We start from the raw sequence: 144179 nt of genomic DNA, 5'->3' as shown, positions 1-144179 counted from the left end.
GCAATTAATGGAGAGCAAGTCAACAGCTGAGTAGTAGAAGAGTGGGAAGAGGTGCACTTCCTAATATTCCTGATATAGTGGCACTTTGTTGTGTCTGCTGGGGAACATCGATAGACTACATAACTTAAGCAGGCCATGTTTGAGTACTTTCTTTAAATAAGTCATCAGTTAAATCCTAAATTCCTATCTCCCTTTGTCTTTTTTGGAGGGGAAAACTTGGTAGATGGACTGGTTGTGCATTTCTTATGATTTTACCTTCTTAATAAGCAGCTCTCTGCAGATATTGAAAGGAATAAGAGCATCCAGTAACATTAAGAGCTCTTTATTTCAGTTTCAAAATAAAATCCAACGTGAGTTGGTCATAGATCCAAATCACCTACTGATTGTTGTGGGTTCTTATGAATTTTCCTTCAAGCTGCTTTTCATTTTCTATCTGCCAGCACCTGGAAGGACAAAACCACTTGTCTTTAAATTCCATATTTCAATTTACTTAATATAAAGCATTTATGAAAGTTATTAACATGAAAACATGTATAAATCAACTTAACATGGTACTGACAGGCTCTAAATCTGGTCTACTTAAGTATTGTTAAATGTAGAATCTTTATTAGAATACAAAGGAGGTGAGGGACTGATTGCTAGAAAATGTATCTCAGTGCCCTCTGCAAACTACTACCCCAATTACATACCAGAGAAATGTTAATTAATATTTGTGTTTTTCACTATTATGTAGCCTGATGGTCCGCACCGTTCTTCCAAAAGTTAGAAAAGAAAAGCAGCACTATGTTTTCCTACATTTTTCCATGTGTAGCTATTGCTACTTGAAAAAGACTCATAATGATTTAAAGTAAACTTGATACTTACGCAAAGAAGAACAAACAAATATGAATTAGGGGAGGCAAGGGATTCGAAAAGAAGCAAAACATGAATAAATGCAAAAATATCCCTCAGCACATAACAGTTATTTAGGCCAATACAGTTAAGGAGAGGATACATGACCGTGAAGTCCCTTGCGTGTTTCTGTTAAAAACAGGAGTGCTGTTACCTACATTCCTCTGAAAGAGCATTTGTTCATTTATTTATTTTATTTGGAGGCTCGCATTTACAGGATGACATCATATTCCTGCCCTTCTTCCTGTTCAGTTAAACCACACCCAACCAATTCACTCCTTTTCAGTTTCTATAGTGTTGTTGGACTTTCAAATATTAAGGGCAAGGCAACTATGCACCACCTCCATTGTAGCTTGTCTGACTGTGTTATGACTCAGTCCTTTTATTCTAGTAATAGTGTGACAGGGACCATGCTTTGAAATGATACGCAAATAAAGGTGTGTTTCATGATGCTAAAATATACTTCCCTCCTTTTTACAATTTTTAGCAGGAATGGGTATATGACAAGAATTCTGTGATGAAACGGGTGACAACAAAGCTTCTATCACTGCCTTTATGTAAGTCAGCATAAACAAAATAGGATAGATCAGATCTTTCCTTATGTGGGGATGTCATCTATTTCTCATTGATATGGTGCATATGCTTCCTCTGTGTACTTCAGAACTGACCTAGGGAGACTGCCCCCAAGGATAGGGCAGCTACGGTCAGTTAGCTGGGTGCCAACTGGAAAGTCTGTCTTCTAAAAAGTAATTGACTATGACGTTAGGCAGCAGCCAGTCCCTTCAAGTTTCTGGATGTCAAATAGGCATGCAGGGGGTAATTTTGCAACAGGGAATTCACTGCAGTATTCAGCTAAGCCAAAATAACTCCAGTGAGATAGTACAGTCACAGCAAGGATACATCTTCTGTATTAAGCTATAAGATGTAAAGAGTTTAGGTGTAGAATTTGCTCCCAGATAGTTCTTCCACAACACCTACTCGTCCCTGATGACTATGTGATAGAAATTAAATGTAAGGGAAAAAGAAGCCTTAATGATAAAATGAGAGAAGCATCCTCTGCACATTTATCATGACGTAGTTCTGACATTGTTCTGCTGTATTTTGGAGATTAGAAAGCAGCTTCCCAAAACTCACATTTAAAGAGCTCCGTAGCACTTTCCATTTCTTTTTGTGAAAATTGCAGGCAAATAAATATGGACCTTGGGGAAAGGTCCTTATAGAGCCTTATCTGTTGAAAAAAAAGTATCTGGTAATAGCTGGGTTACCATGAGTGCAAATGGGGCAATTCTCTTTCAGTAACAAGTAGCTGCCACTAGAGAAAATCTTCAAGCTTTCTGGATAGACTTTTTCTTTTCTCTGTTTCAGAGTCCTCCAATCTTATGTAAGTACACAGAAAAGAAATCATGCTTCTGATTCATATGTGAGAGTGAGCTGTCCTGGTTTGCTGGACTGAAATACCATCAGCTGAGCATCGTGCTTTTATCCTCCAGACCTAACAGCCTTAAAAGCAATTTGAGATGCACTGAAATGACTTTGTAATCTCCGGAAGCATAACTTTAAAAGCATCCTAAGGGCTGGCAAAGATGCAAACATGCAGACTCCAATGTATGCAATAATAGCACATCTCAAGCATGACTTTTTCTGCACAGAACGAGCTTAAGTAGAAAGCAAAATCAACTTTCAAAAATGAAAATGGCATGTGGTGTTTTTATTCTAAATGACTTAATGAACTTGTTTTCAAAATTCCATTCAAATGATATTTACTATTACTTTCCAATTAAAAGTGTCCTCCAGATTTAAAAAAAAAAAAAAAAAAAAAAAAAAAAGAAATCCTTGGCTAGGAAATGAAATTTAAATATTGTTTTGTGACCAACCTCACAACTTCTGAAAAGATTCTCAAGTCTTTCCGTCAGTTATTTAACTAAGTAGAACTAACATCAGTGGACCACAAGTGTGGCTGAGTGTTTCATCACCTTAGAAGTCTCCTTAAAGGACCGTAGGCATATCTCAGTATAATCTCTTCCCAAAAAAACAGCTTAAACAAAAGATCTCACTTTATCTCACTTACTGGGCATTCTTTCTCATGCAAAGTCATTCGTCTGCTAAAGTGTTTCAGGAGCAGGATTTGAATGTCCATGACAGTGCTGCACTAAGTTTTATTTCTTGTAATAATTCAATTACATGCATCTAGCAAAGTATTAATTGATTTATTTTGCTTTCTAAGTATTATTTAACATTGGCCTTGTGTTAACATATGTTATCAGCTGCTGGTAGTTGACACAACAGGTGGGTATGCCATTTTATATCATTCTTCTATATTAATAGCATAGAAAGTCATCATTCATGTTGGAAAGTGCACACACTTAAAAACAATTGCTATATCAACCCTAAAGAGATTCCATGAATAGTCTACATTTAAGACATTAAGCTAACACAAATCAGCACATGAGTTAATGGCTATAAATAACTGGGAATGGAAGGTCATGAATGAGTACTGATCTGAACAAATTGCAGTCCCTCTGCCAAATGCCATGATCTTACAATGATGAGAAACGGCTGACAGTGCATAAAGAAACCCTTCACTTACAATCAAAGTATTGGTTTTGTAAAGATGCCTGAAAAATTAATAAGTAAAATTTGCCAAGCACCCAAATTGCTGTTTCTCATACAGCTCAGCAGAGTTTTTAGCTTTCTTTTTCTTCCTTTTTTCTTGTGTTTACTAAACTGTTACAAAACATATGCACTATTTTTGAAGAAAAATAACACAAGGCGAGCAGAAGGATCCATTCATGATCAGAATGTAATGGCCTTCATTATATTCCAGTTTGCTTGTAAGACTGATCAAGAATTAGCAGATGGTGTTTTCTTTCACCCCTTTGCCTTCCTCTTATTTAATTACTCCAACTTAGTTTATGTACTGGTTTTATAATGCCTAATAAGCATGTATATTTGTAAGATAGTCACTTCTGTGATCTCCAAGTTCAGCAGTGCTTAATCTAGCCACACTCAAGTATCTAAGACCAAGCATTTAAGCTGTATGCCTAAAACTAGTCAGACCTCTTACATTTAATGTTGCTCTTGCATGCATTTCCATCAAATGAACAACCTAGCATCCGCCTAGGAAACTGTAGCACTTGTAGAAAATCTGACAAGCAATGTATTATACTTAAGTGTCCTTCCTAGCAGCTGCATCTAGTAGTGGCACACCGGGACACTGCAGGCTGTTTCGCTAGTCTGTGAGAGGACTCCTGCTTCTGAAAGAGTGGTTTTATAAAGGCCAATATGTGGCCAGACAGGATACGGGTTTGCAGGATGGTGCTCTAAATCTGTACAGAGACAAAAGTGCCTCCATTTGATATGGTAATTAAAACACACACTACTATTCATTAAGTAGCAACAATTCTATTGCTATTCACATAAAAATTCTCTCTTCTTCCTCAGCTTCCAGTTTTTTCCCAAATTCAAACATTCAAAACATGCTAAGCAAAATTTAGGTGGACCCTGAATCTCAGGTGATAATACTTATTTCCCTCCAAAACCAGCTGTGTATTTCAGAACAAAACATTTCTCACAGTCTTTAACCCACTGTCAGTGCTACCAGGAAACCAGGGTCCAGTTTCAGTGAATTTATGGCAAGCCATGACTTCTGAAAGTCTTCCCTGGATTCCTGCTGGAGCACAACTCAGCACACATCCCAGACTTTAGGAGAAAACCACAACAAAAAAATTCACTCGTGGTTGAGGAGATTGAGATTGGGACATACATGATGTGGGATGATAAGGCCCCCTTTCATCTGCCCTTTCCTTCATAAAAACTCAGGCAAGAAAGAGTCCTCAGGCAGGGACAAATAGAGGCTGATTTTCAAGCAAGCAGCAAATGCAGTACTGACATTTAACTAGTTTTTCCCATTACCAAGGGAGAATTCGGAACTAACACACCCACGAGACCTAAAATCTGAAGAAATGACATTATTTGCTATATGATCTACTAGTGGACATCACATAGACATGACTAAACTGCTAGTCTTTTCATTTAATCAAAATCAAGAGATAGTTGTGTCATCTTCTTGCACCTTCCATAGTCCTAAACTAATTAGCTTAAGTGAATTTAATGATCAAGAAACTGTAAGAAGACTTAATTGGCTGAAAGTAATACAAATATTTGTCTCTATGTGGCATAGATTACTTGTATCCATTACATATATACACCAAAAGAAGTCTGCTTGTTATCACTTAAGGTACAGATTCTTGGAATTAACCATGTTCCTTCGGCTGTAAGTTTTTAATCTGTTCCAGGACATCTGAAATTCTGGAATATCTGGAAATTTATTCTTCTGAACTTGCAAATTAGAAAGCAGAGCATGACATTAGTTTATTTTTCTCTTAAAGGAGCTTTAGGCCTCTGATAATTACTCGATGGAAAGGCTAGGCTTTCTTTTTTCCTCATGACTTCCCATTACTCAAGCTGAAGAAAAGAAATACAGAAACAGCACTGTCAAAGTGGCTGATACAACAGCTAATTCCCATTGTTGTGAAATCCCCAGCTGCTCTGCTAAGCTAGATTTCTGGGTCGTTTCCATCTCGACAGGAAGTACAAAGGCCCCAAATAATATCCAAGATCTGATTCAGAGTGGTTAAAGATAAAGTTTTAGGTTTATTGGCTGGTTTATTCATGATGCAGTCACGACAAGCCCTTTGGATAACCACTTTGCACAGTGGGCATGAGCTTCAGCTCTAAGGATGGCGTTCCACTGAGTTAATCTGATGACTTTAATACCTTTACACCTACTATCTTACAGCCATGTAGCCGAGAGTGAATCAGGCTGAAGATTTTAAATATAGGTGATTCCATTATTTTTATGAGGCCCTGCAGGCTCTAATTCTTTGCACCATGTGGGAGCTTTCCATGAATACAGAGTGCCATCTGTGCTTGGGTCTCATTCCTTAAAGAAACATTTAGCTTTCTATTCATCCTTTCTGCATTCCTGGGGCTGAACAGTGTGCGAATGTGTTACCCCTTCCTCCCTTGTGTCACCGGAGTTTATTGATCAGCCTCAGGACTGAAAACACAGCAGAGAGCCCTGCTGTTTTCAGTAGCTGTTGCCTATCTTTTGAAGCACAGATGAATGTTTGAGCCATAATGTATTCTTTCAACATGAGAGCATTAACCTATTGTGAAAAATAAATGCAAGATATTCTCAAACTGGGAGGAGAAAAGGCATTGGAGCATCAGAAAGCTTGCATGTAGAGTCTTTTGCTCCAGCTCTTGCAGCCTGAGCCTCTTGCATCTTTCACTAATTCTCTGCCTGTTCACCACAGGAATACTAATTGCCAGATGAAGCTCTTTGTTCAGCTAATGCTCTAATTGTTGTTTAGAAGAGCAATTTTCTCTTGCAATTGTTTACTCCTAAGGAAACTCGAAACCTTATTACTGTGGTTGAATCCAGAGTGTACAGTTAGAAAGCTACTGACATTTCCAGACCTAAGTCACTGGGTCAAAAAAAAAAACAAGACCCTGTTATTTCTAAACTGTGTTGTTCAAATCCAGATACATAATATTTTGCTCACATCCCAGGTGAGCTGTGAAAGCACTGTACCATTTTGCTGTGTCACAAAAACCACAAGACATCTGGAGTTTCAGTATGAATGAACATCCAGAAGTTCAAATGACTACCACAGTCACTTTTGACTTACCAGCAGTAAACCACCAGAGTCTATAAAAGCTATATTGGAATAAGGAGCATTAAAACAGAGAGCAGGATCTTAACGCAGGTGAGTTTTGAGTGGAATAGGTCTTCGTGTTGCCTGTGCTTTGATGTAAAAACAAGTAAATGTGAGACATCCAGCCTGTACTTAATTGAATCTTAAAACTTGTAAGATCTTTTTTGCATGCTTACATATTCTACAGCACAGTAATGGCAAGAGCAGCCTAGGTTAAGCTTTTTCAGCTCTTCCATTTTTTAAGTTTTGTGACACTCTACTTGAACCGAAAGAACAAATTATCACAGGCATGCACATTAATTTATGCCTGGAGTAAAATAAAAGAAATAAATTCAAAAGTTAAAAGTTGCTAATTCTCATTTCTCATGGAAAGAATTACACAAAATATATCAAAAAGAACAGAAAGTAGAAGAGATATGTACCATTACAAACAGGTCAACAAGATAGGCCCATATTGTATGTAAAGATTAAACCACCCCAGGAGAAAGTCACAGAAGTAATTAAGAATTCAGACACTTTCCCCTTTATCACCCGAATGAATTTTTTGATCATCAGTTATACCTTGCAAAAGACTCCATCATGCATGCTCTGCTGACTGTAGTCCTAGGTAGGACTAGGTAGTCCAAGGTAGGCATGGTAGTAAGCAGTCTAATAAAAAGCAAAGTTTCTTAATATCACTGATGGTATAAAAATGAACAATATAAAAATATGTATAAATATCTTGCTAATATGTTGGGCAGTCCATTTTCATGAAAGTTACAGAGTTACAGAATTAGAAAAAACTTTTTCTTTCTTTTTTTTCTTTACACAAATGTTCCTTCATTTCTGACCTACCAAAACTTCAAGCATTTAGATTGATCTGATTTTCTTCTTGCCTCTTCAAAGCTTGGTGATACCCCATAAGTTTCTTTTATGTGGTCAAGTTTCTTGTGATACAGCATAACTCCTGTGGTCTCATCCCAGATTTGCTGAGGGTGTGAATAACTAACATCAGCTTGTACCACATTTGCCTCAGTAGTTCAGTGTGAATGCTGACTTCTGCAGCCACTCATTCCTGCTCACTGAATGGGAATGCAAGGGAAGTAAGGAGGCGGCTGTGAAGAAGCCCTGTAAGGGCAGCTATCATTATCCTCGTAAGTGCTTGTGTTCCTGACTGAGAATGTTAGCTTGGAGAATTCATTACTTTGAACACTAATTCTGCTCTGTACAAAATATGAATTACTGATTAATGAACAAGAATCTGCTCCAGTTCCATCCTACACCCATATGGCACACAAAAAAATATTTTTAAAACTAAGTTATAAAAAGAGATTTACTAACTCACAGCTCAACTCTTGACTAAAGCAGGGTTTTCATCTCTAATCCCCTAACTTCTTACATCATTCACATTAGTTTTAAAAGTACTGACTAACAAGGATTCAGCTGCTTCTTCTAGTCACTGCCTCATTTTCAAAAAATAGCACTGTAAAAATTTCCCAAATGTTCAGGGCAATTATTTGTTCCTTCACATGGTGCATTCATACTGAATCTAGCAAGAGGAATAACAGATAAAATATTACGTAAAAGTGTTCTACATTAGCCAGAAATTTCCTGTGCTGAAAATATGTTTTAATGATTAAGAGTATATGAGAACAGTACTCTTTCAACACATATCAATGATGATAGGGGCACATTAGATGTTCTTTCTTTTAGTAACACAGCTATATCTACTTGCTTATGGAATGAGATTTTTCCATTTAATGTCTTATTTCTCAGCAAGTATCACCCACAGCAGGCAGAATGAAGCAAGTATGACCATGTAAATCAAAATTTAAATGTGTGAGCTTTGCAAATGTCAGCATATATTTCAGGCTTCCACAGCTTGTCCAACAATAATGGTGATCATTATTTCTTTCAAGGTGAAGGAAATGTGGAAACTTTTGTCATTCCAGTGCATAGTGATTCTTATCTTTGTTTAGTCTTTCGTGGCTTTCCTTAGATGGATTTTATATTCAGCTGTAGTCACCTAGAGCTACTGAATAACTGCTGATTGCAAAACTGAGCAATAGATATTAACAAATAATGGCAAAACCCAAAGCAACCCTAGCTTTGCCAGGTCAGACACAGCCTTGTTGTCTTGCTCATTTTTCGTTACACTCTTGTTCTGAAATGTATAGGAATATTAAAACACTGCAAGAGAACCAAAATTCATGGGGTGATGTAATGTCAGGGCCATAACTAAGAACATTCAGGAGGTTCAGCCAGATACAATCATGCACGTGCATGATCTTTCTGAGGGACAGGTGAAAGCATTGAATGACATCAGCTGCTGAGCCTGTACCAATACAATGTTAAGGGAATCTGTTTGCTGTGAATAGGAGCAAATGCAACTGTTAGGAGACGCCAAGCCAGTTTTACATAAGATGTATCTAAAACAGATTAAATCAACATATAATTGTGAATAAAGGGTATAAACCTTCAATAAGTTCAGTCTTGTCTGTGCCAAACTCCAAATTAAAAAAAATGTAGAAACTCAGTATAAATTCATATCCAAAAGAGTAATGGACATTATAAACTGAATAAAGGGTAAAGATTTAGTAGGTAGCATTCACTTGGTTATATTTTAAGACTTACGTTGTTGTTTGTAGTTGCGTATTTTTGTTTCTGTTTTTTTCCAAGGAATACAGAGTCAATCCATTTAGATATTTCCATCATCTACAAATGGCCCTTGAAGTTTTTACTGTTTTCCCACTCTTCAGAATTATATGATTTCAGAAAATGTATATTTGTATATGCAAATTCCATAAATGTTACTTTTTTGACGATATCTGAAAGACTTTCAGGTGATACATAGATCGTGTATGACTTATTGTGGACAGGGGACATAAGGTACTTATCAAAATTCAGCCCTATTATTGCCTCTCCCTTTATTTTTGTCCACTATAGCGAAAAGCTTTGTATGCCCTTCCAGCAAAGGAGGCAAAGCTGGCTAGCACTCAGTGTGACAGAAGGAAAGCAGTGCAGCAGAAAATTGGATAACAGGATAAAAAACACGAGGACCACAGGAAGCCCATCAAAACTGCCTCCTCTTGTCAAAAACCAGACAAGTGACAAGTACAAATATAAAGTATTATCCACAATTCAGTATTTTGAATGATATCACAATTACAGTCCTCCTTCCTATAGACAGACACTTAACTTTTTAGCCTTGACCTTACAATAGCAAACCAAATGTGGTGTGACAAAATAAATCTGTGGAAGAAATGTTTACAGTCAGACATCTGACTGTGCAGTCCCAAACTAACTTTTTGTTGCTGTTATTTCCCTCTAGAAGAAGTGTTTTAATAGGATTGCTCAGGCACTGATCTAAATAACATGTTGACTTAAGACCATGTACACATTTAGTGATTCCATATCATGCATCAGAAAGAGGCAGGCAATTTAAATTGTCTGCCAACAGTTCAAGGCTGTGGCTAATTCATTACTCACACATCTCTAGTTGGAGCATTAATTTAAACTCATGTGTGTCATATTAATTGTAATCTTGTTTCAAAGTGACAAGATAAATATCTCAAGGTACATAATATATTATGGACATAGGTCAAAACAAATGAGTGTCTAAAACAAATTAACACTAAATGCATGCAATATGTCATGTTTGTAAATTAAGAAAGGATAAATTGTATTAACAGTTAACAGATTGTTCATTATACTTCATCTATGCTTGGGTTTAAATACACTGACATAATTTTCATGTATATATCATCTACAGAATATTTAGGATTGCATACTTGGGATCTAGAAGAGGCAGTTCCCAGATGCTATTAAACATTGTGCAGTGCTACAGGATATACAAACCTAGCACGCTATTGTAGTTTCTTTGATTTATTTTTATTATTAATGGGAAAGTAAAATTCAAACTCCCCACTTTTCTCCTCCCTTCCTGTTAAAATATTAGCTAAACACATCGGAGATTCATAGTTTAATTTAGAAGCAGCCTTGGAGCTTTTCTTGCACGGGAAGCTTTTAGCCACTTCAATCACCTGAGCAAAGGGAGTTTGTCATATTTCTGTTGTCATAAAAGTGTTTTAGAAAGAAAAGAGGTATCCCCATGTTCACCAACCTTCAGAAGTGAGATCTTTTGTAAGAATCACTACATGATATGTATCTCTGATTTATGGATTTATCCCTTTCACTGTGAGCATAAGAAACTTGTTTTGCACCCACAGCTTCAGCTGTTATCCACCTTCGCAGTTTGATACTAACACTTCTGTAATCTGTAAAACACACTTCCATTTTCCCTGGACTATTCTCCAAGATTCATTATTCAGCAAAGTGAATCAAAGCAACCAATCTAGGAGCACAGCTTCCACAGAATTTACCATTAAAAAAAAGAGAGAAACATACTTACTATAACAACAGTAAATAAGCACTCCAAAATATTATTAAAAAAATATGCACCCAAATTTTTAGCTGTGTTGCTTGAATTTTGTCACCAAAACCTATGCATAGATAAGCTTTTGTTCACATTCAAAAGCCAGTAGAATCTCATTGATTCAATGAGTACTGAAATGTACTGAAAACAATAATCATTTCATGTTGAAATTGCTAGGAATGCTAATTTTATCAGACAAACTGATATTTTCCCTCCTCGTGTACAAATTCCAGTGATAAGATGAATAACAACAAAAGGATTGACTTAATTCCAGATGACATTTTAATTAGTTCCATTTTAGTCACTCCAGTGTTAAAGCTATAGCACTGTTTTCAGACGAAGAAAATCTAATGAGAATTATGTACTGAATAGAGGTTTTTTCATCACTATCTCATACGATCAGATATCCATCCATTTCTACAGAAGACTGTTGTAGCCTTGTTCTCTTTAATTACTGCTATTTACAAGTAATAATTTAAATTCCACTGATTTTGCCATATAAATGCTGTTCTTTCTGTAAGGCCATCCACTGAGATGTATTTGTTTTGATAGGAAATTACCATAACTATTATTTAAATCCTCTACGCTGTATTTCATCTCTCTTAAGATATCTTGATGTTTCTGTCTGTGCTTTACTGTCCATCCTGATACTTGCTAGCAGTGTTAACAGGATTCACTTATCAGTCACCACTTCATCTCTTGCTATTTACAAACCTTTTTTTAAATAATGCATCAATTTCCATGGAAGATTAGATTTAGCAAGAAGTATAACTGCTGGATGAAAGAGAAAAAAAGGAACAGAAATACGTGGGATAAATCAGACTTCATTGCTTAGTAATATTAATACATATGCAGGAATGACAGACAACGTGGAACAGTGGAAACGCATGCTAGAAGATCATTTTTGGAATGCATAACGTGTGAGTTTGAGGGTCAGCACACATAGGAAAGAGGCTATGGAATATAGGATACAAGAAGAAATTCTGTTGCATCTAGCATATGCCACCCTGCCTTAGACATGCTTCTTTCTTTAGAGCAACTTTCTAAAACTCCATTCATAGTTAAGCAAGCAGTGTAAATCATAGGTATAGAAAATTTGCTAGGATCAGCAAAACTGGGAAAAAGGCATCTCAAAATAGAGTGATTTTGCTTTTCATTGTATTCCTGTCTACTTCCGTTGTCTGAAATAATATGTTGCAGCATTATTTTTTGTCATATCCAGAGACGATGCCTATTCAATGAACTAAAACTTACAGATAAATTCAGTGGCAGATCATTCTAAAATGTGCTTAAAAAATAAGTGAGAATATAAATGTATTGCTCAGCAGAAGTTCATATGCCAGGTAGACATATAAGTGATGTGCCATCAAGTTCTGACCACTGAGGTATGATTCTTTTATGAACATAGTATGTGCGTAGTTGATTAATGAGGCAGAGCTGCTGAGCAACCTCCAAAGGTCTCTTTCAACTTGAAGTATTTTATGAATATTGAGATAAAAGTAATCTAGAAAGTGTCATTCAAAGTAGTATCTGTAGAAGTGACAGGAAAATTTAATGTTTTCTGTTAGGCAGAACAGACATTTGCTTTGCACACCCATGGAACTAGAACTTGCTAGAATGGGTATGGCCAGTGGGCACTGAGAGAGAGAGAGATAAAAGTGGCTGGTGCCAGTCTTTTGCAAATAATGCTCTTCCATGTTCTTCTGTTAAACATATCTGGAAACAAAACTTGTGCCGATTGATTTATTGCTTCAAATGTGCTGTCTATCAAATGTTCCGTGTTATAAGTGATATTTCACTTCAAGGACATAATCTGCTCCTTCGCCATTGCTGTAATTGTTCCAAATAAAAGCACCATGAAGAGTCAGTGCCTTTAGTGTGGAAGTCCAGAGCAGAGCAAGTTTTTGCACTTCTTTTTTTTTTCCTTTTGAAATCACTTCTGTTTGAAATTGAGTCAAGAATCTCTTCCTGACTTGCTGAAACACATGGAGATTTTATACCGTATTTAAAGATGCAGGGGTCAGAAACACTTTATTACAGTAATAATGACAACATGTGCAACTTTTTTCCCTCAGGAAATCCTTAGATGTTGACATTTTGAAGGCAGCAAAGACACTTTACTTACTTATTGGTTGGTTGCTTTTTGGACTGCACTGAGCAGATTCTAAAACAGATGGACACTGTCTTTTGGAAAAGTGGGAAAAAAATCTAATTAGAAAATGTCATGCTATTTTTTCTCCTTTTCCCCCAGCTGAGTAAGCTATGAAAGGCCACTTCCTCATGACATAATTTAAGGAAAATGTAAATTCTGACACCACCTTAGTCAAAGCTATATAAAAGCAGCTAGGTCCTAGCCCTGCTCACTCTTTGCTTTTTAAACAGCTCTATTGTGTTGGATAGATTTGCTCCCCGGGGAAGAGCAGGGTGACAAGGATTGCAGTTAGAGGAACTCAAATGGGCAGCAGACCATCAGGAGGTGGTGAATCCTGTTCTATTTGAGGGCAGTAGCAACCATGACAGGTGAGGCATTTGCTGTATCTCGTTCTTTCACAATTCTTGTGGAAAACTAACAGGACTAGGGGAAGAGGTAAAGGAAAGATGCTGCTACTCACCTGTTGTTGGTATCTCTCCTTACACTGCTTGCACAGTAGCTGGAGATACCAGGCTCTTTGGAAAAGTCCTGCAACAGCCAACCTGCTTGCCACTCAAAATTGGAGGAATGGGACATTTTTGCTTATATGTAGCTGTTTTTATCTCCACATTACATGCATTACAGCATCTTGGAATTACATCTGTATTGGTGACTAGTCTAGCTTGTACTATAGCCAAAAGAATCTTTCTCTGTCTGCTCCAGTGTTGGAGTTGAATGACACAGATGGCTGATAGAGGAGTGGTGCATTGCAAACTGTCTATAGGAAGCTCATCATGAAGACACTGCACCTGTAAACTAGGTAAAGGTCTGCTCACCAAACAAGACAGTTTTTCTTCAGGCTTTCCAGTAACATTTGCATATCAGCTGAGAATTCCCTAGCCTACTTCCTTCATCGCACCAACCTGCATTTCCCTTTTAATAACCACTCTTCCTATCTTATTCTGTTCCTCTGTGGATTGGCTTCCATCCCTTGCTTGCAAACAACATGAGAAAAAATTGCAAATGGTTGCAGTCAGAACCCTATGAATAACAGAATATGTGTTTGGTTGAGTGAATCTGGATGAATATTAGTTTTAAGACAAGCTGGAGTTAAAATTAAAAAAAAAAAAAAAAAAAGGAAAATTCAATTTGCTCATATGTAAGCTAAATTCTTTGCTTCATATTTTTATTTCTTTAAAAGTTCGATCTATTTTTACATAGAAATTCAATTCTTACAAGAAAAAATGCTTTGGTTGTGGAAATACTTTGCAAGTTTTGCAACAACATGTTTCAACATTGGATGGTTTTGGAGTTCTGTTTTTCTTTGTTGGAGACAATCAAAATAAATTTAAGAAATTCTTTGTTCAACTCAAATTGGTAATTTGGGGCAAAAGAAATCATTCATCTACTTTTAGAAGCAAGTTTATTCATGCTGATTAAGGAAAATGTGGAAAAAAATGTTTTTGGCCTGAGTTTATCCTTTGGCAATATGGAAACTTGCTGTGGAGAGCTTTTGATGTTGTTTTTTGAAGCATATCTGGAGAATGCTTCCTGACAGCCTTTATAACCTGTTGGGCAAGTGAAGTACAAGAACTAGAATAAATGTGAAATCTTGATCTAATTGAAATTACATCAGTTGCAATAGAAGCTGGATTTTAAGTCATTCAAAGTTGTCTAATAATTAAAAAAAAAAAAACAACCACAAAATAAGGGACAGCTTTTTAGCTTTTTATGTCATACAATCAATTTATTAAGTCCATTTGGAATATTTTTGGGCTGATAATGAATAGACCACACATGAGAATGTTGATGTGACTATGTCATTTCCTTGCAACAGCATGGTAATGTTCTGTAGTAACAGAGTCAGCTGAAGATCAAGAAGTTGTACCCTCTCCACAGCACAGACTTTTCACTCCAGTTTAGAAACAAACCAAAGAAATTAACTATCAGGTTAAACATACTATGGAGTAGGAGGGTGCTTTAGAATTCGAGCCTTTTTTCTTCTATAGCTCTGTATACAGCATGTGGTTTTGAGTGTGCTCATATATATGGTTTTGTACAGGAATATGAACTAAGCGCTGCTTCTTTTCCACTGTAGTGTTTATCCTTCAGTTGTTAGTATTGTTTTTCTAGGATAAACCGTATTGTTCATGCTCTTATTCTCATGGAAAAAAAATATATCAGAAGATTACTGTTTGCCTCCTGTAACATTTTTATGATACAGTTACCAAGTACAATTTTTTAAACATCCCCATTAAGCTGGAAACGTTAGTATCTTTAACCTAATTCTTCACACCTTCAGTATGCTCCTTGTGACTTCTTTTTAGATTATATGCGTCATCTAAATCCTGAGTGTGATTTAAGAATCACACTAGTACCCTTCATTCCATTCTTTTTATTCCTTCTCTCTGTATATAACAACTCTCAAGCAATTATCCTACCTCACAAGTAACTATTAGCTATTTGATTTCACAAAGCTCTTTTTCATATTATGCCTGTATCATTCTTAAACAATACACATGCCACCCATCCTTCTTTCAATGGAAAGATTTTCCTTCATGCAACTAACAGAAAATATATACAGTCAAGAAAAGGGAAGAAATGAAGAACAGACCTCTGCACCTAAGCTGATGGACCAGGCCGCTTACCCTTAAAGAAACAATAGAAGCCAGCTGAAAAGCTCCTTCAGAACAGATCCCAGCTGTGGGTTATTAGAAAACGTCTTGAGCTGAACCAAAGAAACCTCCTTAGGGTTCTTTCTTAACCAGAAATACTTAATAAAGTCCTGATGTTGGAGAAATAATTAGAAAGTAATGGTGTTTCAGTGCTGTTTGGTGAGTGACACAAGATATCAAGAGTTTTGTCTCTTACCTGAGTCCTTTTGAAGAGTTAATTTTAAATCTCCACCTTCTTGTAATCCCCTGAGACTAACCAGCAAGAACCTCTTTCCACAATTAGTGGATTTATGGAACCTTTTAAAACACTACCAGAGTAATGCAGATGAAAGAAAATTTATTAACCATCTAAAATTTTAAGCCTTTGAGGAGTAATTATGGAGCCATAGTGTTAAATCACCAAATACTGCTGAATGAATTGAGTGAGCTGTAGATGTCTAAATTCCTGGTTCCTTGAAGACCTACTTTGTCCGGAGGGCTGAAGTTTTGTGTTCAGAATTTCTCTTCAGAAGCAGAGCAGGAACAAAGTTAATAGTGCACTTAAAAAAATTCACACAAGATGAGTGTGAATGCTATAGGGTTGCAAAAAGTGCAAATGCAGAGCTTCATTTGTGTGCTTTCTGAGTTGTTAGTAGCAAAATGCATTCTCTTTGGTCTTTGAAGTAAGATGCATTCAGAAAGTCATCTGGAATTAGACACTGTTAATGCCATCTGCTCTAAGACAGTAATGAAAGAAATAAAAGTAAAGTGAAAAGAAAACTGCTTCCCACATTGGCATTACAGTGCCAATTTTTATTTAAAAGCAAAACCAAACAAAAAGCAACAACATCAACAACCAATGAGCCGCTCCCAAACTTTATCATTCTGTTTTATATTATCAAGAAGCAGGATAGAACAAAAAAGTACCTCTTTCCTTTCAATGTGCTAATAGTTTCCAGTTCCAGTTTCAGAAAGTATCATATTTTGTGATGCTGAGTCATGAGGAAATATATAAACATTTATACATGTTAGACATTTGTAGACAATAAGTACATTCCAACAGATATATGCCAGCTGGGGCAGAAACAGGATCCAGTATCAATGTTCAAAATCTTATGTTTTACATTAAGACTTAATGAAATAGTAAAAATCTATCAGTCTATACTGGAGTAAAATATACAGTTGTTTTCTGAAGGCCCAGCATCAGCTTATGAGAGCCAATCTGGGGCTGTACTTGGACAAAAATGCAAAAATGGGTATGAATGGTAAGGAGTAGGATCGCATTTCTGTGAAGTTTTAATGAAAAACAAAAGATTTAACTAGAAAATAAAAGGCTGTTGGGAAAGGGAAAAGGGTAAATACACATTCTTGTCAGGAAAAACAGAAGGCTTTAATTTTCATTCACAGTGGTGCCTAAACAAACTATGTGCTATTACTGAATCTTTACTTATAAAAGAAATTAAAAGTCAAAGTGTCTTTTAGGAGATGGGATTCTCACCCTGAGGAGTAGCAGAGCATGACAGAGAGCAGCTTGCAGATAGCTCTCAGGGCTACTTTACGTAGTACAGAAATTAAAAAATAATAGTGAGGGCTCAGCTCTTTTAAAAAACCATCGTGCTGTACTTTCATATGCCAACTTTGCATTGTCAGAGGAGGCTTATGGAGTTATGAAGGAACTGTGAGACCCAGAAGATTGTGAACTGAAATTTACTGATGTGAAGTGGCACCTAGAAGAAAGATAGATGAATGAGAGTGCGTAGAAAAACAGCTTCTCACCATTTCCGCTCTGCTAAACCTGCATTTAAATAAAGGGTTACTGTAAGGCCTGCACTGTGATTGGTCAGTCTCAGAGGATAAAGTACTGTGGGGCAGTTGAGAATTTCTGCAGAGCAGTGTTAATTTTTTAAAGACTAAAATGCACCCTTTATGATCCTGTAAATATTTCCTTGCTATTATTAGTAATATAGTTAACATCATAAATACTACATTGTTGTCTTACTGGAGGTATGTGCAATTTCCTGATTTTCTTAGCTTTGAGAAATCAGAGCTGTGGGTTTTGAATAGTGTTAAAAATAACCATTACAAAATCCTCCATTTCATTATGCAGGACCTATTTTGCTAGAACAAACAGAGCATGTCAAATGCTGTAAGTGGAGGAAGGTTTCAGGCTTTGTCTGGGACAAATTTTGCAAGGCAGGAATAGCTGGCTGTAGCATTTAATTTGTGCCCAGTGTAGTTAGTGTCTGATCCAATTTGGACGGGAAGTATCTGTTGCAAATGTTCAGCAGATGGAAGGGCGGTGAGTACTTACAAGAAACAGGTTACTTCTATTACAATAAATTGCTTGGAACTGCAGGTACTCCTCCGTTGCCTTTGACAGATACCACCACGGCACAGGATGTCTGTAAATCAGGTGGATTACTGTCAGCCCAAACACAGCTCCCTCGCTGTGGGCTGTGTCTCCTTTGTGAAACCAGTTGCTTCCCAATCACTCCCCTCCTTGTCTGTGGTCAGAGCTGAGGTCACACGGTGAGGATGGTGCTGGCACTTTTCTCCTGTCCCTTCAGAGCAGGTAGAGTTCTCTCACTTGGGCTGCAGATTTTGCCACTGTCAGGACTGCATGTTCAGGGCCCTCTGCATTTCATCACTACTTTGAAATTCTCTTGTATGAAGTGTTTCAAAGTATTTTTGCTGCTGCTTTTACTATTAAATATAAAAGGTATAAATGGAAAGGAAACAGAATTGGCATCTCTTTCTTTTGTGTGAAATCTTTTGTAATTCTCTTGGCATGAGAGCTGCCAGACACTTTGACTCATGCAGTCAGAGCTAATATACCAGTGTAAAAATAAGAGATACTGAGACAGCAGGAAACGTTCCAGAAAAGCAGTCAGATCTTCACACAGCTTCTTTTCTCCTTTCTTCTACTTGACATGCTGTATTTTGCAGCTCATTAGCTATCATATGTTCACTTTGCTCTCTGGTTCTCATGATAAATACCTCTTGTAAGGAAGAGCAGAGCTCCCAGAGTCTGCCTCCCCATTTTGGATACACAGAAGAAGCTGCTTTTAACCCTATCATTCTCAAGCCCTGATTTCAGGAATATCATTGGGGCCTGCATCTCATATTCAATTTCCTGTTGCTTATTCAAATATATATATGTATACATATAATCAAATTAAGATGGTATGTGTGACTCAGTTTCTTGGATCTAGGCTTTATTCTTACCATTGTTTTATGCGTGCAATGATGAAGAAAATAAAGCCTATAGGGTTGCAATATTGATTTATTCCTGAATTTCAGCATCTGTAAGAATGCTCTGTTGCTTAGCTCTTCTTTTGGCCAATTGTGTGTAGAGGAAATTCTCAGATTGAGAATTCATTCAAGAACATCATATCCAAATTTCTGGTTTCTTCGCAGCTGAAAAGGGATAAGTTTTATATTTTCTGCATTTTAATTGTACAATAATTAAATACTTTCTTAAGAGGTACTTGGGGGGAGCCTTATATTACCTTATTTTGCCTTACCTTATATTGCCTTATGTATTATTATATTACATGGTGGTGCCTGTGAAAGGAGGAGGATTTGTGCCCTAGCACTTATCAAGCTTTTAGAACTTTCTGAAAGCACTGTTGTCTATGTGATTCCATACAAATAAAGCCAAGACAGGATGTAAGAATAGATGGGAGAGCAGCACTAAATGTCCAGTATTGTTATTACAAAGAACTTTTGATGATTCTGTTACCAAAAAATCATGACAGAAATATACTACAGGCTTAGACTATTGCAAGAACGCATTTCGAAGTTCAGATGTGCACAGTGTCCATTCCCTTGTCCTCTGGCTGTCTTACAGTTGCTGTTCTCATTAGTTTTGCTTATTCTTCAGGTATGGGTAGGGAGTTTCTCAGGATTTATATAAATCTGTGGTAATGCCCAGCATTATACTTCCATGGATTTTGTATGTGGAGAGAAGCTGCAGAGTATTTAGACTTTCCATGATTTTTATTCTGGTCTGCGAAAGGACACAGAAAGTCTGTTTTTTGTTTGCGTTCTCTGGGGCACCTTCTTTTCGACGTGTGCATGTTCATCATAATATGTAGTCACAAATATATCTTTATTTAAGATAGCTCTTCAAATACCAAGGGAATTGGGTGGAGATCAGTTCCCACAGACTCAGTAGAAATGGAAAATTAGGAACTGGGAAGAAATCCAATGTTATGATTCTTCACTTCCACTGGTTTCCATCTACAATAAGCCAAAGATGATGGTGCCATTCTGCAGGCCGAAGAGTCTCACACTCCACTGAAATAATTATTAATGCTAGTTCTTACAAAATTTTGTGTTATTAATGCAACATGAAAAATTTAAAAATAGTAATAATTTCAATATCACAATAATACTTGCTTTAGGAAAATGTACAGGAGAAATTGTATTCGTAAAGTCATCTAGAAACATTTTTCCCATTCCTGCTGTTTGGCAGCTCTTTTGCAGACTGAAATGCAAGCATGAGGATTTATATTCCTTCCAAATTTTTGAATATTATGCTTTTTTTACATTACAAATTTAGATATCCATAGAAATATCCTGAAACTTGTCCAGCTCTTCATGATACCACTGAATGTAAGATCTACTGGCCAATGCTGTTTTGCATGAGAACAGTTCTCAGTTATGGAGGGGTATTGTTTCTTTTGTAAACTCGCAGCCTCTGGGCAGCTTACAAGGCAGAGGTGAGTGGGAGTCAGCCTTCAGGCAGGTTCAGAAGCCCAGAGCACTCTGTGCATCTGTGTTTGGCCTTCTCAGAAACTTGTATTTCTCTTTAGAACAGACTATCGAAGTCAGTATATTTTGAAAGCTATATCACCAAAAAGATTTGTCAAACACTTTTGTGACTCCTTCTTTTGTGATAGTAAAGTATAAACATAATCCTTTAATTATAAGTTGAGCCGATGATAGAGTTACCAAATTTGAATCTGAAAGATAACACACGCAAATGTTTAACAACTGCTTTTAGCCAAGAACCTACCATGCATTTTCTGAGAGTAAGGAGCAATCAGAACTATATTTTCAACTCATTCTTTTTAGAAACTGTTCCAACATCATGATGACTTTTGAAATAGAAGGTGTATTTAGGACAGAATGTAAGAAAATACATATATCTTCTGTCTGACCAAAGCATCAAAACCTTTGTTCATCATCTTATAGTAGTCCTTGTGATTCTCCAGATGTCGTAGCTAAGCTTTAAAGTCAAGCAGCAGCTGTGACACTTTTATGATATCCCAAGGCTCGCATCTGGGTGTAAAACTCATTGTGTTAATGGGAATACCAAAGGATGAGTTCTGCCTGATCTTTTACCACTGAATTTGATGCTGTATAAGTTCCCTATGATAAAGCATAAGTAGTATCATATTAGAACATTATTGTTCAGCTTCTAACTTACTTGGAAACATAATTTGTTATTCACAAGTAAGCAGCAATTTATATAAGGAAAATTTGTGTAAGCTTTCTCTTTACGAAATAAGTATAGTCAGATTCTTACATTCGTGCTTACGAAAACCTAGTAGAATATCCCTACAAGATCCCTAGCCGAAAATATGATAGGTAGCTACAGTACAGCCAGAAAAAAAAAGCCACTTAGTGGGTTTTGCATGGTAACCAAGGCCCAAGTGTTCAACAGGAGTCTGTATAACAGTGCAGAAGCATTCTTCTGCTCTTTCCTGCTTCACCACGTCTAAACTGTCGGCCATATATAATGATGGGAACCTCTTGGGAAGAAGGTGGCATCTCTGAAAAGGAGGAATTCCTAGCCTTTTCTGTCTCTGAAATTTACTGGCGCAGGGTTAAAAATTATTGGCATTTCCTAATAGTCTATTCCATCAGACAACACTCTTTTCTCCCTTGAGCTCCAGTTTCTATGATCTCAGAGGAAAAAAAAAAAAATCTGTAGGAAAACAAAGAAACAGAAAGAAAAATCAATTTAATTTGAGAAGACAAATCTGTAGACAGTCAACACAAAATCACTGTACAAAGAGTCTATAAAAGCTTTTATGGTAGTCTTTGAAAAGTGTCCATAACAGCAGGCTCCAAGATGAGGTTTTAAACCTTTTAAAGTTTTTAATCACTAGTCAGAGTTAGAGTTTCACAGTATTTACTTTGTGAAATGTATTTCTATAGTTGCAGAGATTGGTTAGGATATCTTAGAATCATAGAATCATAGAATCATAGAATCACTAAGGTTGGAAAAGACCTAAAAGATCACCCAGTCCAACCGTTCACCTATTCCCAATAGCTCCTACTAAACCATGTCCCTCAACGCAACATCCAGTCTTTCCTTGAACACCCCCAGGGTCGGTGATTCCACCACCTCCCTGGGCAGTCCATTCCAGTGCCTGACCACCCTTTCTGAAAAGTAATACTTCCTCATGTCCAGCCTGAATTTCCCCTGGCGTAGCTTGAAACCATTCCCCCTGGTCCTATCACTAATGACACGAGAGAAGAGGCCGACCCCCAGCTCACTACAACCTCCCTTCAGGAAGTTATAGAGAGCAATAAGGTCTCCCCTGAGCCTCCTCTTCTCCAGGCTGAACATTCCCAGCTCCTTCAGCCTCTCCTCATATGGCCTGTGCTCCAGACCCCTCACCAGCTTCGTTGCCCTTCTTTGAACACGCTCCAGGGCCTCAATATCTTTCTTGCAGTGAGGGGCCCAAAACTGGACACAGTACTCGAGGTGCGGCCTGACGAGTGCTGAATATAGGGGAACAATCACCTCTCTGCTCCTGCTTGCAACACTGTTTCTGATGCAAGCCAGGATGCCATTGGCCTTCTTGGCCACCTGGGCACACTGTCGGCTCATGTTCAGCCGAGCATCAATCAATACCCCCAGGTCCATTTCCTCTACGCAGTCCTCCAGCCACACCGCCCCAAGCCTGTAGCGTCGCCTGGGGTTGTTGTGGCCGAAGTGCAGGACCCGGCATTTGGCCTTGTTGAAACTCATCCCATTGGCTCCAGCCCAGCTCTCCAGCCTGTCCAGATCCCTCTGTAGGGCGTCACTACCCCCAGGCAGATCCACGCTTCCAGCCAATCTTAAACCATCTTAAACCAAGATGTGCAAGTGCTTCTGAATTTAACCATGGCAATAGCAGATTAGCAGCTCTAATGCCTGACAGCAAACTTTGCTGCTCAGTCAGAGATAGGATAATTCAAACTCCAATGGTTAGTCAAATTAGGAGCACTAACATGTTTTAGGGGGTTCTCTTTATATTACTTAAAATTTCTGCCTATATCTCTGCCAATGCATCCTTTTCCAGGAATATGAAATTGAGATCTTCTAAATTTGGCTTTGCATGCTTTTAGCAGCTTTTTACAACTGGATCTGACATCCAAACTGATACCACAGCTCTGTTTTTCTTCACTGGGTTACTGTAGATTGATGACAGATTGAAAAACAGCTTTATATGGAAAGAGTTTCAAAAATCCTCCCAAACTGTTAGCAATTTATTTATTTTTTTTCTCCTTACTGTGGAAATATTCTGTCACTGTTTTCCAAAGTAGCATCTTTCACTGACACCAGTCAGCCAGTATCAGGTCATTTGACTCTGCAGGGAAGCTCTTGCAATTTTTGGGGGGCAAGCTCCAGAAAGGGACCCCTGAATGTGCAAATCTTCGTAGTCACATCTTAATGTAGTCCCTGTTATTTTGAATCCAGATTTAGACACTTCAAGCCACCTTTAAAAACAAGAGTCAGCTCTGAAAGAAATATATAGTAGGACAATATCTCTGCTATACCATGGCATGTTATCAAAAGTGCTTTACAGAATGCCGCCATTTGTGTGCTCTGAATAAACCAGTGCCTACTCCTGCTCTGCCAGCCTGGCTTTGTCTTTCACTCTGGGTGTGTTCCTATGGCATAGATCATATAAAAACACAATCCATGGGGATGCAGTAGCACTTTCTAGATCTTAGTACATGAGAGAGAATGTGAAAGGTTTGTGTGTTAAGGCTTTTATTCTCAATTGCGCCAAAGAACTATTTTGAAGGAAAAGGAAACAAAGATGTGGGCATAAGAGCAGTGAATTGTTAATCATCGATAGTTAAAGTTGTCCTCAGGGAAAGAGATTACAGTGATTCAGGTAACTACAGAGTAAAAAAAGTGAGCTGTATCTCAGACGTAAGATCTCCAAAGACAGATGACTAATAGGGTCATGTATTCTGACACTGACCTTGTGCTCACGTTGAGATTACTCTGCTGGTGTAAAGAAACTCTCAGTCTTTGCAGCTTAACTTCTGCACGTGGCTAGACTTACTTCTAACAGACTGTTGGAAGTTCTTTTCTACCTTACTAGCATTGCACATATCCATGCATGTCATAAGGCTAGTAGTACATTATTTTCATTCATTGTTGTATTCCAAAGTTACTGAGTTCAGTTTAGTTATTTAAATGCCAGATCATTGAAGAGAAGTTTCTCTAGAGCTTGATTCTTTAGTGTCCTTCTCCTTCTCTGGGAGTCAGTATCCAACACTTCCAAATATAGTAGATCTTCATTTTATTGAAATACCCTAATTTTGCATTTACATGAAACTAAGCAGTTGCGTAGGCTGACACAGGAGTCCTCACGAAGCTGTGGCAAATGCAGTGTAGCGATGCTATTTCATACCACCAGCTCCAATTCAAAATTCTCTGAGCACTGGTTGTGTTCATCACACCAATTACAGGGGAAGGTGGTGACAGTAATAAAAACATTGCATCTGAGCTTAAATTTCTCTGGATAAAAGTTACTTCTACTGTTGTCTGTCAGAGGAAAGAAACTAGCTTCAGCTGGTGTCAAGAAAAGCAACTACAATTTAAAATGTAAATAAAATTATAACTGGTGGTGGTTAAGCATCTTAAAAACAAATCAGAATTGTGTAGATAGAAAATACAGAAGTTTATCTTTCTGAATCCTTTTGAAACTGGAAATAATCATGTATAACTATGTCCACTCCTAGTCTTCATTCTATATGGATTTTCACTCTTTCCTTGCTATGCGGGACTGAGTTAAGACACCCAAGAAATGACTTGTTATGTCTTCTTGGTCTGTTTGACTAGTGTGTTACTTCCCCTGCAAATTCACATACTCCTTCTGGGTGGTCCACAGCCTCTTTAGATCTGGGATGCCACATTGTGGAACAGATTTCTTGTATTCAACACCCACAGTTAAGCATGCACAAAAGTTTGTGACCCTTGTGCAAAAAAACAAGAAAAATAGAGTCCTTTCCAAGGACAAGAAAATATCTGGTAGAGAAAGAGCTTGATGTTGCAGATCAGGAAGAAGAATTATTGTGCACATTTCAACAAGGGAAATGTAATGAACAGAATAAGGCAGGAACTAACTTACTCTTGCATGATTGCCCCTTCATAGATCCCTAATGATGCATGACCATGATTATCAGAGGCAGATTGAAGAACGTATAGCTAAGCATTCATCTACACAAAGAGGATCACGGTCTAACTCGTGTTTCCTTAAATGTGTTCATTCACTGCCCACGCCTTGAACTTCTTGTAACCTGCACACTGGCAAAGAGGCGGCTGGAGCTGAGATTAACTTCTGTTTAGGCACAGGGCCCTACTTCATTCCCATGTGACATAAGGCACAAATCACCACATCCCTGGGACAGATCACGCACGGAACTGCTGGCTTGGAGAAAGGGGGGTGAGCAGCCTTGTTCCAGCCGTAGGAAGAACTGATAGCGCATCAGATTTGCGAGTAAACAAGACCCATGTAACTCTCCTTCTTCAGATGAATTGTAGTTAATCACATACATGTTTTGTAATAGTCTGTTGAATGTCAGATTCTTTCATGTTCTTATTCATAAAGCGTATTTTCAACTATTAGAAGTGCAGAATTGTCCAGATAAGTGTAATTTTTATATCTTGTACCATCCAATACGCATGTTCATTTCATCTATTTTTTTACCTCATACCTCTTATTAAAATAATGCACACTTTTGAAAAAAATGTTACTATGTTGTCCATTTTTAGCAAGTCCTCAGCTGTCTAATTCCTCAACAATACAGATTACTTCACTTGGTAGGTGAAGAGGAGAAGGCAAAAACTTTCATGCTGAAATACAGAAATTAAGCAAAGCATCTGAAGGTAGGATTAGATTTTGAAGCTAAATGCTTTTCAGTACTTTCGAGCATAATTATTTGTTACATGAAAGCACAAGACAAGAAAAGGAGAGACCATATGGTTTCAATGCTGTCCATTGTGAAAACAATGCCATTCTTAAAAATAGTTAACTACTGATCTGTTTGAGTTAGATCAGACATCTTCCTGCCACTGAGAGGAAGAAGACAAAAAATGCATGCCACACAAAATTACGTGTTGCAGGAAAAAAATCCTTGGATATAGCATCTTATATAAGTCAGTAAATTATTTCACTGTTCTAGCAGTTAATTCTGTAGGCATTTCTGCATTTTATTAGTGCTTTGGGAGGAGGCAGAAATGAGATAGAAGATCTATAGAAACAGACATTTATTGTCCCAAAAATTGTTTTCCCACAGGATACATAAATTATCTGTACTTAAAAAAGGGGTCTTTAAATATTAGATTTTTAGCAGAACATTTACAAGAAGCTTTTTCTATGTTTAGCTCGTGTGATATCTAACAAAGAGCTCACAGACCTCTGTAGCCTATCTCTGAGTTTGCCATGTTAAAAAAAAAAAACTGTGGTTAATTCACATTCCTTGTCTAATTCAAATACTCCTGAATGGAAACCTTAACTGGAATAAAGGCAGAAAAGCGCTGGCAAGCATCTGAGGCAGCCAGACAAGATTGCACTAGATCTGTATTTTTCAGATGTTTGGAACACATAGCCTCTTCTATATATATGATATCTCTGAATCAGCTGATTAGTTACATCAGTTCCTGAGGAAGAAGGGAAGAAAACCTGCACCTGGTTTTGAGAATTGTGTTTCAAGCAACCTTGCTCATCCTCCAGCACTGTATTTTATGAAGTCCTAAAACATCATACAGTACAGTCTGTAGGGGTGAGGGAGTAATGAAAAACTCAACCAAACAAATTAAAAAACACCCCCAAAGCCAAGAGATGTCAGCATAATATCTGGGCCACGTTTCTGGATCTATTTCTTGCTTGAGAAATTAGACTTACATATAATCTACATTCATGGTATCGACAGTATTAACTGGGAACAGACATCCACTATTACAGCAGTGTGTGCCACTGTGTGCACTGTGAAGAGGTCAAAATTAAATGAGTTGCAAATGCAATACAGCTTTTATACTTGTGTTAGGAATACACTGCAAGGTTGGGAAGTGGGGGGTGAATGTAAAACTGCTATTGTTATTTCCATGTTTAACTCACTGTTTGTTTTATCCAGATGTGAATATTGTTATTTTTCACTTCTTTTGGATAAGTCAGTAATCTCCCAAAGGACAGTAAACCACAGCAAAATCAACTTAGTCCCACAAACTTAATGAGCTCAACATTTGCTTTGGTGTTTCCCTCTACAAGACATTTTTTTTTATAACAGGATGTCCCATGTTAAAAAAGGAAAACGTTAACTGGAAAACCATAAGCTACTCTCTGTTTTGAGAAAGACTTTGAAGTCCTTGCAGAGTAGAAAGAGGATGTAGCTGCAGCTTCTTCCCATATCTGAGTGTGGGAACTATAAATAGTAAATAAACTGAAGCACTTAAAGAAAGAAAGAACAAAAAAAAAAAAAAAAAAAAAAAAGAAAAAGAAAAAAGGTATGCAAGAGCAGAACCTGATCAGGGAATGAAAAGGGTCTTGTCTTACTCAGTCTTCCTCAAAGAGAGGAGCTACTCCAATCACTGAGAAAAGATTAGAGCCAAGACATGTAAAGAAGAAAACAAAACTACTCTCATGATTCCTCTACCAAGTTTCTTTTTCTCTGATTTACTTATTCCATGAACATAAACTCATTATCCTAAAATTGCTTTTTGGAAAACTAATAAAAACTTTTCATCAGGATTCTGAGGTTTTTAGCTCCTAGCATCCCCGTTGGTCTTTTATGCTGAACTAAGGAGGAAAACATCCTCTGATCTAGACAAAGCTACAGCAAGAATGAGGCAACCCAAACAACTCACAGGAGGTTAACATGTAAACCACATTCCCACCACTGGCTGCTTTCTTAAATAGAATGGCTAGGTGAGCTCAATCTCTTCACAGAGAAGTTGAAATGTTGTATGTTTTAGGAAGTGACCATTAACTATAGAAAAAAAATTTCCGTGTCCTCTGGATATGCAGTAAGAAAGTAATGACTCTTGAATTTATGGGACTTGTCTGTATTTTGCTCTACACTTGGCTCAATTCTTAACCCTCATTTTGAAATACTGCCCATTTCTTAATGTTGAATTCTCACAGTTCTGCTTTTTGTTCCTTCAAGCATCTAAATACAAAGTCTCTGATAAAATTCTTGAAGACTTAGATAGGGCTCAGGGTTCTCTTTTGCTTTAACTTTTTCTAATTGTCTAATGTGCATACCTCTTCCATCATGCTGATTGTCTTTGAATTTCTAAGGAGCCCATCACAAAGGAACAGCTGATTCAGAGGGCATCCTCGTCCCTTTTACAGGACATTATTTGAATGAAGAAGAGACTTTGAAAGACTTTGGAGAAACAGACAACTTCTATGGAAAGTGGTTTATATCCATGGCCTTGTACTGAAAATATGGTGCAAATGCTGCAGTTACGAATGTTAATCCTTCCTAACAGCTGATTATATATTGGGAAACAGCCTCCGCAGTAGCAACATCTCTTACAGAACTTACTCTGTGTTGAAGAATTCTGACAAGCAATTTTATTCTGCGCTGCAATGACTCTGCACTGGAAGACTAGAATGCAATTTGAGAACACTCTACTTTTCAGAATAAGCTGGATTTCTTCCTGATTCTGGTGTCTGGATATCGAGCTCATTCAAGCTAGTGTTCACTCCAACAAGCCAACATTTATTGGGGTTTCAATGAGAAACAAAGAAATTTAGTATCTATTCAGGTATTTTGTCTGTGGCATATAAACATGAAAAAAGTGAAATATCAGCGCTTGATACGTCAAGTATTCCAAGATAAAATGAACCTGTTAGAAGCTAAACCTGACTGAATTTTCAACAGTTTTAACATGTCACACATACAGTACAAAATTTGTTGGATTTAGGAACTATTCTCAAAACCCCACCTTAAACTCATGAAATGATCAGCAATACAAAAACACACAAATTAAATTAAAGAGAGCGGAGATGAATCAGGAAATTGAAGTGCAGACAGTAAGAGTCAGTCTCTTTTTTGGAGGAAAGTTGTTCTGAGCTGACTCTTAACTCACAGCCTGTATGGTTCAGTCCACTCAACCAGAATTTATTACTGATATGTATTTTATCACTTTTTTCATGTTTATATGCCACAGACAAAATACCTGAATAGATACTAAATTGAGATTAAGACATAGGATAAATGCTGTAAGATATTGGTCAATTATCAACTTTATTTTCACTCTAATGGAACAGAGGAAAATCTATACTACCATAATAACAGCTATTTGCTAGTGGATTTACTTAATGGAATGATAAAAATTAAGAGAAAAAGTCCTGCTGTCTTAGCACAGCAAGAAATAATTCCCATGGCTTCAAAAATATCTGAGAGGATAAGGCTTCTAAATATGGCAATTTACTCCAGCAAGCATTCCCTAGAAAATCCATGTATCATCAGTTGAAAGCACTGAAGGCGCAATTACCAATTAAGAGTATACATTGTCAGGCACTTATAAGCTAGCCTCAAAAAGAACACTAGAAGCATGACACAAAAATAAAATCTGTGATTTTTTTTTCACCTATTCAAGTCATGTCTACTCACCAGTACACCATTCTCTACTATTTAGATGAAGGAAACAGCTGAAAACAATTGCATATTTAATTTATTTTTAGTAGTTGCAAGTATAATTACAGAAGTATGATTTTATAATTATTGTAGTTGCAATTATATTTAAACACAGAAGGAATCCAGTGCTGCATGTGTTTCTGACGTCTCTTTGTGTTGTTGAAGCAGATTAGATTTGGCATTGTGCTTTGCTTGTGCACAAAACCTGCATGGCAAACAGGAGTAACCCAATGAGATTTTTGGTTGCTCAGGTGCCCTATTCCTTCAGTTCTTCTGTCCACAAAGGACAATGTGATAATTATCCACACTTTTTGAGTAAAATTTATGATTTTGTACTTTAAGGGAACAATTACATACATGACTGTCAACTACAGGCTCATTTTTGCGGAAGGTGTTCATTTCTTGCATTTAACACCCTGCTGAAGTGGAACTTCAGGGTCTAAGAGGTCACAGCAACTTACAGCACCTAGGGAAAATGATGCTAATTCTGAGGTTTATGAAAGCACAAGCACAAACCATCTAAATCACAAAACAACACTGGTGGTTCCCATTACAGACATGCAGCAGGATCAGGTCTGTCATCACTATGTAGAAGAGCACTCCACAGGAGCTGAAGAGAAGCTGAAATTTATATTTAAAAATTGATACCAATGTCCAACTACTTGAACATAAGAGCTTTGTTTTGTTTTGATGTCAGCAAAACCCAAGCCTTCCTAGCACTTTTCTTTCAGTCATGGCCATGAACACAAGTGAAACATGTTAGTGTAGGGAGAAAACACTACAGTGTACCAGGAATCAATCCCATAGCAAGAGATTAGCAGCTATTCCATGAAAACAAACAAGTCTCTAAATTAAAGGCAAGCTTTACTTTGATACTGGTGTATAAAGCAATCTTGGTGCCCTTGAGATGCCCTTCTCTGAGCAAAGGTTCCTATAATGGCATTCTTGTACAAGGGAGGAACAACATAGTTTTACTTTCTGTTTGATAAGGTTGCATGCTTTAAGTTTGACAACATCCATGGAACATTTCTGCCTCTCAGTACATTGAACAAAGCTCCCTTTTCACTAGAAAATGGTGCTGGCACATTATTAGTTCAGGAATATATTTGCAGGTAATCAAATGGCAATTCAGAGGATCTCAGACACTGAGTTATAGGATCCAAATTTGAGATTTCATAAAAGTTAATAAGATAATTAACTGTTAAGCAGCATTTATGCAGCACCACTATTATAGATAGGCAGTCTAAAGAAGTGTTATTATGTCTGCTAGGTCTGTCTCATTACTGTTCTTGCTACTCTCCTCTAGTTTCTTGTCAGACAAAGACCAAGAATGCGGCAGTTCTGAATAACTAACATTACCTAATGGTGTAAGATTTCCTATGTTGGATAGTGAAAGAATGACTGGTGTGGAATATGATAATGAAATAATCATGTCTTGAATAGCCCATTTAAAATATTTCTCACTGTATTGAAGACCCTATTTGAGCCCCTATTTTATGACGGTGGCATCAAAGCTGTTGTCCTTAGGTGATGAAAGACATTATGTATAAAACAGTGACTTCAGTGAGATTTTATTTTAAAAATAATTGGAAAAAAAAATTGTAAGAGATTTAGGAACCTATTTTGATGTATTTGTTTTTTCAAATCCCATCTTCTTTGTGACCTACATGAATTCAATTTTGCTGGACAGGAGAGCTGCTGAGATTTGGATTAGTTCAATCACACTCTGACCGTGCTGCTCATCTATTAGCAATACAGAGAGCCCGAGGCAACTCGGCTTGTCATTTGCTTCCTGTAAAAGCCTGAATCTGAGTGGGGCTGATCCGTGCCTCTGTTCATAGTTGAGGTCAGCCTTTCAGGAGAAGCACTGCCAAATGGAAGGCCATTTTGATTTAAACCTGCTGCTGCTACCTCACAGTAGGCAGCCCCTATAATACCTCACAATAGGCCTTCGCCTGTCGATTTCACCATGCTCATCCCTTCTCTGGGAAACCACAGGTTGTTGAGCCCCTGATGCACATCCATTGTGGCAAAAATGTTTCTTTCCCTGCATTTGAATGTTTCATGTCCTGCTGGACCATATTCCCAGCTTAATATGTTTCAGCACATCTGTGTGGCTGAATAGAAGCAACAGTGGTTAGTCAACCTCGTGAGGAATCAGCGCTGTCCTCTGGCTTGGTGTCATTTAGTGCACTGAGTGATTACTGTGCAATTCACTGCAAATGCAGTCGTTGCATACCATCACATACAGCAGTTTTTGTTATGCCTTTTTTATAGAAAGGTACAAAAACATTGAAAACAGATCATTTGAAACTCCACTGTGATTTGTCATCCCTGAAAGCACTTACCTTTTTAAATGAATGGCCTAGTGGTGGTGGTTAAATGAAGCCTTCATTATGTTATCTATTACCTCTACAGACTGCTTCAAATAAACACAAGTCCCCATCCTTCTCCTGAAATTTGCTGTCAATATTATTGGTTTTGGCAAAATTTACACTTTTCCTGTTATCTGTTAAGCAAAGTTCCAGATGTGTTTGCTGACACTTAAAAACTCGTAAGTAGAAAATGTTTTGCTCCTAATAATGTTTACATGATTAGATACATTTTTAATTAAAAGTAGCAGAAGACATTAGATTGTAGAAATGAAATAACCGCCTCATTGACTGATTTATTGGGAAGATTTAACAAGAGCGCTTTACTTCAATAATGATGATAGCACCAGTTTCCTATTTTATGTATGCATTCAGAGATATTTAACCCACAAGTGTTTCAGAGCTGTTCCGAGCACAATTCCAAGTTTTTATTTATTAGCTACACAGAAATAATCAGAAATGCTAGATTTGAATTACAAATTTTTTACATCTTTTTATCCTTGAATCTAGGTTAGGAAGTTAGGTAAAAATTCACGTTATTAGAGGTTAAACATAAATACAATTGGAAAATGCAAAGATTGAACACATGAAATACCTTCAAAACAATGACATTAAAAAAGAACAGAACACAATAACAGTTTTACATCAGAGATTACCTGTAATCCACACTTAGCTGCAACTTTCATGTAACCCCAATTTTTAAGGATCATCCTATAAAGTTGTATCTCAAGTGATACACTATAAAATTCCAAGAATGCTATTCAGTAAACATCACGAATAAACTACTACTTCCCCACTGATTTTCATATTAGTTCTCTGCATGTATTTTATTCGGGCAAATTATTCCAATTGAAGAACACATTATGCGGAATCAAATTTCTGCCACAATCAAACAACTCAATATTGTATAAACTAAATCATTACTTGAGTTGATGAGTTTTATTTGTACAGTCCTTGTCTTTGTGAAGAAGCTGCTGCCAAACCAACAAACAGTTATTTTAACCTTATGAACAGCAAAGCCTTCAGCAATTTCAAGGACACTGTCTCCACATGCCGTGTAACTTTATTTGGATTAACTCCATTTCCTTTATCCACGTTATCATCTTATTCTGATTTTTGGTATTATAACAACAACAAAAAAGAAAATAGTGACATTTTCACTTTTACTCTGATTTTGACTTGCAGATATTTGAACCTGGTATAAATTCTAAGATGCTTTATCAATTTTATCAGTAGACCTCATGGAGCATTGACAATCTCAATGCCAAATAGTGCAATAATTGGCAGGAATGTTGTACAGCCAGTGAATGGGATCACTTGGACATTACTTACGCTTGTATTACCAGGGCTGTTATCACTTTGCTAGCATTCATTAGTTCAGTGATTCAAAAATAAAACCAACTTTGCAGCCTCCTTTTAATTTAAAAGATATTAAATAACTATCTGTATGAGGAATATATCCTAGCTGCATAGCTATTTGTGCGTAGAAAACCAATTTAAAAGTAATAGAGTAAGCTGGCTGCGGTACCCTGTAATAGTTCCTCATCTTATAATACTACCCAGAAGTTTAGCTTAAGTGGTTTACTAAATGTTCTTCAATGGCTGTTGAGTATTGTGTTTTCCTGAACTATGAGAAATTTTTATTCAACATCTGAAGTAGAATTCAGAGAAGATGGAATAGTTTGTAGCACATGACAGCTCTGTCCTAAACCAAGCTTTTTGGTATTTCTGTGGTTCTAATGCAGACCTCACAAATTAAGACCGGAAGCAGGTTGTAACTTTGAAGTTAAATGTATAATTATTCCAGCTGAATGTACAATGTTTTCCTGACATGAGATGCCTGTGAGGTAGCAATTCATTTACAGGACTACAAGGCAAGAAAGCTTAGCAACAGTCATGTAAATGGCATTTTAATCTTTTCCCATCCTGAACAGAAAACACTTGCAGGGCCTCCTGGAAATCAGTAATATGACCGTACTTGCATGCTTTCCTGTTTTATAAGTAGGAAATCCAATTCTCCTACGTGATCAGGAGTCCCTTGGTGACAATTTCCACAGCTGCTCTAGTTTTGAAGTGATGAGGAACAGCAACTCATGACATTCAATTCTTGGTTCATGAACCACAGGCACATCACTGTGGCCACAGGTTTGCTGCTCAGCTGAACAGTCTCTAGTACTTCCAGAACCCTGCTGCAAAGTTTTGCTGACACCAGAATCCTTCTCCTGCCAAGAAACAGGGGGACAGGGAAACCTCCACATTGGCAACTCTGTCCAGCAGTAATGCCAGATGTGAAGCTGTCATTAACGGCAAGTGAGATTCTAGCCCTGAGGAAATCCATGACCCCAAACAGATATATCCCCTGAGACATGCTTGAAACACAAGTACACTGCAAACCATGTGCATGTAGGGAACAGAAAGTCTATTCTTATAAGGGCTGTATAGACATAGTGCAGACAGTATAGGTTATCAAGGCAGTAAGCTACACCTTAAGATATATTTGAGTTAAATACCAATACAATGAGTTATTATCAGATGTGTTAAGGCACTGTCTTGAAAACATTTACATATGGTGAGTTAGAGTAGCCCTAATTTTCTATTTTAAATAAATATGTCATAATCAACTTTATAGACAACTCTAGGGCAATCTCTCCTTTTGCATTTATAGTTATTTTTGGAGATATTTTTTTCTCTTTCATTTATTATGAAACAGAAGAAAGTAATACTAAAGCAGATGGTCATGGCAGAACACTGATTTCAAATAGGCAAGTGTGAGTCAGCCTGTATTAAATGCAGACAGGATAGATTAGGAAAGAACAGTGATCCCATAATGAGGAATTCAAAACCCACATGAAGGGAGAGCCTGTGGATGATTGTGGATCTTGTGGACAAACTGGGAGGCAGTGAGGTTGCTGCTGGGAGCCCAGCACAGCCCAGAACAGAGGATTTTGCTGGTGCTGGAGAGAGGCAATGGCATTGCCCCAGTCCCACAGAGGAGCCAGACAGAGTAACAAATGGAAGTGGTGTGCTCTGAGAACTACAGACATGGACAATCAGAAAGAAAATAATAAAACAGCACTCAAAAGCAGTTCATCAGCTGGAAGTTGTGAGTGAATGAAGTCTCATTCACAGAGTGAATGAAGTCTCCCTGCCGTTCAGTGTGACTTGAAATTGTTGTTGTACCACTTGAGATCGGTGATCTCCGCAGCTTGATAGTGTCCTCACCTGCAGATAAATGTACTTGCTTGTATGGGAGACCTCAATGTTCCCTTTTGGGAAATTTGTCATCCTAATACAAACTTACCGTAGTATCAATACAGCAGTAGATTTTCAAATCTTTTTTTTAATGGTGAAAATACATGCTGAAATGCATGGAAACAGAACTAAAGGCCTTTTCTGATAACCAGGTGCAGACCATTCCTGGTAGTTATAGAGTTAGATGGATTTCTCTTTGTTAATACCTAGAGGGATACAGGAAGACAAAAGATGGGGTGTAAGCTGCAAAGCAGATGTATTTGTGAAATACAAGGCAATTCAGTAGATGGATAATGCTAGATTGTCCTTTCAGTCAGCCATCTCCTGGACATTCTGATGAGTTCATCTGATAGGTGGCCTTTCTTCTGCTGTTCTTCATGAAGTGCACCCATAAATCATGCTGCCTTGTGAAAGCAAGTATTACAGAACTTGAATTGTTTAATGCAGTAACTGTTTTACTAAGCTTCAAAAATCCATGCTTTTTTTCTTTCAGAAGCAATATATAAATGCAGATAAGGACTCAGCTGATTAACACTCTAGAACCACTCTATAGAACTCCTTTACCTTAAGTATTTCTGTATGCTGTACGTTTTTGTGTGGAAAGCCAGAAAAAATGCAGTATTAATGACTGCAGAGTCACACTTCATCTATCATTGCTTCTAAAAAGATCAAGTAATCAAGTCTGGATCTTCAGACATGCAAGATTTTTTTCCTCCACTTACTCATTTGTTATATATTCAAGTTTCTGCATACCACTGCAACACCTTCGAAGACACATTGCCATATAATTTAGGACACTCTGTGGAAAATATGTTAGAAGGAAGCAATTAAAATGTGAAAATAGACTTCAAAAAAGAGTCTCTGAATTCCAGTTTGTCTGCATGTTCATAGAGAAAGGACCATCAGATACTGCTGTCCCACAACCTGTTAAATACCTGTTTTTACTCAGTGTTTAGAGATGTACTAACATGTAGCTAACATTTAATTAAAGCCTATCTGACTTAACACCATCCTTTTTTTATCTGAAGGAAATGTATGACTATGAGTACATGACCTCCAAATGCAATTCAGTCTGATTCACCAGATAACATCTAATGTTCATCTAAGGCCTATCTAGAGTGCCTCATTTAAATTTGCCTGGCTTCAGTTTCCAGACACTGGTACTTGCTATGCATTTTCCTGCAAGGTTAAAATCCTCCAATATGTATTTCTTTTTTTTATGTGGCAGATACTTGTGCATGGTAGCGAAAAGAACCTTTTCCATGAACTGACTGAATTCCCTGCTTCTTGTTGAAATGCATCTCTTCTTTCACCCAATCTTGTGGCTTTTTTTTTGTGTGTGTGTGTGCTTCCAATATCCTTTCAAAATGTGGATTCTGGAATGAAATGAATAATTTCAGTATCAATAATGTCAACACCAGTTTCACAGGAGAATTTTTTTTCTCTCATTTTCTTGCACATGCATGTATTCAGTGAGAGCTGAAGGGTTCATTTAGTCAGAATATTGATATGGGAGCTTGTCTGCTGGTCCACTTTAACCTTAATTCCTCTTGAAAATCACTGCATGTTCTATAGGTGTATTTCTTTATCCTATGTATGTGGTTTGGATTCATTGTCCCTAGATGCATTTGCATTTAACTGTATTTGAATATTAGATTCTACTGGTCAACCCTGTTTTTTTTGAGACTCACCATTCTTTGTATCATCTGTAAATTTTGATAATAATGATTTGATGTGTACTTTCCAGTTTGTAGATGTTAATATTTAGTCCTGGTAGGAATTGTACAAATCCTTGTATACCCTGCAAAAAGCCTCCTGCTTAGGTCCCAGACGGGAAGTTAATGCTCCCCTATATCAATAAAACTCAAATTTTATGCTTTATTAGACAAATATAAACAAATAGCTGTCAATATGAATGATATTCCACATACCTGACTGAAGTTTATTACATTTATTTGCTTACTTTTACCCACCACATCTTTAAGTTTGTTAGAAATTGAAATCATCTTTCTTGAAGTAATAGGACAGTACGGACATTTTCCGGAGAGTTGAAGAGGGATCCTTTTTTTCACTCTTGGTCTGTGTGCATGATAACACTTCTGCTTGTGGCTATCTGATTTCAGTATTTCACTCTTAAATCTGTTATAAGATCAGTGGGTTACTGTAACTGAAAAAAAAGTTCTGTGTAATTGATGAGAAAAAGCCATCTGCAAAGGTTAGGTAGCAGATCGGAGGAGGAGGGAGAGAAAGGGAAGAACTGAACATCCTTCAGTGGAGACAGCATGACTGACTCGCATGTTTGCTAACACTTCCTGAATTTAATCAGCATCGGTAATTGTCTGTTTGAGTAGACTTGAGAAATAAGCCTTGATTAAATGTAATGAGCAATAAGAAAAGAAATGGGAAGCCCACCGAGGTCTGCAAGCTGTTTTGCTGAAGTCCCCTTTCTTCCCAGCTACAGTGTCTGACTCCGTTTCAGTGAAAGCAGTGCCTGAAGGACACAGTCCAAGCACAGAGCCAAATGAGCGCTGTGCCTGGGAACCTTTTCTGTTGAACTTCATCTCTATGAATTGTTCATTTTTTTCCTCTAGGGATGTTGGCTGAGTGATTTTTGTAAATCCATATAAGCCACGTGTGACACATACAGCCCACATAAGTGCACTCCACTCCCTGCAGCAGTGCATCTTGGGCAGCTATATGATGAAGTTGCACGAGAATGGGAAATAAAAGGTCGATCCTATTGGCCACCAATGTTGAAAGATGGAAATCTCAGTCCTCCTCTTCAAAATCCCTTTCCTACACAACCCTAGTTATTTACATTTATTATTCATCTGGTGCCAGCTCTGGCATTCATCTGAATTGCCATAAGATGCTGCAGCTCACTAATCTGGCACAAAACCAACCTTATAAAAAGGCAAAGCAGACATTTCTCTGCAGTACTGCTGAAAGTGGCCTGCAGAAGGATGTTGTGAGTGCCTGAGAGCAGGAGCAGTGGCAGAGAAAGGGAACAGCTGGGCACGAACGGAAGTAAGTGGTGGGATTTCCCTCAAGAGTCTACCAGATACTAGAGGTCCCCATGCTCTTGGGCTGCAGTCCTGAGCCCCCCAGAGCCAAAAGAAATAGTGCAGCTCCTGCCCATCTCTCCTGCCCATCTGCCACCTCTGTTTTGGACAGCAGAATGCCCCTGCCTAGAAAAACCTTCACCAGAGGTTATTTGAATCAGCTGGTTCTGGTTATGTTGAGGATTTCCCATAGCTATCAAAGGGCTACAAATACCTACTGCCTAATACAGAACAGAGGTATTTGTCAAACTCTGCCTTTTCTGAATCATAATTACCAAGTTTGAATAATGTTATGTTGCAAGGGGGCTCCTAGGATTATTCTTAATTAAATTCTAACATTTTCCAGCTTGCTAACTTTCTAGGTTCTTGCACCATGCATTCATATTCCAAAAATCTTTTTTTTTTTTTTTTTTTTTTAAAAAAAGTTGCCTTTTTTTTTTTTCTGCTGAGAACTGTTAGGTCAGTTTACGTGGATCAGCACCACAGATCTACGAGCAATCCAAAGACAAAGATAGGACTGAGCATCTGTCTCAATAATTATTTCATAGGATTTTCTTGATCTTCACATTTTTGTATCTCTAGAATTAGTGAAGTCAAATTTCTGCAGAACTTTTCCCATTTTTCTTTTGAGCTGAATCATCAGAAGTCATACCTGCCTTCTGCTTTTCACCCTGAAATTCATACAGCTTCAGGCAAGACAAACATTATGAAAACAAATATTTCTCAGGGATCAGCTTTTGAGAATAGACATCATACAAATCTGAGGTCTTTTTTTGGTAACAGATGAACAATAAAAGTTATAGTTGTATGATTGCAGGTTTTTCAGATCAAATTTAAGGTAAATCTTTATCTTCTCTGATGTACAAGGCTTTTCAAAACTGTTATGAAATGCAAGCTTTATTTGAAGTTCTCAGTGTACCTTGTCTCAGGGCATACAGGAAGCACAATGTGATTAACCATTCACACATTCATCTGGAGATTTCAATTCTAACCACAAATAGTAAAAGAGTGAAATATCATTAAAAATAATTAGCTAAGGCTTGTAAACATGCATGTTTGAATAAATGTATAAATTCCTAAAGTGATCAAATAATAAAACTATTTAATGAGGATTTTATTTAAGAAATCAGATAATATTGTTATGTTGTCCACTATAAGCTAAATCAGCCAGTGTAGGTTTTTATTTGGTGTTAGAAACCACATGTACGTATACAATCAATTATGGTAAATGCAAATAGCTGCATACAGAATTAATCAGTATGATTCTGTTTAACCAGAAATTTCCCAAAGTTTTTTCCTGTACTAGAAGTTCCAACCTTTGGACTTTCAATTTTGCAAGAAGATGAAGGGGTATTCTAAGTAGACATAAAATCCATGCTTCATAATTTAGAGGGTTTCATTGTGTGATTTAGTAGACTTTTGATGGAGTGTTGACTTGGTTTAGGCTTTTGTTCCCTTAATTTCTAATATTTCGTATTCTCACAGTGCAAGTGGAGAACAGGAACCTAATTCAGATTGGAAAAAAAAAATCAGAAAAAATCACAGGGATTAGAAAGTATTTGTGAGGGGAAAACAATGTCCTCTCTCTTAGGGTGCTTGTGAATTGATGCCTACTTAAATTCCTTTGGTGCAAATAAATGTTAAAGCCTCTTTTTTTCCCCTTTTATTCTCAATAAATAGTGTCCCTAGATGCTTAGATTGAAACTTTGACTCTTCATCCCATAATAGGTCGTTTCTAGCCCCCTGTGGATAATAATGATGTAATTAGAGTCCTTTTAAGACTACATTGTTTGCTTGATAAACTCACAATTACCTGATTAGACAAATTTTGAAGACCAATATTAAATATACAATAGATCAAAAGCCTGGTCAGTTGTGCAATTATGGAACCAGCAATCATGCTGTTCCTAACCAAAATTTATCTGGAAGCAATGCCTTATGCATGTGCAAAGCATGAGCTTAAAACCAGTCTGTCTCAGTTTTCTTTAATAGTTCTACATTCTAGTTTCACACAAGTGTAAATACATCTTACCAGTTGATGCCACTGTGAAATGCTATTTTTAACCCAAATTGGAGGGATGGAAGTGTAGTCAGAATTATCAGTGGTTTATTGCTGTGTGAAGTCAGAGTAATCTTTCCAGAAGGTAGATCTTAAACTGAGTAAGCAAGAATGTTATTAGTGTGTTGATCTTTTTTCCATGTTATACAATCTTAGGCTATGAATACATCAGTTTCAGTAGCAAGCACATTCTCTGCTAGAGAGAGATCATTAAAGTGTTGATAATGCTGAAACTGGTGAGGATGGCAGATGTAGTGAATGATAATTAAAGAGACACAAATGAGCTGGAAGTTTCATATGCTTGACTGAAAAACATTGGTTGTTCAGTCATACTTTAAGCAGTTCTGCCCTGCCTTTCCCATAGCAAGGAGAATAGATGGTGAAGGGACACTGGAGAACTGAGTAGACCCTGAGTCAGTGCTTTCAATGCATGGACCTCCTCAACCTTTTGGGTTGAAGTAACCTGAGACTTCTGCAAAAGTGAAGAGATTCCAAACCACTTGGAACAAGTAAGGAAAACTGGAAAAAAACATTACAGAACAAAACAAACAAAAAAATTCTTGAAATTTCAATCAACTCTCCTGATAAACTAAACTTATGGGAGAAGTACAGAAAAAAACTGAACCATCTTGTGAGTCCAAAAGCAGCTTACCTTTGTCTATACTTTTCAGTTTCTCTTCAGTCAAAGATTTCAAGGATTTGTTGGATGAATATCACTAATCCACAGCAAAACCTTCAGGACAGTAATAACATGGAAACTGAAGGAAAAAGTAGCCCAAAATTGGAACTAAGGTAAACATGCTAAGTAAAACAGAAAAGCAGCATGTCTGCTATCTGAAGCAGGAAATCTAAGGCAGCATGGGGCTCGCCTGAAGAGACTGGCAGAGCAATGACTATGTGACCTGGAGACTGGCGTGCCAAAAAAAGTCTGCAGGGTCTTGGGGAACACCCTCACAGCACTAAAAGACTGTCTTCCTGTAATGGCAGATGTGGGGATGCCTAGTAGAGATGGCTTTGGAAGCCACATGAAAATGAGGCTGGGCATTGGCAGATAGCCATTGTTTTTCTGCCCATTCAAGTCTCCAACATGACCCTGGTGGAATCACCCAGATTTTACTTTGTAATTTTTTTGTTGTAAATACAGTTCATTGAAAAAGAAATCATCTCTGTCATTTTTTCTGATTTTCAAATAAGAAAAAGGAAGGGCCACAGGAAAAGTAACCATCCAGTACTTCTGAATTGTATATCTGAGACCGGGCTGAAGTTCCTTATCGTGCTACTGTTAACAGCTTGCTTTTGTGACGTCTCACGTCACTGACTTTAAAATGTAATCCAAAAGCTTGTGTATGTGAAGATTTGGAAGGTAATTCATTTTAATTCTAACTTCCTTTTCTGAACCTGAGCTATAACAATAATAACTAGAATAACTGTACAATCCAATTGAGTTTAGAAAAAAAAAATTAATCACAGACATTTTAGTGATCCATATAAGAGAAAATGGCATGTACACACACATTTTTGTAAAGCAAAATAATACCAACTTCAGGGTCAGTGAAAATGTATGAGCCTATGTCCTGAGATTTGCCTTTATCTTGGAAGTGCCCCTAGAACAGTTCTGCAGTAAAACAATTTTTTACCTGAATCTCAAATTGCATTTGATGGTGGTATTTCTCATTTATGATAGGAACAGGCTACTCTCCTACCATCCACGTTTTGAGTTCATGAACTATCATAGGAAGTTTATATATTATGAACATCTGTTTTATCCCCATTCAGCTGCACAGTTACAGCTGGGAAAGACATGAACTGAGCTGTTAAGTCATTCCTGAAATGAAAATAGGTATAGTCTATGACTATAGACTTTGGCTATGAGCCTGAGACTATCATCGTCTCATTATTCTAATGCACTGCATTACATTAGTTTATGTAATTACAGGCACTTTATCTAAGAAGGCATTTGAAAAGAATAGAAGAAAAAAGCACTGTAGATTCATCAATGGGCAGTAAAATAAAATGCAAAAAAAAAAAAAAAAACCTGAGAATTACTTACATATCATGAGTAATTTTGTTTGAGATAATTTAAACAGGATCAGTAGAAGAGGCTCATGCACTTTTATGTAGAAATGATGTTATTGGGCAAGTTTATCCAGCTGAGACACACATGGAAATACTGTTTTCCAGCCCATCCAGCTCTTTTTCTTTTCTGGGAAATCTGGGCTTTTTCCAGATGAAAGTGGCATTAGCCAGGAATGTGATCAAGTAGAATGACATTATTTTTCCACTGAAAAATCTCAGCAAATATTATTCAGCGTAGGAATTGTTAACTTCTCTGTAAAGTTTTCAATTAGAGATAATTGCCAGAGTTTTTCTCCAAGTTGATCAGACCATGGCAGCCTGACCATGAATCTTTCATACCAAATTACACAAACCTTTCTGATTTTCAGGTGAAACCTCTTTGTTCTGCTGAGAAATTCTTCCCACCCACCAATACTTCACTGGTAATAGTTTTGCAAGGCTTTTATTGATTTAAATTTTACCTCTACTTTCCATTTCACTCTGAATAATCCTTTAACTAATCTAGTCAGTAGGCAAAACAGTTTAAATGGTTGCAGGTGATTTAGGTGTTGCTTTTTTTTTTTTTTTTGCAAACTGATTAACCCACCACTAACTGCGTGTGTCATGAGTATTTTTACAGTTTTACAATGATTAATGTGTTCTCAGGTTCAAATCAACATCTTCAAGCAGCCCACAAGAAATCTCATGAGATGCCATGAGAGCAAGCACTGACAGAAACTTACTGTAAACACAGTTTGATATAAAAGATACCATATAAGCCAACAATTCTGGTTGAACCTCAATGCTTGGACAAGAACAAGTGATGGGCCAAAAAAATCTAGTGGAAAATAGACTTCAGAAAAAGACGTGATGCTGATCTATGAAGGAGATTGTTCAAGAATTTACTGTCTACTTTTTTTAATGGCACTTGTGTATGAATTAGTGGTTGCATTAGTCATTCAAGTAAAACTTTCTGCTGTCTCTAGTTGATAGAGGAATGTGTTCAATGCTAAAGAATGGTGGTGGCATCTTGGATAAGTGTCTTCTTTAGCTGCATGGAAAACAGCAGTCACATCTGGGCATGAAACCATGAGTTTTTAGGAATCAGTGACAAAGAGCAGAGGATCGTGGTCCCCTAACCACTCATCTCCCAAGAACACTCTGCTCCCCTCTCTCCACCTTCCCTTTCTCTCTGGAAAACTCAGGAAGAGGCCCGAGGCTGACAGCACAAATCCTAACCACAGGCCAAAAGTTCATTTATGCAGAAAACAGAACTGCTCTGAGTAATCCCAGATTACAGAACAAATCCCCATCGAGCAGAACAGCCACTGCAGACACTGCTGTCCTCCTCTCAAGGGAAAAGTGCAGCTCTGTGACCTGTCTCCTCTAACATAGATATAGTAGGACAGACATGTTTTATTTAAACAGGAAAAAAAAAAAAAAGAAAAGAAAAAAAAAAAGAAAAGAAAACTCCCAAGCACTCATTTTTTCCATTAGGGAGAAAACAACAACAAAAAGAACAGCATGCAGTAGATATTAGTCATGTTACTTAGTACACTACATTGACATCTTTATATACTGTGCAGGCAGGCATGGTGTTAAATTTGTTGTATAATCTGTTCTGAAAATTCACCTCAAAAAAGAATCAAAGAACAGTTATTTTTTCTTTAGCATTTCCCCATAAATGAATTAAAACATGGTTTCTATTTACAAATTGTGTGAATGAAAGAAAAAGTGTGTGAGAAGTCATCAAAGGGGTGAAACGGGAATTTGGACCACGATGAGATCATGGCACTCACTTCTACCCACTGGCAAGAATCATCTGTCCTCCCTCCTCCTAATCTTCTCCTTGCTGCTCTTCCTATCCCACTTCCTACTCTTCTACTGTTCTCTTGCAGTGAATTCTTCCATATGCTTTTTGTGTGTGCAATTCCTCCTTCTGGAGATAGGAGTTAATTTAGATCATCATCTTCAAAACTCTTTTCCTGAAATACACTTTTTTTGAGATGCCTACAAGTGACAAAACATGGGAATTCATATCAGAATCAGTGCACTGAATGTCATTTTCCTAAGTTGTCCATTCCTGTAGATAAGAAGAATTAATTGAACCTGGATCCAATTTTGCTGATTGTTCGACTGTCCCATCTTCTTACAGAAAGGTAACAATACACGTCCTACGTTAAAGGAATTAGCAATTATTCATACATATATTTCTAGACTACCACAGGCCACCATTTGCAGTTTCTTGACATTAATACCTTAGCTCAGAACTGTGAAACAATTGCGATCTATGTAATTCCAAGCAGATATATATATATATTTTTTGTTTCATCATGCAAAACTGCTTTTGTCTTGTTTGGTATGGAAAATCACAACACATACCCCCAGTCAGTTTCCTTAGCTGTGCAGTTAAGTGCAGGAGACATTTGAACTGCTTGTGTCCATTTCGCCCTTCACTGGCAAAAAATCTGATTAGAATGATGTGGATGTGTGTCAGTACTGCTAAATTACTGTACAGAGAAATTGGCTGGTGTTGATATGTTACAGGAAGTTACGGTGAAACAAAAGTGTGATGGAGAGAAAATTAGGTGTTACTGCAGCTGCGATTATTAAGAAGAAAATATGCAAAGCCATGTATTGGTATTTCCTCTGATACATCTGCCTCTATGGCTCCCAAGACCGGAGCATCTGCACAAACTCTCCTGCTTTTACGACCAAGATTACAACAGCTGCTGTGAGAATTGCTTTCTTTTCCTGCAGTACAAAAAAAATAATCTTTATTCAGCCCTGTTATTTCTACAGAGTATTACACAAGGTTTGAATGCCTACAAAGATTAAACAGATAGCATTTCTCTGCATATTTATTATCAGACTGCACAATGGCATAATGAATGTGTCGAGCTTCTTTTCGAACAGACACCCTAGTGCTGCAACTTGGAGCATGACAAAAAACTCAAAACAAATATTTCCTGAGGTTCTGAAAATGTCAAGCTGTCTTTTATGAAGCTGAACCACTCCTTTTCTTTAGTCTGCCACAGTCTTGTTGAAAACTGTAAGACTCTGGAACTGCAGAAATAGCACTAGCTATGTTTGATTGTACCCTTACTCTTAGCATGGCACAGTTTGGACAGGGTATTTCATGTATGTGACTCAAAAAGAAAAAGTATGTACAACTTGAACATGAACATGGCTTTACTTTTTCTGTTGGTGTCATCTCTTTCATGTACTACCTGTGGCTTTATGTTCTTTGACCTTGGTGATTTAGCTCCTGAAATCCTGTAAACTGCAGCCTTTAGATGCCTTTTAAAAATCACAGTTTGGATCTTGAGAACAATATAAGCCATATCTTCTTTTCCAAAGTGTTTAAATTGCTCAGGATCTGGGATACACTGACAGAAATTGGAGCTGGAAGGCTAAAGGAGCCCAGACAATCATCTGTGGCTTCATTACTACCAAACCCAAGAGCACCTCCAGAACCACCAACAGAACTGCCTCGGGAATCCATGGAGAAAACAGATAAGTCTACAAGCAGGATAAGCCTTTGCTATTTATAGTCCCAGGCAGATAGCTGCACTGGGGGAAAGGTTCTTCTAAAAACAAAAATTATTAAAAGACTTGTCAAGTTCAGAAGAAGAAAATAAATGGATTAATAACCAGAAAATGAAAGTATTATTTTGGAGTTACTACTCTAATGACTAGTTGAATAAAGAGATGATAGAGATGAAAGGCTCCTTCAAACTACAAAGCAGCATATGAAGCAAGCAAAGGTTCCGGGAAACATTTGGACATGCTCTGGTTCTTTCTAAAAGAGCACGGATTGCCAAGAGAGTCACTTCTTAGCTAGTCTGTATTTTTATCACCACTGAATTTCAGTGTATGAATTATATTCATATAGATTAGGTTTTGTGCTGACTTCTTTATGGCTACGACTATTTTACTGCATTAAGATGGTTCTTATGTTCTTGGAAGGAGCTGTAGTAAAAGTAAGATCTATGCTGCCTAACACTAGTTCTCTCTGAATTTGCTTTGATTTTGGACTGAAAATCCAAATTCATCTTTTTACACCACATGCCAGCAACTAGATTTCTATGGCTTTCTACCATTCATCTTCATTTGTTCAATTGTCACCTTTTCCCCAGTGTTCTCTCCTCACACTCTCTCATGGGACTGTCAAGATGTCTCAGATTGTGATCATGGCATATGTCCTGGGAATGTGTGATCTTCTATCTCCTTTTGATTCCCACTGGACAAAATTTAAGGCAGGATCTTGACAACTTTTTTTCCTCTCAACAGCTGTGATGTTTACCAGCAAAACATAACTATTTTCTTAAAACACAGTCCCAGGAATAGCTCAGATCCATTAGAAAATTGACAAATCTGATATCAGCCTAGAACATCTTTTCAAAATTAGAGAAGGGTTTTTTCATGTTATGGACTGCAACTGTGCATTTTTGTATGCTTACAGGTTTTCTTTCCTCAGCATTTTTGAATGGTTGCTCAAAATAATTTAATAATTCATATTGCATCTATGGATCAAGTACAGTGTATTAGTTGCTTCACTTAAAATTTGACAGGCATTCATTCATTTTAAAACTTTGTGAAGATCATGTTCTTTATGACTGAAATGGTTGTGTTGGTATTCATTTCTCAACAGTCAATATGTAGTATTCTACAAAAATGTTCTAAATGTATTTAAGATGATAAATTTCCTGTCAAAACTCCAAGGTTGAAATACCTTTGGAAGCACAAAGTCATTTATGAGCTTTGAAAAGTTTCCTTGAGTAATGTAAAAAAGACTTTAATCCAGAAAGAAGGTGGTACTCTAAGTAGAACAGTGTTGCAAGCTGAGGAAAACATTTGCATTGTTAGATAAAAATGTACTTGAAGCATTTCACAAGACAGAAATGTATAAACATCATATCTAATGTTTGGTTGTGTTGTATCAGATGCCCTGGATCAGACACTGACAAATAATCTCAAGACATATGGAAATTAAAATGTCCTCGGATGCATATGGGAAACATCTCTGACAACAAAGAAGAGATTCACAGACTAACCTTACTTCCTGTGTAAAACAAAAATCCTTTCTACTGGACTTGTCCTTGCCCTGGGTGTATTGGCTTTGATCTGCTAGAATTTCAGGGAAGAGCATGCTTGCAGGGTCACGTGAATAAAAACCTAGAAGCAGGGAACGGAGTGTTTCTGATGCTGTCCACTAAAAAAAAAGAAAGGATATTCGCAACAGAAAGTCTGCTGAATGTACCAGAGTTAAGATGGGTCATTCCTTATCAACTGATGGCTGATCATTGAAAACATTCAAAGGCAATATTTTAAATTAGAGGTAGATAGAATGTGCCTCTAGAACTTTTGCTGCCTCCTTTCAATTCCTGCAAAATTTGACAAATTAAAAACTCCCAACGAATCATTCTTAAATCTGTCTCTCTACATCCTGCACTTGCTGTGTAGATAGCATGGCGCACTAACTTTCATTGCCTGTTGTACTAACCGGAAGAAAGCTCATTGGTTCAACTCAACTCAAACAAAGCGATGGGCATTTTGTATCAACATTGTGCCAGTGTTTGTATCATCTTGTCGGCTCTATTCTGAGGGGGGCTCAATCTATTCCTTGTAAAGTCAAGGAGCAGCTGCTTTGGTCCCAGTTCAGCTAAGGCTAGGAGTACTGCTTCCAGATGCCTGAAGGTTTTGTTTCTGTGCTGTATCTTGGAATCCTTGTCTGATTATTACAGAGCCATCTAAGTCATCCTAGTAGTCCATGGAAAATAGACAGGGAAAATACACTTTTTCTCTCTAATTTTACTGTAAGCTAGTGCTGTGTAAACAGAATACTCCTTCAAAATAACTGATTATCCACTGTAATATTTCATCTACTTTTAATTTGGATGGAGTCACATTCGGTATGTCACCAAAGTGGAATCTCTATTTCATCAGACTAAGTACAATGTTCACTTTTTTCTAGTTTAACATCTCTACAGAAATGGCTTCAGATGTACTTTCCATACAATTCAGGCCTGGTATCAAGCTCACAAATGGAGCTGCACGGTCTGTGCCCACTCACAGCAGCAGGAAGCTGTAGGCTGACAGTGCTCAGGCTGTGTTAGCTGGAAAGCCTTTAGTCTGAAAAATTTAGCAGCCTCTGCTGTCGCTTCTATGCATACTGAAGGTTGGTTAATAAAGCATTATAGCTGGGGTTCGCAGGGAAGGGGAATTTTGAGATGGCTGGAGGGGACAGAGAGAGGCACAGTGTTGCATCTGGGACAGCTTTCCAGCTGCGCTCTTCTTCAGCTGGTGGCCTGGCTACCAACAGAAATCGCATTTCATGTGCTGATAAGTGCAACCTTGTATCTCCATCACCAACAGGGGGAAAGGAAAATGGAGTAAAGCAATGGCCGCCACTGGTGCTATTAGTTATGTTGCCAGTCATCAAAGCTCCTCCCTCCACTCATTATGCTGGTGTGTTTGGTAAGAAACAAATACCACAAGTTCACTCTCTGCAGAATGGTTTTGTTTATATTGCGCTGCTTGTACAGTCGGTAACCTATAACAAATGCTGACAAGGGTTTGTTCTGCCTCACTTTTTCTATTAAAGAGAATAACACTGCAGTGTGCCCACCTGGCAGTTTCTACTTCTGGCTCTAGGCTTTAAGCTTGGTATCTGAAGGAAAAAAAATATGTAGAAGTTTTTCTATCTTAACACACTCATTGATTTTGCTCCATGGCGAGAAGCAGTATAAGTAAGGTGCTGAGATTCTACGCTTTTTGAGGCAGCACAGACTGGAGCAACCAAATTGTGCCTGCTCCTGCCTGCCTCCATAGCAGTCTGCCCCATCCCTGCCTGCCTGACCCCATAGCCCCAGGACCGAGCTGCAGATACGCCCAGAGGCATTGCTGCACCCAGCGAGTGCAGTGACAACCTGACTGCTGGGTGCTGAAAACTGCTGCCACCTCACCTTGCTGTAACGGAGTGCACATGGCAACCTGGCACTGAGCTGCACGTGCAGTACTGCGGAGCATTAGGCTCCTGGCTGTGCTGCAGCTACTGTTGTAAGACCACAGAGGGACATGGCACATCCTCATCCTGCCTTCTTGCCTTGGTGGCAATGGGGTGTGTGCGAGGAAGGCCTCAGCCACCTGTGGATATTTATGAGCTGAAAAATTAAATGTCTCTGCTTTGCATTATGTCTTGTGACATGTGCATCACGCTACATCTGGATGTGTCAAAATGGATCACATCACGTGATGCTCTGTAACTTGGTGTCAGGCTGCAGAGGTAGCTTCCTCAAGACACACTGACGGTGAACAAAAGAAAAGAATTAAAAATAGCTACTGGGCTATGGAAGGCACCAGAATTTTCATTATTGCATGTGAAAGTGGGGGCAGCTCTACTCACAGAAATGCTGCCTTAACAGAGCATCCATTTTGTCCTGCTCATCTCTTACCTCTATGAAGTCAGGAGCTGAAGTTTACTAAGGATGGGAGGGAAAAGATTTTTATTTCCTTTACTTTATGTTAGCTGGATTGTAGTACTTGACCATTAAGCATAGCCCAATGCTTTGTTTTCCACTCTGAATTTTGAAGAGAAAAAAACCTTAAAAATGCCTGAGGGAGCCCAGTTGGCCACATCACTGAGTACAGGAACACCCACAACCACTGCAGTAGGCTGAATTAAATGTAGAAAATAAGTAGTACGATGTGGTCAGGTTATGTTTGTGACTGAGAGTTGTAAACCCAAGCCCTTCCCTTGAAGGAAAGCCTAATCTATCTTCAAGCCACATGTATGCGCCAGAAATAGGAAGGAACTCTTGAAATACACAGTGTGGATTTTTTTCTCCGCTCGCAGCTTTATTTTGTTGGGTTTCACACGGCAGCATTTCCGTGTGAGCTCTCTCCCACCCTGTGCCATGCACTGGAGGCCTGACTGGCTCCTGTGGACAGGGAGCTCAACTGCAGCACCAGGGCTTCCATCTGGGCAGAGCACAGAGCAGCACAGAGGGAATTTTGGCCCTGGAATAAATCTCCAGCAGCAGCACTGCTGTTACAGTCAGCCACGAGAGCACAGTAATACAGGACAAGAGGATTTTGCAGGCAGAGCCAGCACCTTTCATTAGACTAACCTAAACCAGCAAGTGAAAACACACACATGTTCAAGCACACAACTGCGGGGTTAAACTTAACACAAAGAATGCCTGCAGTTTCATCCAGTTTTCTAACATTTTTACAATGTGTTCTAATCCTATGATAAATTTTTGAGTACAAAGCTGAGAAAAAGTAGCATAATGCAGTCACTTAAAAGTATCAGAATGACTCTTGTTTACCTTTCCCTTCCAGACAGGCTCCTTCCAGCTTTGTCAGTAGGCACCTTGCAGTAGGGCTCTGGATTTCACAGAAAGAGTGAGAGAGCCTTTTCCAAGGGTATTTAAGAAAAGAAAGCCTTACAGGGGAAAAGGTTGGATGAGAACCTGTTCCTTTCAAACCAAAGCAGATGTCCCCTTTCACTTGCACTAAATATCAAGAATTTGACTCTGAAAATGGATTTTTCTTCTGTTTCTGTGCAAGTGAAAATCGTGTGTATGGCATGTAACTGAATGTGTTGGACGGTCTGTTCCTTCAGGAGTGCAGACAAGGACACATGGGCTCTTGTTGGATTCTTATATTCTAACTTACACTGATATAGTTTTGACAGTCAAAACCAGACAATATAAAGATACAGAAACAAAGCCTCACAAACGATCCATTTCTTTTAACATCATGTGCTTTAACACATGTGCTTGTGATAAACAGCTAGTGATATGTTGTGGTCGAGGAAGTGGTTAACTGTTCTATATAACAGCAGGTACAAGTGGTGTCACTTGAATCAGGCACAGTTTCTACAATACTGAGAATGAGAAGTCAAAGTGAGTTCAGAAGCAAGTACCCAGACTTTTGCATTTACTCTGTGAGGACTTTGCTTGGTCCTGCCCAAGTGAAGTAAGGAAAGATCCATTCTTTGCTTGTGGCAATTGCCACCAAAAGCATTTTCATTCTCCAATATAGCCATCCTTAGATTACTCCTTCCATCACCATCCTCAGCCTTGCCACATTCACAGATTGTGCAAACACAGCATTTCACACTGCCTGGAAAATTTGCACACACATTTCCCACCCTTTAGCCCCAGCTCGTCAAATATATATCTTTCAACAGGATTCAGCCCCCTTACTACTTTAAGACTGTCCCAGTTTGGCTATGTTGTGCTTATTTGCACCTCTATCAAGCCACAGTAAAGCCGTAATTTGCACCTTTTGAGGGAGGAAGTTCAGAGGCAAAAAGTGAAGGGTGTTACTGTTCAAAAGCTGTCAAAACAGAAACTTAATCAGGGAAATCCATATGAAAGGGAATGTAGAACAGTATGTGATGACAGCGACTTGTTACAGAGCCTGTACACAGCATGGGGCTTCTGGATCACACTTCTGATGCAGCTGAGACAAATTCTCTGCTTTCCAGGTGTCTATGCTAGGTAAAGCATTCTCTTCATCACCAACTTCCTCTGTAATGTGATCAAATCCATCATTCCTTTTGTTATTTCCTTTTGCGTTTGCTTTGCCCTGCAGTAATTTGCTAACTGCGAAGAAGGCAAGTGCTCTGAAAACACACCAGCCTGCTGCAAGTAAGTTGTACTTGTCAGATGTGCTGCTTGTGAATCATGCTGACAGATTGGATCTGTTTACCTCAAACAAACTGTCAGAAATGTTCAGTACCCGAACCAAAGCATGGAAAAGGCTTTCAAATACACATGTAGTTCAGATCTTAGCGCAGCACATCATATTTTGCATATTTCATAAAAGCATCACATGTACATTTGCATGTAACAGTCTGAACATGCTGTTTACAAAGATATTCGGTATTGCTACAAGAAAAACCAATTAAGCCTCACATGGCTAATGGGGTGGGAACAGATTTCCTCTGGCTCGCTCTGCCTGGCATAGTGGCTGCTGAGCTGCACGCAGGGCTGCATTGCTGCAGCCTGAGACCTCAACGGCTCTGGTCACCTCGTGCCGACTGTGCAACCTGTGGCACCTGAACAGCAGCTCCAAAGGGCAGAACACTCACCTGCCACAAACATTGAAGGCGTTTGCTATGCACTTGAGAATTGCCCCTACATTCGAGAGGGTGTAAACAGTGAGCTTGCTTTTTGTCCTTACTTTCAGCCTTGCTGTTTTGGCTGTAAGTTGGTTTTCTTAGCAATTTTAGAAACAGTTTCAAACTGAATTTGTGGAAGATGAACACTTACTCAACATGGTCACGTTTTTAAAATCATAGCCACACATACACGAAGCTATGGCTGGTGGTAGCAACCCTTATCTCTCTGCCAGAGACACCTCTGTATGTGTCTCTAGTTTGGAAACCCATGGTGAAGTTTCAGAATCAAGTATGAATTGATAACAAACCTCTGCTTGAAATTGATAAGTGCAAAGCTTAGAATTGTAAAATCTGGGGAATTAAACAGCTCCTAATAAACATTTACTCACAACCTTGCCCAGTGTTTACATGGAAACCAAGTGGGACAATCTGAGGCTGGGACAGAGGGAGGAGTAGAGGGTTAGTTTGGTTTTCACTTCTCTTTTTGTTTTGTTTCATTGTTGTTGTTGCTGTGTTTTGGCATGCAATGGTGTGAGAAAGAGTCCTGCCGTGCTTGTGAGATATCATTCGGAGCTCACCTGAGTTGGGACCCAGACCAGATGCTCCAGATCTACTCTGACTCTGAGGGGCTGGAAAGCACTTAGCAAGTGAGCATGTTTCTTAGCAGCATACCTGATGCCGTTGTGGACACCAGGAGCTCAGCACTAGCAGCTTGCTCATGAGCACTGGAGAGCTGCTTACAGCTTGTTTGGGCGCGCAGGAATTTGGTCAGCATTGAGCACACTGTGGGAGGGTGCCTTAGAGCCAGGAGCTCTGCAGGGTTTCACTGTGTCGTGACACTGGTTGAGGGCAGTGAGCCTGGCCAGTCACTAGGTGTGCATCTTCCCCAGGAAACAGCTGTGTTTGCATAAATTGTGATTTAACGTGGCAAACAAACCTTTTTGAGGAGTGCTGTCATTAGAAATGCGTTGAGTGAGTGTAGTTGTGCTGGTAAATCAGATTTGTGAGGGACATTCCATCTGCTTACCCCCATCTGTCTTTCTACCTGCAGGCTCCTTGCTCTTGTGTGTTCAACCTTGCAGAAGTCCTGCACTGTGGGTGCAACCTCTGCCAACACCTCTCTCTCCTCCACATCCCCTCAAACCAGGAGACAAATGAGCTGAGATGAATTCGTGCTGATTTGTCGCAGTGAATGTTTGAATTCCCATGATGCATTTGAACCAGTAACAGCCTTGTTCTTTCTGGCGATCACAGGCTAATTTGTGCCTGTGATCCAGCTCGCTACTGTAAACTGGCATCTGATCTTGGTCACACCAAAAATAGTTCAGTAAAATTAATTTCCATTATCTATTTTAGTGCTAGCAAAAAATAAATTTGTTTGCATTTTAAAAAGGGAGCAAGACAGGGAATTCTTGAATTTCTAGGGGATCTGATCATCGTCCTTTTCTATTAGGTGAACAAAGTTCCTGCCAATATTTCTACACTTTCTATACTATGTGCTATTTTACAGCTCTGTTATTATGCTTGCAAAAGGGAAGCATGATCACTGTGCTATTAATTTTTGCATTTCTGTTGTGTTGGTTCTGCTTCAGTATCACCTTTTATTATCTGCAGAGAGAGAAGGGAAAGTTGTTGTAGCAAAGGTATCCACAGCCCTCTGGTTGTTGCAGCTTTCCTTTCCTGCTCATGTGGATGGCTGCACAGCCAGAGGGCTATGACCCCTGCATCTAGAGAGATCCTGGTGGGTCTGCCAGGTCCTTTCATGACCCTTATTGCTTTACAGGGATTTATGTCCTGCAGAAATTCTCTGGTGAGACAGGAGTACAGTCAGGCACAAAAGCATCCTGAAAGATTTACTTGCAAAGATATTTCTCTCTCTTTGTTTTCAAGGCATTCAGCAGTGGCTTTTTGTTTGTGTATATATAACAGATAAAAAATTATCTATTTTTGTACAGCTTTTCACCTTCATAAATTTGGAACTGCTGTGCCATTTGCCAACTCCAAATGAGCACACAACTTTCTTTCCTTCTTGAGCAGTATTATCTGTGTCTACGGTACGGGCTTCAGGAGCAGGGAGAGCAGCTGATTATGACATACCTCTTGCTCCATGATACTCAAGCAAACTGCAGCTACATTAAAAATATTCTCTTTGTAGTATTCGCAGGTTATATAAAGAAGTCCTGGGAATGAAATGTCCTCAGATGGATGATATATTTAAACAACAAGCTGCAGTGGCATTTCCAATGGCATTCACACAGCCCTGTGAAGCAGAGCCTGCACTCAGTGCTGGGTGTGTGGCCAGCAGCAGATCTGCAACACAACACGTAGGGCAGGCAAAAAAGTCAAGGTCCTTGAACCACGTTTTGGAAACAAAATAAACATAGCTCTTTCTTAACGAATAAGAGCAAAACTGTTGAGAAATACCTGTAATACTGCTACATGAGTATTTATTTAGTTTTTCCTTTTTGGTTTTCATACTGAAGCCATTTTTATTCATTTCTTTGAAGAAATGACTAAAAACTCAGCTTTGGACACCGGAACAGGCCATGTCTTACAGCAGAGAAGAAAAGGCTTCAGAATGAAGGTGTGAGACTGACACTAATATCTGCCCCTCTAGCTTTCTGCCTTCACAATTTCTCTGTAATATCTAGCAGTTTCAGTGGAACCTTTCAAAACTTGACAGTGCTGTGGGATGACACAAGCTGCTTATAGCAAATAAAGGGGCTGTGATTCATCAGCCTCTTTTCCAGGAATAGAGCTGTGTAAACTCAGGGTCTGTCTGGCCCTGGCTTATCAGGTGTCTGTCAAGACACAAGAGATGAACATATTCTGATTTGTCTAGATATGCTACCTACTGCACTGCAACTGCTTGTGTTTAAGACACAAGCAGACTTCTCTGCAACTAGCTGAAGAAGTCACATGTCATATTCTGTTTGTGCTCTGCCATTTTTTGCCTGTTATGTAAAACCCTAATTCTCCTCCCTCCCTTATTTCGCCACCACCAACTTTATAAAGTATCATTCTGCTTTCCTCTGTTGCTATGACAACATTTACACTTGCCTTTTGAAGGCAAAATATGTGACTTCTTTCCGTATTTTTGTCAGTGTGTTCTTGTGCTAGAGGGACGAACAGGGAAACAAAGGCAAACACAGATAAAGCTTTACGCAGCATGCTGTAACTTTAGTTCTTAACAGAAAGGGCATTTATGTGGATCTAGCGTGGATTTACTTGTGATAAGTTCCTTAGTTACCCCTAAGACAGTTTCATTCGATTTAGTGTTATGAATCTTCTTCCTTAGTGCAAGGCAAAGTGAGAAAAGACCACCACCATCCACAGTGGTCTTTTTTGCTAGCACTTGGCAACCATTTCCAGAGAGGGAGAGCATCTCAAGGGAACCAAGCACTGAAAAAGGCAGCAAGCTGTATTTTTAATTAATCAGGAGGCAGAAGCAAGGAGAAAAAACCCCTTTCCTTTGCCCTCATCTGCCACGAGGAACGTCTTTGTAAATGTAATGTCTTCTGCCACAAAATAATGGGAACTAATGCCAGCACCTGATAAGAGCACTGGCTGTTGTATGGGCAGAAGAGGGTGCGCTCCAGCTCCAGCTCTTAGCAGCAGCTTCAGTGCCTCTACCTTGTCTGTGACTCTTTAGTGACTTTTCTATGTCAGACAGCCAACTGACCTGTGCCTCTTCACACATATAGTCTCTTATCTAAAGCAGAGGTAAGAAAAAAAAAAATCCCTCTCCAAAGATGCCTCTGCATGAACTTTTGAAATGATAGAGTTTTTGTTAGAAGTGCTAAGTGCTGAAAAACACCTTTTACCACCAAGTGCCTGGCTCTCCTATGTGAGCTGCAGAACCTGAGCTGGATAAGCCTTAAGGACTGCTGCACTTGGTTTGGAACATAAAAATGGACGAGGAATCACATTTCCTCAAAGCATGAAAGATAGTCTGCCTTTGTGGGGCTTGTTTTATATCTCTTTACAAATCCTACAGGAGAAGATATGTGGGAGACGTACCTCCGTAGTTCTGACAGTGTCAGCAGCCTGAAGTGCCTTCCCTGCTCTGGCCATGAGAGTGTAGTCCTTATCACAGCGTACCTTGGTGACACATTAGCTGAAGTCAAAGCTTGTTCTCTCTGAACAAGGGAAAATACTGAGCTCTGAACACTGCTGACGAAATGCTAAACTGTGTCAGTGCTCTTCGGAACAAAATCTGCAAAAAGTCCTGCTGCATTTAAACAGGTTGTTAATATGTTCCTTAGTGTATAAACATGTCAGCTGAGTGGGCTTAGACTTCTGACTGCAGTAAGACCTGATAAGAAGCACAAACCTTCAGTTTTAATTTAACTTCCAGGTATATGCCATGAACAAGTGCCAGGAGCATGAGCACTTGTTGGTCCTTTGCTGACCCCTCTATTGTTAAGTAATCCTCTATTACTCCCACTGTCAGAGGTATCCCCCAGTCAAATGCAATCTAGAAGGTAGATAACCATGCTGAAAATTATCAATGTAGAGCAAACATGATTTCATGTAGTCAGAGGAGGCCAAATCAAACTTGCAAAGTGCTGATAGCAGTCGTACTTTTGACAGAGAGGCTGGGTACTCGTGATATCTACTCAAGATCGATCTCCAACTGTGGCGAAGCAGCTTAGCAAAATAAGAAGCAGACGGTTGCTCCAGCTGTCTCCAGGGGAACCCAAAGGTCTTTGTCTCCAGACGCTGAAGCCTGCTCCACAGCTCTGCTTAGCAGGGCTGTTCAGGTCGCCCTATGCCGGCTGATCAGTAATTGCTGCTTCTCCCTGGATCCTCTTTGTGGCATCCCAGCCGTAACCACTGTCAGCTCCTTTATGGTTTAAAATTTCTTCATCTGAAGAGATATGTGACAGCTGGATCAATACCTGATCCTCTATCATGGAGGATTGTGAAGCCGCACTAACTCAGCTTCACAACAAATTTACACTGCTTGAATCTATTTCCCTGTTCATAGATGATGTTGCTGAAAATTTGGGAGTTACAAAGATATCACTGAAATAGGAATTTTGGCACACACGTCATTGGCATATAAGCCATGAATGGATGGGAAGAGCCATTTTTTACAGAACAGAAGGACTCAAAGGAAAAAGCAAGCAGAGGAGGAGCCCCCAGTTCCCAGACCTCTGGGCCTGCAGGAAATGGTTCCCTCAGCCTGCCCTTTCAGCCCCTGGAGAGCCAGAGAAGCTGCAGGCATGGGACGTGCTTCGGTCAGCAGCACAACCTAGTACACAGCTGCAGTGCAGGAGGTGCACAGCATACCCCCATCTCCTGCCTCCATTCCACTCCCTCTCCTCCAGCATGCTTTTATGTCCCTGCACAGATTGACTGTGACACATTTATATCCAGCAGCGTTCCTCTACAGCAGGAGATTCTTTGTTGTGAATTTATGGCTGGATTATATCCCTCTCTAAGCTACCTCATAGGACAAAGCAGCTGTAACACATGGTCCTCACAGCACTCCCACGCTGGAAACAGGAGTGATGGGCAGCAGCACAGTGCATGCTCTGCTCTATTTTGTTACAACAGACCCCCTCTAATGTGGCGTGGAAATTTAGGCAGCACCCTTTTCCCTGAGGTAAGCAGCTTTAAAGCTCACATGTCAGCTGAGCACTGTAAGAAAATAGGAAATGAAATATGCATGTCTTCTGAAAGTGTGTTTTCAAAATTTGAGCTGTATGGTGCAGGTTTAGTTTGTGTGATCATTCTTGTTTAAAACTCAGCTTAAAAAATCCACAAAATAAGTAGTCAGTAAGCAAGTCATTTTTTTTGCTGACTCCTCAGTGATATCACGACACGTATGGAAATAAGGGGATATTTATTTGTCCACAGAGCTCTCTCCCAGCTCATTTTTCTATTTCAATAGAGCAGCCTCAGAATGTTAAGTAACCTAAATCAAATATATCTAGAACCAATTCAGGGTAGGTGCCATGAGGGCTATGGCTCAAGCTAAGTTCCCAGACCAGCAATGCGAACTGCTGTACTGCCCCAGCGCCCACACAGACAGTCCTGCAGTCCTTGCCAAGCACTCAATAAGTTACTGCGTTTGTCTGCTCTCGAGTCACACATCTGGGAACAGGCATTATGGTCAGAGAATAGCTAACGTGTTTAGGGTGTGTTGTTTGAGCCTCTGTTTTTATCAGTAGTTTGGCAGAGTTTTTTGGCTTTAAGACCCAAACAACAAAAGTTTGCTAGTCACTCGGGGAAGATAGTTCAGAGCCTGATATCCTCTGTGACACAGGCTTTCTTCATTTTCAGTCTCAATTTTCTTTCCTTTAATTTCTGTTTTTTAACTGGACAAGTGTATGACATGCTCACTGTTTTCCCTCTATCATTAGGCTTTAGTCCCACATATATTTTTGCACGTGATTGACTTTGTTATCACAAGGAATCTGAAATGAAGGTGATAAAGCAATAAATGCGTCCACGTGCATACTGTGTTGGGAAGCTGCACCGCAGTGTTCACACCCACCTATGTATCAGTTAACTCAGTTCTAATCTCCTTCAGTGCTGCACTGAACATACTTTTTTGCCTAGGTTAGTCTCCTTGCTGAAAGCAGTCCATCCAACAGTGAAATTACTTAGTAACACTTCCCTGTTAAATACTCAATCTCATCAGTTAATGAAGTATCCCAGTATGAAGGTGTTATTCCAGATCTGATTCCTTCAAATATGTCTGCTGTTATAAAGGCTCATTGATGTACCTTCACATTCAGAAGGATAGAGCTCGAAGTTAGAAATGTTCCTGAGGGTAAACAGCATATGTTCTGTATGTCATGACACTGGCATGGATGTGCATTGCTCAAAAAAAATCTCCACTTCTTTTTTTCTTCTCTTTCTTTCTTTCTTTCTTTCTTTCTTTCTTTCCTTCTTTCTTTCTTTCTTTCTTTTTTTTTTTTTTTTTTTTTTTTTTTTTTTTTTTTTTTTAATTTTAATGCAAGAAATGCATTAAATAAAGCAGAAAGGTTAAAGTAATTTGGTACAGCAGCAGTATCTATTAAAAGGAGTCAGGCAAGTCCAAACCAGCAATGTCATTTGCAGTGCTCTTATCTGAAACTCCTAATCTAATGTAGTTCAAAATTCTAGTGCTTTATGAAATCACTAGAAGTTGCAGAGTTTCATGGCATTTTCGTTATGCAAAAAGGGAAGGGAACAAATAAATAAGTGGGAAGTATAAGAGCAATTAATACCAGCAGAACAATCACCTCGAGCATAGGATTAATGTGGTACTCAAATACTTATTTCTTGTAAATACTCACTCTCACATACTCCTAATGTCTTTCTCTAGCACTGATGACACAACATTAAAATCCAACAACACCCAAGCTCTCTCTGAACCAAGGTGTGAAATTCACAGCCATTTCAGTTGAAATTTTCACCAGATGAACAAAACCAAAACTTGCTTGAACTCCCAGCACCAGCACAGCCCCTGCAAACTGCAGAAAGTGGAAAGTCTGAGAGCCAATACACAACGCAGTCTTTCATAATCATGACTCTTTTGCGCATGAGGTCACATTTAGTGCTGTGCTAGCTCTTTAAGACGGCCTCATCCTGATAATCAATGTAGCCCGTCTAGTGCAGTGCCACTTTCCTGCTGTGAGAAAGCACAGCTCTTCCCGCTACCACAGCCCCCTGCTGACTTGTTTTACAACATTTAAGCAGGAAACTGTTAAACCTTACTTCTCTTTTTTTCCCTCTGTGCAGACAGAAATCTTCTTTCCTGCTGCTTTGTCACTTGTAGCAATGACGGTTAAGAAGTGCCCTGGCTTTTACCCTGAGCAGTGCCCTAATTTTACCCTTCTGCAACGGTTATCTTCATTTTACTCAGATTTTTAAAGGTGACTCATTCAGTAAAGCAGACTGTGATAGCGTCTAGTTGAAGAACGTATTTCCAAAAAGCACGGTAAAAAGGTCACCGACACCAAGACTTCTTCATAGACAAGAGGTGGGTGACTTTGGTTTGTTCAGAAATGAGCAAGCTCCAGCCAGCCTTGTCACCACAAGAAGGTAAAAACCCATGTGGCTGGGCTTGGAAATACTTGGCAATGGTAGGCATGTGTGTGGGCTGTGGAGCCCCTTCCCATCGGGATGTTTGAAGGGAGAAGGGTAAAGATGATGTTACAGGAGGGGCTCAGCCACACTCAGTGAGCACCTTTAATAATAATGTTTACACCTAGGAAGCTGGTATGAGTGCAAGCTTTATGAGTTTTTATCTTTATTTTGACATAATGAGTGAAGTTAAAGCCGGAGGTTTTTATGCTGTTATCAGAGTCTCTGTCAGTGAGCACTGGAACCTAATTAGTTCTGATGCAGAAAATCAGCAAAGCCACTGCTGGTTATGACCTCTGCCAAGAGCACCAGAGACCAGGCAAATGAAGCTTAAGACATTATTAGTTGTTCTGTTGCAAAGTCCCAGATAAAATATGACAGGATGTTGTTGCCTGACTCCGGCAGCAGCTCTCCAGATGGCACTCAGCACTGGCTCGCAGCGAGGCTCATGGGGAGGCTGGCACATTTTCTCTGTCAAAATGAAAGTTTTCCAATTACAAAGAGATAATGTGAAGAGATGCAAACTTAATCTCCTGAACGAAAGGTTGCAAGCTGTGTAATAGCAGTCAAGGGGAGAAATTTCACATAGTTCACTTGCTTTAAATACTGATGCTCAGGAAAGCTTTGTTTTCCTACCCAGTAAAACCAGGGAATCGGCTTCACTTGGTGCGGGGACACCCATGGAGGGATGTGATTGTGTCATGGCCAGTTGGGTCTCACAAAGGCACTGATCTCCCACTCATATGTCAGGGCCAGGATGAGCAGCTTTTGCTTGAAAGGATCGATGACAGGCTAAAAAGGAGAACTCAATATTTTGGGGCTAGCTGGGAGCTGGTCACTTGTGTTTATTTAGTGGTAGGCCAGGTAACTTCTGCATGTTTGGCTGGGGGAAATAATCTGTTTTCTTTCTCAACATTTTGTGAAATCCTTGTGGGAAAAAAAGAAGCAGAATATCATACAAGTGGTGCACTCATAGAGTTAGACATTGATGTTATGAAACTCTACCCTTGTAACTGCACTGCACATGGGGAAGCTACTTGGTAGCCCCGGTGACAGTAAAAAATAGTAGAGGGCTGATGACGGCACAGGCACAGCTCACCTCAGCATCACTTTGAGCTGCTGGGAAGCTCAGAGGGAATTATCTGATGGCTAGGAAATCCCTACATACATTGCCCTCTGCTTGATCTGCCAGCATACGGGCCTCTCAGCTTGACCAGTGGGCACAAAGAGCTCTCAGCAGGCTGTCCTGGCTAAAAGCTGTCACACAGCCTCAGGGGGAAACCCTGCAGTCCTCCTCGGCTGCGGCTGGCTGTCCAGTGGTGCTGCAGACACTCAGGAGAATGCATTTTGGTAGTGTTATTTGAAATACTGCAGCACAGGAAATGCCAGTTGACCCCAAGGGAAACCTCTCATGCAGCATAGTGCACAAGGCTGGCCACTGCTTACCGCTTGAAGTGGACATATCCTCCTTTGACTGAAGAGAAACGTGAAGTGCACTTACTCCAAAGTGCAGCTCTCAGTTCAGCATGAAAGTGAAATAGAATAAGGGAAAGGCTTTTTTTTTTCTTTCAATGCAATAGCAGGATTTGCAAATCTCCATTTCAATTAAATTGAGATAGAAAGAAGGATTCTGTAAGTATAAATAAAGAAGTAGATAATACAAAATGTAAAGAGAGGAAATCAGAAATTCAAGCAGAGAAAAATGAAAATACCTAAAGCAGAACAACTCAGGGGAAGTGATTCTAGTTTCACATAGGTGTGGATGAGAACATAAGAGCAGTGAAGGGGAACGCCCTGTAAGGTGGCACGTGCATTTACTGAAAAATTCAACAAGGCTATGGGGCTTTGCATAGGTCTCATTTTGCTTTTTTTTTTTTTTTTTTGAGATTCACAAAGCCTTTTGCCTCAAACTATCACAACACAAACATTAATTCTTGTTTCCTCAGTGTGGAAACAAAGACTTGATGCAGTCCAAAGTTCTGCAAGAACACATGATTTTCAGCAATGTTATTTTTGCATAGAATCTATTGAGAAGTCCTCTCTGTATTTTCGGTCAGGTGGAGCCACTGCAATTGGGGTGCTCTCTGCAATTGGGAATGCACACTCAAAATGGCAACATCCAAATGGATCTGATCATACCCTACCAAAATGCTCAAACAACTCCTTTCAGTATTCCCAAATCACATTGTTTTTTCCATTTCAAAGCTTCCAAAATTGCATCCATTTACTCAGCCATGAGATGAAAGAAAATTCTGAAAAGTGAGGGCTGTTGTCTGTGCACAAGGGTACAGCAGAGGCCAAGAAAAACCAAGTTTGGTCTGCTGGAAATGGTGGCACGGTTTGAGGCTGTTGGTTATTCACTGCTGTTGATGTGTTAATCTAACACTAGGGGAAGAGAAAACAGAAAGGACATTTCAGCTGTAGGGTTTAAATTTACATGTAAAATGAGTATACAGTTAGAGCCAACGGCATGGTTACATCTGGATCCTGTATGATAGCAGTTAATATGTTTAATATGGCAAGTGGCATAAAAGCAAGATTAGATAAAGTTTTCTGCTTAGCAATGGTTCTCTTTTGGAACAAATGTTCGTAGCAATGCTCCCCACAGATCACACAGCAGGGCCAAGTATGGATGTGAAATGCTCTTTGCAGCCACTGCACTTCCCAAGAGGTGCCATCCCTGTGCCCCAGGCTGACCAGCAGTGTGCTGCCACCAGGGCAGGAGCATTTTCAGAGTTCTGACATCAAAATTCCAAATTCACCAGTGCACCAGTGCCGCCCAGCTCCTGCAGGCATGCCCTCCACTGGCTGAGCACACTGACCTCAGCGTGAATGGTTCATGAGACATCAGCTAAATGTTAATAGCATGGCCAGAGGAAGCCTCCCCTCACCCACCTCTGTGTGCATCACCACTGCATGTGGCAGCACAGGGCTAGGGCCTGCTGGGTCCTTAGGTGAGCAGGGAAGCACAGGCAGTGTGTGAAATCCAGGTAGTTGCAGTGCGTTACGCTGATCTCTGCCCACTGGAACCTGCTGCCAAGAGCTAGAAGTGATGAGGGGAACTAGCAAGGAAAATGCTGTCTAACCAAGATTCAACATGAGCAGGAGCTCATGCCTGTAAGTGCACTGCAGGTACAGACCCAAATCCACTTTTAACTGAGAGAGACATGAGTGAAGATGAGAGATATCTCCCATGACTGCAGACGGGAGATAACGCTGCTGGTCATTCTCTAGGCTAGAGGTATAACACAGGTGGACGTTCGTTCTTGTCAAAGCACATGCAGCTCACAGCCTAAAGAAAACAGTGTAACAGTGTTTTCATCTAAAGACCTGAAAGAAAAATGTACCCAATTTGTATCATCAGTAGCGAGCACTGCTGGAGTCATTCTGTGTCTGAATAAGAATAAACAAAACATTATGAATATGGAAATAATGAAATACAACAAGATTTATATTTGCAGAGAAAATTTGCTTATATCAATACGTAAGGAGTGCAAGCACTGCAGACAAGTAATAAATAAAGCCCCAGAGATGCATGGCTTGGCATGTGTTAGTCCATTACAAAATGAAAACACTCACCAGAGAGGAAAATTGACTGGCCACTGACAGAAGACAGTAGACTTATCTGTTAGGGGAGAGGAGATAATATAATATTTAATATGACATTCCTGGTAACTAGTCAGGAAAATCTACCTGTGCCAGATTTGCAAGGTAATTTGTTATCACATACTCTGAGCAACACCAGAAAGCAAAGCTAAGGGAAAGAAGCCTCTCCTGTTAGATGCAGAGCAGTTCCAAGTCTGGAGATAACATCTCCATCCCACCGAGCTTACAGCCCCCATAGGAGGATCTGTTCTGCTTTCGGCCAGCAGCAAAGCACATTGTGGTGAGTGGGCAGCACACTGCTGCCACTGAGCAGGGCAGTCTCTCCTTGCTCCATCTCCGTTCCTGGTCTTACCCACACCTTTTCAACCTTAAACTGAGCTAATGTACTTCAGTACAACTGCCCAAAGCTAGCTCTCTTTCTCTCTATGGTCTGTAGGTCAGTTCTCAGCTGTCAGAGGACAATTACAGTTCCAAGTCCAGTCCTTGGTCCCCAGTGCAGGTCATGGCTACCCAGAGCAGGGACTGTGGAACCCATCCCAGCAAATCCATGTGATATATGTGGGATCCAGCCAAACTTAGCAGCAGCCAGCAGTACTGAATTTGGTCAAACACATTATTAATCCGTCATCTTTTGTGAGTGAATCTAATACTCCAGAAAGATGCTACTGCCAATGGAAAACAGGGAGGAGAACCAGCTGCACTGCCCTAAATCCCACTCATTCTGGTCACACAACATCTTGAAGGATCTGCTGCTCTTGTGATGAGCTTGGGCTCTTTAAGTGGTTTGACTGTGTGATTTCTTACATGTTTCCAATGTGTGTTTTTTTCTTTGCTGTAGGGTGATTCCTCCATCTGCAGAAGTGCAGCTCCTGTTGGTTTCAATGCAGCTGGTGCAGGGCTAGCATGATATTAGACTGGTGATGACTGAAACTTTCTTAACCTTTAGTGGGACATCTGGGCAATTCACTTTACATACATGTAAAATGGAAAAACCTCTTTTTTTGCTTGCCACTTTCTTTTTTTCTGCAATTCTTTTTTTCTGTCTCTATTATTTCAGCAAAGATAGAGTTCCTCCTAAAAGCATATTCATTTCTTAATGATGGAGGCATTTAGAAAAGAAGCGGAGAGTAAGCAAACTGCCAACAAGTGTCTGCACGTAAGGATGCAAACTAAACTACAATATTGATATATCTCTTATCTTATTTGGGGAATATTTCTTGAAAAGAATACCTGCTGTTGACAGAAGTTTTACCCACATAAAAGATTTCAGATTTGGTTAAAACTGGCATTCACTTTTCTGTCAAGCAGCAAGCAGTCTCTTGGGAGCTTGTCTTTAGGAACCCCAGCTGGCTTGCAGCCACGGAGCCACTCTTCACATCAGCCTGCAGCTGCTGGCACCAGAAGGTCTATGTTTGGCATTTCCATTTTCAGGGGCAGGTCAAAGTGGCCCTGCCTGTGCCAGGTGTCAGGAGTGACGGCGTGATGTGTGTCTCAGATGTGGACTTCCAGTACTTAGAGGGAATTTACAATCAGGAGAGAGACTTTTTATGTGGCCTGATAGTAATAGGACGAGGGGGAATGGATCTAAACCAAAAAAGGGAAGATTTAGATTAGGTATTAGGAGGAGATTCTTTACTCAGAGGATGGTGAGGCACTGGCACTGCTACCCAGAGATGTGGGTGCCCCATCTATGGAGGTGTTCAAGGACAGGTTGGATGGGACCCATGCAGGATGTTGGAGGTGAGTAGCTTTAATGTCCCTTCCAGCCCAAGCCATTCTATGATTCTAGGTTGATGCTTACATAAAGACCCACCTTTACCTTCAACAGGTGGTGCACAATTAAAAGCCCCTTATCTCTGTTGCATCTTTTGATGAATTCAGAGTAAGAAAGACAGAACTGTAATTCCCAGATTTGCAATAGCAGCTTAAGGGTCATGAATCTCAGGCCTTGGGCCCATCTGTCACTGCTCCACCTGTGGGTTTTGCAATGGACTGGCTCAGGGGAGCACAAGTGGGACCCCTCTGAGCGAACGGGTCATATGGCAGCAGTTGGTGGCAGTCACCCTGCATTAACTGTGAGGAAAAGTCAGGCATGCAGCCACATCTCATGGGAACACCATCGCTGAAAAAAAGCCACCTCTGGTTTAAGGCTGCACCTCTGGTCAAAGCTGGCATAACTACAGATAAAACTTGGGGAATATTTCATTGCCTTTGTCTTTTGATTGGTACCTTTTCAAGTCCGACACAGATTTCCAGCATTCTCAACAATGTCATTGAGAGAAGGAGTTCCTTAGTATTCATCCTCAGTGCTTAAGGGATTATTTATTGTGTTTTGTTCATTCTGAATCCCTGTTGTCCTGGTTTCATTCTGTCATTGGAAGCGATAGTGAAAAACCAGTCCCAGACATCATTCTTGGATGGCAAGCAGCAGCTCAGATCTCATCATGTGTGTAGAGCCAGATTCCTTTCCTCCTGCTTATCAGTTCACATTTCACTATATTGAATTTTATTGGTTGTTTTAGGCCCTAGTTGCTGTAAGTTATTTTGATAGTTCTTCACTGTCAGCATTCCCCTTAACCACTCAGAACAACTGCAGATCTGCAGCAAACTTTGTCCCCTTAATGTTCAGTCTTCCATTGCTTGCTTGCTTTTGTTAGCTTCCTTTACCCTGTGGCTGGCTTCTTTCTTCATGTTTTTAAAAATATTTGCTGGTAAGAGCTTTGCTCTCTGACCTGATGCACTTTCTGTACAGAAACAGACTTCTTTAAACACTCTTCAATTTACTTACAGTTTTATTCCTTTCAACGTACCCCTAGAGTACTGTGAAAAGGCTCCTACATTTTCATGGTTTTTCTTTTGTTTGTTTGTTTGTTTTCCCAAATACACCTTGGTTTCTTGCACTCCAGCCTGGATGCTGAGAAGAAGTGTAGTTAGGCCTTGTGAGCAGCTCCATGGAAGCAGAATTAGCCTGCAGCAGGCAGGGCTGTGGTATTGCTGCTTTTCAGCGCTGGGTTCTCTCCCTGTCCCAGCCTGTCCCTGTCGCAGTGAGGTAGGAGTAATGGAAGCTGTCTCAGGAGGCAGCCAGGGCCAGGAGGTCAGCGCCTTATGCCCAGGGCTGTGTGACTCACTATTCCTGGCCCCAGAAGGAGGTGGGGAGCGCTGTCCATCTGCTCATTTGCCACCAGTCAGGCCATGCTACAGCACATTGGTTCTGTTTCCTCCTCTCCCACTGCCTTGTTCCTCTTGTTCACCAGACAGGTCCTCTAGGCCAATCCAAGCATTTGGTTTTCCTCTTCCCAGCTTTGTCTTTGCCCTGTGCATTGTATGAGCTCTCCGAGCTGTCAGCACTCCACAAGCAGCCCTCACACTGAGCGGGGCTGGCTCCTCACCACCTGCTCCTGTGACAGAGGATGGGTGTCAGAACAAAGCTGGCGGCAGGAATTGGCATGATGAAGTGAGAAAGTAGGGTGCGCAGTGCTCCAGCTGAGGCTTGCCAATGTAATTGCCCTTCAGGCAATAATTCTTGCCAATGCTATGGCCTCCAGAGACCTTCTGCACGCCAGCATAAGCCAGAGCCACTTCTGCTTCCCCATCACTCAGCTGCCATCAGCATTAACCTTGTATTAATTCAAGGCGGAACCTCTAGATTCACATTAGTCAGTCTTTCATAGTAACAAATTGAGGGAGATTACTTCTTTTCAAACCCTTGCAGTGGAAGGAAAGGAAAGTAATTGCAAAGTTTGGAAGGATGGTCTGGAGAGAAAATCAGAGCTGGGGCACAGTACATATGCCACGAGCTGTGTGTGCTTGCCTGGCACTGTGGCCTGCTTGGCACTCTCTGCAGCCGCTTGGTTGTTCTTACACTGCAGGGGCAGCTCCCAAAGCGGCTGTCTCTGTGTCCTGAGCCATGGCACGGAATGGCCATCAGTTGTGTGGCAGCAAGAGCACAACAGTGAAACTACCCTTAGCTTAAGATGGAAGAATAAATCAGGGACAAGTCCTGAAAACAGCTAAGTAATATCTTTTAGTTATCTGCAATGAAAACAAAAACTCTTAATTCTTAGATTCCAAGAGATGGGCAGATCCTCACAGTGAAAGTCAGCTCTAGCAGGGCAGAGCAGGTGGCATCACCAGGAACCACGGTGTCTTCCTTTCTCCTTTCTCCTTTCTCAGTGCTCCCAAGTGCTGGAGCTACAGGGCACTGCAAAGTCCTCATCCACCCCTTCCTCTGAAGATCCTGGGGTCAAATAGCAAAGATTGTCACTGCAACTCTAAATTGCTCTGGTAGCTTTAGATGAGTCCCTAGGCTGATTTTGGTTTTGTGAATGTCTTCATTAAACTGTACACCAAATGGTACTCTGCTCTGTGTAACTGCCGTTAGACAAATACAAAGGTTTGGGCTACAAAATGTACCTCCTGCCAAAGGAAATTAAGTGCTGGCCTTTTTTAGCTATGTCTCCAAGCACCACTGAAAAACACTTACATTGTTCAGCTTTTAAACAGTGCATAGCCAGGAAGTATCACCACCTCCTGGTGCAGTCTGCAGGAGCTAGCAATAATGCTGTAGGATGCTCAGCACTTTTGCAGACCTACACTTTGTTGAAAGCACAAATGCCAGCAATCTGTATGAACAATCAGGCTTTGCAGGTCATGGCTCTTTAAATGTCTTGAGTAAAACCCTACCATGAGAAATGTCTTAGCAAGACTGCTATTTTGCAGCTTCACTGCAGGCTCCTAATGGAAGTTAACAGGGCAAGCACAATACCTGACACTTGCAATGGTGATTACACAGGCCTTACTTTGAGCATTGTCTGATTCCCATTGCACATGGCTTTCTTTGTGGAGTGTTGAAATTATAACACTGATTGAGGCCTGAAAGATCAGTGGCTACTTCAATTGCTCAATGAGAACCTTAGAGAAACACTACCAGTTGGGTGGGTTTCAAGTGTTTATCCATCATCTCTGTCTGATTTATAGTGTTCACCTGAGGTCAGCTTGCAAGTGTCCTCCCGTAAGCCAAAGTGTCTGCCTGTAAGCCAGACGTCTGCCTGTAAGCCTGGTGTCAGGGAAGACTGCTGCTCAAGCCACAGCAGCCCCAGGGCTTTCTGTAGGCTAGGGGACTGCTCCCCAGGACTGAGGGCAGAATAGAACACGCAAAAGGGAAAGCAAGGCTACTGCCGAACTCCTCGTTACTTAGATAAAAGCAGCTGTCTGCTAAGCTCGATTTCGGAGTGGGACACGTGAATTAATACATTTTATAAAAAGAGAAAGAAGTGCTTTCTAATGCCAGGACCCTAATATTTATTCTAATGAAGAAAACCGAAACTCAACATAATATTTCACTCCATCTGGATGAAATCTATCCATCTGCAGAGACTTATCTTTGAAAGCAAACTGAAGGTCTCTGACCTGTATATTTAACTTCTTTTAACTGCCTCTTCTTTCAAACCTGCGCCATCGAAGTGCCCTGTCACAGCTGTAAATGTGCAGCCTGAGCAAACAGGTGCTCAGCAGGGTCGGACACAGTGGGCACTGACATACACCATCCGCAGCCCACTCAGCTGGGCGAGTGGCTTTTGGTGAACTTGGGTGAGCCAGAGCAGCATGGGGCTATTTCTGATAGCCTGTTGCAAGTTGTTTCCAACGAGCTGTTGCAGCTGCTCACTTTTAGCAACCGGGTGCCGAAGGAACCACAGAGCCCACCGGCCCCCCCTCGGGGGGCAGGGCAAGGCAACCTCCGGGAGCACGGCCGGCTTCGACCCGTCGCGCCGCAGGTGGCTGCGGCTCGGTGCCTGCGGGCGGTGCGCTCGGGCAGCACCCGGCGAAGCGCGGCTCAGCGCCGGCACGGACCGGCCCGGGCCGCTGCAGCCGCTCCGTCCGCTCTAGCCGGGGCTGCACTGACACCTAGTGGGGCTCCCCGCCCGGCGCAGCGCCGCCGCTCGACGCGCTCCCTTCGGCTGCTGCGGGCTCTCCTGGCCGCGCTCGGCTCCCGGGAGTCTGTCAGCCATAACAGATGAGTTCTGCCCCGTTTGTCCCGTCTGTTTTGTCCTGAAAGCAGAGCGCCGTGCCGATTTCCATCTCTCTTCTCGCTACAGCAAAGCCTCTCTGTCAGTACTTCGTCTTTTTAATTTGTTTGCATCTGTTACTTTAGGAACGTTTGGATCAAATATTATGCAGTAGGCACAGTTGTGAGGTACGTGATGTACTGAGATAACTGCTGCCTCAGGTAACAGATGTGCTGATAGTGTGGTCTTCCAGAGCTGCCATGTAGTTTAATTCTTACTTGGAACTTAAGAAAGGCAATTTGGGGCATATTATAGTAAAATATCAGTTACATCTGCATGAAGCTTAAGCAATACCTCAACATTTTAAAGTTCTCTAAATCTGTGCTTATGAAACAATTCAGCTGGAAACAGCAACAGCCTGAAGTGAATGGGATGGAGAATGCTGCTTATGCATAACAAGTGAATATCCCAGCAGTAAGGAGATGACATCTTTGTTCCACAGCTACCATACAAAGGCGTGTGTGTATTCCCGTTCAGAAACTGACAATGGTATTGCCTTCCCTGGCACCCCACACTGCTGTACTTCAGCAGCTCCATCCCGCTTCCACCCACTGCCCCTGTATCCCCACTCCCTCCCCTACTGCTTGTATGCTTGAATAAACCCAAGCCCACCTGGAGACACATTCAATTGCTGCATTCGGAAGGAGGGTCTCCCCCAGGACTCGAGATTCACCCCTGTCTACCAAGACGATAGCCCAGAAAACTAATCTCTGGCATGACAGCTCATTCAGCACTCTGGAAAATTTACCCGCCCCGAGCTCCTCTTTAAGTAATGACCTGACATTTGTTCTGTAGAGGGAGACAAAGCCCAGCCTGATGAAAACGGTTGGCAGCTGCTTTCATTTGTGCCATTCAGAAGCAAGATGATAATTTATCCGCGGGGACCCATCACTCCTTGGCAGACAGACCTGTCCAGCGCGGTGCTTCTGCATCGGCTCTTACCCTCTGCCCACCTCCAACCCCAGCTCGAGCACTGTGTGCGGAGCAGCAGCACTCAGGGCAGGCTCAAGTGAAGCTGACTGTAAAGCATTGTAAAGGATTCTGTGATGCAGAGAACTGGGAGCTCAGATCTCAGGTGAATCCAGTGATGATACCAACTAGAGAATATTGGAAAAGGTGCTTTTGTCAGGCCTATGCTGATGGATGCATTACCTATTGCTTAGAAAAGAGCTTCCAGCATTTCTGGATGTGGTTTAAAAACTTTATCCAAGCAATAAGCAATGGTCAAAAAGGCATGCAGTATTACAGATTATTCAGCAAGCAGAGCAAGCCAGCAACATGATTCTAGGTGAACTGTGAATTCACCTTCTGTGTACAACGTATGGCTATCGTTGCCTTGAGTTGGCTGCTGCAGAATTGTGAACTGCTCAGATAAGAGTGACTGGGATGGGAAGAAAACCTTTGGCACAGGGAGAGGCTAATTAAAGAGGAGTCTCCAGCCTGGAGAAAGAGCTTATTAAAGGCTGGTAACAATGATGATACATAAAATCATAAATTGGATCAGGTTTTATTTTTAAGGAACCCCTAGATTCCTGCTGCAGTGTTGGATGCTTTCTCTTTACCCAATGAAAGAGCTAGTCATAGCAGCACTCCACAGAGATACACATGGAGAAGCTGAGGATGATGAGCTCATTTAGGACAGAAAAGCAAAAGCCTGTTCGTGCTGCAAGTCCTCCAGCAACTACCTGTTAGTGCATTATCTGTTTTTCCACCTGATCTACAGATGAATGTGTCTAATTATGCTCATTTCAGCAAGGTCAGGCTGTAGCACCAGCAGTTGGGTTCCTATGTGATGTCTTCTCCCCTTAACACACTTGTGTGATGCTGCAGCCTCTCCTGGCCACCAGGCTGGAGGTGGCTTCAGCTTGGGTTGTAGAGGGCAGGGAAACTGCTGGTCTGTCTCAGGAGCTACAGAGCCTCATTAAATGGAAGCACTGCCACCGTGCCAAGGTTCAAGGGATAATGCAGGCAAAGCAGTGCTGAGCTAAGTGTTTGTTGGGCTATAGCATGGGCTGCATGTGCAGTGCTACTTAATGGCTTAGTCACATCTAGGCACGCTGGTGTCAGTCTTCTAAAGCCGTGCAAGTTCAGGGCACTCATGTAGGTTAGGCTGATGAAGATTTGCCTTTCCATTGTATTTAATATATTATCTCACGTGAATAAAATTCACCCATTTCTACACACGTGAAGTGCCAAGGTGCTCTGCTCCCCGCAGACTCCCAGCCCCTCGGCTGGAGCAGCTGCTTCCCATAGGTCCCCTGGGACAGACACCTCCTGCATTCCTGACTCCAACCTCAAGGATAAGAGAGCAGAGACCACGCAGAATGGAGGGGAAGAGGTGACCCGTGGCCATTAGCTGGCCTTTTCACTGTGTCATCTGAATTCACCTTCTCCCAGACACGTAGCCGCGTAAGCTATGTGACAGGTGATGAAAAAATGGAACTGAAAAATAAAACCGTATAACAGGATCAGTGCTGATTCAGTCGTGCCCAAACTTCACCCTGACATGACCAGGAAACACTCTGCAAACATCAGATGCTCTCTACAACTGGGATTTCAGATACAATTCCAGCAGGGCTTTCTCCCCTCCCCGTGAAAACAGACACACATTCGCTTTTAACAACTAATTGATTTATTTAACAATACAAATTTCTTTCTACTGCATGTTTTAGCAGAGAGAACTTGAGAAACAAAATTAGCTTTTCTTTTTTCTTTTTTAAAGTTTAAATGTTTACACAAAACAACCTTTACTTCAGTAAATATAAAATTTACACACGCACAAAAAAAAAACTATATTAAAAAAGAACAGAATCATGACAAACCAACAAAACAAAACAAACAAAAAAAAAAAAAAAAAAAAAAGAAAAGAAAGAAAGAAAAGAAAAAGGATGAGAATTCAGTGTAAAGGATCCAATTGCAAGGAAGGCAAGATGGGGCAACACTGATGAGGCATCACACTTGTACACCTCAGTAGTTTAAGTTGTCAGTACAATACAAAAACAAAATACATTAAAATTAGAATTAAAACCTGTTTTTTTTATACCATATTATTTCATGATATAAATATCTGTAAATTCTGTAGGCAACATAATTAACACATGAAATACATAGTTTGCTCTTCACTGGAAAGTCACCGGAGCGGTGTACGAGCACTGCGCAGCACAGCAGTGCACTACTGGACAGCAGTGAGCAGACCGTGGATGTCCAGCCCGGATGCGATAGCCCCTTGTTGCTTTGCCAATCTGTGCTATTTCTCACATGTTCAACGACACAATGAGAAACTCTGGTCACCATCAGCAGTGATTTCCAGCACTTCATTTCCTGGCATTAGTCTGTTACCCAACTTAGGCGTATTCACCTGCCAGATCCCCTGTTTCTCATTCCCTTTTGCACTTTATAACCTGAAGTCTAAAGCTATCTTGTAGCTATCAAGAGAGACTGGCTTCTAGGTTGAGATATTTGGGATACGCAGTTCTTCAAGCCACCTTCAGGAATCTGTAGAAATATTTAAAGTAGGGTGGACAATTCATGATCAAAGGTTGTGATACAAAAAACAGGGATCTATATAGTGATGGCTAACTTTAGATTTAATCTTTAACATTTTTTCTATTGCTTTAGTATTTAAACTTAACATTCATTTTTCATATATTAAGTGAGCAGAGCATCCTACTGACGGAAGTGCTACATTATCTCCAAAAACACCAGGTAGTAAAGGGGACAGTAAACTTTAACATCAGGTGTAATTTTAAATATGATTTAAAGGGATCAAATGTCTTTTTGTATAATTGATGGTGTGACTGGCAACCTACAAAAACTAAATTATAAAACTATTGGTGACTCTACTGTATGTGCTATAAAGCTGTATCTTCATTACTTACAGAGGTTACAAAATTTCCAAGCCAGAAAATGAAGAGGGGAGGGGAAAAGTAGTCTAAAAGTTTTACATCTTGCATTTTCACTAACGTTTGTTTTTTTTTTTTCTGTCATAAAAATCTGATGAAGTTTATTCTACTCTTTTCTCTTGTGGACAGACTAGTGTTTAACCGTGCTTTGGAAGACCATTTTCAATGGACAATTGTGGTTCTCCAGATTAGCAAGCCCGACTTGCTTTACTCTGACACAAAAGCACCAGACCATCTGTAACTGGGCTCTGGTCCTGCAAAAAAGAGTTTGTAGCAAGACCAGGCCAGCTCTTACAAGAACAGGTCTGGCCCTGAAGCAACCAGCTACATTAGCTTTTGGAGGAAGCATATGCAATGCTCTCATTGCAACTTGAAAAAGAGCTGAGCAGTTAAGGAAATTATGGAAATGACATTTGTTCTGTAAAAATAAAACCAAACCAAAAAACCCAGGGAAAACTTAAACAATCCACAGGTGTGCATTAAACATTTATAGCAAGCCTTTGCTTATGTATATTAATTTAAAGATTATCCACAGGGATCTGTGATACATTAGCCCTGCCTTGTTACTATAATTAAATTTTTTCAAATATTAATTTAAAATAGGAAAACAAAGAAACTACTCCTTGGGGAACATGTTTATTGTGTTTGAGATGATACACTGGGTGCTCTCTGAGCTACAAAGGGAAAAAGGAAATCCTTTCATTACAAACTGACAAAGGTAAAAGTTAAAACAGTTTTCACAACAGCATGTACCACATATTGGAAATAGATCTGGGTTTAATACAAATGACATAATTCCTAGTAATCTACAGCTACCTTTAATAACTTCATACAGATAATGAATTAGGCTAAAATGCACTATAATATTTGGTTGACTTCAGGAACAGTATCCTTAGTACATCACAAAATACATTTTGATATCCCAAAGAAGCAAGACTTGCAAGTAGGCGTTTTAAACATAACTAATCTACAGCTACAAATTTCTACTCTTGATAGCATTTACCTTTTTGGGAGGCAATATCCCAGTCTTCAAAAGGATAAAAGCAGAGTAGAATCAGTATAACATATACACAGAAGTCCGTATTGTAAAGGCTATAAAGATTTGTTGCACACTGTAAAGTTGCCTTCTGCACCTTCACACTGCACAAGTAGTTTGTCATTTATGTTGCATATCTCTTGGTCCACTGTCTGGCTATCCTGTCATGTTCTGCTCTGTTGGTCAGATACTGAGTGGCTATGCTTCCAACCAGAGGATCAGCTGTAAAGGGCAGGAGAAGATGCATTAGAAATTACTCCACAATAAGCAAAACAAAACAAAACAAAACAAAAAACAATGAAAGAGAAATAACAAACCAACTCCCCTAAAAAAATGCACGCAAAAAAACCCACAAAATCCAACCCTATTGTCATTTAAAATGCATAATCTATTTCAAAATAAAATCTTCGTTAAGACAGAGAATGCTATGAAATGTAGTAAGGCTTTTCCAAGATATAGCACACAACAAACAGAAAAATAATGAATCTGTTTGGGTTACCTAGTTATTAGTGTGTCAAATGGCAGGCAGACACCTGTGTCCAAAAGTTACAGCTGCTCCTTTCAGCCAAAACCTGACAGAAGGCGTGGTGGGAAGTTTTGTAAGAGCACCAGCAATCCAGATACCATTTTGTCAGGTGCAATTTGTTCATATTTTTAACAATTGATGTTTTGAAAATAAAAACCTTCCTAGAAAACCTTCTACTCTTTAGAAGACCTAATGTTCTAAAGGAGGGTAGACATCTGTACAGACAGGTATGCTGCCAGCTGGAGGTAGTGAAACAACCGATTGGTACAACAATTTCCTTGTGAGTCACAGGAAAAAAAAAGTAGTTTAACTTCTTAATTTCAAGGAGATCAAGATCCTCGTAAGCAGAGCCTACGCGCTGGGGCTGAAAAGCTCCATGCACTAACTCCAGGATGCATCATCCACCAGCCACCCTCTGCCTGATGGAAACTTACCTGTGAGGGGCATCATCTGAAATATGCCTTACCACTGTCCCTATGGAGGACATAATGAATTGCACCATCACTGCTTTCCCCAGCCAGACACCTCGCATTCCTTTAGAGGGACTGCTACACTAGATGAGTGCAGGCTGGCTTCCTCCCGTTACAGTGCTGGAGTACATTAGGCATGAGGATGGCAGGAGATACACCAAGGGATCCAAGAGTCATCAGAATTCTGTATCAAAGGGACTAATCCAATTCTTCCTGCTCATTACCGGTCTCCTGTGAATGACCTGTCATCTTGGCACCACCTCTTAGTTTCTCTGCTGACCGAACGCAATTAGTGTTCATTACACAACAACGCTCACCATGCAGTTGCTGCTGAGAATTTTGCTGCTTCTAGTTAAGCTCCTCTCTTCCCAACAGGAATTAGGAACTCTCTTTGAAAAAGATAAAATCTCTCTAAACGTTGTCACCTGCACATTTCAATTGCTGACCTAAGAGGAGGAGGCCTCATGCAGCCACTTCCAACCTGAATCATTTAGGAGTTTGTAACTCAGAGAACTTTGCCACACTGCTAGATCTACCATTCATTTGCTACAGCTTTTGGGATACAGACCTTCAGAGACATAACTCCATTTTCTCCAGCACACCTTTGAAATAAATGGGCTTAATGCTATTTTCTATTGGGCCACAGGACTGAAAAGCATAGTATCCAACCAGGACCATTTCAGCCTTGATTTGATTTCAACTTTGATTTGATGTAAATACAATCAAATATACAAATTATATTCCATGGAAAGTAATTAAAACGACTAGGAGATGATGCCCAGTAAACTGCCAGCTCCTTACCCGGGTTGCAGTCTGTCAAGAGAGAACAAATAGACAGCAGGACCTTTGAAATAGTCAAAGCAGGGCTCCAGTTGTCCTTCAGGATATCCAGACAGATGACTCCCTGACTGTTGATGTTGCAGTGATAAATTCTGGTGCGGAAAGTAACCTAGAATTGCAGCACAAGAGACAGAAAAAGTCATTCAGTGTTGCCAAGTAGCACTGCCCCTAGTCCCTGAGGGCCCTTCTCTGTTCTGCAGAGTCTCTGGGAGGCAGCTCCTCTCTGCTCACTTTCTAAAGCAACATTCTGCAACCGAAGAATGCATATTCATTGTAGCCACAGCTACTTATAAGAAACTACCAAGGAGATCTTCGGTGCATGGACTGCTATTACACAAGCCCTTTGTCTGGTAGTCACAAAAATGAGAGTCTACTCTGTAGCCCTGTATGCTAATTCATGAACACACTGCATGCCATGAATTGTCTAATCAGAAACAAAACTTTATTGAAGCTACCAAAGCTGGAAAAGAAGACACATCTTGGCTGCACGTGAAGCATTAGTTGATCTTTTCCTTTCTTTCCAAATTCAAATATAGACCATGAAAATTAATATTTTAAATTGGAATGTTATATTATTCATGTCCAAAGTAGCAGCGAAATCTTTTTAATACCTTTCAGTAGAACATAACATACATCTAAAACAAAACACCCTGAACTGACACCATCCTTGTTCTTCTATATTACAGACTAGTTTTGTTAAAATATGTATTATTTTACAGAGATTAGTTAGAAGCATTTAAACACCTTAATTACACATAGCACAAGATGAGGAAAATTTTCTTTCTCACACTGATGGGGGGGGGGGGGGGGGGGTTGGGGGTGGAGTCCACGACTGTTCTTCAAACTACTGACAGTTCAAAAATGATTGTGCTCTTTAAAATAATCCAAATGACTGTAATGAGAAATTTGACCAAATCCCAGCATAATTTCATTATAACAATCTTAACTCATGGAACAGAATTTTGAGAATTTCAGATGAGTGTGAAATACATGGAGGGTATATTGTTCTATTTGCTGTAATGCTTTTGGGAATGAAAGAAAGATGATGCATTTACATTAACAATGTGATGGCCACAGGAGCCTCAAGTTGTAGAAATGTTTTGTGGTAGACTGTATTTGCCATTTGTGAATGTTGACAGTGTCCTTTCTGATGCCGTGCTCAAGCTTTGTAATTTGGCATTAAGCGAGAAGAGAATGACCTCTAATGTCTTTGACACCTATTAGGAAATAATGATTCCTTAAATATGCATACTGTTTCTAAGCAAGGAAATGAAACTTTAATTGAAGTTAATATTGGCTTCATTTTATAAAAATAACTTTTGCAGAAAAATATTATCAAATCAATCTGCTGATCTAACTCGTAGTATATATTTTGACATTTTACAACAATGGAAGTCATCACAGTAATTACACAACTCCAAGTCACAATACCATACTTCAGCTGCCTGTCTAATATTACTTTTGCTGGCTTTTTGGTGTTTTTTTTTTTTTTTTTTTTTTTGGCTAACAGTAATGTAAAAATATATAATATACAATTTGGTTCATAATACAGAGAAGTTTATTTTATATATATTTTAGTAGCTTGAATGAAATGAAGGAAGCATAAGAAGGTCTCACGTGGCCTTCAATTAAAATCAGTGTACTTCACATTAACTCCTTATCAGAAGGATGATGTCATTTATGGCTTGTAAAAACTAGGAAATCAGCATTGTGATAATAAAAAAATAAATTAGACACAGGATTTTCTGGAATAGCAAGCCAAGATTTTGGACCATTTAGTTTTTAAGACCATAAACAAGTCTGACTGTCAGAAGGTGATGAGCAGTCACTCACTGCAACTTAAATTTTTCTTGTAAGCTAAAAAGCAAACAAACAACAAAGAGCACAGTAAAAACCTTACCCTTACCTTTGGTGGCTTGAATGGATAGTCAGATGAAAATGTGATATCCAGGAAAAAAACGCCCCCCTCATATACAGAACCTGGAGGTCCAAGTATAGTTGATCTCCATTCATAAATGTTATCTCCTTTAGGGCCGGCACTGCATAAAAAAAAAAAAAGAAGAAAAAGAAGAGGAGAGACAGAGAGAGATGAGAGAAAAAAAGAGCGTCAGAAAAACATTTGCGAGAGGTATTGTACGAATTTCCTTCTATACTCATTTTGTTTTAATATTAACCACTGATACATCTTCAACATCTCTCTGATTCCCAGCTAATTTCAGTGTTTTAAACAAACATAGTAGCTAAGCTCTCTGCTGTCCCAGGGTTCTCATGCCTCTGGAGATAAAGCAGTGCAATGGAGTGCCCATGAATGGCTGGACAAGGCTGATGAAGGGTCTGTGGAGCAGGCCTTATGAGGAGCAGCTGAGGGAACTGGGATTGTTTAGTCTGGAGAAGAGGAGGTTCAAGGGTAATCTTGAACCTGAAGGGTGGCTGTGGTGAGGTGGGGATCGGCCTCTTCTCCCATGTAACTAGCAATAGGACTAGGTTGTGCCAAGAGAGGTTCAGGTTGGATATTAGGAAAAACTTCTTCTCCAAGAGGGTATCCAGGCATTGGAATGGGCTGCCCAGAGAGGTGGTGGAGTCACTGAGCCTGGAGGTGTTCAGTAAACATGCAAATGTTGTACTGAAAGTCACGGTTTAGTGAGAAATATTGGTGATAGGTGGATGGTTGGACTGGATAATCTTAGAGGTCTTTTCCAAATGTGGTGATTCTATGATTCTGCGACAGTCTGAAGCTACCACCAGATCTGTTCTCTCAAGTATATGGTTACTTTGAGCTTCTACGTTGTGTTTTTCCAATAACATGATATCCCAGCACAGAAGGAATTGTGTATCTCAACCACCCTCTTCTTCTGAGAGCACTAAATTGTTCATGCTTTCATACAAAATGTTACCTACAAATATGCTGCTAGGCATCTTTCACATGCTACAGAGTGAAATTAGCACCCTTGAATAGGAAAACTGGGGATGAGAAGGATAGGATTAAGTAACCTGGAACTGAATTTCTTACAGCACTGTCAAATCAAATAGTTTTCTTCATTATTTACATATGTTATGCCTCAAAGCAATTGGCATTTAGACAACTAGCCCATAATAGTTTATTTTAAGAAGTACAATACTGAACACATTTCTCACTAGGGAAAGAGCTGTTGCAAAACTATTTAATTAAATTTTTAAAAGAAGGAATAATAAGCAGTTTCTCGAGTGCTTCAACACCATACTTCATGCTATTATGACACAGCAATCATCTATACCTCCTCACAAAATAAATACTTAAATGAAAGCAAAATGTTGTTTCCTGAAACCAATCACAGTGTAGAAACTAAACCAAGGTCCCACAAAAAGTCCTCGAGTCCAAACCAAACAGACTGCTGTGAACAACGCTGAGCTCATGGAGGCTCTGTGAGTCCATCACATTCCCACAGACAGGGCAACAACATGGCACTGCAAAGATTCTTTCAGTTCTCCGCATTCAGCAGTCTCCCAGGCACTACAGACATCTTCCTCCCTCCCTCTGAGGTCCATGGAACAGAAACCATCAGATATATAAAGTGAAGCCTAAGGCAATAAGCTGTAGGCAGTTTGTGGTTTCTGGCACTGCTCAACACTCAGAAGCCTTCTTACAAGCCTTCCTGGTGATATGGCTCTTCCCATGTCTTGTCATCTCGTACATTTGTCATACATATGGCTGCAGTCTATAAAATGGCATGTTGGACACTCATCCTTACTAGGCAGCCAAGTATGTGGAAACATTCATCAGGAGAAGGAATACGAGCAGTCTGTACTATGCATCTACAATTCCTGTATCAAAAACTTGGTTATTTTTACATTAAGATCATGTTCAAGAAACAACCAAAAGCTGATTCTAATTATCAATTGCCTTCCAATTATTAATTTCTCAAAATGTTTTTTATTTTATGTCTACTTCATGTCCTAAATGTCTAAACTGTTGCAGGCCTTTTATTAACAGGACAAAAGTAATCAAGGGTTTTGGCTGACATCCTGTTTAATTTAAAACAAAAAGGTCATTTGATGGAACTGCAGCTATTTTCCTGTTGCCAGAATGAAAATAGGTAACAACAACTGTGCTGGCCTCCAGAGTACAGCTAAGAAAGGAAGATTAAAAGTGCTGTCAAAATGAAATTTGGGTCCAAAATCACAGATCTTACCTTTCTATTTGCAATACATGCACAGAAGTGGAAGAAAAACTGTACGTATGTTTTAGGAGAAAGGGAAATCCAGAGGCAAGGAGGGGCATGTTCAATGACACAGTCAACCATTTGTCCCCTCAGTCACTCCAAGAGATAATTCCATGTGTGCTCTCTATAAAGCAATTAGTGTATGAACTGAAAATATTGGGGGCAATAATGATGATATTTAAAACCCACACAGGCCACTGAAATGTTTTAATTAATTCCTGACATTCATCAAGCTTATAGCTAATTAGTATTGTGCTTGGAAACCAAGTTTCTATGGAGCAATTCAATCTGGGCATTAGATGTCCTAATGGCTGTTTTATAGTTTAATGCAGAGGTTAGTGTTCTTGCCTCGTGTGTCAGATACCTTTCTTTCATACACCTCTAATGGCTGGATGCAGTTCAATCAGATTAATGAAATAGCTGAATTAAATTAGTGACATATTTCAGCCCAATGAATCAGTCACAATTAAGTGTGGCTACAGCACCCGGACCGGTGCCCAACTATCTGGTAATCACTCATCGAGTCAGAACAAGGGCATCTATCAGTTAATAGCCAGAAGCTAAGTGCAATAACTCTCTGCCTGTTACTCTCTGCTGTCCTCTCCTATGCTGTGGTTAGCAACATATAAATGGACCGGGCTATAACATGAGAAGGGGGATTCTTATCCTTGTAAGGAGAAGAAAACACCTTGTTCAGCTTGCTGTTGAGAAAACATCGCTGCAGTGTCAAAAGTAATACAAAGCTGTAACAATAAATGCACTCAGATAAAGAAGAAAATTGTTAAATGGAACAATTTCATTACAATTGATAGAGGTTTGTGAAATTTCTATTTCATTACAATTGACAGAGGTTTGTGAAATTTCTGTTTAACTGCTGAAGAAGTATCTCACTTCCAGTGGTGTAAAATATCGGTGGGCTTTGTTAACAACCCCTGAACTCCAGCTATTACGATATTACTGCTGTGAGAGACAAGATTAGAGAGCTGAGACATCACTTGGCTTTACCAGTAGTGTGTTTCCACTCAGACCACATCCAGCCACAGATTGTTTTGCGTTTTGTATAATACTAAGATAATCTCTTTTGGAAGCAAACAAAACAGCACTTGTTTCTCTCAGAACCTGAGGCTCCACAGAATACATCAGAGCTACTCAGAGCAGCTCAGCCTTTGCAGCCATTTTTACCCAGCTAGCATGGCAGGGTTATACTGACCTGATGGACTGTGGAGCAGAGCAGAAGGGACGCCCCAGTTGCGCACCCACTGCCACAGAACCACTGAGCTGCTGCCTTGGCTTTTCCCCCATAGGAAGCTGCATGGAGGGAACCTCCACACCTTGGTGCAAGCCCACTCATCTGTTTCCATGGAGGACAGCTGAAGATCAGGACTAGAAGCTGGGAATGAGGAAGCATCACCCTGCTGATAATTTTCTCTTCTAGTCTGCCCTTGAAAATATCAAAACTTGGTGGAGCAACAGATCTGATGATTATTCAGAAGACGTGACTACACCACACACAGTTCATTGCTACCAGCCTGCTACCCTCCTGAATTAGCTGCACGACATCACAAATACTGTAAAGCCACCATCAATATATTCTTCATAAAAGAAGCTTGAGTAATTTTTTTAAAAAACCTCAGACAAAATAATGCAGCAAGTGAAATGAGAAAATATGCTTTACAAAATTAAGGGCTCTTACTTAATACATAAAAGCTGCATTGATTTTTTTTTTTTTTTTAAATAAAGTAGATAAATTGACAGAATAAAGTTAACCGGCTATATCTGCTTCCCAAGCAAATATTCATTGCATACTTCATTGAGGGATCTATACCTGATCAACTTAAGACAGAGGATTTATAACAGTGCTCCATCCAAGCTAGTCAGCTGAAGAGATTTAATTTACAAGTGTGACTTCAGATGGTGAATTTGAGAAGATGTGAGGTTAAACTCCAGGAGCCTATGGGGTGACACCAGATCCTTTAAACCTAACACTACTGAACCCTGGCTCTCAGGTTTCATGTTGATGAAGAATGGCTTTTCCAGCACGGTGCTGTGAACATTCAGACGGATGCAGCAGCATTAACACCAGCAAGCAGTCTGTGAGACTCCCAGCATGGTGGTTACAGAAATGAGAATTCTGTATTTGCTACAATTCACGTTATGAAAGTGCATTAAAGCTGCCCATATGGAACCAGCTGCAGGGTGAGAAACTAGGACAAGAAATTTGCAATCTGCACGATGCTAGCAGCATGCTGCTCTCTAAATGCTGCACTCACTAGATACGCTTTGACTGTCAACAGCACTCTTCTAAAACACAGTGCTCCAAATATGGTGATAGAACTTCATAGTGCTGAGGCTGTGATAATTACAAAGAAAAAGGATGAAGGAAAATGTAAGTTAACTGGATTTCACGTTGACTCCATATCATGCTTTATTATGAGAAACAATTTGGGTCTGTAGGACCCATATCCAGGATGTTACTGTGTGAAGCCTGGAGAGCACAAATGCCATACTAGTTATATTTTAAAGAAAGGAATGGAAATATGTCGCTTTGTTGTTTCTCACATTATTTTCCTGCTTTGCTATTTTTAATATTTTGAAGAAAATGTATCCATTATCTTTTTTCTTAATCTTCTCAAGTTTGGAGATTCTCCTCTATATTACTAGTTACAATTCACAGCAAATGAAATGAACATTAATGAAATGAACATTAATTAAAAGGCATAGTTTTGTGGCTTCCAGTACTGTGACCATTAGAAATTAACATTAAAGATGGACAGCAATTTCCATTTACCTTATTTCTCAGTGCCTAATTTCCATGGCTTTCTGGATTACTTGTGCTCAGCATTCATATCATCAATGCCAGAGCCTAAGAACTTATACTTACAGCATCTGAACAATACACCCTCTAAGCACAGAAAGTGTACTCTTTTCATTAGCAACAGCCTCAAGTGTAGCAATGATTTTTTGATGGTAGCATTTTGCTGTGGTAGGACACAAGTGGGTTGTCTATGGCATTACATCAAATTCACATTGAAAATGCTTTTTGATAAAGTACTCAATATTACAAGATTTCTGGGTTATGTACAATTTCTTACAAAGAAAAGGTTTCAGTCTATTGTGTTATTTATATAGCTATAACTGTTATTATTTTATCTGCCACTGAATTATCTGTTATATCTGCCAGCTGAAAAAGGTTATTTACTGCTTCTAGCAGATCCATAGAGACTCTTTGTGACTTAAGCTATATGGAACCGAGTTCACTGTAGAAACCTTTGCTTCTGTCATTTCCTTAAAAGAGTATCATGCCCTTAAGACTGAAGTCTAGAAATTACTGCTAAAAAAGTGCCTATTTTTAACTTAGGGATCCCCTGCTAATTTTGCTGATTGTGAAATAGGACTTGTGCCTGAGGCCATGGTTCGATGCAGCAGTAAATCCAGCTTTAGAGCTCTTACAACCAGATCAAAAGCAGCATGGTTACTCAAAGGAAAGACTGATACACTGTAAACCAACTTTGCCAATCCAAAATGTCAATGGCTTAGCTCTGTAACACCAGGCTTCATGCTTATTCAGGTATCAATTGTCCTCCTGTAGGCAGCATAAAAGGGCATAATAAATTTCAGATTGCATGGTCTGGGTTAGAAATGTAATCATGTGGTTATGCTTGGTTCAGGACAGATTGGAGAATCTCCACAAGGAGAATCTGACAGAGTATACACTGGCTATTAATTACCCTAATGAGAAAGGAGCCAAACTGATGATTTTTGAGCATTTTAGACAATGAAAACCTCCAGCACTAAACTTGCTATTAGTAGGAGAATACACAGTGCTGATACTAAAGAAAGCTGGCTAACAAACCACTTGATAATTCCATTACAGCTGTAATATGGTGATACCCCAAGTAATGTGTTTTGGAAGGCAGATAGTTTTTCTACTACCAAAAGCCCCATTAAATTAGTTCATTGCTACAATAGCTCAATATTAATTTCCTATTTGTATTCCTGATGGTTCCTAGGACCTTTCTTGATGCTCTTAGAAATCTACTCAGGTTCCCTCCATTTTCCAGAACAAACACAGTCACTTTTACAAGTCAAGTTCCGTAATTTTTGTTTAAAAAAATAACTATCCCCAGAATGTAATTTGATAAACTTCAACATAAATACTGGATTTAAACCAAGTAACAAAACATATCGGGTTGTTTCTGTCAGTGCTCTTGAGAGAGAAGTTGTAAATAACCATCTACTATTCAGGCAGTATATAGAAAGTTTATCAAATACGAGTTGTTTTTGAAAAACAGAAATCACAGGGCTTACTGGCATGAAGAAAACTCATGCTGAATATTAGGTTTATTTTAAATACCTCGAAGTCTGTACAGAACTCTTTCATACAAATGCACCACAGCTCTTATCTATGCTCTCTATCAAACACAGAGGACAGTCCGCAAAGGAAATATTCTCTGCTATTTCAACATATGTTGAAGACATGCTTCCAAATGTAATTCTATTATTCCTTTTAAATACTTCCTTCATTCATTTGTACATCAAAGACTGCACAGTTTAATGAAACATACATTCATATGTTCATAACAAACTAGTCTTAATTTAGGATAAATTAAAAGCTCCCTGTCACCACAACTGAGACAGCAGTAGCACTAGTATGCTGCCTTCTTGTTATGGGTACAAACCTGTCTGTGCTAAGGTCTTTGCCAAAGAAATTTGTCTACACGCATACGGTTCAGAATTTCCCTCCGCTCAAAGTTTCATGCTGATGAATCTGCATTTAGGAAACATGGCAAATTTTGCTTGTCTTTCATGACACGGGATGCTTCTCAACTAACAAAACAAAACTTATCTGGGATACGTGCGTATTTTTTCTTTATTGTGTTGCAGCCTCCATCTATAATGATGCTAGCAATCCATACTTACAGAAACACACAGTACCTGGGGAATGGCACACTCATCATTTCAGATGTCTGCCCATGATGGAATTGATTAATTCCATCATTCAATGCAAAAATTTTCAAGTCAAGAAGTTAAGTGACATTGAGACATCTAGTTCAGGATTACTACCAATATTTTCAGTGACACTTGTAATGTCATGAAAAAAAAATCCATTATTCCCACATTATTCCCAGCATCCTTTACACACTTCAGACTGCTGCTTCAGACTGATGAACAGTTAAAACAATCAATTTCACGGAAGGATCTAATTGATCTTAAAATACAACCAGCTTTAAATATGTAGTCAACTTACAAAGATTTATGCCCAGAAAATAACAACTGGAAGTTCTCAACAGACTAAGCATGCAAGTCAATTAAAGCTGTCAAAATGAAGTCCCCTGCTTCCTACCCAAAATACCGTATTATTAAGCTATTAGAAATACTGATCAATATATTAAAATGCTTTCTTTTTAAGAAATATATATTTGGCCAAAAAATCCCAAGAACTCTACGTATAAACAGTGTTTTCCAAAGGAGAAAGCACATTAGTTTATTAGAAAATCATCACAGTCCAACAATTCAAGTCTAAAGGCAAACTTGACGATTAAACTATTGAATGGTGTTAGTGTCATGGAAAAACTTTCTTCTAATATCACAAAGTGAGAAAATACCTTTTAGTGAACATGATTTATTAAAAATCAGCTTTCATCTTCATCAACAAAGTTATAGCTTGCCCACACACAGAGGGAAGAGAGGGCAAACTGCCTACATTGAAAAGCATTAATACCGAGTAAGAAGCATCCACTTAGGGATTTAATGACCTTTTAACACATTAATATTATTTTTATGCTTTTAGGTGTTTCTTACTGCCTTCCTGAATGCTGCTCGATAGTCATGCTCTTAAATAGCAAGCACTGAACATTCTCCCTCAAAAGAAGCCTGTATTGCCATCACTGAAGTCAGTTCACAGTGCAGTCTTTCTAACCATCCAGAACACACATGCTTCCAAATGTAATTCTATTATTCCTTTTAAATACTTCCTCCATTCATTTGTACATCAAACACTGCACAGTTTAACAAAACAGAAAAAGTAGTGCTGGTGCTCCCTGTGTAGGATAGCTAACTTGAAATCGCAGAAGTCTGGTGGAAACCTTTGTAACTAGGAAAAGGCTGTATTTCTCAAAAATAAAACTGACCCTTCCCAGTTCGTACACAAAGACATTTCCCATTTCCACCTATTCCTCAGTGTAACTCAATCTTTATAGCAGTATAATCAGTGTAAGTCATTAGTTTGGTAGTATTTTTTTTTTTTGTGGTGGAAAGCTCAGTTTTACAGCACAACTCTCAATGGCTGATTAAAGCAAGCAGTTGTGTCTTCCACCTCTTCTAAATCCACATCCAACTTGGATACTTCAGCTGAAAAGCAAAATGTGGTGAACTGCACCCAAAGCTTGACCTTCTCCACATCCCTCAGGAACAGCAGTGTCACAGCTCTGCAGTGCTGCCGAAAGTCCTACACTGAATCCTACCAATCCACATCTAGCATATAGTCTCTGTCCTGAGACAGAATGGAGCTTTCCTTTCCAGATCTCAGTCACTACACAATTATTTAGTTTCTCAACTGAGGAAAATGGAAGATTAAACAGCACTACAATATCACGATACATCCTTCTGCTTCTTCTTGATGCTTGCTCACCTGCTGGTACTGTCAGAGGACTGACTTAGCAGGCCCTCCCCAGACCCTCCTGATGCGTGGACTGTCATTCTGGAGATGGAAACCCACAGAGGGGATCCCAAACTTCCTGCAACTGCTACAGGAAAAGGAAGCTTTCCTCACCTGACCCAGAAAAACACAGCCATACAAATGTCTCCTGTGGCACATAACATAAAATATGCTTGAAATCAAATCTAATTATGTCCAGAAGTTGCAATTCCGCTGCTACAGGCAACTAACTGGATGGGAAAAAGAGCAGGAAAGGTGATGACAGAAGTGCTGAAGCCTGGCAAACACACCTGTAATATGTTTACATATTGGTTTAATCATAAAAATAACTTTGTTGTTTACTTTACATGTGCTGCTTGGATGGATATGGTTTACAAAGTCTCTCAAATGATTTTAAGCATCTAACAGAGCCCACGTCCACATGTCGGGCTCCCAGCTCCCAGCTCCACTGCCCATTTCATTTCAAAGACACCAGTATGACTGACTCCTGAAGGTTCTCCAAAACCAGCATGCAGACCTTGCTACCAAGAAGAGTGAACAGTTCTACTTCAAACAACAGCAAGAATTATGTTTCTGTTTGTAGTTCAGACTTCCGAAATAAGCAAGGCAGGAGCCTGGAGCTGCAGCTGGAGAGGGCTGTAACTGCACTGAGAAGTGGGAGCTGGCAGAGGCTAAATGAGCACCTTTAAGCACATTGCTGAGACTCACAGCTTCCAGACTACCTCCCTGTTTCCTGAAGTCTATTACCATCAAAAGCAGATGCAGAATTGTCATGTCAAGTCAGACTCTGTGCTTCATGAAGTCTAGGCTGAGGGCAGCTTCTTAGCTTTTAAAATCTCATTTTTTGGGAGGCTAATGTTCTCTACTAGAAGAAATGCCCTCAAATCTGAGGCGAGACACTGAACAAGAGCCTAAAGCAGAAGATACAGATACTCTGCTCTTAGAAGTGTCCTTTGTCACTTTGATATCTTTTTAAAAAATGTTCTTCCTTTCAAAAAACACAAAATGGAGCGTTTGTATGCTGTCAAAGCATCAATACATTTTGAAGCAAACTTTGTGCTTAATGTGGGCAGATCAGCAGTGCTTGAAAAGCAAGTACTCTGTTTCTCCATTAAAGACACATAGCATGTGTGTCAGGCAGGCTCCTCAGCAGTCAGGCTGCTCTTACGGTCAATGCTGTAGGGATATAGTCTCTGAAAGATCTTCATAAGTGCAGAGAAATAGAGCTGCTATCACTTCCACTTACTCAGCATACTCCTGTAGGCAACACAAGCTTTAGCTCATGTCAAAGAGGATGGCTCCTTGTAGGACATGGCTGTGATTGCTTCATGGCTTTTATGACTAGCTACTTTGTTTCACTGTTTCACTAAATTTTCAGTATTAAGAATTAATTACTTATGGTTCACATTCTTTCACAACTTTCACAGCCCTATACTCTCTCTTTTTACACAAGCAGAGGCACAACATCCGCCCTTTGCCTATTTCCCATTCTGTTCCTTGTCTGTTTGGCACACAGAACTCAGAGTGGCCAAAGCTGTGTGCAGGTGATCAGGCAGGTGATCTCCAGGTGCTAGAACACGAGCCCAAAGCCATACCTGTCACCAGCCAGCCAGAGCAACTGAGGGAGTTTCAGACTCAAAGCAGTTGAAAAAAGGAACTTGCTTTGTATATAACAGAATGAAAGACAACTAGACTACTGAAACAGCACTTAGTATAGACAGAAGTGTAATGTGTAATAAAAGCATTTAAAACCCATGTGAATAGCAGTTTAAACTCAAAAAGCATAGCAATTCAATGAGACAGAGATAGCACCATGATATACAGAAATCAATTTCTGATAAGAAAGCTTATTTACTCTACTGAAAGGATACTACATCAACGTACGAAAATAATAATCAGACCAGAAAAAAAACTGAATAACCATCTAAGTGAAACACATCTCACTCAGTAAAATCTGTTTATTGAAAAAAAATAAATAGCTTTATTCCAAGTGTAGCCATTCCCCCCCAACAGTGTTAATTTAATGAGTTGCGTCTCCCAATGAGCGTTTACACATCTCCTCTAAGGCATCCGACAGCCACAAGGATGAGCTGAGAAATCAGTAACCCACTCAGAGCTTTGCCAGAGAGCTTGAATCACTGGTACACACAGTCAAAGGTATGTAAAAGGATGGAATGAAGTGGGACCCAAATCTTTTTGATCAGAAATGCCATTCGAAAGAAATGTAACTTCTCTCCTGGTGCCCAGATTCAGGCTGACCAAGGCAGCTGTTAAGATCACAGCAGCACTGAGATGTAGCAACTGAGGACTTGGGCAAGGTAAAAGCACATAAACAGCACCACCCTCTCTGTGGGAGAGCTAAACCCATCTTTTCCATGGATATGGTTCCAGCACCAGTTGTACTGCATTCAGGAATTGCAGCCACAACCATACAGAGCACACGGTAGCTGTCAGCTCAACAATAAAGGCTCACACTGCCTACCTTTGTTTATTTGAGACCAAAACCACAATTTATTGGTAGAAGGAATAAAATTAACTACTATCCTTGCAAAATTAATCAGATCATAAACAAACATAATCTCTTCTAACATGTCCTAATACTATATATTGATATATGTTCATGTATTAATTTATAAGCCTACTTCTGAAGTATTTTCAGTCACTCACATAATTTAGTGAATATTATGTGCACATTTGCTTACATCTGCAATCCAGGAAAAATAACATTATTTCTGTCAACTCATCTCAATAAACTTCTTTTTTCCTGAAAATGCCTGATTTTAAGATTTAAAGTGCACCATTTCTAGGAAAATTATCTTCAGACAGATTTAGCAGATTCAGATCTGAGAGCATATAAATTTTTTAACGAGCAGTTAGCCTGCTGGAACTGATTCCTGATGTGTAGATGATTAAATGTTTACAAACAAACAAACAAGCAAATACATTATTTCGCATTTTTACTGCAGTTTTTACTGTAAGTCAAGATCAATATTCTGTTTTGCAGACAGAAAAATAGAGATGAAAGGGCAACGACTTGCTGAAAGTGATTGTGAGGAGCAGAGCACAGAAGCACAGTCTCCAGAGGCTCTGAGGGTAACATGCTCCAGGTCTCTGCGGTGCCCTTTCAGTACTTCAACATCCCTACTCCAGAATTTCAGAAACCACATAAACACAGCTTATCCTATAATCACGGTGTGGTAAGGTCCTCCCAAAAGATAATTTATAAAATGAATTCAAAACAGAAAATCTTCTTTCTTGTTTAAATCCTCCTTAGTGGATTTTAAAAACTAGTGCTGGTAAGTAACAGCAGTAGTAGTAATAGAAATAATAATGATGAGAAGCTCGAGCTGAACATCACCAATCCTTGGGGCCGGGCAGCGGCTGCAGGCTGCTCTGGGTCAGCCAGGCAGACTGGCTCAGTTGGGAAAATCTCCTGGATAACTTGCTTCCCTTCCCCACGTACTAAGCCAAGTGCAGAGGGGGACAATCATAAAAAAGGAAAGATGGTGAGGTTTTTTTGTTGTTTTTTGTTCTTCATAAGAGGTAGTTTTCCAAAAGGTTACCCTGAGGCTTCAGTAGTGCACTGATAATCTGTGAACACAAAGACCTGGCTTTGCAGGGTCACATTTCATCTCCTTCCTGCTCCCCTCCCCTTCCAGCAGCAGCAGTAACTTTCACAGGGCAAAGCTCCATAGGAGCTGGAAACTAATTACCAGATGTCTTGTAAATCTTTCCAATCTGCACAACTTCATCCACTCCACAATGCTTAACATCAGCTCTTCTGGAACCTTTTCATCCTTATTTTTGTGTAACAAATTTTCAACAAGCTGGGAGCTCTTTGTTCTCTCCAATAAAACCTAAAATGTTAACAGTTCAGCATGAAACTAATGAATTAAACACACTTTTATGGAGATCTGAGCAGTACAGGCCTATCCAGATTTATGTGAAAATTTATTCATTCTGGAAATAGAACTGGGCTGTTTCTTTAAAATAACTTCAGAACGACAAAAATAATACAAACAATGGTTGTAAATTATTTACATGGTTTGCCAAACATATGGTCACTAAAATGTTACAGTTACTGAGGATAACTTCAGTGCAAATCTTACAAGGGGCTGAAAAGAAAAATGGACCAAATCAGATGTTTTTTTGATGTAATTGTGGTTGGTAGCCTAATAGTGACAAGGTGAAACCTTCCAAGGCCCAAGAACTGCTCCAGCTTACATCTAACACCATTCCATCCATTAAGACTGACACTGTACTGTGCACTGCTGTCTCCCTGGGATGTGTCCTATGCCCACAGCTATGAGGAATTGGTGACATATGGCTTTTCATGAGCTCTATAGCAGGAATGTCCCCTTTAACATCAAAGTCACCTTATTGAAACCTCTTTGGCCAAAAGAAGCAAAGCAACAACCTTCACCTAGGAGAAAAAAAAAACCATCCAAACTGCTGGATTGCAAAGGCACTGGAAAGATTTTGTCATGACTAAAAGTGGAACTTCATTTTGCACAAATTCTATCCTTGTAGATGCTGCAGATCTGGCTATGTGAAAATAAATATCCCTTTCAATAATCACTGTTACATTTATTTAGATGCATTGGATAAAAAGGCTAACGCGGAGTGTACTTCTTGCAAAATGAAAATGGTCCATTCTAAATAGCATCTTTCCCCCCAGAATACTAACTAAAGTTGCAAAAATACAGAAGCATTCAGGAAATACCAACTTTTCAGGACTGTCACAATAGAAGGAACAGCTATACCCCAAACCAAGCGACTCTTCACTCACCATCTTCATTTCAGCTGCTGTTTCTAGCAAACACTTGTACTTGCTATAAAACTCTTGCTAAAAAGAAAAGTATAAATCATAGAGCTAGTGAAAGAAGAAACATACTGGAAATTCCCTGGCCCTTGGAAAAGGTGTGATAGTGAATGGGTTTTGTATAATTCTAAGCCTTTGCTTCTTTTTGTTGTTGTTTTTAATAACAAAGATTAAGATTGCATTTAGATAAACAAATAATTTGTGTAATGAAAACCAAAACAAACACCAAAAAGAACAACCAAAAGAACTCGCATATTGGTTGAATTCATTTTTAAATGTTCACCATTCATCTGTAAGGCGGGCTTTGCTACCATAAACCACATGAACATGCAAAGCCCAGCAGTAGCTCAAGAACAGGACTGTGCAGCAGAAGTATTACAAGTAAGGAGTGCTTTGGTTATACTCAAGAAATCACACGGTTAAATGGCAAAACCTTTCTGAGGCTCCACAACAGCTTCCTTTTCACTAAGTTCACCCCTTTCAACACTAAAACACACACAAAAATAAACACAAACTCCACCTACAAAATAAATAAATAAATAAATAAAATCAACCAAACGAGAGGAAACATGCAGAATGACAGAGGGTAAAGGAAAGAAATATGTGAAAGGAGAATGACATTATGCTTTTTCTTCCTTCCTTCCTTCCTTCTCCACCCTTTTGTAGGGAAAAGAGAAAGAACAAAAACTTTGACAATTAAGAAGTTAATAAATCTTGTTTCCAGGCACACTAAGAATTTCCATCTTAAACAAAGAAGGAGAAAAGGAGATCCCAAAATACAGCTACAGAACTGATTTTTTTACAGAAAGCCCACAGGGAAACATTTCTGCAATTACAGCTGCCCACTCACACCCATGTAATGTACTTGGACATGTTCCACCCTCGTGACAGCCCTGGTGTCTTCTTTCCCTGCTCCCTCCTCACTCTCTGCTGGTTCTTCTTTGCTGCTGGGCACCTTACCTCTGACTGCCTGCTCTGAGCAGTCCCTTCCTCACACCGTACACAGCACACAGCTCTGCACTGAAATATCCGTGACTTAAATGAAGGAACATCAGCCACTTGCCCTCTGTGAGTACAGAGCGGAGATTTTCTTTTCCCCTCTAAACTGTTCTCAAACTTCATTGCTCCATGTATTTCACTTCTTTTGCTGGATCTAAAACCAGGCTGCCAGTGACGAGGCGCTGCTGACATCTGCCTTGCTGCTCAGCTGACGAAGTGCCCAAACAGAAAAAGCTCAATGAGTACATCAGCTCACCAACGATACACAATTCCAGGCAGCTTTTGAGACAGGCACAGTTTCTGCATAAATCAATGTCGTACATGAAACCAGTTATGATGTGAAGCCAAGATTCACATCCAGCTCATCAGAGAAGTGACCAGTTCTGCTAAGGAGAATCTTTGTATTTATTTCTCTTCAGAAGAACCATATGCTTAATTACTTTATTTTGACCTTTGCAGGAGGAGGGAAAATCTATTTTAAAACCTCATTTCCATTTTATCAAATATTTTCTTGGGAAGCCCAGGTGCCCCTCAGACACCTCTGCAGCACAAACCCAGGTCTCTGGAAGCCATCACACTGCCCATCAGTGCCTAACGCTGCTCAGTGTGCAATACCCCTGCCATGTTCAGCCTTCTGTCTGCAACCTCCAGTGTCCCTGAACAGATCTACTAGTACACACAAGTGAGACCAATGCCATTACTGATGGATAGTAAATTACCACCACCACAGAGTTAAAATCACACAGCACCACACACAACAGCTCTGCTAGTTTCAATATGATAACATGCAAAACTCACTGAGAGAAGACCTGAACCTTCTACTGCACATTCCTACCACATCACATTCCTCATGCCTCGAGAGGAAAGGAAGAAAGTGGTCTTATTCATTAGAAAGAATTCAGTGTAACAACACAGAAGAGTTCTCCCTTTTGTAGATGTAGAATCACATTTCTGAACTATAAAAATGTGATGACCTGGAGGCTTAACATGGGTACACCATATGTGAGCCAAAAACATAATGCAGCAGCAATGTTTTTATTCCAGACTAAAAGCAATAAACATATTTTAGGAAGGGAAGTATTGCAAAATCTGGCACTACTCTGTTGCTGAGAATCAATGCTGAAGTGATGAGACTAGTATATCCTATATGACTTTTTCCATACACTTCACTTGTATTTAGTGGAATAGTTGCTGTTTTCAGTTCTTAAGAGCCAACTTTAAGTCTTGTCTGTCCAAAACCAACAGTTATTTACATCATCTTTTTCCAAGCCCATTAGCTATCCATTATATCCTGACTGCTATAAAAACTTAAGAGTTCTTCAAGTATTAACAAATTTCAGACTATGGCGCTTTTATGAGTGGTTTGGTGAAAAGCTGCTTCTCCTAACATGCTCCAGAGCAGCCAGTCTAGAACACTTGAAGGTGTCTCTGAAACACTTCAGAGCAGAATGTCTCCTATTAAGGCTCAGCCCCCGAGAGCCCTCCAGCATCCAGCACAACCTCATTAACTACTGGCTCACCTGGCTTATGAAAGTAGCAGCAGCCCACGCTTAGCAACAGGCACTGCACCACTGATGTTGTAAAGATGGTGATTTATTATCTGTAGTGTAGTGCACCATGAGGATATATCTTGATGATAGCTCCTAGCGTTTTTCTTTCTTTTTCCTAAAGTATTATATATACTCTGCAGACTGGCATTTCTGTGCTATGTGGATCAGCTCAGTGGGTAAGCCAAGCCTTCCTACAAACAAGAATTCCATTGCTCACTTCAAAATCAACAACACAGTCATAAACTCAGTTATACTGTAGCTACAAATTCTGACCTGCAGTCTGATGAAGAGATAATTTTGTTGAGTGCAGAAAAGAGAGAATTTGCCATGCTATGAAGAGTGGGTGCCATGGGGATGCACCACAGGAACTCAAGCACGCTCCTCAGGCTGCTGGCATGGAGCAGAGAAGAGACATCCCTCAAATACTTGGACCTTAAAAATCTCTAATACTCTAAAGATCAAGTACTACCTCAAAGCCACCTAAAGCCAGGAGGCAATTTTGTTGCCTCTCAGTAAAGCACAGCCTAATAAGCAGGGTTAGAGGTTGCCTGCTTCAGTTTCTGAATGACCTCCAGGCATAGCTCATCACCAAGTCCAGTCAGGAGGCAAAGCAGGTACTGATAAGAGTCGCATCCAAAACAAGGTACCCTCAGTGTGCCAAGCACAAACTAAATATAATTGTCTGTTTCACAGCAGAAAGCAACTAAAAGAAAATATAATCCCAAATTTCAAATACAGATGCTGTCCAACTTTATCTACTCACTGTTTGATAAATTTTGACAAGTCAGGTCCAAAAAAGTAATGTACTTCTATGGACTGTACATTTCTAGTCTCCTCACAGTAGAAGTTTTCAAGCTTTTCTGCACTTTCCCACTCCATTCTCATCCCTCTCAACCTCCTTCAGCAATGAAAGGTGAGCATCTCCTCCTAAAACCTCACCTGTTGGAGACTGCCCTGCACTGCTTCTACCTCTCTCCCTCCACCTGGACCAGCTGAAAACGTCCCCTCCAGTTTCCAATGTCTTCTTCCTCTGCTCTTGAACATGTCACTACTTCTCCCTCAAACAATTACTCCTCTTGCACAGAAGACAATCTTACAATGAAGGCAGAATTCATTTTCCTTGAAAATGCAACAGATTACAGGAAGAAAATACCTGTTTTAATGACAAATGACAGTTATCTGCTCCATATCTAATGAAAATATTCATCAAATAGAGCAAGATTAATGGCTGACTAGCTTTCTTCAACACTTTAATTACTCTCTTTAGACTGGAGAAGTTTTATCTATCAAACTTTTCTGCTCAGCATACTGTGATAATCATATAACAACCAAAAAAACAGAATATATTTTCTTACTGGATTTTGAGTATTTTGAAGGCAAAGTTCTTTGTGCACAGTACAACACTTCTTAATTAGTTTATGTATGTTGTGTAATAATATAGCTATAATCTATCCTGTTTTTGCTATAAGCAAAGTCTGAAGACAATGATAGAGTGCCTCTATCTATTTACATCTTAATCTCAAACAAGCATACCAGTGCAAATCTGTTATCATTACCTGAAATACTTTGATCTGGCACTGAGCTTGTATGTCTGCTGTCAGCATTTATTTCACCTTAGAGATCTTTCTTTATAATTCAGAAATATTACAATAGTGAAGAACAGAAACCAGAAGTAATAACGATAAAGACATATTAGAAAAGTTTGATTAAATATTCATGAGCTAGGAAATACTAAATCTGAAGTTATATGTCACAACCTTAATTCCAATCTTTCCCACGTGTTCCTAATATTATCTACATGGCTATATATTTTTATCTTAAATACATCTACACAATTTCAGAGATGTCACTTTTTAATAAGACAGGTATTTTGTACCTATAACCTACAGAACAGACTGTCCTTACTCAATGTCCTGCCAGTCAGAAATACCCAAATTTTAGCAATGACCTTGGCTCCTAGGCTGATCTGCGTTCACTGTTAACATAACCTACAAAATGACCACTGGGAACACGGTTCCACTGCTTCAGGAAATAATGCATGATATGATTATTAATCTCATTTGTTAGCCACAAGCAAGCCCCATGCCACTTACGTTGTTAGCTGTGTGCCACAAGTCACAAGTCACGAGCCAATGCGGTAACATTAACTTGCCCATGTAAACTGCATAAACAGGAACACTTTTCTGGAGTACTTTTTTTCCTATGACAGTTGAGGCATCTTGACTTTAATCACACTATTCAAGAGGGGCAGTGGGACAGTTTTGCCACATAGAACCACAAGTGTTTAGGAGACTGTTCTCATGGATAGTTATCATGTAGTCAGAGGAATAAGCAGCTCCTTGCTTAGCTGCAATGAGTTGATGACACACATAATTCAGATCTCTATCAGCTTGACAGTGTCTGTGCTTTGCCCTACTCTGCAACTCTGAGGAGCTTTCAAACACCTCCTTCAGACTTCAACAGGTCCAGCGTGCACTGTGAAGATGCAACCAAAAACTCAACAACCAACCAGGAAGGCCCAAGCCCCTACAAATGAAAACCTCACATTCCATAGGCTTTCTTTATAACATGCTGAGAAATGTAAAAAATAAATCGTACTGATGCAGGGAGTCATTTGTTTATAACAAAAACTAAACTTGACTTTGTCAGCAAACTCAGTGCTGGAAAAGTAATTAGAATCCACTGAAGGTGCATGCAAAGGGTTAGAAAGAAAGAGAAATCTGGCTGTAAAAGGGCTCTGGCCGCTGCCTCATCTTCTGCAACAAAAGGGCCGACAGTGTGTCCTACACTGGAAGCGTTACTGATTTTAGATTGGAAATGCCTTTTTGAAAGAGAACACAGCTATCTTTGTTATGGCAGAAATCCTCAAACACAGCAACAAGCGAACACAGTCTGCAGTAACAACCTCAAGAAACAACCTCTTTTGACTTCTTTTCTGTACACTGATGCTATGTTAACTTCTGAATGCTACTTGCGACTATTGAGATTTCAACAAAATCACTCCACTGTTGAAAAACAAACTGAAACATGCTATCGTACAGGGATTTGTTCAGTGCAGCCAAGGATACACTTGGCACTTCACACTTTTCTTTCATTTCACTGGGGCTCTTCCAGAACAAACACACACTCACAAAAATTTAAATAATCTGGAGCAGCTGGATGCAATCTTGATTCCCACTTAGGAGGGCAGTGTTCAAAAGCGCATCCAAAAATGATTGAAAAGCAATGTGTTCAGGTCCAAACCCAAAAGGGGAATTCACATTACTGCGCTGAGCTGTCAGCAGTGGCTTGTGCAGGAGAGGAGAGGAGTGGAGCAGAGAAGAGGGGAGCACTGTTCTGTGGTTACAGACAGTCAGACAGTGGCTCCACTCTATTATCTGGGAAATGTGACAAGTGTCAGCAGCAAGGGGTCAACTAACATGAGCCTTAACGTGATAAATGAGATCACTGTAAAACTCAGTATTACCTTCTGTTCTTAAAGAGATATAGTTTATGTTCTGAAATAACTTCAGAAATATCCTGCAGCAAATGCATTACAGGAAGGTTTTCTATTCTCCCCTTCTCTGAAGATTGACTTTGACTTTACACACCGCAATAAAGCCCAACGGAAAAACACCTAACACATAACCTACAGGGGGTAATTCTGTAGAAGACTTTATCTGCATTCCAGTACAGGGAACTCACAAATTGTACAACAGTTCAACTTCTGCAAGAGGAAACCTCTGCTGCTGTCCTCACCCACTTCAGCACTGCCCTGCTCCCAGTGGTTCAGGGCAGCAGGAGCCAGAGAGCAGCTTCAGCTCCTGAGCTGGTGACAGCTTTCTGTTACTGGATAGATGCTCCACTTCAAATTTAATGGCAGAAGTGGAAAAATATAAAAACAGGGATTTAACCTGCAACTTTTCACCAGACATATGCAGGTTAGCAATCTCTTATACTGGGCAGTACACTTGGCTGATATAGGAAATATTAAGCTAGCATTTGTGATGCAAAGCACTGCTAACATATATAAGTGCAAGTCTCCCTGACTGAACTCTGTTCTCAGCACAGTCTGAGACTGGACTTCTGTTACTGATCTTAGTGGAGGTGCTTTCTACCAACACACCACTGTATTACAGACATTGGGAATCTAACTTACTTATCTTAAAACTCAGAAAAGGCAGCAACTTGTGTTTTGATCTAAAACCACATACATAAAAATGTTTTAATGTATAGCTAATGAAGTAACATTAATAATTAATATTTAACAATTAGCAGTAATTAACATTAATAATGTACAGCTAAAAAATTACTATACCTAATGAATTAATAAACACTATAAAAAGAAGCAACAAATCTGAACATGAAACAGACCTCCAATAGTTTCAGTAAGAATTGATTTCTAGTTTCTTTGGATTTACTTTTTTTTTTTTTTTTTGAGAGAAAAATCTCTCTCCCTGAATCTCAACCATCTGTTATTGTAAGTCACAAAATCTCTTCATGTTAATTAACCGTTCTTTTGAGCAAGGGGAAAAAACACAGTCTTATTTGAGTCTTGTAAACAGGTTGCATCCACATACGCAGCCACTGTGTTACATACACACGACAGTCTCTGCAGCACTCAAGCACGTTTCTCTACCAGTTTAATAATGTTTCCTGAAATAAACATAACTTTTCAGTTATCACAAGCTATAAAACAATTTAAGAGCCCTGAAAGAATCTTTTCATTAGTCTGAGGTGCTTAAGCATTCCAATAGTGAAGCATCCTACATAAACCTTATGAAATGAGAGAAGTATAAATCCTACTCTTCCATTTCCTTAATGAGAATGCCTAATAAAAATGTAAACTAATTCTCATGGCTGCCACTACCTTGTCTACTGAATGAAATCTTTTTCACCCTTATATATTCATCTACCTTTAAAGCTGCAATATCAGTATGCCTGAGATTACACATCCAACCTAAGAAACTGAAACTAGTTCCTTAACATCCCTCATCTCACTTTGTTTTGGCTTTTTTTTTGTCTTGTCTGAGACCGTACAGGACCACATGCCCTGCCAGCAAACATAGCCTACACAAGTCCCTACTTCTCCATCAACACAGCAACCACAAACTCTTGGCTTGGCACTATTTGTTTATAAACATGTAAATATATGCTTTCAAACTCAAACTCAAAAAAAAAAAAAAAGTATTGAATAGGCTTAAGCCTATTATTTTTAAGCCTATTTTAAGCCTCTTTCTTTCTGTAAATGCCTTCTTGTCCTTCTATATCTGCATACAGAGGGCTCTTCTCACAGGTTGCTGTGGCCATCTGGGCAGCAGCTTGTGCTCCCTCCTGCTCTGCTTGCACAGTCCTCTCTCAGCCCTCCCCATACATCCCTGGGTTCTCTTGTGGGTAGAGAGATTTTCAGGCAGGCAAAATCTAATTGTCCAGCAGCAAGAGGAGGAGAGGGAAAATTTCAGTCATCGTCATGCTCAGCCTGCCAAAAATGCCAGAAAAACCTCTAAACAATGTGAAAAACCATCCAAAAAAGTCATTCCAAGAAAAGCCCTGGCTGCCTGCAGCTAAAAGCCAGGGGTTATAAAAGGGATCCCAGAAAGACTGGGATGCTGCAGAAAAGTTGTCTGGAGAGCGAGGCAGGGAAGGAACCAGAGCAAGGGAGGCTCTGGCAGCGACAGTCAGACACAAGTCCCTCCTGTCCACACCAGGCCTTTGCTGCCAGCAGTGGGATCACGAGATGCTCTCCAAGGCCAACAGGCACCAGATGGAAGCTGCCAGAGAGAATGCGTAGAAGTTTGGAGACAACAGCCAGAGTGAAGCTCCCTGTGCCCACTGCAGAAAGCTGCCTGCCCTGCCCTTCTGCTGGAGACTACAGATCTCGGGGTACACCTGGCAGGTGAAACAGGGTGCTTGGGCCCCAGCAAGCTCAGGACACTCCCAGGAGATGCAGCTGGACAAACGTGTCTTTTGGGCACTGAGTGCCTTCCCTCGTACTGCCCCACATTTGCCAAATCACAGCCTTGGAGTCAATTGGCGAGCACTCACACTGGTGTCTGTTCTTACACACTCACTGCTAAGGAGAAGTACTTGCCCTGCAAACAGCAACCCTGCTTCTCTCACCGCTCAATGCCAGCCTCTGCCAGGGAGCAGAGACACTTAGGAGTGGAAAACCTGCAAATGGCCCGATGGAGAGAAAGTGGAAAATGACCACCACCACTCATTTGTGGGTTTGGACAACAGGAATTCGAGCACTTAGGAGGCTGCCTCTAGCTCATTTGTTTGTTACAAGGTGTCTGACATGTAATTAGCAGGGGGATCTGCCCTTCTAAGTCCCTCTTCTTCAGTCAATGCGCAGACTTTCTGATGAATAACAGATAGAATAAAGGAACTGGATGTGTTTAGAACATGTAATATAAGCAGGCCTGGTGGCATGCTGATGCTTTCCAGCCTCTAAAGAGAAGATAACAGCTGTCTCTCTGCTTCAGCTGGAGTATCCCCAGTTGATTCATGAAGCATCTCAAAAAACAGCACAGAGCTTCACCCCCAGAAGTGGGGGGACGCACATGGATGAGCCTCTCTTGCAAGCCTCGTTTAACAGCTTTACACAAAAAATGTCCCATTGAACTGCTGTCTCCTCAAAAATCCTGCTTTCTGCCAGCAAGCTCCAGTCTGATCTTTTGCTTTTTCTATTGCTTTGCTTTCATGCAAAAGGATCATTTTTCTTTCCATTTCATACTGCAGTTTTCCTGGGGCACTGAAAGAAAAAAGGCAGGGGAAGAGCATCTCCTGAGAAATACACTGTGCCAATCTCCTGTCTCCTTCTCCACAAAAGCACTAACAGGAGTGGATAGAGCTGCTTTCCCACCGCATGCTGACCTGTCTTGGCTGTGCCGCTCTCTCTGGATCTCTTGAGATTCAGTGACACTTGCAGCCCTCTAGATGAAGTGATGTTTGTTGGCTTTTCATTACAGTATTTGCTCCTCTGTGAAATTCTACCTTCTGATGGTTCCTGCAGCTCAATGGTCCTGCAGCAGCGGGGGCTGCCAGCCGCACTCAGCCTCCTGCTCTTCTAACTGCTGGGAGCCAGAGACTGATGCTTCAGGCAGCAGATCCCAAGGGAAGCAGAGCAGAACTCCACACTGCTCTGCCATGCCACAAACCTAGTCTGAGCTTTGTAAATATGCCCAGTATTTCATGCAAGACCTCAGAGTTTGCTGTAGTTCTGTCCTTGAAAGCTGAAGCAATTCTCAGCTACTGGGCTCTGGCACTTAACGTGGCTTTTTTTCCACATGCACAGCACAGATAATAAGTGTTATTTCAGCTATTTTTATCTGAAACAACAAAAGTGGGATGAAATCAACAGCAATTTCATAAAAATGTGTTATGGATGCTGAGGACAAGCCTGACTCAAGCAAAGCAGAGAAATTCCCGTGCTAGGCACCAGGTAAGATGTTGGATACATTTTAGATAAGCTCCTGGAATGGTGACATTACTCCATAAAGCTTGGTTCTGCATAGAGAAAGATGACTTCTGCAAGGATGTCAGCCACTTGTACAACCAGTCCACACTTTCTTCTCACAACCAGTACGAAGCACAGGGGGCAAAACAGATAATCTAAGTCTCACTATGAATATGCAGCCATCTCCTATTCAAACCAGAGCTGCCAAAGAATAAAACAAATGAGGAGAATCAGCAGTGGCAGTTGCTATGGGCTTGAGCTACTCTCGCAATAGAGGACAGCTCAGACAGACACTGACTCCAGACCTGACATTTTATTTCACCACCCACCCATGCAGACTGCAACCCCAAAGCTTTTGCAGCAACTGTTCCTCCCCAGTTTAGGTTGCTGCTTGTTTATGTGCACAGCTAATAGATGCAACAGATGCAAATCAGACAGCCCAGAGGCAGAAAGTCTGAGATCTATGAGTGCGTCCTCTGGCTTACATGTGCATTTCTGCCAAATGTGCAAATTGCATCCACGTCACACTTTCTTCACCTTAGATAGAAACCACTGGAACTGTATGGAACCACTACATTGTATGGAAGGTATGCTTGACTGACCAAGATGTTTAAGACCCTCTGCAAAAGGTTAATACTATGTCCATAAGCAGGACAACAGCCTGAGCTCCATTTCCCAATTATGTCTGACCTGGGCGTTATCAAGATATATCATTCACCTTTTTCCACCAAGCAGCAAAACCATGAGTTACAGCCGGCAAAATGCGAACTGTCCCTCTGAATGTGTTTGCATTGGGATTAGGACACCAGAAACCCCTGGCAAGCATTTCCAGGCACTAGCAGAGCATCACTAACAACTGCTTAAAAAGAAAAAAAAAAAAGAAAAGAAGAGAAGAGAAAGAAGGCATTTGCAGTGTTGAGGAGGCCTGTACAAGTAGACAGGGAAAGTGAACAAGAGCCCAGCTATCTCTCACCCCCCTTTCTGACTGGGTAGCACTGGGGGCTGCCCACCCTTCTCCCACATCTGAGCCCACAGGCACTTCTATTCTCAATGCTACGCCCTTCAGCACTTACTGATGACAAAAGAAGGTGCAGTTTACACTTACTTTTACAGCTCCATTAAAAGGTGACCTGCAAATAAAAAAAAATCAAGCACATTTAGTACGATGTGCTGAATGCCCCCAAATAAAGAGGGTTAGATGAGCATTCAGCCCTCAAGTAAAAATTAGGAGGAAAAACTGGCACCGATTGAGCACTCTGATTCCCATTTCATTCTCAATTGCTGGCTTTAGATTTCTGCCTCTTGCTGCTTCCAGAAAGCATACCGGGATGGAGCCACCGCTCCGCAGAGCTCTCCAGCAGCCTTGCTCTCCCCCAGACTTCTTTGCCATTACTACTGTGAGATGTCACCTAAACCTCCAGAAATACATTGCAGCAGTGCTCAGGAAGTTGTGCAAGTAAGGTCTGGTAGTCAGCCTCAACCTCTGAAGTAAACAGTACTTTGATGTTTCAAAGGTCTCCAAGCTGCTCAAGCAAATCAGCAACATTATCCTACAACTGAAGCTCCACTATAAACATTTTAATACACCATTTTGTAAATACAGGTGTTAGAACAACCAGGCTCATGGATGCTTTCTACATTTAAATGTGAAATTTCTGACAAAATGAGAAGAACTATTATTTACCTAAAAAACGAAGCTAGCAAGTTATACTAATTCCAGCTAATAACAATTCTTCACTTTTTAGTAGACTAATGAAGGCAGTTGCAAATGAGTTAAAAAATAATTAAAAACCATTCTAGTTTTAAGGATTTAAGATCAATTTAAATTTAAATTAAGTGCCGGTGATCAAAGAAGGAAGGGAGTAGGTGATGCCAAATTTTCACTTACATTTTAGAAGAGGCGGATGACGAAGCTGCACAGAAAGCGCTGCACAAAAGCTGCTTGAGTTTATCCTTTCCCCTTGCTGTCTTCCCTGAACAAACCCACGTACTTGATGGCTCTGTCCTAACCAGGCAGCTGGCATTACAGCCAAGCTTCCTCTTGCCTTGCCTGGGAAAAAGCTGCACGACAGCCAGCCGAGGCAGAGCCATGCCCATGCATGGCACAGTGCTGCCATGCCAGCGCTGCAGCCAAGCACAACTGACCACTGACACAGCTCAGGAAACCAGCTGGAAAAATACCACGTGGCGGCCGGCACACATGATCGACAGAAAAAGAACAACCAAACAAAACTCCTTCATTGACTTCACATTGCTCATAATAACAGCAGTTCTTGAGAAAAACATCTTCCACTGAGCTTTGCAGGAAGTAACACTGGCATGGCTTGTTGTCTGAGCTAACCCCATCCCTGCAGCCCTTCTGCTAACATCTCAGCTCACAGAAAGAAGAAAAGCATGTGTGTAGAAAAGCATGTGTGACTGTGCGGTACCGGGTCCTGCCGAGCTGCGGTCCCTAAACCAGTGACCTCAACACGGGTCCGATTGAAGCAAGGGAGGGAGCAGAGACACGGCAGGAGCTGCAGCAGACTGCAGGAGCTCTACGTGCAGAAATAACACTCACATGAGGCAGTCTCTCCTGAGCAATTACAGGTGGGATTTAGAAAGGAAGAAAGCAAAGACAAGCGCGCTGAAAGATCTAAATATTTTTGAATTACTCTGTCGATGTACATTAACGTTGGCTATTTTCACAGTAACACCCGGCTGTTAGTCTACTAAGCACCGCCATCTAGTGATGGGAATTCGAAAAAACCGTGCCCTGTGCTTAATTTGAAAGGCTCATTCTTGCACAAGGAAATTCATGTCAATGAAGCCTCAATTTCAAGAAGTGTAAAATTTTCGGTACCTGAAAGCATTTTCAAATCTACTGTTTCAATTCAGCAGAAAGGTCTGCACCATTTTATTTACCCTGGAGTAATTTGTGGAACTTCCAGCATCAAGAGCGAGCTGGGTACTCATATCAGAACTTAAACATGCATATCACATAGGCTTGAAATGATACAGGGATACAGAACAAAGCCCTGCAAGTTACCTTCCAGTTTAAGGGAACAGCTAAGATACTGTTTGCACAATAAAATGATTTACCTAATTTTGGAAGATTTCTCTTGGCACACGTCACGTCAATGCCCACTTTTAGAATTTAACCTCTGCTTTACAATCTCAAGGGGAAAAGCAAAAATAAATAAATAAATAAATAAATAAATCCCTGTGCAGGTTTAAGCTCCTTGCTTTCTTTGTGAGGAGGAACAGCTCGGTCACCTGCTGCTGAGAGCTGCTGGCTGCAATTAGCTGCTGCTGGAAATCGCCAGCAGACACAACTCGAAGTTTAAATCAATTGGCTCTGCTTCCTTCTTACAAGAAAATTGGTGTTTCAGGGCTGCATTCCAGCATAATGGATCTGAGAAACCAAAGCCAATTTGACAGAAAGGGAAGTGTCCCTTTCATGGCCTGCTTTAGCTCTGAACATTGCACCTTCCTGGAGAGGAAGTCTCATTTCTTCAAAACGGCTACCAAGCCACAGCCTGTATTCCATCCAAAGAGCCAGTGCTCAGCCCCGGTTATTTCCACCTTGCAACTGTAGAGAAGGGAGAGGGAGGGACAAGATGTGGAAAGTCAGAGACTGAGAATACAACTTCTTAACAAATCCTTTTAATCTACACATGAGGAGGCTGCCCAAATTCTCTGTCTTAGCAGCACAGACACACATGCCTACCTTATCAAATCTGGTGGCACGTACACAGTAAGAACTTCTGCCAAGCTACCTCTCAGCACCAACTTGATCTGTACATTATAAGAGTTAGTTGATGATGTCTCTAGACTCCCAAAAAAGTACTGTGATTTAAAACATGCAAAAAACTCACACATAAAATACACTAAATACAGCGCAGCAGAAGTGCCACCATCACTCAAACCCACACTGCCTCATATACCCAGGTGTCTTCTCATGCCATTTCCCTACCTGAAGAGGACATACAAAGGTGGGGATATATTTGCTAGAAAAAACATGCACACACACACACACACACACTCAAGTATATTATGCATACACACAATACCACTCTTTCCACAAAACAGCCTTAACATCATTAACTCCAACAACGTTACTTCCCGTTATAAATATGCATTTTAAAATCAGACATCTTCCAAAATGCTAGATGGCTTTATCCAGATGGGATGTTTTCCCCTCTGATTAAGAAGAAAAAAACATTGTCGATCTAATCCTGCCTACAGGCTATCTTTTCCTCTCCATTTTTAAAATGCCAACACTTACTACTTAATTATAAATCTGGAGTTCTGCACAAAAATGGAATCTTTCTCAAGCTCTCTTATGCTCTGTTCTCCTCTGACCTAAAATTGTAAAGCTGTTTCCTTAGACTTTTATCATTTCTTTCTTGTTAAACACACTGCCTTCTTACTGAACAAACAGTAGAACAAATCCTGCTTTCTTCTTAAAGCAGCGAAAAAGTTTCTTCCAAAAATATCTACATAGTCAAGAATGTCAGCTAATGTACATTCATGACTAAGGCTAAGGCAAAGGAATCTCGCCCAGGAGTCATAATTCCCCAAGATGCTCTTTTGAGAAAGAATGAGCAAGAGATTAATAGTTCTGCACAGATGAGCATTGAAAGCTCTCATGGATTCACACTTAGTGCAAGGATCCCCCACTCAGGCATGGTGGGGCACTTCATCCCTAACACAGTGGTATCACACCATGTGCTCTACCCCCAGATGTGTGGGGCTGGGACACAGCTCTGGAGTCCATCTCTGCCATGAGCAATGTGAGCCATGAGTCTTTGCTGACTGGAAGCTGGCTGCTGAACCCAACGTGCTGTCACAGCAGCCGCATCCTTCCCTGCCTCTGGCACCACTCACTCAAAACCCAGGGCCGTTTCCACCCAGAGTATATCTGTTGGATGAGAAACACAACCCACAGGCTTTGCTACTCCACTGGGATCTCCGCTGTATGTCTGTGCTCTTTTCCAAAGGGCAGAAGAAAGAGAATATTTGGCTTTAAAAATGCCTCTGAAACGACAAATGAAAAATTACGTGGAGAGTGTACAACATTAATTACTTTTCTCATGGGGACAGGATAGCATTTCTGCACCCCCATCTTTCCTTCTCTCTGCCCTAGAAATTCAGGAGATGATCTGAGGTACAAATGTTCATATTTGTAAGGAAAAAAATGACCTACATGGCATCCTCAGCAGATCATGTAAATAACAGGATGTAAACTCTCACAGAATTAGTTTACATTTGAAATATTTTCAAAATATTGTTTTAGCTGGGTATAATAGACCACCATAAGATGTGACACACAGCAAACACAGGGCTTCAATTAAACAGCTGGCAAACAGCCAGGGAGAGAGAAAGGCCCAGGCTGTCACTTGCTAGACAATATATACGGCTATTTTGGCAGCCAAAACCCAACGTGATAATTGAGCCATGACACATTAAAAAGGCACACGATTTTCAAGGAAAAAGTTCCTCAGCATTAGGCAGAGGGCATCTAGAGTGTGCTTACAGCAAAGCACTGTTTAGGATCACAAGTCAGTGGTGCAAAGCCAACCTCGTTTAACACACCTCACCACTATAAGAAGCTATTCACAACCACATGCAAAAAGCAATGAATATGTCAAGCCCACTAAGAACAGTCAGTACTAGAAACGAGGAATTTGAGGAGTGTGGCATGATCTTGAAGTTAAAAATACAGAGAAAAACACGTCAAGAAGGATTTCATGCAGTAGCACTTCTGTCCCCAGAAATTACAGTATATTCCATCGGCTTCCAACCAAGGGAAAAGGACTGATCTATATAAGTTCTTAAATAGTTTTTAAATAAAAATATATCAGTTTTTAAATAAAAATATATAGTAACATGTGAAGAGCAAATAATTCTTCATAATCATGTTTGCTGTCAAGAAAAATGACTCTTTTGTATAAGACATGAAGAACCTTGTATAAGACAGCAATAGTTGTTTGGAAGACAAAGTCTAGGAGCTCTTCTACTGTTTCACCACATGTTTTATTGAATAATCTAAGGACAGGACAATGAACAAAGTACCAGATGAAAATGTGGTTCTAAGCTAGCAGCCAGTGACAGCACTCCATCACACCAACATACAGCCACCAGCTGCATTTCCTTCCCTAGTAAAGGACTTGAAATCCTATACATGGTCAACACGCGCTGCATTCATTCACGAATCTCCCACAAATTTTACAATCTAAAATTATCTTTACGTAAAAGAGAAGCTAAATTTAGGCTCCCTAATGGGAAAATCCCTACAAAGAGTTTACTTCCTAATCTTATTCTAAACATTGCCACATTAAAGATGTATGCAAATTAAGAAATAGAACGCACATCGTCCCCAATCAAAAGCTGCCTCATATCAAGAAAACTTAAAATCTGTAAGGCTCTACTCACAGAGCCACTAACCACAACAACATCACAAACAGGGTTGCACAGCTCTTCAGAGTGCTAACAGCAAGGCAGAAGAAATGAATCCAATGACAGTACCAAAACTTTTGGAAATGCACTGAGCATCAAAAAGCAAGGAAAATACGGAGACATTAAGAAGTCATACCTAAAATTTAACTTAATTTCTCCTTGTGCCAAACCAAAATATCAAGATGCTCTAAAACAAGCAGATTTCCCCCACATAAACAAGCTCCTTACCACCTCCAACATCCAGTGCACTTCATAACTGACAACCAGAGCAAACTGCCATGGACATACCATGCCAAAATGAAGAATCAGCATCAATACTTCACGCTTAAACAGTACAACAAGAAACTGAATAATTCCATAATCATCTCTAATGGTTGTGCTGGTAACTTCATTAAGTGCCAGTAAAGGAAATGAAAAAGCTGAAAGATGAGGTCAGAGCGTGTACTTTTGGCTGCTTCCTCAGGAGACACATCAAATATGTTAATTCTGTCTGGGGAGCAGCAGACTCCTGAGGGTACCTGTTATGCAGCACCAAAAAGAAAAATGAAACTACGGTATGGTTTGTCTACACCCCAAATGAAAAGGAGGATAAGGGGACAGTTGCAAGATTAAACTGATCTTGTGAAAGCAGCCGATCTTCATCTGAAAATGTCACGTTATTGCAATTGTAAGCATAACACCACACTACAACAGCTAGTTACATTAAGAAATGTTGTTTTCATTTGTTGCCCCGTGTACCACAGCAGACACATACGTGTGTTATTCCACAGCCCTGCCAAGTGATGTCCCATGGCAGCTGACACAGGGCCAATTCATGCTTCCTTCAGAAAAGCACTTGCACTCATACACGCAAGGGCTATCCTGGAAAAGGTGAGGAAGTTGAGGTGTGCTTTCTCTGACTCAAGGCCATGGAGCAGAACGGCGGTAATTAAAAATGTAGAAACAAGAGGAAGAGAAATGAGTCCGAATGAATTAGTGTAGCTTATACACCTGCCCTTCGACCAAATATCCTTTGAAATCTCAGTAAAAAGAAAACACCTCCTCACAGTATAAATACACAGTTTATTTGTATGCATGCACACATTCACACACACACACAGAAGCTGCAGTGCCGTTCCCTGCCCACGCTGCCCTGCTGGGATGGGGAGCTGCCTGCTGCAGCCCTGCCCTTAGTTTCAGAGCAGCTCTGTGTCCCAGCACTGTCTTCACGGGGAAGAAAGCTCTGATCTGCTGGAATTTAGCTATGTGGCAAGAAAAAAATTTAAAGCTTGCACCAGAAAACATACTTTGGACAGCCAGGATCCAAGGATCTAATGAGAAAGGACCAATGCTAGTGGGGAGAATGCATCAATTCAGGTTTTTAAAGGAGTTCTATAGCTGCCAGAAAAAATAAGTTTGCAAAATGCAGAAATTATACTTTTCCATGGATTTTACATTCCGCCCTTACTGTGAACAACAAGTTATGAAAAGAGCTCTCATGGAATTAAATGTCAACCCAAAAAATTATTTTCATACAAATTAAAGCAAAGTATGATGGAAAATTGTTTCAGGACAAGAAACAAACATAAATAAATAAGTTGTGTTACAGTAAGAGAACATTTGAGGACTGTGAATAAGACTGTGCCAAGCAAAGATGGAAAGATGGGAGTGACAGAGATGAACACTACAAGTAGCAGGTGGCTTATCTCCACCTATCAGGAAATCCAGGCAGCATTTCTTGTCACGATTGTGTTAACTCAGTTCAATCTTGGGCCATGAGTAGTTGGCTGTAATTGCAGAAGAAATTTTGTCTAAAAGCATGGGAAATCACAGGTGAAAGTTGCTAAGCTTTCGCTGTGTACAGCACTAGCCATAAAAGGTGTGTCCAGTGCAATGCAGAGCATGAATTTTCCCACCAAGTGGAGTAGATAACAACATTCTGTGTGAAGTAAATCCTTTCTTTATTTATACCTCAACATGGTTTTCCGACGTTTACATTTATTCAACAAGCCAAAAAATTACTCTGACTTACTTTTCCTTTATATTTCACTTTTAGACAAACAGCAAAGCTCTGAGCACCTGGACCATAATTAAATCTATAATTCATCCAGCAGCTTGAAGACTAACACACAAACAAATTAACTCTGCCTGCCAGAAGGATTAATAATACAGGGAAGAACTTACTGCAGACTCCCAAAATAAGAACAGAAAGATTTTACAGTAAAGCTGATGTCTTTCAAACTTCACTTAGGAAGACCTTTTCCCCCAAACACCTATTTTAATGACATTGCAGACTTACACTCTAAAACTTCAGCACAATCAGAAAAATCAGCACAATCAGAAAAATCAGAGCAACTATTAACTTAGACTGAAGCACACCACCAGCTAGCACAGTCGCATTGAGCCATGCTCCAAGCAGAGCATGCCACTTTAAAAGAGCTCTTCACTGGCAAGAAGAGATGTCCCAGCTTGGCTCTGCAGCACACCTGGCCTCCCCGGTAAAACATTTGCTCCTATTCAAGGTTGAAGTCATTTGGGATCACTGTGGCAATATCAGACAGCACCCAAAATAGTGCAATTTTATACAGTCCACAACAGCACTAGGACTGAAGAGCACAGTGGTGTATTCCTCTGCCCTGTTATGCATACAGACTGAATACATTCCAGGGTTTGGCTTCTATCTAGCTGGCTCTGCCATGGCTACATGCGCTAGTAGTGCCAGGAGGACTCACAGAGCTAAATACTTGGTCAGCCTACTCTGTACCTAACAGAGATTTGGCATATGGAAAGCATAAGCAGCTCTAGCACAGCATCTCAGACCCACCACTGTCCAAGCACACACCTCTAGTGACACCTACATCAAAATTACCCAGTACAGGTTCCTCCATTCTGCAATCAGTGGCCAATTTCAGAAAACAAATCAGTAGAATTACTTTCAGAAGCAACATTCACTATAATACACGGATTGCTCTCTATGTGATCCACTGTTCTTCCCTTCCCTTCCCTTCCCTTCCCTTCCCTTCCCTTCCCTTCCCTTCCCTTCCCTTCCCTTCCCTTCCCTTCCCTTCCCTTCCCTTCCCTTCCCTTCCCTTCCCTTCCCTTCCCTTCCCTTCCCTTCCCTTCCCTTCCCTTCCCTTCAAACTTCAAAAGTCTATGGATCTTTCAGAGTGAACAAGCTTGAAATGCTTCTGGACATGAACTGGTCTGGGCCAAGACCTGGAGCAGTACAGTCTCCTCTGAGGATCTGCTCTTTTTTACAGTTTTTTATGAAGCAGAAGACCAAAGTGGTATTTCCACTGGTGCATTAGTATTTTTTAAACAGCAGCCTTTCCTCCTTATATCCTGAAGCTAGCTGCTATCACTGAGGTGTGCAGGTGCTACCTACCCTGGAAAGCTTCCTGCCTGGCTGGAGGACTTGAAAGGGGAGGCCTGCAGCTTATCTCAGGCACAGGAAGAGGTCTGCTCACTGTCACTCCTGTCTGATTACTCCCATGTTGAAGAACAAAAAGAAAGTGCAGGCCATAGCTAAGTCTGACAATTCAGATCAGAGATTTTATTAACACTCTTCAAAGGTCTCAATCTGAACACAGGAGTGAAGAAACATCAGGCATTGCCAAACCTGTATGTAATGCTGCTATTCTGGTAGAATTTCAAAACCAATTTTGTCTAACTACTACGTCAGAGGACACTCTTGCTTGAGTGAAATGTAGGCAGCAGGAGTGTAGAGCACAAGCATCGCACTGCCTGTTTCTCAGATTTCAACAAGGAGAAAGCACACAGAGCAACTCAGAGGAGATACAAATGGCCAAAGGAACCCCCAGAAGATGAGGAGCCTCATTCTGCATGACACAGCCCTTCACTCAGGCTGCCTCCCCAGCAGCCCAGCCCAGAGCTCTGCACCAGGAGCAGAACTGTGCCCACAGCAGCAGGCAGCCAGGGAGCCAGGATCCTCACACAGCCTCTGAGCTGGGTCCCAAGTCCAAAGATTTTTCTGATTGTTATATACAGCATAGGAATGTGCGAGGACAGGTGGATTTTGGCTTGTGATATCATATCTAGGCTAGGAAAGATTCATCTGCCACAGTCTCCAGGAAAAAAAAGAAAAAAGAAAACAAACAAACAAACAAAAAAAAACAAAAAAAAACCCAAACCAATATACACACATAGAACAATACCTTTTTTCTTCAGCATTTTAATACCTTCATTAAGAATCTACTAAGGGCAGCTTTACAGAGTCAGGTTATGTACAGCCCCAGTGCTGCATCATGGTAGCACAGAAAAGCTCAAAGCATCCTCCAGGTGCTTCTTACAACACCAGGTCCTCTTTTCCACCTTCTTTAAAACACTGCATAGAACGCAATGTCAGACCAAATTCTGCAAATCATTGTTCATGACATTTCAAGCAACACATACAACAATCACACAAACAGCAAATGTGTAATTCATTCACAATTCCTTCTACCCAGATGAGAATTATCGATGTCAAGCTGCAGGCCTATTCTTATAGCGCTTTGTTGCTTTATAAAAAGAAAATCAGATGACAAAAAGTTTATGCAATTAATGCAATTCCCATCTCCACTTTCTCCACCTCTGCCCCCATTTTCACTAATTTTTAATAAGGCACACCCACTTTATGGGAACTTCACCCAGCATGCCCTTCATATCTAGAGGAACCATGCACTGCTCAGCCCCCAACAGTTGTTCAGTATCAACAACTTCTACCATTAGCTTGCGTTCTGGCTGATAAGAAATTATTTCATTTCTGCTATTCCCAAGACAAAAAAAAGCATAATGCTACTCTGTACTCTTTATATGAAAAATAGTCAGTTGAAATACTTGGGGAAAAACAATATTCTTTCATAGTATTTGAAAAGTAATTGATCTCTCCACATATTGATCTATTTAAGGTTAGGTGCTGTATATTATCAAATGAATTACTGCACTCTTACTGTCCTGCTTTTGTAATGTCCCTTTTACTTAGTAACTCTTTCCTTATTCAAGTAACTGGAGTTGCAGTCTGTTGGCTCATGAAGTTAAGTATGCCAGCTGTGACTACAGCTTTCTGATACTTCATAGAAATAAACAAAAGCAAATCAAAATTGGAAAAGGGGCAACAAGGTTGCTATTTCAACTATTCCTAACTATGGGCATCCCAGCATTCAATGCTAGAAGAGAAAGACCTGTGGAGCTCAGCACTACATGATCATATAAAATCTGTATGGATCTTACTTTTCTACAAAGGATCTGCTGCAGGCAAGCAAACACATCTGCAGCCACAGGCTGCTCTGCGAACAGGTCAACCACACGAAGATCACCCTCTCACATGTGATTACTGTTTAATCATGCTTGTAGAACTTTAGTTGGTACACTATTTCCCTCTTTTGGCATAAGAAGTCTGTTTAATCAGTCAGACTATGCTTAATATGCAGGAGGTCGCATCGGGTAGCTTAGATCATTTAAATTTGCTTCCATGGGAATACAGTGTTTGTTACAGCACTCATTACAAGTAGATTTTAGTCTCTTAAGAATTCTCTTTGCTTTTGCTTTATAGACTAGAAATTAGACTGAATTTTACTTCCTTCCCAAGATGCTGAAGTTCAAAACTGAACACAGAACTGTTTAGGTGGCCTTTGGTATAGTGAGTTTGGCTCCAGGGGCCCTTAGGTGCCTGTTGAGAGAGGTGCTGCTACAGCTGGGATGCCACACTATAGACCCTAACATCCCCACAGTTGGCCCAAATATACCCCAGGTTACTCGAGAAGAAGTTAGGCTGAGCACAATGTGTAACAACTGCACCACGGCACGCAATGCCAAACCACCATCCCCACACCAGGCCTGCAGTGCACTCAGTCTAGTCTGGTGCTGAGGCCCAAGGAGGATAAAAGCCAGCTAAAGCACGAGCCCAGCCTGGGCAGGCACTGCTCAGCAGCCAACTCCTTTGTTTGTTACCAGAGGTGCATGTGCATGGGGAGGAATCTAGCTGCCCATTGTCTGCTACAAAAGCTGCTGCTTCTCAGCAAGAACCGTCATCAGCTGAACAGATCGCCTATTGCGTAGTTATAATCCATTGTAATGCCTATTTTTTTTCCCAAACTCACTCTGCACAAAACATTTACAAGTTAAATGCTTCACTTAAACTGAACACAAAAAATAGCTTTCTGCTGCTAGCTCTCCCTACAAGAGAAAAGAAAAACAAAATGTTTCTGTTTGCTGTTTGTTTTCCATTTGCCCCACGAATCTGACCTGCTGATGCTCTACTCACTTACCTGGTCTTCAGTACTTTCTGTCTAGGATTGAAATGCAAGCACTAACCCAAGTTAACACCTAAACTGCCGGGCTGCAGCTCCAAGCTCAAAGAACTACTATGGCATGAATGAGATCCCACTGCCTTCCGCAGCACCATGTGCTGCCAACCAACAAGTGTGGCAAGGGTGTGGAGCACAGCTACCTTTGCTCAAGCTATGCTAATCAAGTCAGGCCTCTTCTGCACTAAATGCACACCTTAATCTGCTTACTGATTCCCAGTCCCTCCACTGGAGCAACAGAGGTTTCTGGCATGGGAAGAAACCACCTCCAAGACAATAGCGTTGTGGATCCTTGAGGCTGGCCTTTAGCTTTACTGTCTGCTCTTTGCCTTTCTTGGCTACTTTCCCAGTGTCTGCACCCTTCTGCATGCCTCAGAGAGGAACTACTGAAGTTTATAGCAGCATTAACTCATCAGCTGGAAACCTGCCAGGCTGCTTACAGTTTCACTACAATCTTCTGAGCCCTGACTCCTGAGGGTGCTTAGAGACACAATCCACTGCAAATTCTTGGTCAGTTTTCTGATGCACTTGATCTATTTGTTATACATGTGCACAGATGCATTAGGGCTTGCCTACCTACTGTTAATTGCTTAGAAGGGAAAAAAATGTCCCTTGCTCTTGTTTATCTGTGTTAGAGGTACTTATGTGCCTGTGAACAAAGCCAAAGAATCCAAGCACACAGTACAAGGCATAGCCAAAATTAAGATCTGCTGTACAACAGCACTGTTAGCTTCTCATAGGGGTAATACACCTCTGGAGAACGCACAACACATGCCTAATTTACTTCCAGTTATCAGCAGAATCTAACAACTTTGTGCAAGGAAAACAGGATCGAGCCAAAAATAAAAATGAAGTGAAAAAAAAAAAAAAACCACAAAAAACACACACCAATGATTGTTTTTGTTTTTTAATTGACAACAGGACTAAAACCGTGTACTGCCAGTGACCGCTCAAATAATCAATGTTATTTCTGTTACTTGAAATATTTTCACTGGGTGATTATACTAAAAAACCCCATTATTAAAATAGAGTTTTTAAATAAGGGAAAAATCACTTCCCGAGGAGCCTTCCTTTAATCCTTTAATATCATTATTTGAATCTAGTAACACAGACTGCTTGGTGGAACTAGTCCTCAAGCGGTCACCTAGTCCACTTCCTGCTTCGACACAGGATCACTTATAGTCAACCAGCTCCTGACAGTAACTTGTTCTAACTTGCATTCTTAAAAAACTATGATGGTACATAACCACCGTCTCCTTACACATACTGCTGTCTTTACAGCTCAGAACTCCAAACATCTATCCTAGATCTTATGGAAATTTAATTTGCTCTCCATAACCACCTGACAAGACTAGCAGTAACTGTCATATTTTCTTGGCAGAACTTTCTTCTAAATCCAAATATTATTCTTTCTTTCCTCTGATCTGTATTCTTTCCAGTTAGCCTGTATCACTTTGCAGTGTAGCACTTAGAAGTGGATAAGGTACTCCAGCTGGCCTTTACTAGTGCTGTACTGAATGGAATGACTTTATATACCATGTCTCCAATGCTTTAATATATCCCCCTACTATGACTGCTTTTCTATTTATTTCTGTTCTCTGGCCTTGTATTGTACATCCTTGGAAGACATACAATGCTCAGACCTGCTACACCTTTTCTGAAGAAGTACTCCTTACCCAGTCTTTCTGCCCATGGATTGTGAAAGCTCACTATGCCTAGACAAAGGGCTGTTCCTTGCAATTCTCATTATTAAATTACATGCAGTAGCACATAATTTAAGGTCACTTTGAATTCAAATATGCTAGTTCTGTCCTCCAGTATGCCTATAATCTTTTTTTGTTAACTTGCAATGTAATATTTATATGCTCTAGTCCTGTACCCAGGTCAATAATGACCACATAGAATATCCCAGGTTGGAAGGGACCCATAAGGATCATTGAGTCCAACTACTGGCTCCAGACAGGTCTCACAAATTTCATTTGGCCAAACACTAAGTTGAACTCACAATTCATTAAAGCACTGTATATTATATATTCAACTTTAACCATTGTAATAGTCTAACATTGAAGATCATAGAATCATTAAGGTTGGAAAAGACCACTAAGATCGCCTAGTCCAATCTTCAATCCATCGCCACCATGCCCGCTAAACCATGTCCCTCAGTGCCACATCTACACATTTTTTGGACATCTCCATCAATAACTAATTAAAAATAATAATAATAATCATGATTTATTGCAGGATGGTCTTCCACAGACCCTCCCTAAAAATTCTCCCAGCCTGAAAGTGAGCTACTGCTATCTCAGATCTCAGCGGCATTTCATCAAGGCAATCTCTCCCCTTTCCTGTTTCTGAAAGTGATGCTTACATCAGTCAAGTAAATCTTCATCTGAGTTCCTAAAAGATCCTGTTTTACAGTAAGCGCTATAAAATTAACAAGTGTTCCAACCACTGCTCTGAACTTGATAATACTACAGGGCATTCTGTGCAGGAGTACACCGTAGAAAATTAATCCAAATTAACACAAGCAGGTTAGGACACGTTTATCACTTGTGGTTACTGGCTCAAAGCTGCACCAATTTAAAGCCACAGCATAGTTCTTGGCTAGTTTAATGGAATGGATGCTCCTGTCCTAGGTGGCAGCTGAATATCCTTACTCCTGCCTACTTAGCCCTTAACTCAGAAACAAGCTCAAGGTGTTTTCCAAGATGCCTATACTATTTGTTTCAGAACGTTCCACATACATGCAAATCCTAGTTACATGAGGTGCAGGAAACCTCCACAGATCAATTTTACATGAAACAGTCGACCCATTTTAAATAAAAGGTTTAATATCATTTAGCTGATTATCTTCTATTTTCACTTTGTTAATTTGAGTTAAAATTAGGTATCCCAAGGCTATAAAAGTAAAGATAAGTCAAAGAAGTGTAACTGACACACACAGACAAATAGATCTGATAGAGAAGTGATCAGTGTGCTTGGACTGGCACATACTCTACTCATTACAAACTAAATGACAGGCTGGCAGCGGTCAGCAACGCACAGTGTGAAAACATATATATATATATGTTTATGGCATATTTTAATTAGTTTTATGACAGAGTCTGAAAAGGGCTTTTTTCAGCTACACAAATGGATATTTGAAAAGCAGATTTGTCTTTCAGTCTAAGGACACATTGTGGTTTTTACAATTTTTATGCTGCAGCGGAAATGCTAAGTCATGGCTTGAAGCAGTGATTGAGCACCTGTTGGGAGGGCAGGGCCAACCCAGGGGAGGTCAGGTGCACTGAGTGACTGAAAGGGGTGAAGCCAGGATCCACCCCTTCCCAGAGCTCATTTAAGGGTTGGCACTGGAGGCAAGGGTATCTTGCTGGAGATCCCTATGCTCTTGAGGCCTTCTGAAGGTAAGCTGCTTCTTTCCTTTATTTCTGTGCCTATGACTATTGCATTTGGGCAAGTCTTCACTTGCTGCAGCCTAGGATATTGCTGCTCTTCTGTTATTGCTGTGCTTTCTGTTGTGTTACATGTGCTTAAAGATCTGTTTAAATAGACTGGTCAGTCTTGGGTTCTTCTGTTGTTTCCAGACAAAACTAGAAATAATGAGGGCTAGTCCTATAACACCAGTGGCTAAGTGAAAAGTGTTTGAACCATTTCTGCAATTCCAGAATAGACAGCCAAGATTTGTTTTCTTGTTTCTTTTGAGAGTACTGCTAATGAAAACTGGTGAAAGATTTATTAGACCTTTTAACTAACATACAGATGTTTAAGAGTGTGTATGACAGAGCTGTGGACACTGCTTACACAAGGGCCCAAGCTGCAAATATGAAGGTATAAGAACTTATTCCTGTGAGTGGATATGATAACTTGTACTGCAAAACCCCCTCTTAACTATTCCACTCATATTACTTGTGTGAGAAATTCACTGTGTGGTGGTTTGGGGGAGGAGAAAAAAGGAAAAAAACAAGTGAGGACCAAAAACCCACCCATGGTTTTGCACTTGAATGAGGTCAAAGCTAATATGGGCTGGAATAAACCACAAACTTGAGGCAATTTGAGTTAGCGGATCTGTCATCCACTCTCAACTGGAAAGAAAGTAATTTAAATATTCTATTCTGGAGTTGCACAATCTTCCACTGTTGTGTCTTTTTTTTAATAAAAGCATGTTAAATAACAGCATGCCCCAGCAAAACTTAACACTTCAATGTTTTACCAAAATGCTTTTCTACACTTCTATCACCCCCACTCCTTAGACAGCTTGACTGACTACTAGCAAACAAGGTGACAGCCACTCTGCACATATAAAGATAGCAGAATAAGGTTGTTACTACAAATGGGCTACAAAGCACAGACTTCTGATTGCTGTGTTACGTTATACTGCTTCTTGTAACCCTGACCTAGACTAGATCCTTCTTGTAGGGAAGAGCGTGGAAGAAACTGCTCAGTAGAAATAACTCTAAATAAATCAAGGTTATCATTAGATAAACATACCTTTAAATTATGGTGAGCCACTGATTTATGTTCTGAGATTAACAACAAAGGAACAGAGCTGGACAATACTAGAAAACAGTACTTGAATAGCTGGAGAGCTACTTCAAACATGTTCTTGCAGGATTTCTGAACCCTCTTAATTGTGTTTTTGTAATTGCAACTGCAAAATTCTGTACAGGAAATGAAGTGTTAGAAATAATTGTGTGGGTTTGTGTTTTCAGTACCATTCTGCAAACCTCAGCTTTCTTTCCCTGTAGAATGGATTTATTATACTTGGTAGTGAACAAGTGCCAGGGCAAGAAAAGTCAGAATACAAAGTAAAATGTGGCTGTTAGAAGGCACATTATCTTGTCAGGTTTGGGTACTGTTGTGTTGTGTGTTTTTGTTTTTTTTTTTTTTTTTTTTTTTTTTTTAGTTTTGCTCATTCAACTTGAGCATGGGCACTTCTGCATGTATTCCTAATATACACCCACCTTAATCAACAGCTCCTTCTGTACTGAACTATTTAGTGTTCACAGTTGTAGTTTCTACTGCAGAGGTGTAAACAAGCCAAACTTGTTTTTTAAAATGAAATTTTAATGTTTAGCAATAGGAAGGCATTTACCCAATAAGGAATGAACAGAATAAATGAAAACTGGGGAGGTTGCCAGTGAAGAAAAAGTCAGAAGCTTGATTGAAAAAATGCCACAACAGTACATGTGAAGACTTAGGCACCATTTGTACTGCTGTATTTGACTGCTTTCAGGATATTCTTCCTCCTACTGATTTCTAAAAGGTAGCAAAATGAAGGCCTGTCTTTCTCAAAGGAGAGATGGAAACTTACTACATTTGAGAGACAAGGGAATGGATTGACTTATTCATATCCTGGTGTGTTTGACAAAATGCTTCACGTGAACAACGCCTACTCTGAAGAGAGGGAGGAAAAATCCAGCAGAGTTCATTTGAGTCATCTATTTAAGCCATTTAAGCAAATGTGGATGGTTTTTTCTTTTTTTTTTTCTTTTTTTTTTTTTCCCCCCTGTGGGTAGCACTAGCAGATGAGCTTCCTTCACTTGCTGACCGGAGTTGCCACCTCCAAGGCACAACTGGAGCAAACCACAGCTGTGCAGTAACATCTTCAACAGGCATGACTGTTTGCAGAGTAAACATTTGCCTACAACCTTACTGTAGATAGAGAATGTTAACAAAAAGGACAGATTCTAGCAGCTTATCTGCAGCACCTTCCTCACTAGCACATGGCTGTGGAAGGGTGCTCCATCCAGAGCAACCTCTGCACACAAAGGAGCCTGCACCACCAGCACAATCATTCACTGCTTCTCATTGCTTCAGACAGCACAATTGAAAGAGCTTAAATTGCTACTCTGAAGAATACCTGCACTATATTGCTTTAAATACATACTGCAGTGCTTCCTCACTGATGCTGTAATAACCACAGTAAGACAGTTACAAACATCTGGATTCATGGGTCCATAACTAAACCAGAGAAAGCATCTGTCTAGGTTTTGCAGGGCATTTTTCGTTGTCATACACCAGATTGTGGGTTTAGTTGTCAAAACTGTACAGCACAGAATTGGCCCAATGTGTAGCTGTAATGAAAGGGACAAACACAGTCCTCTGGAAGCATGAGAATCTTACACTAAAAGAAAAGCCCTATGTGTTATCTTCCCATTGTGCTTAGTGCATGTACTTTGCAGTGTTATTTTAAAATCAGGAGTTTTAAAATGAGCCTCTCATAAATTATCAATGTGCCTGCCAGCTTAGAAGAAGGCACAAACAGCAAAATCATCACTACTACCTTCTGTAGCACAGCTCAAAAAAAATCACATTAGTATCTATTAGCGTACAAGATCTGCTAATAGAGATAGTAATCTCTATTAAGAAAAATCTTCTCAGTGGCCTGATCAGGTTTAGGTTCAGATCCTCACTAGCAAGAGGACAAGACAGAGCAAGGGAGCCTTTGGGGTGATCCAAAAATCTCTCTCGATAAGAAATCCTATTTCCCAGCAGCATGAAGGAGAAAAGCTGCCTCTGACTGGGGCTATAAGACATGTGGCTTTGTCTGGCCTTTATAGGCACTTGTTTTCAGATGTCTGATCTCTAATTTAACAAAGAAAAGTGATTAAGTCCAACTGACAGACTAGACCATAAAATGTTCCAATTCTCACACTTGCATGGGAAAGACACACTATCTTATCTCACTCCTTTCTAAACCACATGAATTAACCTCTCAGTGGATACACTCATTTCAGTATTTGCTTTCATATCCTCCAAAGTTTTCAGCAAACTGAATTTGTTGTAAAACTGAATGTAAACTACAAAGTACACTGGCATGGGTGTTACTAAGTTTTTTAGTATTGGATTGAACTTCAAAACTTTCTCATCAAGCTCAGTAACGATTAAATTTGGAGTAGAAAGGAGAAGGGTCAAGGAAAGGCAATGAGATGCATCTTGTTGCTATTGTGGATTATCAGAGCAGCCAGAAGCAACTAATAGTAACTGCTCTAAATCATGGTACACATGGGCACAAGGGCTCCCTTGTCAGCCCTAAAAGCCAGGAAGCACCTGGAGGGTGGGAGCCCTGCTGTGCCCTGCAGCCTCCAAGATGCCCAGGTCAGCACTGCAGTCTCAGATCTAACCTCAGCTCTGGCATGCTGACCTCTGCTCTGAACAGTTTCTCACCATGAGCTGAGAACAGCCATTCCAGATATGTCAAACCTATTTAAGAGCATTTCTGCAGCACAGATTTAACATGCATTATGTGCAAAACCTTTTGCAGCATTTTTCTGAGAATGTACAACAGTGGGTTTTGGCACACTTCCGTACCTTGAAGCCTGTAAAAGCACTTGGCCATGGTTTGAAATTGAGCTGCCTAGGAGCAATAGGGCCAAGACCTTTTTAGCTGTGCTTTATGCTATTAAAAGCACAAAAGAAATTAAATACAGCACACTGCATCAAGTAGTAGAGCTTTGAGTTAAGCCAGCAAAAGCAAGAAAAAACAGGATCGGACACCTGTGTCCTCAGCCTGCTTATGTGCCCTGGTGTTACAGCTGGACAGTAACTGACTCATTTCAAGCCCTTCTATGAGATGGGAGAAAACACGAGGTGAAAGCAGTACTCAATTTCTTTCCTGTCATCTTTAGCGGTTTAAGATCAAACCTAATTTCATTGTTTTTGATGCTCTGTCTTTCTTGGAAATCATACCGTAACACAAAAGAATGTAGGATATTAAAGTACACAGCTAACAGCATTAAGGTTTTTTTGGGGTGGTATCCTCAAGGATGCAGTCTGTGTTGTATTTGTGAGTGGTTAAACAATGTGAGTTTTCTAATGTTTCATTGCCCAATTAACCAAACAGAATCATAAAGTATACCATAGAGATAAGCAAGCAAAGAACCCTGCTTTTTTGGACACTTTTAACGTGCCTGCCATTCTGCTGCCCCAGTGCCTAAAATAGAACTTAATGTGTAGCCCAGGCCTCCTCAGCACACCCAAGAACGGGGCTCTCCTGGGGCTCAGGCATTTTTATAAAACAGCAGTTAGAAGTAATAGCTGTGAGTGTGGGAAATCTCACTGCTGAGGAAACCTACACATCTTTTGAGCAACAATCACAGCACAGCCAGTTAGTGTCATTTTTAAGCTACTAAATCAACCTCAGGCCCTTCTGGTGTTAGGGAGCAACTCACTGGCAGATGAGAAGCAGCAGCACTTATCACAGCACAGGAGAGTGTATCCCATTAAATTAGCACATACTGCTTGCATGTGCACCATTGTAATTTTAAAAATGCTGGGTTTTCTTAGTTACATAAGTGGGCAACCAGAAGGACTGTTATCTGAGAGCATCAGCTGCATGGCTGTGAACCCTGCAACTGATAAGGGACAGCTCCAGGACTGGGGGAGATACAACCTGGCATGAAGAAATCTCTTTGGGAGATCTTAAGACACAAGCGGCTTGTCATTTTTAAAGTACACACGAATAGGTCCAAGTTCTGCAGGCTTTTAAATGCATTGTTGTTTTACATTTTATTTACTTTTACATATACAATAAATGTATTCAGTAACATGAGCAACTCTGCTGCTTGTAAATCAGTGAAGTGCAGATGCCTGTTGTATCAGTTTGTTGCCTAATCTGTGCTACTGTACCTTATACGAAAGCATGTTACAAGCCCAAGCCTTCTGCTTCAGCTGCATTTACCTCCCTATGCCAGAAAGGCTCCTTCTGAAAAGGAACTTGCAGTGTTGTGGTAACCTTTTTAGGCAATCAAACTGCTCATTCTGAACACCCAGAACTTCTGTTAAAGATGTCAATGCCTCTTTCTAATTTTTTTTATACTTGCAGGAGGTAAAAATACAATCATCATACTGTTGCTTTTGATTAAAGGATGAATTCCTCTACAAAAATGCCTATAGGAAATGAAGCACTGACACTGTCAAAAATAATCATTCTCCCTTGCACTCCATGGGAGAGAAGCTTGAATAATTTTAGAGACTTTAGGGGGTGGAGGTTCATAATTTTCAATGGTGTTTCTGGGTATCTGGGTACAGCTCACAAGGACTCACTGCAGTGCTCTTGTGCTAATACCAGAGGAGCATGCTTTCCCAAGGAGCTGAAGATCAGATGTTACTGGAGAGCATGAGGGGGGTGGTGGATTCTCTTTGTGAAAGCCATGCTGCAGCTTGCTGTACCTGAAACTGCTCCAGTGATGTTTTCACTGTTTATCTATAAGGCAAGGCATTAGTGTTTTATTTCCTTCAGAAACTCTCTCTCCTACCGTGCCCCATTTGGGGGGTTTAAGCCTAGAATACACGACACACATAGAACTAGATTCCAGTAACAGGATAGCTATTAAACAGTTTATGAACTAAAATCAAAGCAGACCATTTTCTCTCTGTCTACAGATCTTGCACCTGTGAAGAGGGAGAGCCATCAACCTCGCAGGCAGACATATCAGACAGCCAGAGGCAATCCACAGCACTGCTCTCAAGGTGAGACACCTTTACCACAGATTCAGTAAACACAGCTCGGTAAGTCCCTGCCTCTGCAGGCCTATTAAGATAATGAGAACAACTCGCATCTTACCAAATTCACAAGACCTGTGCCAATCTTTCAAACTATTCCAAATGCCCAACAGTTCTCACCCAGAACCAGAAAGCACTTCCAGCATTTTTTTTGTGTCCACGGCTTACTGTTACACATGAGCCGTTAATCTGAAGAAATCTTACAGTCAGAAAGCATGCTGAGATGCATCAAATGAAACAACACTATTTATATGCTGTTTTAGTGCAAGTCTGATTGCTGGATGCTCACAGCTAATGAGAATTTTATGTATCTTTTAAACAAAAGTAAAACATGTTAAAGATTTAAAGAAATTAGCCAGCTATGTTACTATTTAACTTTCCTACAGATCAGTGTTCCAGTTACCTTTCCTTTATTTAAGATTGTATCACCCAGCGTTCCAAGATTATAAATTCATTTCTTAAAAACCAACAGAAGTGTTTCTCAGGTTGGGAACCTCTTTGAAAACATTCTTTACCAAGGGACTGCAGCTCTGACTGACAGGCACATAAACGTGAAGGCAACACTTCTTATCTAACTGTTAAGCAACACTCTAAGAGAAAGCATATAAAAATCACATTCGGTTCTTTACTTTTGCTTCAGAACCAAGCAATGGCTCTAAACTGTCACTCAAAAGACAGTTCAACCTACATGCAAACATCACGTTGCAAGCGTCAGTGTATTTTGAAGTTCACATAATCAACGTTTCACAAAGGCAGTGACCAACTACATAAAACAAACTGCATACATTTCTCTATGTACATCAACCACTAATGACTACCCCTAGAGCATGCAGACAAAATATCAAGCGTTCCCTTTGCTTGTTCAACCCGCTGCACACGATTGTTGTCTAATAGTCACCAGCTGTAAACATGAACTTTCCCATTTATTAGCCTGAGCACGTTAATCTCCTACCACTGTCCACGATTTAAGAAGCTGTTACATACCTGCAGTTAGGAGGAGGATCAAGAGTTATTTCAGCTAGCTCCTTCTGGATTCTGTTGGTGAAACGAGAACAGACACAAAGCATTTGAGATAGTCTATAGAATAAATCAGGGAATTACACTGCCCTCTACCACCATGCAGTTAAATGCAAGATTGGCTTTGCCTTCAGTAATGCTAACATGGCTGCTTCCTCTTTGTTCTCAGAGGTATAACCCAAATCCCACAGCTGAGAAACTTTGCAGCTTTTTTTCCTGCTCGATCCTGTGTATAAACAGAACACTCACAGCCGAGTTCGGTAGGAATCTCCCACAAGTACCCAGAACAGCAACTCTTTTTCATATCCGAGCACATCTTGCCGGAGAGATTTTCTTTTCAAGCTAATATGCAAATGAGCCGGGGGGAGGGAGGCCGTACAAGCACATTTGACAATGACTTTAAACCAGCGCTACAGAGCTGTGATCGAGGCTGAAGAAGCGAGCCGTGCTGTCAGCAAATGTATTCTTTTGGCAATATTCTACCTCCTGCTTTGCAGGGTGTTTAAAAAGTAGGTTTGCAGATCTGCCTGGCTGCCTCTGACACTGGAATCATCTCTGCATCAACTTTGCTCCTCTCAACACCTTCTGCTGCCTTTCCTCCCCCAGCTTTACCAGAGCTGTATTTACATGATAAAAAGCAACATAATAACCTGAAATAATCTTTAGCTTAGATTGACATTGTAACAACCACTCCCAAGATGTTACAGTCCAGAAAAGCAACACTGAAAACTTCGTGTTAATCTTACCATTTATCCATGTCCATAGGAGGTGTAACTTTAAAAGATTCAAGGCAATTTCCTCTATAAAATGTCAAAACAAAAAAACCTCCACAAGAAAACCCATGCAAGCAAGACTGCTTTTCCACGTGTACAGCAAGTGTTAAAGTATGAACTAACAGCGACTGCCCTGAAAGCCCTTGCACCATTTCCATTAAGTCCAACCACGCTACTGAACCACTGGAGATGTACGGAACTGGACTCGCAATGATTAACCAAAATAAAGCTAAGTGGAGAAAACTCAGTTGTGAGCCTCTACGTGATGCACCTCAGGCATTTAAAAAAAAAAAAAAAAAAAAAAAAAAAAGAGAAAGAAAGAAAAGCCCAAAATCTAGCAATAAATTACAAAGTCCACAGTGTTTCCAGAACTTTTCCTTCTGCAGCCAACTCCTCTTCCAAAGGGTTTCTTTAACAAACTCAAAAGTCATCAGTCACCCTGTCACATTCTGCAGTAATTCTAAGACATTGCAAAATGTATTTACTGAGTTTAAGTACAGTGCAAAATTACTAAAAACATTCCTCAAAGTTTGAGCTACTGTATTTGGGCTGGATCAGCAAAACTGAAAGCTACTGTGGCTATTGCACAGCTCCTCTTGCTATAGCGTATTTGTAAATGTTTGTAAAGAAAGGGAACTCCAGGGAAAAGCCAGAAAGTTGTGTTTCATCTCAGAAGGCAACTGGGATTGAGGGAATTAAAGTTTGCTTTATTTCACACAGCTGAACTTACAGAAAATAATTAGTACACGTCTCGAGAGCTGGACTGCCAGTAACCTTGTGTGTAAATAAAAATGCAGCAGATAAAGCCTGACAAGGTTTCTTGAGATTTTGATACTTAGAGGCTACACCTGAAGAACCTTATGGTTGGAATCCACAGATCCTGTGAGAGAAGATTTGCCTGACTTTCTCCAGAAAGCACTGCAGGACAGAACTGGGACTTTAAGGTGCACGAGGCTCTTCTGCAATCATAAGGCCTGCAAAAGCCATGGGGCTTGTGTGACTTCTGTAATTAAAGAGCACTGCTTGACATCACCCTACAGCCTGCATTGAAATACACCAGGAAGATCCACCCTACACGAACAAGGGACATAAACCTGTCTCAGCAAACCAGACACCTGAAGCTGACGCTTTCTCGCTCATTTCTACAAACATGAGAGGCACGCAGGTGCCCCCTGACCGGCCTGTGAGTTACCAAGTTCTCCAACAACTCGGAAGAAACATGGCCAGCCTGTGTATTACTGTCCCAGAGGACTTGAACTCATGAAGGTCCTTCCCAGCAGACTTGCATGCTACAGAAGTTTGTACTGTACTATTTCTCATGTGGCTTTAAAGCAATCTCTCTGCCTTTGGAAGTGCAGTGCAACACTGCGAGTCCATACACCGTGCAAAACCGCTACAGGACGCTGGATGCCACAAGTACCTTTTAGCACTAGTAGATAGCTTAGCAGTAGTTTTGCTGGAGAGTTTGGTGTTCTTCTTCTGTTGGGTGGCAGAGGGTTTCCTTTCCTCCTGCTCCTCAGGTTCAGGTGCTGGGGGATCCCTCTGGTCGGCATCTGAGCTGCCGCTGCTGGTACTGGGGCTCTCATCGTCTGACCTCTGCCTGTCACTGGACATCGTGGGGAACTTGTAGGGAAGGAGGAGAAGAGGCAGTTACTACAGCACGCAGGTCACCCCCTCACCGTCCGGAGCTCTGAAGAATACTTTGGTTGATGACAACTCTATTTCATGGACAAACCCACCAGGATCCTCTTCTTTGTCTCATCCGCCGGGGCTGCAACTTGACAGCTACACCACAACATTCACACTTTGGAAAACACCGGCATTTCCCATTTTTAAACCCACTTGCATTTTTGTCATGCTTCAAACAATATGCCAATTGTCGGCTTGGTTCTGAGGCACAGACAGATTGAGCAGGGCACTTAAGAAACGCGCATTAATAACTTATGACACATTGTAAATAACAGACCTCCCCGGGAATGTTTTTTAAGGAGTCACCGATACCCTGTAAATATTTACACTGGAACGGAGCATTTTATTGGGTCCAAACGCCAGATCCCCCCTCAATCCCTCTCTCGGAGGAGCTCCATTGCCAATGAGACTCGGGCAGCTCTCAGACCGAAGCGTACACTTGCTCTGTGCATTTAAAGGGCTGGGCAGTGGGGGGGAGGGGGGGCAAGAGGGAGAACGCGGGTTGTTTTTTTTAAAGGAAAACCCCCGCGGAACCCGCAGAAGATGCGTCGGGAGCAACTCGGGAAGCGGCAGCCCCACTGCCCGCCGGCAGAGCCGCATTGGGCCCCCGCAGGGCCGCCGGGGGGGAGGCAGCCCGCCGCCGCCCGCACCTTCCGCGTTGCCCTCTCGGCCTCCCCCCCCGCTCCGACATGGTGGCGGCGGGGGGAGGGGGCTGCCCGGCGGTCGGGAGCCGCTGCGGGGCCGGGGGCGGCCGCGCTTTGTGGGGAGAGCCCGGCGCGGCGCGGCAGGCGGCGGCTCGGCCGGCCCCGCTCGGCTCGGCTCGGCCCCGCTCGGCGCCGCGCGTGTGTGCACCAAGTGAGGCGTGAACTCGGCCGGCCCCGCGCCCCCGGCCGCCGGCAGGCAGCGAGCGCCGAAAACAAGAACAAAGCTCCTCGGCGGCCCCCCCGCTCCTCCCCGCCTCCCCCCACCGCGCTCGCCCAGCCGCCGCCGCCGCCGCAGCCGCCTCGCCCGCCTCTCGCTTACCTTCGCCGGCGTCCTGTCCCGCTGCTGGGTCGGAGGGGCGGGATGGCGGGGGGCCGGGCCGGGCCCGCGGCGCCCGAGGAGGGGACGGAGGCGGCCGGGGGGCTCTACGGCGGCGGCGGCGGCTCTGTGGCCGGGCGGTGTGGAACATTGAGAGCCGGAGCAGGGGGGGACGGGGGGAGGCGCGGTGCGGCCCCGCGGCCGGCGGGTGGCGCTGGCGGGCCCCGCTCTGCGGCGCGGGCTCCCGCGGCGGGCCGGGGGGCCGGGGCGGGGGGCGGCGGGCGCGCGCCGCCGGGGGCGGGGGAGAAGATGGGGGGGGGGGGGGGGGGGGGGACAGACGGCCCCCGCCCGCCGCCTCTCTGCCGGCCCGCTGTCGGCGGGGCTGCCGAGAGCGGGGGAGGGGAGAGCAGAGGGGGCGCTCGCTCCCGCCTGGCGGCCAGCAGAGCGCGCCCCCCTCCGGGCTGGGGTGCGCGCAGGCGCTCTCCCGCCGCGGCCGAGGGCGCGCGTGCTCCGGGCCGGGCAAGGACAAAGCGGCGGCGCGCGCCGGGGGGAGCGGACGGCCCTCGACGGCGGCGCGGCGCGGCGTAGCGCGGCACGGCACGGCACGGCACGGCACGGCACGGCACGGCACGATTCTGCCCGGCTCCTGCCCACCTCCTGACTGCGGGCACCGCCGCTGTCCTCAGCAGTCGGGTGCCCTCCGTCTGCTGTCCCGGCTGCACCTCGCCGCCCGTGGGGGCTGCCGGCGGTGGTTGGGCCCTTCCAACCGCACCGCCACAGTCGCCTCGCGCCCCGCGCACGCCTTGCGCCCCGTCCAGATGAAAATCAGAATTAGGAGTCGCTCCGTAAGAATCTAGGTGCCGAGTTCTGACTTTCACAGAGGAAAGAGGGTAGTCTGTATCAGTGGCAATAGGTGCCACGGGAAGGCGATAGGAAGGAGGTCGAATTTCTTTCCCGTCCTGTCACAGCCGCGCCTGAGGAGCTGCTCGCACCGCCTGCTCAGTGTGCGCTGCAGTAAGAGGCGTCCACAAATTGGAGCAGTGTGAAGATTCCAAAGTGATCCTGCAGCAATAAAACCCACCCGTAAAAGCAGCGTAACTGTTTGCGATAAGTACCTGTGCTGCGGATAAGTGGTGGCAGCAGGCGGGAAAGGAGTTACGCTTGCTGAGCTCTGCTTTAGAAACGGACACACAGCCGCTGTCCAGCAGCCGGGCTTCACCTCAGCACCGTGCGCCTCGAGGGCTTTCCTCACCGACAGCCCGAAGGCTTCAAGCCCCTGTTTGCTTAAGTTTAGCAGGACGGAGAGGCCACAGGGTGCATACTGCACTCTGGAGGAGCTGAGCGGTGTCAGCGAGTTCGGTTTTCTCGGAAGCTGGGGTTACCTCAGCTGAACGGTAACGCTGAAGGTCGGGTGGATGAGCTGAGTGATGCGGTAGGGAGGAATACCAGAGGTTTGTTTGTCAAAGTGGGCTGCAGAGAATTACCAGATCATCACTACAGGCGATTTGCCCCTGAGGTGTAGAAAATTCTTAGCATAAACAGTATCAGGCATGATGAGCAATTTGGGCATAATTAGTATAAGGAAGCGTGGCAATATCAAAAATCTATCAGTCAGCAGTAAAAGCATTTCTTTTTCCTATTGATGCTCAAAATGGGGGTTGCTGGTACTTTGAGGGTCAGGACTAAGTGTTCAACTTTTATTTTGTTTCAGATGAAAAGCTGCATGGATGTCCAAAAAAATGGTTAGCAGAGCATGCATCCACAGAATGAATGTAAGTAGATTGGTCAAGGGCTGCTCGCCACATCAATTGCTATGTGTTGTGGCTTCTGTGGCTTTTAGGAGACAAAATGAAAATAAAGCCCATTTAACAGAGGATAATTGAAAGCCAGTCCAGATTTCTTTCTTTTTTCTTTTTTCTTTTTTCTTTTTTTTTTTTTTTTTTTTGTTTGTTTTTCCTCCAGCCTTTTGTACCTTATTAAAACAGATCTACTACAGGAACTTGTGTTTATCTGAATGAATATTCATTTGTTTGACATCAAGGCTCAAAGGATGACACTTTCTTCTTACAGGGCTGTATTTTCCTAGGGTATGTTTGTTATCTTGTCAACTGTAGAAAAAGTAATGCACTGAGAGATGTAGTGCAGTTGGAAGCAGAGAAAGTGCTGATTTCAGGAACAAAGCTCCATATCACGATCTCTGTGACTTTTTGTATCCCTTGTGATTTGATGTTAGTGTAATTTTAACTGATACACCTATCAGTTAAAGGAAACTGTTTTTGGTGTTTTTTTTTTTTTTTTTTTTTTTCTGCCATTTTATTGAGTACTTAAACTGTGAAAGTTCAAATAGTAGGGTGAAGTGCAGAACCTTCCTGAGCTTTCCTAACCTTTCCTACATTCAGACTTGTTTGGATGGTCCTGGGCATGGAAAATGGGTCTGCATTTTTTCTACTTTTTTCTCCCCACTGAGATGCCCTTTATTTATATATGCATGTATATATTTTTTCCCCAACACAAGCATTGGTGGTTTCTTAAGAGGCCCTGTATCTCTTAGATATGTCTTGATCCCCCTATTCTATCAGAGCACAGGTGTGAAGCTGCTGTTGGCATGCAGAGTTGTAACAGCTCAAATGCACAGGCATTTGAGAATATCTTACTGGATTTAGGAAGAATTCACAATTCAATCTTCTCCGTCTGATGCAAAATGCTGTGATAGCAAACAACTCAATGCCTGGCACCAGAACTAGGGTGAAGGCATTTTCCGCTTCTCACAAGTAAACTATGAGGGATGAGAAAATCATTGCTTGATCTCCTTGCCCTTACCATTTTAAAGGTGTACAGATGGTAAAATAAAGCCAGTGTACATTTTTTGTGATTAAGAGCAGATCAATTGAAAATACTACTTAATGTTTGCAGTTATATACTCCATCTTCTTTATCACAAAATCATTGCTTCCTGACAGTAAATATATCTCCAACTAAGCAATGCATCTTTCTATCCTGTGTGTGTTCCCATACTGGGCTGTGTTAAAGTACATGTTGGAGCTCTACTGTGGTGCTACAGCTGAACGTGCACAAACTGTGGAGCATGGAAACAAAATAAGTATTTATTTATTTATTTTTAAAGTCTATGCAATGTGTCAAAATTTGGATTGTGTTTTTGCTGTTAATTACTTCCATAGTAACAACTGTTGACCCTTCTGTGATAGAATTCTTGTGATAACCAGTCCATATTTTCCCCAAATAATTTACAATTTTACCATGTAGAGCTAGTAAAACAGGTTATAATGAAGTAAAATCTTGTGCCAGGAAGAGATGTAACAACTTTCAGAATGAAGCACAGGAAGCCTGTTACAAAGTCAGTAATTACAGCTCATCCTGTGGTGCCTTAAAATTAAAATCACTACAATAAATAGGATTATTTTATGTTGTGATGCTATTTATTTGGGTTTATTTGGCTTTATGAATGAAAAATAAGTCCCTAAAGAACAATCTTCTTAGTATGTTTCAATTCTTTTGGATCCTCAAGAATCTTAAAAAAAAAAAAAAAAAAAAAAAAAAAAAAGCAGAGGTAAAGTAAGCATGGCAGCAGGCAGGATCCAACAGTTAGGAACCACTTCTCTGTCTCTTTGTCAGCCTGTGTTTAGCCCATCTGTTGGCTTTGCATTGCCATCTTCTGAATCGTGGCACAAGAATGTGGTGGAGGAAGGATGGAAAAGGAGGGGGTGGGAGGGAGAGTGGAAAAAATGAAGGCAAAAGCCAGAACCCTGCTGTGCTTCAGTTGTTCCTCTTTGAAGAATGGCTTTTTGGAAGCTCTCTTGTAGTTCAGCAGTAGTCTTGAGACTGCTGTAATGCAGACTGCCACAAGGCCTAGAATTTGGGACGCTTAAAGGAGTTTTCAGAGTATGTTTTCTTTCTCTGAGTTCTTACATGCTTGAATAATGCCATGAGGAAAAGAGTGTGACCAACTGTATTTTAGCAGAGGAATTAGGAGGTTACCTTTCTGCTCTACTTAAATCCATAGAAAATCTTGATGTTAGTTAATCTTTATCATAACCCACTGAATAGCTAGCAAGTTCTCTTGTATGTTATGCACTGCAGTTGGCAAACATTTTTTACACACAAAGTGGTCAGCTGGGTACTAGGTTTTAATAAGTAGATTAGCATTAAGCATTAAAAAACATATCAGGTAAATGTGTGTTTTGAAGCACAAATGTCTTGATTTTAGTGTTCCCATGGAGTCCTTGTATTCCGTTGTGTAAATTCTCTCTTTGTGTGTGGACTATTGATGCAAAAAAAGACATAATGGCCCCTTTGGAGTTTCTGAAATCATTTGTATTAATCCAGTGTCTGTGCATGTCAAATGATAATAAGTACCTTAAAAAAAAAAATCCATACTTTTTATTCTTGCCAGCACCTTGTATTAAAACATTTTCAACCTATGGAGTTATTGTTTTACTTGGAAAGCTGTGAGTAAATGGAAAAAGGTTAAAAAGGGAAAGAAAATTCAGGTGGGATTAGTGTATGAACTGGACAATAATGATTTGCATTTCAGAAGGGTGTTTTTGTCTTTGTAAATAGGTATCATTTCAGTGAGCAATTGTCTGCAAACAGTATCATGAAATGATTTTTATTCCCTTGAAATTTTGACTTTAAAAAGCCTTGGTGTACTTAAGCTGATAGTTTCAGCTTGCTTTAACACAGGCTCAGTTTTTAGTAGAGTACTGTGAGTAAGATGCAAATGCTGTCAGACTTTTATGTGTAGCAAAGTGTGTGAACAATACATCTACAAGCTACTTCATTAACTCCAGGAAACTATTTTTGGGTGTATATTCAACTGAGTAATGTGTATATTGTAAGTTAGGGAGAACTGAGCTCTACAAATACAATCCTGGTAGACCAGCATTCTCAAATAGCGTTGTTTGGGAATCTGTCCCTGTTCAGCACAAAGGCCATAGTAAAATGGTGCCATCATTTCAGTGTGTGATATTCTCTTGCAAAAGTTGTAGCTGTTGTAGCAAACAGTGCTGAAGGCCTCATAAAGTTCTCATTTCCCCATTACAGAGATATTCCACCCCTAAACTATCTCAGATTAAATTATCTCTAAGTATATACACAAGCATAGATATTAGTGCTATCCACAGGCTGCTCAGATTGGAGACATTTGGCTTCAAAAAACCTTTGGCTCCAAAAGACCAGCCTGTGCTGTGTGAGTGAAAGCAGAAAGTTAATAGGCTGGTAGTAATAGAGCTAATATCCTCTTTCATGCCAGCCAGAAGAAGGCAAGATAATTACAAAGTCAAGCTTGCTGACCGTGTTGAGGTCAGAAAAAAACATACACATGGAGCAGGGCATTATTCATAAGCTGACTGATAGCTGCTTTTTTTTTCCTCTCTCCTCCCCCCTTTTTTTTTTTAGTGAAATAAAATTTATGTTACTAAATTGGTTGATTCTGAGGGGGTTGTTAGAAACAAAAAGATCCTGGAGAGCTCCTTCAGTCTGGCTAATATGATTTTCTGAGAGTGGGTACGTACAAATTTTCTGTCACATTTAGGACTGGTGAAAATTGGTTCAACCAGCTTTATCTGGCTTACCTGCCCTGCAGTTTGACACACTGGCCCTCAGAAGGCTCTTCCAATTCTTGTTTTGCCATCCCATCAAAGAGGAAGGGACTGGTCAGCATTTTAGAAAATTTGCAAATCCCCGGGAGCAGTCAGTCTCCTTTGCTATGAGTCACAGTGCCTTACATCTGCCTGCCTAGAAAGTCTGTAACACTTCTGAACTCACCCAATTTATATGGTACGGCCCACATATATTTCCCCTTATCTGGTCTGCAATGAATAAAAAGCCAGCTTGCCTGATTACCTGTTGTGCAATAAAGAAGCAACATCTTTTTAAGCCTCTGCGGATCAGGATTACTAGAGTCCAGTAAAATAGCATTGTGACATCTTGTTTTTTGACCAGGAGCGTTACTGTTTGCACTTACCACTCTCTTTCTGTCTAGAAGCCCTAACCTCCTGCAGAGGGACAGGAAAGGCAAGTCAAGGCTCTATCATCATAAATTACCATTGCAATTTGAATGGGGCTGATCTTCCACAGCCTAGGCTTCTGAGCTCCTTCACAGTCTCTGCAATAGGAGAATGTTTTGCTGTTCTCAGCAATCCTCCCTGTGCCCCAGCAGGTGGGAGATACTCCCACAGCAATCATAACAGGAAAAAGAATGTGTTAGGAAGGGATCCCCAGTATGGTGGTGAGGGCTGAGAGTGCAGCCCTATCTGAAAAGCTTTCACGTGTTTGCTTCTGTTATTACCTCCCTGGCTGATAGCTCACTCTATCTCTTCAGGTAGGGGAGTTGTATACCTGCACTTCTGTGTCACTGGGCGTGCTGTTTGTAAGGAAGTCACAGTGCAGAAGGGCAGCAGCTTTAGGTGCAAGCTTGAAATACAATTAGTGCAACCAGAGTATCAGTTAAAGTCAAGCTTTAAAGTGTTTCCAAACTGAATGAAGCTAAAATTATACTCCTATGTTTTCAGAAACACTAGTGAGGAGAACTAGGAGAAGTGAATTTAACTTGTGCCACCTGTGCTTGCATTTGCCTACCTGTAGCACTGCCTATTCATCCTCTAATTTCTAACAGTCATTTTTCACTTTCTCTTTACTATGTTCTCACTAATGTTTAGTGTGAATATTAATATACTGTGTCATCAAGAGTGCTGTTTGGTTAAATAAAAACAGGGGTGACCATGCTATGCCAGGAGAAATCAGAATGTGGAGCTAACTTCAAAACAGCAGAAAAAATATGCCAGTGAAGCTGCTTCCACACATCTAACATCAAACAATTTTTTACTTTGTACTGTATCCATGATCTTGAAAGCCATAAAAAAAAAAGTCTCAGGGGTATTCTTATTCCTAAGTTACCTAACGTTGTTTTAATTAATTTGCTAAATGGAGATCATCATTCCAGAAGTCTGCTTATTTTTGTCCCTATTTCAACTGTTTGCGAAGATTAATTTTTGGCCTTTGCTGTCAATTGTGATTTTAAATAGTAATGCTAATAGACTATGTTAATCCTACTAATGAAGAAAGGAAATTTTGTTTAGGGAACCTAGCCAGTGAAATCAAATTCATCTAATTTACTGTTAACTGAGACACAGATATTTAAAGTGTCTAAATCCCAGTGTTTAATTCCCAGCACATAAACAGGTGGCCAGATTGTTTTAGGAAATAAACAACCAGCCAGAAGCTCCCACCAATACTTTACCTATGATATCTTGTAATATTCAATATATATCTCTGAGATTCTGATATGATACTTTACTATCTCAGCATCAAACCAAGGAGAAAGGAGACAGAGAAACAGAGCAGTTCTGGTAGTCTGAATTGATTAAAGCATATCTATTTAATAGCAGACATTTTGCAGTGTGCATTTTATGTCTCCAGAGTACATTCTTTTTCTATTTAATTATCTTTCTCAATCTTAACTTTGAAATAGTATGGCGCTAACACAATTCTAACTGAAATGCTCGTGTGATATATCCTTCCTTCTTTGAAGAAATACAGTGACATTAAGATTCATTTTATCAAATTAATAGCTATTAAACTTTGATAGTCTGGATAAATGACTCAAAATGTGTAAGTTCCTGAAGCAAACAAAAATCTGTGTAATAATACTTTTTTTTTTTTTTTTTTTTTTTTTTTTTTTTATTAGCAAGGAAACAGCAAAGTATATCCCAAAATTTCTCTTTCAGGGAATTCTGCCCCACAGAAAAGAGGCTTCAAAGTGCAAATGAACTCTTTTTCTTCTCACTATTTCTGAGCATCTAATATTGATGGGGCCATTAATACTATCAATGTCAAGCAAACAAGCATGTTTTGTATGAGTAATGTCCATTAGAATAAGAAAAACTTCTGTGTTAAGATTCAGGGCTAGCAGTTGATAAGCCATATTTCTGCTCTGATGAAAAAAAAAAAAAAAAAGAATGAAAGAGTGAGAAAGAAGTGGGAGAAAGCACCTATCTTCCCTTCCACAGTGTTTGTATGTATCTCATTTAGTGCAGTCCTCTACTACATTTTGATGCAAAAAACCCTACAGAAGTGGGAAAAAATGCACCGTTCTCTTGAATAATTATATGTGGATTGATTATATCTGTTTCTTTTTCTACTGTATTAACAGAAAACTCATGCTGTTGAGTGCAAGATCAAGAACTGCTGAATTTTGACCTCTGTACTGATCTGCTCTGTTCTGACCTGCATTAAGAAAGCCAGATCAGATGATGCCAGCTAGCCAAACTCAGTCCACCGGGATGTTCAAAAAGGAAGGGAGAAAAGGTATGTTATACTTGCTATTCAGCCACAAATGGTAAAATGGCAGCAATATCATTTGAATGCATCTGCCATCAAGCCAGCTGCCAGTTCTTCACACAAGAGAGAGTTCCTAAATTGATGCTTATAGATTTTACACACAGACTGCACTCAGACATTCCCAAATTATCTTTCCAGTCAGTTGCATGATTATTATTTGGGTAACCAGCTTGGTGTATGTTGGTTGTATCACAAAGTCAATTGCAAACTTAGGAGTGGCCTAAAGTATAGAGTTGCTTACCTGCCCTGGTGTGTCTGCTCTTCAAACTGAAAATCTTTCAACTCAGGTGCTTTAGAACCTCCACTGAAATGAAAATGGTCTGGTTGTTATTGGTTTTTTGGATGTAAGTTTTTTTTTTTTTTTCCCTCTTACAATATGGGCTGTCTTGCATTTTTCCACCAGTCCATGCTAGTAGATTTAGTTCTCTTTTCGTGTTGTCTCCCTTCTTTTCTTATTGTCGTTGTCAGATATATCAGGAATAAAGCAGACTGGAACACAGTTTGGAGGTGTTATAATACTTGCAGATAAACAGTATCACTGAGACTATCACAGTACAAAAATCGTTTCTCTGTGGTATCTTGGGGTAGATTAATTTCTAACATGTGGCTGAACATAGCATACTGTGAAAGGAGTGTACTCTCAAGAAACTGTAGCATGCCTAACAGAAAACTCCAATGATCTTTGGCAGGTGGTAGTCATGCAGCCAGCACAGGCCTTAATATCCTGCGAAGATGTCAGCAAATTTCTGAGAAAAGGCACTTCCTAGAAATATAGGATGAAACTGATGCTTACTTGTAATTTTGGATGGTGCCTGTCCATCTTTGTTGCAGGATGATTCAGGCTCTGGCAAAGCAGCTGAAACATTGTTAGGACCATATTTGAAGAAGAAAAACAGTGTTTTGTTCAGTACTTTGCTCAAGTTAGACCACATGTCCTAATATTTCTACATACAACAGATCTTCCAAATAACAAATATTTTTCCATCAATCACCAGAAAGAGGAGATTTCTGTTCTGTCTTCAGGTATATCAGCTCACTAATACTTACTGTGCTGCCTGGGATCTAAGGGGTTTGTTTCCCTCTGTAGGCTGTCCCTCCACAGAATTTGGGTCAGTTACAAAATATTGTTATTAAATTTAAATACTTTGTTTTCCAAGTTATTACCTAGAGCAGCTCTTTTTCAGACGATGTTCCTTCCTGCCATCTACTTTACTTTAGGAACAGCACTTCTCCTAATGCCAAGGGTAAGTCGCATGACAGTAGAAGATGAAGTTTTCTTGGCAATAGAGAAGTCTTTTGAACCCCTTGCTGAAACAGATAAGAATGATCACAACTTCCACAGCCTTCAGGGTAAAGTACAACATGTTATTTTAGCCATGCTATCCTCACCATGTACACAATTTTAAGCAGCAGTGAGGAAAAGAGGAAAGCAGAAGAGGTCAGGATGAAGAGTAAAAAAAGGAAATAAGTTAGATAAACCCCTGTCTAGGCAAAGGAAAGAGCAAATTTAGGCTGGCGACCCATAGTAATATTAGTTATTAATTTCTGGAGAAAAGATCCTATAATGTGGGAAAGAGCAGCAGGGATTGACAGATGAGATACTGTTGCTACACTGCGACCCCTGCAGTCACAGGACCTGTGTCTGAGGTTTCTCATCTGTAAAATGAGAATTGTTGTTACTTACAATTCATGCTCTCGAAAGCAGTAATTGATGCTTACTGTTAAGGCTCTTTGAGATCACCAATTGGAAATACAGAATAACCTGCTTCTTCTGGACTGTCTTTTACTTCTCACTGTATTCTACCCAAATTAATTTAATAGACAAGTATTGTAAATTCACAGTTTCTTAGAAATTGATCAACTTTAAAAAAGAGAAGGAAGAGTTGTAATGAAGCCAATCTACTTTTAAAGGAGAGAAGCATTGCTGATGTGCTCTCCTGGCTATTTGCTCTGTGCCTGTTCCCTCTGCCCCTCCCCCACATACATTCCAGTCAAGCACTGCCAGGCCTCAAAGTCTGCTCAGACTCCTTGTGGAATTGTTCTCTGAAAATAAAATTGACACATTCTTTTGAAGGCAAGAGACCACTTCTTTATAAGAGCTGAAAATAAGGTGCCAACTTTGTCTTTTCCATTCTTACCATGGAAATCTTTAGCTCTGTGAAAGGGGACTTTCATTGGCTCCTGTCTTAGGGAAGGTCAAACTGTGGCATTCCTTCTAGAGAACACACAAGAGAAAACTGGAGGGGCCTCACTTCTGTAAGGTTAGGTAGTGCAAACAAAACTGTATCTTCCTTTCCACAGTTAAGCAGGATGGGATTTGCAACAGTGTCATGTTCTTCTGAACTATGTGGTGGGCATGGGTAGTTATGGAGACTGTTGCCCTTTACATCTGCATCATCAATTCATTCAGCATCACCCACCTCAGCATTTCTGTTACCAAAGAAAGTGCCAGAGCCAATACAGCAGTCTGGCCTTCACTAAGCCAGTTTCAGGAAAGGATTAAAATCATCCACTTGCGTTTCTAGGCTTTAAATTAACTTTAAACCCTCAATAAATTACTAAATAAAACTGAAGACCTTTTCGTCCTCAAACCAGATTAATTTTAATCTTTAAAATTATTCCCATTTTTATAACATTTCCAAACCCATTATCATGTCATTGGCTACAAACAGTTACTCATTATTAGTTATTAGCTGTCATAGCTCTGTAACTTCTCTCACCGTGACCTCTTTTCCTGGAGCATGAGCGTTCTTTTACTGAAGTTTATTTTCAAATATCATTTAAATATCTCTGCAGAATGACTTCTGATTCTTGTAGTTTGCAGCATGGAACATTCCTTTTATGTTCCTTCTGTTCCATACTGGTGAGTATAACCAGTATACCAGAACTTCTGATCGCTGCCATCTCTCGTGCTATCTGAAGTATATATGTATATATGTTTCTCCACTTGCAGGTTCCATGGCTTGCATTATTCATTTGCATTAAGACAAATGAATTTGTGGTTGCAAGTAATTTGAGAAAATGTCTTCCAGAGGGGGCTAGTTGTTAAGCTGTTCACCCCAACAAGCTTGATAATTATTATTATTTCTGTATTCTCATCCACTCTGCTGTTCTCATTCATTTCTCACTTTCTGCTTTGATTTCATCTCTCATCTTTCCCACTCCTTGTCTGTTTCAATCCCCACAACTTCTCATTTAGTGGGTTAACCACTTTTCTCGCTGTGTTACTTAACTTTCCACTCTAGATCCTCTCTTCCCATTCTTGAAAGCCTGCCTGTCCAGCCACGTCCCCTCTCACCCTAGGGAAACAACTGTTTCCTATTAGTGCTTCCTTCATCCTCTTTTCAACCTGGTTTCTTGAGAAAACAAAATTTTAGTAATTATACAGTATGAATGCATAGATTTATCCTTTACCCTAAACAACTTCTGGCAAACTTGGAAGAGGAGTGGAGGGATTTAAAGTGTCTTGTTTTTCATGAAGATGACCACAGAGAAGAAAAGAGGATTCCATAGCCTCTGTAAAAGAAAGAATGAAGGTAGAGCTTATTCTTACTAGACAATGTAAAATTCACAAAGACAACTGTAGGATTCTTGTTGTATCAGATATTACATTATTAGAGCCTTTAGAGCCTCAGTTAGAACATACTATTAGGGCTTCAATCTAGGTTTCTCTCCACTATGGATTCTCCAGATGTAAATTCTGATTCAGCTTTTTCCGTAGTTGCAGCTATGAATGTTTTTATCTCTTGTGTATATTCTTTGCTTTCCAATAAAAGGTAAACTCGTGTATTAAAATTTTTCAATAATAAAGCAATTGATCACAAAGTACAACACCAGCAGAAAAGAAGACCTTGTGGAATCTGATAATCACAACATTACTGTTTTATGGTACTTTTTTTTCATAATCTGCTGTCTGTGCGTTATCTGTTTAGATAACAAATATTTGCGATAGGAATCATCTCTGGTTTTTTGACTACTATATCTTATTGGAATAGGAAGCAGTGGTCATAGTAAAAATTTTCTTGTAATTTTTAAACATTTCTATGTGATAAGTATGTTTCAAGAAAAGTAAAAAAACAAACAAAAAAACAAACAAACAAACAAACAAACAAAAAACCCGCTTGCTTCTAGTTGCATTGCCTTTTAACTTTGGTAAACCGAAGTCTCCTTAACACATCCTTGCAATGTTTCAATTTTAACTTGATACTATGGAAATTTTAATGCAAACTTTTATGAAAAATACAGAAATTTGAAATGAAAACAGAAAATAGGTTATTTGAAAAGAAAAAATCTACAGTAAAGTAGCTGTGCAGCACATAGTTTAAGAACTGGCTATGGTCCACAGTAGCGTGGACTTCTCTTGTCCTGCAGGAGTGGCAGAGAATTATTCCTGACCAGGTGGGTTGTTGTGGTTATGGTGATAGTTTTTTTTGTTTTGTTTTGTGTGTGTGTGTTTGTGTGTGAGGAGGGATTTGTAAAGAGAGTTTTGTGTGGTTGTTCCTGAAGGAATCCTGGTGCACGTCTGTAACCCATCCTATTTCATCCAGAATTTTCTAAGAGTAATAATTACGCAGAAATAAAACTCCCAAAAACAGGAGGTGAAAAAAAAAAACACAGAAATTGTACTTAGGTGGATTTAGTGACAGTTAAAAATGACTCTCAGTAAGAACAGGAAAATTTTTTGCATCCTGTGCAATCTGCTGTATGCTCTGTGCCTGTGTGTAATTAATCATTTACACCTGTGTGGGATGTCACAATTCTTATTTGGTAACATTTTGCATTGGGATAAATAATACAGTAGCTGCAGGGGACTGGTAAATAAATTACTTTCCTTATTTACTTATTATCTTTTCCCCTAGCTAGAATATGTTAAACATGTTTTAGAGACCTGAGTTGGTTTCAAGTATGAATAGGTTTTCAATAGTGAGAGCATATATCTTACTTGAAGGTGTGAAGAAATAAAAGAAACAACAAATGTTTTGAGTGTATCATTTTCATGCTTCAGTATACTTATGTCCCCTAGGTGTCATGTAAGTGATAAATGAGCAGTTTTGACAGCAAACATATTTCTATGTAACCTTCGTCACAATAAGTGACTAGTTATCAAATTGAATTCCTAAGTTTCTCTGTCTTTGACTTTTTGCCAAAAAGCAAAAGATCAGAAAAAATTCTTGAACATCATAGAAATTTGCAGACAGGTTTGTAGGGAAAAAGAGATTTGACTTGATTCTAAGAGGGAAATAATATGTCACTTTCTGGTTCACTGTTAACCAAGTGGTTAACACAGATGTTTGCAAACATGATCAGTTTTTTTATACACACCCAGCACATTGTCAGCCTCTCACTTCAGTTAATACCTAAGTTGCTCTTCCTCTGAGAATTCCTTTTCTATGCAAAGAACTATGTGAATTGTTCAATGTAGAAAAATAAACCACAGCATATTATATTACTGTTTTAGTGGGGCTGACTACAACGTTAGCTGAATTCCTAGCCTTTTTCATTTTAGTAAGGAAACAAAAGTAATGATGGCGCCATCACTAGTTCAGCACCTTCATAGGCAACACAGAGAATCCTTAGGAATCCTAAGATGGCCATTAATGCCTGACATCTTGCTATGGTATTGACACCACTTAGAATAACTGTTGTTATTGCAGGAAAAAAGAAAAAAGAAAAAGAAAAAATAAAAGGAAAGCTTACTGAAAACTTGTGCAAAGCCCAGAAAAATTAAATTCAGGAAAAGTTTAGGTGGTTGATTTCCATGGAGTTGCAATTACATTGCAGCAGGTCTAGATCAAGATACAAATTCTTTGCCACGAGCTATTGCACATCCGAAGAGATATTTCACATCCAAGAGTTCTCTGAGGCAGCACATGTCAGTTGCATCCTACTTTGTCAGCTTTTGGAGACACTACAATGCCAGCTTGACTCAGTGAGAAAATGTAGCTCTGTTCCTGGGATTTTCTAGCTTGATTTCACTTAAGTATATCAATGTTGCACGCTGTTAATTATCCCTCTGGACTGTTGTGACAATGAATGAATTTAGCAACAACAACTTCAATACCTTTATGAAAAATGAGATGGTGATCACTACTTCTATATTCATCCTATGTCATCTTTGATCACATCCTCTCTGTCCCAACCAAACCTACAGTACTCTTTTCTTTGAAGAGTAATGTGCAAATTGAGCTTGCCGTTTCTGATGTAAAAACTTGCTTTAGTCTGAATGCCTTTCTGCCCTTTACTTTTGAAATCTTTTCTCACTGACAACTGAG

The 144179-nt window shown here is 40.4% G+C and overlaps 1 protein-coding gene across 2 annotated transcripts; it reads right to left on the bottom strand.

Moving 5' to 3' along the window:
• Positions 1-75444: 75444 nt before the first annotated feature.
• UBE2E3 (ubiquitin conjugating enzyme E2 E3) lies at positions 75445-129701 on the bottom strand (the record flags this gene model as incomplete). 2 transcript variants are annotated; one of them, XM_079538794.1, is made up of 6 exons in its annotated part: positions 75445-75542; positions 77118-77265; positions 79063-79195; positions 126036-126086; positions 128262-128464; positions 129554-129701. In XM_079538794.1, 5 exons carry the CDS (start codon positions 128453-128455, stop codon positions 75445-75447), a joined length of 624 nt encoding a protein of 207 aa, XP_079394920.1. The 2 variants fall into 2 exon arrangements, with proteins under 2 accessions (XP_079394920.1, XP_079394919.1); XM_079538793.1 differs by lacking the exon at positions 129554-129701 and adding an exon at positions 128843-129130.
• Between the last annotated feature and the right edge of the window lie 14478 nt (positions 129702-144179).

Source organism: Tetrao urogallus, assembly GCF_951394365.1.
Source record: "Tetrao urogallus genome assembly, chromosome: 8".
Lineage (NCBI taxonomy): Eukaryota > Metazoa > Chordata > Aves > Galliformes > Phasianidae > Tetrao > Tetrao urogallus.
This window is presented reverse-complemented; position numbering and strand designations above follow the sequence as displayed.